The 121,896-nt window shown below is 43.8% G+C and overlaps 1 protein-coding gene across 1 annotated transcript; it reads left to right on the forward strand.

Moving 5' to 3' along the window:
- Positions 1 to 62,566: 62,566 nt before the first annotated feature.
- Positions 62,567 to 121,295, forward strand: CSNK1E (casein kinase 1 epsilon). Its single transcript, XM_077276987.1, has 11 exons — positions 62,567 to 62,736; positions 85,103 to 85,186; positions 100,551 to 100,661; positions 100,945 to 101,093; positions 104,805 to 105,033; positions 106,543 to 106,713; positions 109,017 to 109,165; positions 109,552 to 109,744; positions 110,923 to 111,062; positions 117,427 to 117,488; positions 119,970 to 121,295. Exons 1-10 carry the CDS (start codon positions 62,622 to 62,624, stop codon positions 117,457 to 117,459), a joined length of 1,374 nt encoding a protein of 457 aa, XP_077133102.1. The 5' UTR covers positions 62,567 to 62,621; the 3' UTR covers positions 117,460 to 117,488; positions 119,970 to 121,295.
- Positions 121,296 to 121,896: the final 601 nt, after the last annotated feature.

Genomic DNA, 121,896 nt, shown 5'->3' on the forward strand with positions numbered 1-121,896 from the left:
CTAAGGGCCTTAATTTATCATTGGAGAAGGTGATGTAATATACACGCTCTCATATTGTTTTTATTTATCCCTTATTCTGTTTTTTTTTGGGGATCTTTTTATTTTCATTTTTATTTTTATATTCATTATTGTTTTCTAGTGATGAGCGAGTATACTCTTTGCTCGTGTTTTCCCGAGCACGCTCGGGTGATCTCCGAGTATTTGTGACTGCTCTGAGATTTAGTTTTTGCTGACGCAGCTGCATGATTTACGGCTACTAGACAGCTTGAATACATGTGGGGATTCCCTAGCAACCAGGCAACCCCCACATGTACTCAGGCAATGGCTACAATGCAATGCCCCCAGTCCACAAGAACCCAACCCATGGCCAGTAATTCCACTCCCCATACCAGGCGATAATCACTGTCTCTCAACTTTTGGTTGGCCCACAGCTTTTGTATCTCCGGCCGGTATAATCTGCAGTCACAGCCCATGCTGCTCCAAACGACTGATACCACGACCATAGCACATATGTCCAGCTCCAGCTGGCAACAACATATAGTACAGTCCCAACCAGGGTTCCCCAAACGTCTTTGTGAGTTCAGTGATGGGCAGCGAAGCAGATATGCATTTCACCAGCTGGAGCTATGGTCCCTTGAGCTGATTCTGGAGAGTCTCTCTGGAGAGTGAGACAGATCCCTTTTTACCCACAGCTCCCATTCAGGGCATGATCACACAGGATTAGGGGAAGGTGGGAGGCGGAAATCCCTCATTGTTCGATTGTTCAGTTAACCTGCGGATTTTTCCTCCAAGGTTTGAACACTAGTAAACCGCAGTGGGCTCATACAATGCATAATTAACAGGCATTCCATAGATTAACATACAACAAAAGTCAACTTAGGGTACCTTCACACTGGTCGATTCTGCTACAATTACGACGCATTTGCGTCATATTCGACATCGCAGTACGAGCTCGTAGCCAGCGGTCACACTCTACGATGTTAACGCTTTTTCTGACGTAGTTGCGATGTGAACGTCACGCGTCGCAATCGTACGCTACCCTTCACACCGCCATAGTCCTACGACTCCGAGCGTGACGTATTACCAGCATGGGCGTGCTAAAATGTCACGCCCAATCAGGAGACAGGTATGCGGAAGCCCAACCCACGTAGTCGCATTACGAGCTCGTATGACCGCCGTCACATACTACGATTTCGACCGCCACAGCAGGACATTTACGACGAAAGAAAGTTCTGCTCTTTCTTTCACATCGTACGATGCTGGGCTGCGTCGCAAATCGTAACGCCATGTCACACTTTGCAACCTCGGAACGAGGACGGATAAACGTCACAAATCGAACGCTCGTTCAGACTTTGATTGCACAGTGTGAAGGGGCCCTTAGAGGTTCATATGAACAATGGCTCATGTCCCTTGAACTACTGAACAATAAGTCAGGCATAATTAAAAATAAATGCCTTCTGCTGACCGAACCGAGAAGGGTGGAATTAGAAGATGGATGAAGCATTTCTGGAGGAATGAACTTGAAGGAAACACAGGTTCAGGTGGTAACTGTAGCACAGTTATCAAATATAAAAGTCCGGAGTGATAAGGCAGGAGTTTAGTTAGTGCCAACAAGTGAAAAAGGAAGCATCTGTGAGCAGTGAAACACAGAGACAGAGAGACCGAAGAGTGACTGGAGACTAAGGGTACCGTCACACAGTACCATTTACATCGCTACGACGGCACGATTCGTGACGTCGTAGCATCGTATAATTATCGCTCCAGCGTCGTAGACTGCGGTCACACGGTGCAATCACGGCGCTGGAGCGATGCCGAAGTCCCCGGGTAACCAGGGTAAACATCGGGTTACTAAGCGCAGGGCCGCGCTTAGTAACCCGATGTTTACCCTGGTTACCAGCATAAACGTAAAAAAAAACCAAACAGTACATACTTACATTCCGGTGTCTGTCCTCCGGCGTCTCAGCTTCTCTGCACTGTGTAAGCACAGCGGCCGGAAAGCAGAGTGCTCGCTTTCTGGCTGGCCCGGCGCTCACAGTGCAGAGAAGCTGAGACGCCGGAGGACAGACACCGGAATGTGAGTATGTACTGTTTGTTTTTTTTACGTTTACGCTGGTAACCACGGTAAACATCGGGTTACTAAGCGCGGCCCTGCGCTTAGTTACCCGATGTTTACCCTGGTTACAAGCGAACACATCGCTGGATCGCTGTCACACACAACGATCCAGCGATGTCAGCGGGTGATCAAGCGACGAAAGAAAGTTCCATACGATCTGCTACGACGTACGATTCTCAGCAGGATCCCTGATCGCTGCTGCGTGTCAGACACTGCGATATCGTATGGATATCGCTAGAACGTCACGAATCGTACCGTCGTAGCGATCAAAATGGCACTGTGTGACAGTACCCTAAGACAAGCAGGACATTGAGAGTTAAGCACTGAAGCCCAGACTATGTCGTTCAAGACCTGAAGTCCAGTCTTCACCAGATAAGACCTGCAGGTGAAACACCGAAGGTCGAACGCTGATCCTTGTGCTGGGCAGGTCGTCTGTCGTGGTGACCAGGAGACACGAGTGAACAGAGTGGTCACATTCAGGGTAGACATGTGGTACAGGATGTGGACTGGGGCGATGTTGCAGAAGGGAACGGGGACAGCCAGTGTGATGAAAACACATAGGGTTGTCTTGCTGCCGACATCGGAGAATCTTCCTAGGATGTGAGGATTCACAGGTCTGCAGTCACATAGAGTAACTCCAAACTTTTGTGATAATCCTGGGCAACACCTTTAATGTTTTTTTTGTTTAAAACAAATAATGCATTTGTTGGAAAATATAGAATTAAAAAAGACAATAAAACAACAAAAGAAGGAACACAGAAAAAAATACAATAAATTGAATAAAAACAAAATGACCAAGATACAGTATAGTAGAGTCACTGCCTTCAATTTCATAAAAATGTAAGGTAAAAAAGCCCTTAAAATATTGTGAGCATATTCATATTATTTACAGTGTCTTTTCTTGATTCAGAGCTTTGCTCCTCTCTCCTTATGTAAAGCTCTGCATGATAAGCCATAATACTATCTATTGTTACATATCTGATTATGTATTGTCATTTCTCTCCAATTTAATTGCAACAGTGCGATATCAATAGGCCATGTAACTTACAGCCTTGCGTAATAGTGCCACATGTTCCTTTTGCTTTTTCGTCTTAGCCATGACCTCAAACAAGTAGTGTATCATGTATTCTGGCCCTCTGTGTACTCACCTGTTTACGCAACATCTTAAATATACAAAGCTACTACTACATTTGTTTTTACACCTTTACACAAGTTTTATGGGCACTTGTGCTTTCGTGTTTATTTTTTCATTCAGTCTCTTTGCTAATTGCTACTTTTAAATGTATGATATTTCTGGAATTTGGTTCCCAGCTTAGAATGTATTGACATGAGTTCATTTTTTGTCCATTTTTTTGTGACATTTTTTGTAATTGCAGCAAAGTTACAACTTTTTTTTCCTTTTTTAGAAATTCCATCATTTTGCTTATGTAATGAAAACCACGGCAAAATAAACTGCAAAAACTCATATAAATATGCAATTAAAAGCCGTTATGATGGGATGTTCAAGTATACAAAAATTATCATCTTTTGACTGGAAAGGTGATAATTATTAGATCGGAGAGGGTTTGATTCCTTGGGCTCTCACTGATCATCACCAGAACAGAGAACTTATGTCCCTCGCTCTCTCCTGGCCACAAGACTGCAGCGTCTACGCCTGCGCCCTGCCTCTCCCTTCAATGTCTATGGGAGTGCCAATATTCACTTTTGTTATCAACTTTGAACATGTGCAACTTGCAGCAAGGAGACAACCAGAGGAAGGCGTGGGACATTGGTGGGGGATCCCAATGGGATTCATACAGATGTAACATCAGATAATCAATTAATAGGGGATAATTTTTGTAGCTAGGGGATAATTTTTGTAAAAAAAAAGGGATACCTCTTTAAAGTCTGAACCTGACAGTTGGACGACTCCTGTATTTTGAATATTCTACTTCATTAAGACCAGGTAAAGTGTACTCTGAAGTGAACCCTATCCCAAAATGTAGACAACCTTCTGCAGTACCCTGCCACCATTATCCACAGCTACTATGTAGAGACCCACAAAACTATTCTCTTCTAATTCCAGTTACACATTAAATGCACCCAGTAAGATACAAGATGGAGTAGGGGAGAAAAGTGAGAAAGCTCAAGGTTGCATAAAGTTTATTTCTGACTGTTTGATGGAGTGGATACACAATATGGATCAGGAGGGAATGATTAGCACTTTTGGGGCCAACTGGAGCATGCATTAATGCTGTACATAAACTCCATCCCTTTTATCACTCCCCATCCCTCAGATGAATATAATGAAGATTAGTAACATATACCATGTAATATATTCCAAATGGCCAATCTGTAAGTTAATATCAAAAAGTGCTCCCCAACCCCTTCAGGTATGATCAGAGCATTATACTGTATATGGAGTATTGTATCAGTGTAGTAATACTTTCTTTAGAATATCTCTTTTTACAGACTTTACATGGAAGAATAAAAAGTGTTCAGGCATTTTGTACAGTACCTTGTAGACATTGGGAGGGCTTAACTCTTGATTGTCAATTGATAGGATCTTGTGACATGGCTACATGGCGTCAAATCACTTTATAAGAATTTCCCCTTAAATAGGCTTAACAAAATATGATGTCCTATTTTCCACTCCATGAAACAGAGTTGGGCCACTAGATTTGATATGGTTTGGTGAAGCAGCCGCTGGATGCACGTCATCAGATGATTGAAAGCTCATCGCTTAGTCTCTTATTGCCCCTTTAGGCAAAGTAGCAAATACCTTGGTCTCCACAAGAAATCTCATACCTCCTAATGTCACATAGCATGACTCTTCCAGTCTACTGTTGCATTAACCTCAGTCATCATGAACTCTGCATTTCTTAAAGAGGTCAGGGTCATTAAAACACCAACCAGCCCCACTTAAAACCTCTGACCACGGCCAGTAGTGCACTCATACATTCCTCCGTATACACATAAAGGCAGCACCAAACATGTACTTATGTAGGTTTGCCAGCAATACGTCTGCAAACTCTAAACATATGATGTCATTTAATGAGTACCTACCATTCATTTTTGTTTAACCCCTTAACAACTAGAGGTATCTTTCATTTTGCATTTTCATTTTTTGTTCCCCTTTTTCCCAGAGGCATAACTTTTTAATTTTTTCGAAAAATGTCCATGTGAGGGCTTGTCTTTTGCGGGACAAGTTGTACTTCTGAAGCACACCATTGGTTTTACCATATCGTGTATTGGAAAACGGGGAAAAAATTACAAGTGCGGTGAAATAGCAAAAAAAAGTGCAATTCCACAATTGTTTTTTGTTTTTGTTTACTATGTTCACTAAATGCTAAAACTGGCCTGCCGTTATGATTCTCCAGGCCATTACGAGTTCATAGACACCAAACATGTCTAGGTTCTTTTTTTTATCTAAGTGGTGAAAAAAATCCAAAATTTTGTTAAAAAAAATTGCACCATTTTCTGATACCTGTAACGTCTCCATTTTTTGTGATCTCGGGTTGGGTGAAGGCTTATTTTTGGCGAGCCGATCTGACGGTTTTAATGATACCATTTTGGGGCAGATACAATCTTTTGATCACCCATTATTGCATTTTAATGTAATGTTACGGCAACCAAAAAAACATAATTCTGGCATTTTTACTTTTTTTCTCATTACACCATTTAGCGGACAGGTTAATTCTTTTTTTTATATTAATAGATACTTTTGGCATGCTTCAATAGTCTCCATGGGAGACTAGAAGCTGCCTAAACCAGATCGCCTGTATGTAGTAGAATTGCTCATTTGCTTTGAGCGCCAACTTCAACCCGTGGTCATGTGACATGGGCATCAAAGGGTGGGATTTCCGGCGCGCTTGCCAGAAGCCTAGTTTAAATGCCGCTGTCAGAGTTTGACAGCGGCATTTAACTAATTAACAGCGGGTGGATAGCGATTCCACCCGCAGCTGTGGAAAGGGGTTAAAGCAGCTCTCCGAGACTTTGCTTTGAGTGTCACTGATGTAGTCATGCTGATTGACTGCTGGCTCCCTGCTGCCTAACTGTGGGAAGCCAGCAGTCAATAAGCATAATGTTGGTAGAGACGCCCTGTCAACAGAGCAGACCGGAAAAGGAAGAGCTGCTTTGTGGACGTGAGGTCAAATAAAAGAGCAGAATCAGCAGGAGTGGTCCATGACTGTCCTGAGCCAGCAGAGGTCGGCACTGAGCAGAACAGGCAGGTAGTTAGCAACTATGTGCCTGTAAGTTCTTAGTCTTATAGGAAAAAATAAGAAAAGTACCAGATAGCCCCTCTAACTGATGGGTACTAGCAAAAATATGCTGCAGATCAGTGAAGGTCCGGGTACTGAGACTCCCCCCAGAAATCTCAAAAAGCAGCTCTGAAGTGTAAGTTTGGTATTGCTGACATCATATTGACTTGGAAAATTGTGTTACCAGGTCCCTTTTATTATACAATGAACACTGTCAAAACAGTCCCCCCCCAAAAAAAAAAATAACAATACGATGAATTGTGTTTATTCACTGCTTTTCACTGCTTGTTATATTGCACTGTGGGGAGGAGCGGCATTTCAATTCAATCAGCAGGAAAACTAGAATCAGCACTGTCAGCGGTCATCAGTGACACTGTCCACATATCAGTATACCATTACAGTCACCAATAAAATGTCTCTGCACTGTGATCCTAAACTTTATCCTCTCCCCTCCTTTTGCAAACAACCAAAAGGGTGCGGAGGAGTGACATCAGACACATGCGAGCAGATCCTGCCACCTTTACAGCAGTCATAATGCGAGCCAGCAGTACACAAGATTTTCACTGCAAATTTTAGCAGCTGCTCCCCCTAGTGTTTAAAAGTTGAAAATATCAACACTTTAAGCATTTTTCATATTTTATACCAGGAAAATGTTAAAATATTTTTTACAAAACCTGCCTGGTGGTCCAACCTCACAGCTCTCCTGTACCACAAGATCAGAACAGATAAAGGACAGACTCCCTGGAGCTTGCCTGATATTTGCTACATTACACTGCCTTTGAATATTACTTGAATAAAACTCACTATGAAAAAGTAACTCAGGTTATTATTTCTTCAGTGATAATATACTTCTTTATACATAAGTGTTTCTGTTTGACTATGTAAACTGACAGAGGCATGCACAGCATAGACCAGATTTGGGCAAACTGTTGCCCGTAAGCCACATCTGGAGCTTTGGCACTTCCTATCTGCTGCCGGTAGACCAGGACAACCAAAGGGCTGGAAGTTATATATAATGTGGCAGTGCAGTGATGACAGCGATGGAGTGTGCACCTGACCTGCGTAGATGCATAAATCAGACCCTTAGGGCTTATGCAGACATCCGTGCCACATGGTCTGTGCATGGACCACAATGCACGGACTGGCCAAAAGACCCCCAGACCTGAGCATGATAGCGTCATATAATTCTATAAGGTTGTCATTCGTAAGTCAGGAGACTCGCGACCAGTCCAAGCACTGCGGATCATACTCAGACCTTGTTGCACGGACGGCTGCATGAGCTCTTAGACATAGGTCAGGTACGCACAAGACACTGGAGAACCAAGCCAAAGGCTAAAGGAGAAGAGTGTAAGAATGGGAACAAGGCAAGCAGCAGAAGAAAGTGGAAGAAAGAACAGGATTGTGACTAAAACAAAGAGATAGAGACAGAGAGCAGGACAATGATAGAGACAGAGACAAGGATAGAGACCATGACAGAGATTATAGTAAGGATCACCGCCATTCAAGGTACATCTATACTTATTACATTTAGTACTGTGCATGAGTTTTAGGCAGGTGTGGGAAAAATGCTGCAGAGAAAAACCAAAAACAGGCAGAGATGCTTACCTGTCTAACTTGGCCTCAATACAAATGCACTAATAGGGTGCAGCGGACCTAAGAAAAATGGCAACTGCACAGGTGCAATAATACCAAAGGAAACAGCCAGCCTTCAATCAGGGATTGGCCGTGTGGCACACCAGTGCAAAAAAATATAATCTGCATGTGGCAATGTTCACGCAAGGAATGCAGGGCATCTGGTTCTCAGCCTATTAATGACGCCCTATGGCGGACTGCCCAGTGCTAACTATAATGCATCCTGTGTGAACAGAGGCCACAGTTTACATAACCATTTGGGCTCAACTGCACCCCAAAATAAATATATAAAGTGAACAAAAACATATCAATATATGTAAGGTATTGGTTGATATTCTGGCAATAATACGTAAGGTGGAAACCCGCGTCAAGGGTCTTTACACTTGCCAGTCCTACTCTAACATAAAAACCACAAAAAGAGGAAAAAATCCTACAATATTCAAGAAAACCCAAAAACAGGCAGAGATGCTTACCTGTCTAACTAGGCCTCAATACAAATGGACTAATATGGTGCAGCGGACCCAAGTAAAATGGCAACTGCAGGTTAGACAGGTAAGCATCTCTGCCTGTTTTGGGGTTTTCTTGAATATTGGAAAAATGCTGCAGAGTAAGAATGCTTTTAAAATAATAGATGCTTTAATAGTTTATCTTTAGCAGTTAAAAAAATCCAAAGTGAATGAACAAAGGAAAAATCTAAATCAAATCAATATTTGATGTGACCAGTGACCACCATTTTGCCTTCCAAACAGTATTTGCACACAATTTTCGAAGGAACTTGGCAGCAAGGTTGTTCCAAACATCTTGGAGAAATAACACAGATCTTCTGTGGATGTAGGCTTGCTAAATCTTCCTCTCTCTTCATGTAATTCCAGACGGACTTGATGATGTTGAGATGAGGGATCTGTGAAGACCATATCATCACTTTCAGGATTCCTTGTGCTTCTTCATGTTAAAGACAGTTCTTAATCACATTGGCTGTGTCTTTGGAGTCGTTGTCTGGCTACAGAATTCTTTTGGAGCCAATAACACGCCAACCTGATGGTCTTGCATGATGGATGAGTGTGATGACACAGCATTATATCTTCATTATCCAGACATCTATTTTCAGTAAGCCAGGAGGCATAGACTTTTACCTTTATGTTGACTCTTCTTGTAGGTTGAATTGATATTTGTAAATTGATGAATGGTTGTTTTTTACCTCTTATATCAGCTCTTACAGTTTATTGTACTGTTATCTTTGAAAAACAGGGATGCAGGGTCACTGAAGAATGATATTTGCTGATATGTTGATTACACATAAAACCAGTCCTTGCAGTTTGTTGACTTTCACACATTGAAGGTTTACATTAAATAATCAACAATGTGAATTACTCTCATCACCCCTTCCACTTGGCCTGTGATATATGGTTTAAAGGACAGTTGCGAACTATAAAAATTTGCTTGAGTAGTATTACGCCCATAGTAAAAGGAGAGTGGGTGTTTGATGGGATGATCCCTGGTCCAAGCAATTTCAGGCTAGCAGACTAGAGCACCCGCTGACCCCCATGTCTCCACAATAAGTATTTTCATGTATTTCTCAGTATTAAGCACACCAAAAATGGCAGTGTTGAGGACTAGTGATGAATGAGTATACTTGTTGCTCGGGTTTTCCCGAGCACGCTCGGGTGATCTCCGAGTATTTGTTAGTGCTCGGAGATTTCGTTTTCCTCAGCCTCAGCTGCATCATTTACGGCTGCTGGACATCCTGAATACATGTGTGAATTCTCTAACAAACTGGCAACCCCCACATGTATTCAGCCTGTCTAGCAGCTGTAAATCTTGCAGCTGCGGCGACGAAAACTAAATCTCCGAGTACTAACAAATACTCGGAGACCACCAGAGCGTGCTTGGGAAAAGTATATTCGCTCATCACTATTGAGGACCATAGATGTAGAGATTAAACTAGTTAATCAGTGCCAACAGCTTAAAACTTGCAGCAATAGTGGGACCAGCTACAGCCATCCACTGTTCTGAGAAGCCTGGCCAGAAGTAGTCTTCATGAAAGAATTATGGCCCAAAGGTCATATCTTAAAAGTGACTCACTTTTGCAGAAACAGAAACTGGAATGCAGGAAAATTGCAGCAGGTTGTAAGAGGGTGACTGGGACAGTGATGTGCTTCTCACTTGATTATAAAAACAGTTATAACCCATGTAAAAGAAAGTGTTTTATATTGCATAGAAGCTCGTAAGTACCAAGGTGCGTGGTTAATGTACTGCTATAATATGTGGATGACTCATTGTGTTCTGATAAATGTATTAGATATAGGGAAAGGATAAAATTAAGACATAGGTTAAGATTTATCTATAAGATAGGATTGGGTATAGTCCAGTGCTGGGCACAATAAGTTCAGGAAGTAGACAGGTTTAGGATAGAAACAGTTAATGTGTTCAGGTACAGCTCCAGTGTGGGAGGGGCAGGGCCAGATAACAAGAAGAACACTTCAAGGTTAGTGTAGTGAGAGTAAGAGATTAGATGGAGACAGAGCAGTATTTGGAGGTCTAAGGGCATGAGGAGCACAGGCTGTTCAGCAGCAAGAGAATGTCAGCCATAAACTGAGCGGACATTCCTGAAGCCTCCAGGGCCTATGGTCCAACTGAAGCACTGTGTTGTGAACTCTGTTTTTGGGCTCCCTCTTGTGGTCACGAGTGGTACTGTGTGAGTGCTGTCTTTGGGCTCCCTCTGGTGGCTCTTTGTGTCATTCTGCAGGTCTGAGGCTGGTTCAGCTGTCTCGTTATCTGTTAGCTGTTTCCTATTTAGCTCACCTGGACTTTCAGTGGTTGCCTGCTGTCGATGTATTCAGTGCTATTTTGATCTCTCCTGAATCCCTTCGTTATCTGTTGTGATTTTGCTTTTTGCTCCCTCTAGTGGTCATTAGTGATTTGACTCTGGAGCGTCTGTCTTTTCCTATATCCTCACCTGGGCCGTTAGTTCAGGGGCGTTGCTATATAACCTCCCTGGACCTTCAGTTCAATGCCTGGCATCGTTGAAATCAGAGCTAATCTTTTGTGCTCTTGTCCTCTGATCCTGGTTCCTGTTTTTCAAGCTAAGTCTGCTTCTTTGCTTTTTGCTTTTGTTTTGTTTGGTATTTTTGTCCAGCTTGTTCCTATCTGTATCCTGACCTTTGCTGGAAGCTCTAGGGGGCTGGTGTTCTCCCCCCGGACCGTTAGACGGTTCGGGGGTTCTTGAATCTCCAGCGTGGATTTTTATAGGGTTTTTGTTGACCAGATAAGTTATCTTGCTTTATTCTGCTATTAGTAAGCTGGCCTCTCTTTGCTGAACCTGGTTCATTTCTGTGTTTGTCATTTCCTCTTACCTCACCGTTATTATTTGTGGGGGGCTTGTATCTTGCTTTGGGGTCCCTTTCTCTGGAGGCAAGAGAGGTCTTTGTTTTCTTCTCCTAGGGGTAGTTAGATTCTCCGGCTGGCGCGAGTCATCTAGCGATCACCGTAGGCATGATCCCCGGCTACTTCTAGTGTTGGCGTTAGGAGTAGCTATTTGGTCAACCCAGTTACCACAGCCCTATGAGCTGGATTTTTGTATCTTGCAGACTTACACGTTCCTCTGAGACCCTGTCCACTGGGGACACGTTCCTCTGAGACCCTGTCCACTGGGGTCATAACAGTATGCCAGGCCAGTATTAAATGTTTAATGCATTGCAGAAGTGGGATTATAAGAAAGAAAATTTTGAGTTTTTTTTTTCCCTCTCTCATTTTTTTTTTTTTTTTTCTTTTCCCCTTTACCTCAGAGTGGCTTAAGCTTGCTGCAGACATGAATTTCCAGACCTTGATTACAAGTGTGGACCAGCTTGCCGCTCGTGTGCAGGGTATACAAGATTATGTTACCAGAAATCCTAGGTCTGAACCCAAGATTCCGATTCCTGAACTGTTTTCAGGAGACCGATTTAAGTTTAGGAATTTCAGGAATAATTGTAAATTATTTTTGTCCCTGAAACCTTGTTCGTCTGGAGACTTTGCTCAACAAGTAAAAATTGTTATTTCATTCTTACGGGGTGACCCTCAGGATTGGGCTTTTTCGTTGGCGCCAGGAGATCCGGCATTGGCTGATATTGATGCGTTTTTTCTGGCGCTCGGTTTACTTTATGAGGAACCCAATCTTGAGATTCAGGCAGAGAAAGCCTTGCTGGCTATGTCTCAGGGCCAGGACGAGGCAGAGGTGTATTGCCAAAAATTTCGGAAATGGTCCGTGCTGACACATTGGAACGAGTGTGCACTGGCCGCTAATTTTAGAAATGGCCTTTCTGAGGCCATTAAGAATGTTATGGTGGGTTTTCCCATTCCCACAGGTCTGAATGATACCATGTCCCTGGCTATTCAAATTGACCGGCGGTTGCGGGAGCGCAAAACCGCAAATTCCCTCATGTTGTTGTCTGAACAGACACCTGATGTGATGCAATGTGATAGAAAAACCGCAAATTCCCTCATGGTGTTGTCTGAACGGACACCTGATTTGATGCAATGTGATAGAATTCTGACTAGAAATGAGAGGAAAATTCATAGACGCCGGAATGGCTTGTGCTACTACTGTGGTGATTCTACACATGTTATCTCAGCATGCTCTAAACGTATATCTAAGGTTGTTAGTCCTGTCACCGTTGGTAATTTGCATCCTAAGTTTATTCTGTCTGTAACTCTGATTTGCTCACTGTCATCTTATCCTGTCATGGCGTTTGTAGATTCAGGTGCTGCCCTGAGTCTTATGGATCTCTCATTTGCTAAGCGCTGTGGTTTTATTCTTGAACCATTAGAAAATCCTATCCCTCTTAGGGGTATTGATGCTACGCCATTGGCAGAAAATAAGCCGCAGTATTGGACACAGGTTACCATGTGCATGACTCCTGAACACCGCGAGGTGATACGTTTTCTCGTTCTACATAAAATGCATGATTTGGTTGTTTTGGGGCTGCCATGGTTACAGACCCATAATCCAGTCCTTGACTGGAAGGCTATGTCAGTGTCTAGTTGGGGCTGTCGTGGTATTCATGAGGATTCCCTGCCTGTGTCTATTGCTTCTTCTACGCCTTCGGAAGTTCCGGAGTACTTGTCTGATTATCAGGATGTCTTTAGCGAGTCCAGGTCCAGTGCATTGCCTCCTCATAGGGAATGTGACTGTGCAATAGATTTGATTCCAGGCAGTAAGTTTCCTAAGGGAAGACTGTTTAATCTGTCGATACCTGAACATACCGCTATGCGTTCATATATCAAGGAGTCTCTGGAGAAAGGACACATCCGTCCGTCTTCTTCCCCTCTTGGTGCGGGATTCTTTTTTGTGGCTAAAAAGGACGGATCTTTGAGGCCTTGTATTGACTATCGGCTTTTAAATAAGACCACTGTCAAATTTCAGTATCCTTTGCCGCTGTTGTCTGACTTGTTTGCCCGGTTTAAAGGTGCCAAGTGGTTTACCAAGATAGACCTTCGTGGTGCATACAACCTTGTGCGCATTAAGCAAGGGGATGAATGGAAAACCGCATTCAATACGCCCGAAGGTCATTTTGAGTACTTGGTGATGCCTTTTGGGCTCTCTAATGCCCCTTCAGTTTTTCAGTCCTTTATGCATTACATTTTCCGGAACTATCTGGATAAATTTCTGATCGTTTATCTGGATGATATTCTGTTTTTTTCTGATAATTGGGACTCGCATGTGGAGCGAAATTATGATGTGGGCAATCGGGAGTTGTTGGCCATGAAATGGGCATTTGAGGAGTGGCGTCATTGGCTCGAGGGTGCTAAGCATCGTGTGGTGGTCTTGACTGATCACAAAAATCTGATGTATCTCGAGTCTGCTAAACGCCTGAATCCTAGACAGGCCCGCTGGTCATTGTTTTTCTCCCGTTTTGACTTTGTTGTCTCGTATTTACCAGGTTCAAAGAATGTGAAGGCCGATGCTCTTTCCAGGAGCTTTGTGCCTGATGCTCCTGGAGTCGCTGAACCTGTTGGTATTCTTAAGGATGGTATTATCTTGTCAGCTATTTCTCCAGATCTGCGACGTGTGTTGCAGAGATTTCAGGCTGATAGGCCTGATTCTTGTCCATCTGACAGACTGTTTGTGCCTGATAAGTGGACCAGCAGAGTCATTTCCGAGATTCATTCCTCGGTGTTGGCAGGTCACCCAGGAATTTTTGGCACCAGAGATCTGGTGGCCAGATCCTTTTGGTGGCCTTCCTTGTCTAGGGATGTGCGGTCATTTGTACAGTCCTGTGGGACTTGTGCTCGAGCTAAGCCTTGCTGTTCTCGTGCCAGCGGGTTGCTCTTGCCCTTGCCTGTCCCTAAGAGACCTTGGACACATATCTCCATGGATTTCATTTCTGATCTTCCGGTGTCTCAGGGCATGTCTGTTATCTGGGTGATATGTGATCGCTTCTCCAAGATGGTCCATTTGGTTCCTTTGCCTAAACTGCCTTCCTCTTCCGATCTGGTTCCTGTGTTTTTCCAGAACGTGGTTCGTTTGCACGGCATCCCTGAGAATATTGTGTCAGACAGAGGATCCCAGTTTGTTTCCAGATTCTGGCGATCCTTTTGTAGTAGGATGGGCATTGACTTGTCGTTTTCGTCTGCTTTCCATCCTCAGACTAATGGACAGACGGAGCGAACTAATCAGACTTTGGAGGCTTATTTGAGGTGTTTTGTCTCTGCTGATCAGGACGATTGGGTGACCTTCTTGCCGTTAGCTGAGTTTGCCCTTAATAATCGGGCTAGTTCCGCCACCTTGGTTTCGCCGTTTTTCTGCAACTCTGGTTTCCACCCTCGTTTTTCTTCGGGTCATGTGGAACCTTCTGACTGCCCTGGGGTGGATTCTGTGGTGGATAGGTTGCAGCGGATCTGGAATCTTGTGGTGGACAACTTGAAGTTGTCACAGGAGAGGGCTCAGCGCTTTGCCAACCGCCGCCGCGGTGTGGGTCCCCGACTACGTGTTGGGGATTTGGTGTGGCTTTCTTCCCGCTTTGTTCCTATGAAGGTTTCCTCTCCCAAATTTAAACCTCGTTTTATTGGTCCTTACAAGATATTGGAAATTCTTAATCCTGTGTCCTTTCGCCTGGATCTTCCTGTGTCGTTTGCTATCCACAACGTGTTTCATAGGTCCTTGTTGCGGCGGTACGTTGTTCCTGTGGTTCCTTCTGCTGAGCCTCCTGTTCCGGTGTTGGTTGAGGGCGAGTTGGAGTACGTGGTGGAGAAGATCTTGGATTCTCGTCTCTCCAGGCGGAGGCTTCAGTACCTGGTCAAGTGGAAGGGCTATGGTCAGGAAGATAATTCCTGGGTGGTCGCCTCTGATGTTCATGCGGCCGATTTAGTTCGTGCCTTTCACGCCGCTCGTCCTGATCGCCCTGGTGGTCGCGGTGAGGGTTCGGTGACCCCTCACTAAGGGGGGGGTACTGTTGTGATTTTGCTTTTTGCTCCCTCTAGTGGTCATTAGTGATTTGACTCTGGAGCGTCTGTCTTTTCCTATATCCTCACCTGGGCCGTTAGTTCAGGGGCGTTGCTATATAAGCTCCCTGGAACTTCAGTTCAATGCCTGGCATCGTTGAAATCAGAGCTAATCTTTTGTGCTCTTGTCCTCTGATCCTGGTTCCTGTTTTTCAAGCTAAGTCTGCTTCTTTGCTTTTTGCTTTTGTTTTGTTTGGTATTTTTGTCCAGCTTGTTCCTATCTGTATCCTGACCTTTGCTGGAAGCTCTAGGGGGCTGGTGTTCTCCCCCCGGACCGTTAGACGGTTCGGGGGTTCTTGAATCTCCAGCATGGATTTTTATAGGGTTTTTGTTGACCAGATAAGTTATCTTGCTTTATTCTGCTATTAGTAAGCTGGCCTCTCTTTGCTGAACCTGGTTCATTTCTGTGTTTGTCATTTCCTCTTACCTCACCGTTATTATTTGTGGGGGGCTTGTATCTTGCTTTGGGGTCCCTTTCTCTGGAGGCAAGAGAGGTCTTTGTTTTCTTCTCCTAGGGGTAGTTAGATTCTCCGGCTGGCGCGAGTCATCTAGCGATCACCGTAGGCATGATCCCCGGCTACTTCTAGTGTTGGCGTTAGGAGTAGCTATTTGGTCAACCCAGTTACCACAGCCCTATGAGCTGGATTTTTGTATCTTGCAGACTTACACGTTCCTCTGAGACCCTGTCCACTGGGGACACGTTCCTCTGAGACCCTGTCCACTGGGGTCATAACAGTTATCAGTCTCGCCAAGTGAAGCTAAGTTTCTGTTTGGTTATTTTTTGCTCATCAGTGTTCAATATGTTTCTTGGTTATTTATTTGTTCTTGTCCAGCTTGCTAATATGTGATTTCCTTGCTTGCTGGTAGCTCTAGGGGGCTGAGTTTCTCCCCTCACACCGTTAGTTGGTGTGGGGGTTCTTGTATTCTCAGCATGGATATTTTGTATAGGGTTTTTTACTGACCGCACAGTTCCCTGCCTGTCTTCTGCTATCTGGTATTAGTGGGCCTCATTTGCTGAATCTGTTTTCATTTCTACGTTTTGTATTTTCCCCTTACCTCACCGTTATTATTTGTTGGGGGCTTCCTATATCTTTGGGGTAATTTCTCTGAGGTAAGTGAGGTCTTACTTTCTCTATAGGGGTAGCAAGTTTCTCAGGCTGCGTCGAGACGTCCAGGAATTTAGGCACGTTCACCGGCTACCTTTAGTGTGTTTGTTAGGATCAGGTTTTGCGGTCAGTCCAGTTACCACCTCCCTAGAGCTCGTTCTATGTTCTGTAACTTAGCTAGTTCATTCTGTGATCCTCAGCCACTAAGGATCATAACAGTACAGCAGGCCAACAAAGTGTTTAATGCATCGCAGAAGTGGGATAAGAGAAGTCCTGAGTACAATTTTATTTTTTTTCCTCTCCCTTTGCTGCAGTCTGTCCAGCTTCTCTCATCCCCTTAATCTCTGGGTGGCTTTGAGTTCAGCTGCAGACATGGATATTCAGAGTCTGACTTCTAGTGTGGATCATCTTGCTGCAAGGGTGCAAAGCATTCAGGATTTTGTTGTTCACAGTCCTATGTCTGAGCCAAAAGTACCTATTCCTGAGTTGTTTTCTGGAGATAGATCTAGGTTTCGGAATTTTAAGAATAATTGTAAATTATTTCTTTCTTTGAGACCTCATTCCTCTGGTGATTCCGCTCAGCAAGTTAGAATTGTTATCTCCCTATTACGTGGCGACCCTCAAGATTGGGCTTTCTCCCTGGCGCCAGGAGATCCTGCATTGCTGAATGTGGATGCATTTTTTCTGGCGCTTGGATTGCTTTATGAGGAACCTAATCTTGAGAACCAGGCAGAAAAGGCCTTGCTGGCTCTCTCTCAGGGCCAGGATGAAGCTGAGGTGTATTGTCAAAAATTTCGGAAATGGTCGGTGCTTACTCAATGGAATGAGTGTGCCCTGGCTGCAAATTTCAGAGAAGGTCTTTCTGAAGCCATTAAGAATGTTATGGTGGGTTTTCCCATTCCCACAGGTCTGAATGATACCATGTCCCTGGCTATTCAAATTGACCGGCGTTTGCGGGAGCGCAAATCTGCGCACCATCTGGCGGTGTTTTCTGAACAGAGACCTGAGTCTATGCATTGTGACCGAATTCTGACCAGAATTGAGTGGCAAGATCATAGACGTCAAAATGGGTTGTGCTTTTACTGTGGTGATTCAACTCATGTTATCTCAGCATGCTCTAAGCGCGTAAAAAAAATTGCTAAATCTGTCACCGTTGGTACTATACAGCCTAAATTCATTTTGTCTGTTACTTTAATTTGTTCTTTGTCTTCCTATTCGGTTATGGCTTTTGTGGATTCAGGTGCTGCCCTGAACCTGATGGATTTGTCGTTTGCCAGGCGCTGTGGTTTGGTCCTGGAGCCTTTGGAATTCCCTATTCCACTGAGGGGAATTGATGCTACACCATTGGCTGAGAATAAGCCTCAGTATTGGACTCAAGTGACCATGTGCATGACTCCTGTACATCAGGAGGTGATTTGCTTTCTTGTGCTGCATGATTTGCATGATGTTGTCGTTTTGGGTCTGCCATGGCTGCAGGCTCATAATCCAGTTTTGGATTGGAAAGCTATGTCTGTTTCAAGTTGGGGTTGCCAGGGGACTCATGGCGATGCTCCTTTGGTGTCAATTGCTTCTTCCACTACTTCTGAGGTCCCTGAGTTTTTGTCGGACTACCAGGATGTATTTGATGAGCCCAGATCCGGTGCCCTGCCTCCTCACAGGGATTGTGATTGTGCTATAAATTTGATTCCTGGTAGTAAGTTCCCTAAGGGACGACTTTTTAATTTGTCTGTACCAGAACATGCCGCGATGCGGAGTTATATAAAGGAGTCTTTAGAGAAGGGACATATTCGCCCGTCCTCCTCCCCTCTTGGTGCAGGATTCTTTTTTGTGGCCAAGAAGGATGGTTCTCTGAGACCTTGTATAGATTATCGTCTTCTAAATAAAATCACGGTCAAATTTCAGTATCCTTTGCCATTATTATCTGATCTGTTTGCTCGGATTAAGGGGTCCAGTTGGTTCACCAAGATAGATCTTCGTGGTGCGTATAACCTTGTGCGTATTAAGCAGGGGGATGAATGGAAAACAGCATTTAATACGCCCGAAGGCCATTTTGAGTACTTGGTGATGCCTTTTGGACTCTCTAATGCTCCTTCTGTTCCAGTCCTTCATGCATGACATCTTCCGAGAATATCTGGATAAATTTATGATTGTGTATCTGGATGACATTTTGGTCTTTTCTGAGGACTGGGAGTCCCATGTGAAGCAGGTCAGGATGGTATTTCAGGTCCTGCGTGCTAATGCCTTATTTGTGAAGGGCTCAAAATGTCTCTTCGGAGTACAGAAGGTTTCCTTTTTGGGTTTTATTTTTTCTCCTTCTACTATTGAGATGGACCCAGTCAAGGTCCAGGCTATTCATGACTGGACTCAGCCTACATCTGTTAAGAGTCTTCAGAAGTTCTTGGGTTTTGCTAATTTTTACCGTCGCTTCATTGCTAATTTTTCTGGCGTGGTTAAACCCTTGACGGATTTGACCAAGAAGGGTTCTGATGTGACTAATTGGTCTCCTGCGGCCGTGGAAGCCTTTCGGGAGCTGAAGCGCCGGTTTTCTTCGGCTCCAGTTTTGTGTCAGCCTGATGTCTCTCTTCCTTTTCAGGTCGAGGTTGATGCTTCTGAGATTGGAGCAGGGGCTGTTTTGTCGCAGAGAAGCTCTGATTGCTCTGTGATGAAACCTTGTGCTTTCTTTTCAAGAAAGTTTTCGCCTGCCGAGCGGAATTATGATGTTGGTAATCGGGAGTTGTTGGCTATGAAGTGGGCATTTGAGGAGTGGCGACATTGGCTCGAGGGAGCTAAGCATCGTGTGGTGGTCTTGACTGATCACAAAAATCTGATTTATCTCGAGTCTGCCAAGCGGCTGAATCCTAGACAGGCTCGTTGGTCGTTGTTTTTCTCCCGTTTCGATTTCGTGGTCTCGTACCTGCCTGGTTCGAAGAACGTGAAGGCTGATGCTCTTTCTAGGAGTTTTGTGCCTGACTCTTCGGGAGTTTCAGAGCCGGCTGGTATCCTCAGAGAGGGAGTGATTTTGTCTGCCATTTCCCCAGATTTGCGACGAGTGCTGCAGAAATTTCAGGCGGATAGACCTGACCGTTGCCCACCAGAGAGACTGTTTGTCCCAGATAGATGGATCAGCAGAGTTATTTCCGAGGTTCATGCTTCGGTGTTGTCAGGCCATCCTGGGATTTTTGGTACCAGAGATTTGGTGGCTAGGTCCTTCTGGTGGCCTTCCTTGTCGCGGGATGTGCGTTCCTTTGTGAAGCCCTGTGGGATTTGTGCTCGGGCTAAGCCTTGCTGTTCTCGTGCCAGCGGTTTGCTTTTGCCTTTGCCTGTCCCGAAGAGGCCTTGGACGCACATTTCCATGGATTTTATTTCGGATCTTCCAGTCTCTCAGAGAATGTCTGTCATCTGGGTGGTGTGTGATCGTTTTTCCAAAATGGTCCATTTGGTGCCCTTGCCTAAGTTGCCTTCCTCCTCCGATTTGGTTCCTCTATTTTTTCAGAATGTGGTACGCTTGCATGGCAGCCCTGAAAATATTGTGTCTGACAGAGGATCCCAGTTTGTGTCCAGATTTTGGCGGATTTTTTGTGCTAAGATGGGCATTGATTTGTCTTTTTCGTCGGCCTTCCATCCTCAGACGAATGGCCAAACCGAGCGAACTAATCAGACCTTGGAAACTTATTTAAGATGTTTTGTTTCCGCTGATCAGGATGATTGGGTGACTTTTTTGCCATTGGCCGAGTTTGCCCTTAATAATCGGGCTAGTTCTGCTACTTTGGTTTCGCTTTTTTTCTGCAATTCTGGTTTTCATCCTCGTTTCTCCTCGGGTCAGGTCGAGCTTTCTGACTGTCCTGGGGTGGATTCTGTGGTGGATAGGTTGCAGCAGATTTGGAACCATGTGGTGGACAATTTGAAGTTGTCACAGGAGAAGGCTCAGCGCTTTGCCAACCGCCGTCGCGGTGTGGGTCCCCGACTTCGTGTTGGGGATTTGGTATGGCTGTCTTCTCGGTATGTTCCTATAAAGGTCTCCTCTCCTAAATTCAAGCCTCGCTTCATCGGTCCTTATAAGATTTTGGAAATCCTTAACCCTGTGTCATTTCGTTTGGACCTCCCAGCGTCGTTTGCCATTCATAACGTGTTCCATAGGTCTTTGTTGCGGAGGTATGTGGTGCCTGTGGTTCCTTCTGTTGAGCCCCCTGCCCCGGTGCTGGTTGAGGGCGAATTGGAGTACGTGGTGGAGAAGATCTTGGATTCTCGTGTTTCTAGATGGAGGCTTCAGTATTTGGTTAAGTGGAAGGGCTATGGTCAGGAGGATAATTCCTGGGTTGTCGCCTCTGATGTTCATGCAGCCGATTTGGTTCGTGCCTTCCATGTGGCTCATTTGGTGACCCCTCCTCAAGGGGGGGGTACTGTTGTGAACTCTGTTTTTGGGCTCCCTCTTGTGGTCACAAGTGGTACTGTGTGAGTGCTGTCTTTGGGCTCCCTCTGGTGGCTCTTTGTGTCATTCTGCAGGTCTGAGGCTGGTTCAGCTGTCTCGTTATCTGTTAGCTGTTTCCTATTTAGCTCACCTGGACTTTCAGTGGTTGCCTGCTGTCGATGTATTCAGTGCTATTTTGATCTCTCCTGAATCCCTTCGTTATCAGTCTCGCCAAGTGAAGCTAAGTTTCTGTTTGGTTATTTTTTGCTCATCAGTGTTCAATATGTTTCTTGGTTATTTATTTGTTCTTGTCCAGCTTGCTAATATGTGATTTCCTTGCTTGCTGGTAGCTCTAGGGGGCTGAGTTTCTCCCCTCACACCGTTAGTTGGTGTGGGGGTTCTTGTATTCTCAGCGTGGATATTTTGTATAGGGTTTTTTACTGACCGCACAGTTCCCTGCCTGTCTTCTGCTATCTAGTATTAGTGGGCCTCATTTGCTGAATCTGTTTTCATTTCTACGTTTTGTATTTTCCCCTTACCTCACCGTTATTATTTGTTGGGGGCTTCCTATATCTTTGGGGTCATTTCTCTGAGGCAAGTGAGGTCTTACTTTCTCTATAGGGGTAGCAAGTTTCTCAGGCTGCGTCGAGACGTCCAGGAATTTAGGCACGTTCACCGGCTACCTTTAGTGTGTTTGTTAGGATTAGGTTTTGCGGTCAGTCCAGTTACCACCTCCCTAGAGCTCGTTCTATGTTCTGTAACTTAGCTAGTTCATTCTGTGATCCTCAGCCACTAAGGATCATAACACACTGAGAAGCGTGCCTCAATATATTTCTAGGAGAGGAAGTCGGATGGGGAAATCACATATGGGAGTTGGGGCGGGACTCTTTGAGCTGCAGAGCTGGACGGAGTATCCCAGAGGTCAGAGATTCCAGAGAGGAAAGGGATAGTTCAGGGTGAGCGAACAACAGACATCAGAATGTGCTGCGCTGTGGACTTTGAAAATGGAAAAGATTGTGTCCAATACTACATGTTTCGATATGATGAACATGGAGAGTTAAGTAAAGTTCTTTATTACAAAACAAACTTGATGTCCCCTACTGTGTGTGCGAAGGTTCCTAAAGTTGAGGAATCAGAGATAGCACAGGCCTCCGACCAAAATGTGAGTGTTATGCACCACATGCATAGCACAGGAGAATCGGAACACCATTTACTTGTAGAGTGTCAGCGTGTGGGAACACAGCATTCCCTCGTCCATGACTACCGCCTTGTGCATCTTACAAGGTGCTCAAGGTTTATGAGTCAAAATGTTAAATATTTGGCTGGAACAAAAAACAGCTTGTCACCAAAGGGCTGCAGAGCAGTATAATAATGAATGTCTGCAGGTAACAGTGAAGCATAGTGGAGGATCCTTGAAGGTTTGTATTTCAGCAAACAGATCAAGAATTTTGGCATCCTCCATGCTGAGAATTACAGGCAGATACCAATCCATCAAGTAATAATATCAGTAAACCATCTGACTGGCTCCAGTTTATTTTGTAGTATGAAAGCGACCCCAAACATGAGCAGTATAGTGAGATAAGTCTGCTAGTGACTTGTAGAATTCTTTACACTGCTAATGTGTCAGCTCATGCAATCTACTGTAAATTGCACTAAGGCTAGTTTCACACTAACGTTCGGCAGGGCTGCGGATTAAATCCTTCTTCCTCTGTTAAGCCCCGCCCACTGTCGCACCTCTTCCTTTAGCTCCGCCTACATCTGCATGCGTCCTGCGTACCCTATCTTTAATATTGGGTACACAGGCCATGTGGATGTATGTGAGTCGCCCGTCAGGGCCTTGGGGTACTCGGTACCAGGTCTGGTACTCAAAGGGGGATGTCACGGTGGTGGCGACCCGGTCAATGGCCCTGGGCGCCCATGTTAAAGGGAATGTCTTTAAAGGGGTTTGAAATAAAGTTTGTGTTCGTGACGCCACCTGTGGTATTCGGTCAGAGGGGGCCGACGCTGTTTAAAGGGGTCCACTGGGGTGATGTTATGGCAGCTAGGATGGTATAACTTCCCACAGGTGAAGTAGGTCCCCAGGTCTCCCGGTGTATAGATGAGGATGGTGAGTGGTGCAGTAAAGGACGAGGACACGGGTTTGCAGTCTCTTTACCTGGTTTACTGAAGACTTCAGGCAGCCGCAGTCCAGGGCACCAGATCACAGGTACAGGCAGGGTCCGGCCAGCTTGGAAGCAAGTTCAGAATCCCCTTTACCAGGTGGAGTTGGAAGCCTTCCTATTAGCGTGGTGATGTTGTAGTCCCTTACTTACCTCCGGCTGCATGGCCCCTCACACGTCTCTCTTCTTTCCTCTTTCCATCAGTAGCTGCAGACCCCCACATCTGCTCAGCTATTCTCCTATCGTATCGGCTCTCCCTCAGCTGAATTTCCGTGACAAGCTCCTCTCTGGCTTTCTCCAACTCTCCTTCCGGCCTCAGACTGCTCCAGCCTTTCCCCTTCTCACTTGCTCTGCTCTATCCCTCTGTCAGACTTCCTTCTATCTTGGTCTCCCTGGCCTGGACCGACTGACTGCTTTCCCTCCAAGCCAGAATGTATAAATAGGGAAGTTCCCCTGAAAACCAGGTTCAGAGCTCCCCCTTCTGGCCTGGAGTGTGAACATGTTGTGTGCATTGTGATTACCTGATAGAAGAGATCTTCTCTTGCTTCCAAGTGTGATATCACTCTCCTCGTGAGGAAAGCAATGCCACTGTGGCAACCAGGACCCTGGGGCATCACATATGCAGTTGCCTCCGCATACGTCGTTTTGACCCTGCGCCGACCGCAACAAAATGCAACATGTTGCGTTCGACGCAGGTCAGCTCAGCATCAAGATGCCGCATGTGGAGGCATCCGCATACATCCGCATGGCCTGCATACCCAATGTTAAAGATAGGGTATGCAGGACGCATGCAGACGTAGGCAGAGCTGAAGGAAGAGGTGTGGCAGTGGAAGAGGAGGAAGTAGGATTTAATCCGCAACCCTGACGAACGCTAGTGTGAAACGAGCCTAACTCAGCAGACCTGTACTGAGTTGGGCAGCAGGAAGCCAGCTGTCAATCAACATGATTTCAGCAGTGATGCACCATCAGCAGAGCAGAGCGGAAGATAAGGAACTGGTCCTTTGACATGATATGGGAGTGAGAGGATCCCTGCCAGGAGCAGTTTTGCGATCGGTTCGAGCTGGGAGAGATTAGTACATGGCAGAACAAGGAGGTAGATAACAAATACCCACCAATAAGTGCTTAGCACCATAGAAGAAAACAAATGTCAAAATGTTCTGGATAACCCCATCAAAGAAGACCTTTACCAAGGGAGTCCTAATGACCAGCACGACTTCGCCAGTTATCCATAATGCTGATGTTTACTATTATTTATCATTACTATTTTTGCGTATCTAAATCCAACTGCTTATGAATTGTTTAGTCCCTTACTCATAGGAGGCAATCAGTTAGAAGTGTATTGTTTAATCTTGATGTATATTGTTTTCTTTACATACATATTTTTCACTGTTTCTGTTCACTGTTAACAGCCGTGTTTTATTATTTTTCAGAGTATTGGTTTTATCATCCATTTTCTCATTTTACGATTGCATCGTTTCAACAGTATGATGAGGAACTGATGGGTGCTTATATGCTGTGCTATAATTATAACATCTGCACTACACTCGTCATAGTACCTTTTTTCCTTAATCTTAGTTTTTTATTATTTCAATAATATGCTTTCCATTTTTATCAAAAAGAATGGGATTGATTTCTTTTCACATAAGAGTAACAACAGTTTAAAATGAGTTGATGTTTTTATATTTTTCAGTTTTACCACACTCATCAATTTATTTATGCACTATTGTTTTTTCTTTTACTTTTTTGTATTATCATTCAAAATTCATCCTCACACCAATCATTTCTGCTTTTGCATTATCGCACTTATTTAACTGGTCTTCTCATTCTCCCTGCACATTTACCAACCATCCTTATATATTATTTCTAAACACTCTTTTTCGGTGATTACTTTGTATCTCTGTTCATACTGCACCCACACACACAAATAATACACCATTTGAAAGGTAAACTTGCCCCCTTCAGCAAGAAAATAGCCAAACAAACCACACATCCACGATGTGATCACAAAATACAGTTTAAACATTAATTTTCATAAACCTGCAGTATGGAAAAATTACCTGCAGGTGGCACCACACTTACCCCAAAGCACACTACCACAAAGCTGCTTACAGACATCACAAACAAATCCTAACATTTGCCTTGAGGGCTTTAAAGCTTGCCAAACTCCTTGCCCAGCCGATTTCAGGCACATTGGAGGACTGCACATTTCACTGCAGGTGAGTCACATATGCAAACACATTTGTAAGCATGCACTGCCTATTCAATTGCACACTTGCTCCGTTTATACTCCACCGACACACACAAATGATACACCATTTCAAAGGTCAAATTACCTGCAGGTGGCATTTGCCTTGGGGTTTTTCCAGCCTGCTGAAGTGCTTGCCCAGCCTATGTCAGGCAAATTTGAGGATTGCACACTTAACTGCAGGTGAGTCACATTTGCAAACACATTTGTAAACATGCACTGCTTTTTCGGTGATTACTTCGCCTCACACACACAAATAATACACCATTTGAAAGGTAAACTTGCCCCCTTCAGCAAGAAAAGACACAAACAACACATTCATGATTTGATCAATAAATACAGTTTAAACTTTGATTTTCAGAAACCTCCAGAAAAAAACAATAACATGCAGGTGGCACCACAACCTCAAGACATTTTTTAGCCTCAACTTATCAAACCAATTTATTGTATTACCAATCTACATATATAACTACCTCTCTGGGTTCATCATCTCATTAAATACATTAACATTTGACCAGCTTGATGTTCCTGAAATTGAATGTGCCCCCGACAACCAATGTGCGAAAATTTCACACGGGCCAACTAGTCATACACTTATTTCTCTTTAACCCCTTAATCCCATATGACATACTATCCCGTCAAGGTGACCTGGGACTTAATTCCCAGTGACGGGATAGTACGTCATAGCCGATCGGCCGCGCTCACGGGCTGACTATCGCAGCTGACATCCGCCACTATGTGCCAGGAGCGGTCACGGACCGCCCCCGGCACATTAACCCCTGGCACACCGCGATCAAACATGATCGCGGTGTACCGGCGGTACAGGGAAGCATCGCACAGGGAGGGGGCTCCCTGCGTGCTTCCCTGAGACGATCGGTACAAGGTGATGTACTCACCTTGTACCGAGCGTCTCCTCCCTGCAGTCCCCGGATCCAAAATGGCCGCGGGGCTGCATCCGGGTCCTGCAGGGAGTACTTCCGGGTCCGGAGCAGGCTGCAGAGCAGCCAGCTCTGATGAAAGTAAGATCGCCGATCTGACAGAGTGCTGTGCAAACTGGGACAAAGTAAAAAAGTTTAAAAAAAAATTTCCACATGTGTAAAAAAAAAAAAAAAAAAAAATTCCTAAATAAAGAAAAAAAATATATTATTCCCATAAATACATTTATCTAAAAAAAAAAAAAAAAAAACAATAAAAGTACACATATTTAGTATCGCCGCGTCCGTAATGACCCAACCTATAAAACTGTCCCACTAGTTAACCCCTTCAGTGAACACCGTAAAAAAAAAAAAAAAACGAGCCAAAAAACGCTTTATTATCATACCGCCGAACAAAAAGTGGAATAACACGCGATCAAAAAGCCGGATATAAATAACCATGGTACCACTGAAAACGTCATACACCATCATAAGCAAAAAAATAAAAAAGTTATAGTCCTCAGAATAAAGCGATGCCAAAATAATTATTTTTTCTATAAAATAGCTTTTATCGTATAAAAGCGCCAAAACATAAAAAAATGATATAAATGAGGTATCGCTGTAATCGTACTGACCCGAAGAATAAAACTGCATTATCAATTTTACCAAACGTGGAACGGTATAAATGCCTCCCCCAAAAGAAATTCATGAATAGCTGGTTTTTGGTCATTCTGCCTCACAAAAATCGGAATAAAAAGTGATAAAAACTGTCACGTGTCCAAAAATGTTAGCAATAAAAACGTCAACTCGTCCCGCAAAAAACAAGACCTCACATGACTCTGTGGACCAAAATATGGAAAAATGATAGCTCTCAAAATGTGGTAACGCAAAAAATATTTTTTGCAATAAAAAGCATCTTTCAGTGTGTGACGGCTGCCAATCATAAAAATCTGCTAAAAAACCCACTATAAAAGTAAATCAAACCCCCCTTCATCACCCCCTTAGTTAGCGAAAAATAAAAATATTAAAAAAATGTATTTATTTTCATTTTCCCATTAGGGCTAGGGTTAGGGTTAGGGATAGGGCTAGGGTTAGGGTTAGGGCTAGGGTTAGGGTTAGGGCTAGGGTTAGAGCTAGGGTTAGGGCTAGGGTTAGGGTTAGGGCTAGGGTTAGGGCTAGGGTTAGGGCTAGGGTTGGAGCTAAAGTTAGGGTTGGGGCTAAAGTTAGGGTTAGGGTTGGAGCTAAAGTTAGGGTTAGGGGTGGGGCTAAAGTTAGGGTTAGGCTTGGGGCTAAAGTTAGGGTTAGGGTTGGGGCTAAAGTTAGGGTTAGGGTTTGGATTACATTTACGGTTGGGATTAGGGTTGGGATTAGAGTTAGGGGTGTGTCAGGGTAAGGGGTGTGGTTAGGGTTACCGTTGGGATTAGGGTTAGGGGTGTGTTTGGATTAGGGTTTCAGTTAGAATTGGGGGGTTTCCACTGTTTAGGCACATCAGGGGCTCTACAAACGGGACATGGCGTCCGATCTCAATTCCAGCCAATTCTGCGTTGAAAAAGTAAAACAGTGCTCCTTCCCTTCCGCGCTCTCCCGTGCGCGCAAACAGGGGTTTACCCCAACATATGGGGTATCAGCGTACTCGGGACAAATTGTACAACAACTTTTGGGGTCGAAGTTCTCTTGTTATCCTTGGGAAAATAAAAATTTGGGGGGGCTAAAAATCATTTTTGTGGAAAAAAAAGGATTTTTTATTTTCACGGCTTTGCGTTGTAAACTGTAGTGAAACACTTGGGGGTTCAAAGTTCTCACAACACATCTATATAAGTTCCTTGGGAGGTCTAGTTTCCAATATGGGGTCACTTGTGGGGGGTGTCTACTGTTTGGGTACATCAGGGGCTCTGCAAATGCAACATGACGCCTGCAGACCAATCCATCTAAGTCTGCATTCCAAATGGCGCTCCTTCCCTTCCGAGCTCTTCCATGCACCCAAACAGTGGTTCCCCCCCCACATATGGGGTATCAGCGTATTCAGGACAAATTGGACAACAACTTTTGGGGTCCAATTTCTCCTGTTACCCTTGGGAAAATACAAAACTGGGGGCTAGAAAATAATTTTTCTGAAAAAAAAAAAGAATTTTTATTTTCACGGCTCTGCGTTATAAACTGTAGTGAAACACTTGGGGGTTCAACGTTCTCACAACACATCTAGATAAGTTTCTTGGGAGGTCTAGTTTCCAATATGGGGTCACTTGTGGGGGGTTTGTACTGTTTGGGTACATCAGGGGCTCTGCAAATGCAATGTGATGCCTGCAGACCAATCCATCTAAGTCTGCATTCCAAATAGCGCTCCTTCTCTTCCGAGCTCTGCCATGCACCCAAACAGTGGTTCCCCCCACATATGGGGTATCAGCGTACTCAGGACAAATTGGACAACACATTTAGGGTCCAATTTATCCTGTTACCCTTGTGGAAATACAAAACTGGGGGCTAAAAAATCATTTTTGTGAAAAAAAAAAGAATTTTTATTTTCACGGCTCTGCGTTGTAAACTATAGTGAAACACTTGGGGTTCAAATCTCTCAAAACAAATCTAGATAAGTTCCTTAGGGGGTCTACTTTCCAAAATGGTGTCACTTGTGGGGGGTTTTAATGTTTAGGCACATCAGGGGCTCTCCAAATGCGACATGGTGTCCCATCTCAATTCCAGTCAATTTTGCATTGAAAAGTCAAACGGCGCTCCTTCCCTTCCGAGCTCTGTCATGCGCCCAAACAATGGTTTACACCCACATATGGGGTATCAGCGTATTCAGGACAAATTGCACAACAACTTTTGTGGTCTAATTTCTTCTCTTACCCTTGGGAAAATAAAAAATTGGGGGTGAAAAGATCATTTTTGTGAAAAAATATGATTTTTTATTTTTATGGCTCTGCATTATAAACTTCTGTGAAGCATTTGTTGGGTCAAAGTGCTTACCACACATCTAGATAAGTTCCTTAGGGGGTCTACTTTCCAAAATGGTGTCACTTATGGGGGGTTTCAATGTTTAGGCACATCAGGGGCTCTCCAAACGCAACATGGCATCCCATCTCAATTCCAGTCAATTTTGCATTGAAAAGTAAAATGGCGCTCCTTTCCTTCCGAGCTCTGCCATGCGCCCAAACAGTGGTTTACCTCCACATATGGGGTATCAGCGTACTCAGGACAAATTGTACAACAACTTTTGGGGTCCATTTTCTCCTGTTACCCTTGGTAAAATAAAACAAATTGGAGCTGAAATAAATTTTGTGTGAAAAAAAGTTAAATGTTCATTTTTATTTAAACATTCCAAAAATTCCTGTGAAACACCTGAAGGGTTAATAAACTTCTTGAATGTGGTTTTGAGCACCTTGAGGGGTGCAGTTTTTAGAATGGTGTCACACTTGGTTATTTTCATATAGACCCCTCAAAATGACTTCAAATGAGATGTGGTCCCTAAAAAAAATGGTGTTGTAAAAATAAGAAATTTCTGGTCAACTTTTAACCCTTATAACTCCCTAACAAAAAAAAATGTTGGTTCCAAAATTGTGCTGATGTAAAGTAGACATGTGGGAAATGTTACTTATTAAGTATTTTGCGTGACATATCTCTGTGATTTAAGGGCATAAAAATTCAATGTTGGAAAATTGCTAAATTATCAAAATTTTCACCAAATGTCCATTTTTTTCACAAATAAACGCAAGTTATATCGAATAAATTTTACCACTATCATGAAGTACAATATGTAACGAGAAAACAATGTCAGAATCACCAAGATCCGTTGAAGCGTTTTAGAGTTATAACCTCATAAAGAGACAGTGGTCAGAATTGTAAAAATTGGCCCAGTCATTAACGTGCAAACCACCCTCGGGGCTTAAGGGGTTAATACCAATGTTAGTATTACCACATCTTTTACCAATCATCAGTCACTTGTTTCCCACGTACCAACTTTCACATTATAACATCTAAAATTTTCCGCAGTATCATCTTTCCACACATTCATCACTTTACACCCCACACTTACAAGATATCTATCACTTATTCAGCCATTCATCCCCCACACTCACTATTTGACCAAACATAACACACATCATTACACACTGCACAACTACAAACGATTACCACCTGACCGCGCACACTATACACGTCCCTCTCACACTCACCTTTGGTTCATTAAATTTAAGCTTTTTAAAATATATATATATATATTTAGATTGTGTGCCCCATCGGGGACAGCGATGATATTGTGTGCAAACTGTAAAGCGCAGCGTAATATGTTAGCGCTATATAAAAATAAAGATTATTATCATTATATATATATATGTGTATATATATATATATATATATATATATATATATATATATATATATATATATACACGGCTGTGTGAAAAAGTGTTTGCCCCCGTCCTGATTTCCTATTCTTTTGCCTGTTTGTCACACTTAAATGTTTCAGATCACCAAACAGATTTAAATGAGACAAAGATAAGACAAGTAAACACAAAATGCAGTTTGTAAATGTAGGTCTTTATTATTAAGGGAGAAAGAAATCCAGACCTACAGGGCCCTGTGTGAAAAAGTGATTGCACCCTAAACCTAATAATGGGTCGGGCCGCCCTTAGCAGCAACAGCTGCAATTAAGCATTTTTGCAACAATTGTCAATGAGTCTTTTACAACATTCTGGAGGAATTTTGGGCCAGTCATCTGAAGCGATGGCCGGAGGACCACCACGGTGCAGGAAGATGCAAACAGGGGTATGCAATGGTAAAAGATAATTTACAAGAGTTATATTCTTTAGCTTGTCCGTAAAATAGCACGATGCTCCAACTGTTACAGACGCAACATATGTTACACAAGTAAATGCAAACAATAAACAAAGAATTATGCTACTCTATGTATAACCTCCCTGGCCTTTACTAAGCAGGCCACAAGGCTGCCGTGTTCTGACTATTGAAGCCTACACTAGGCCCTGACGTGCACAAAACAGGAACAAACTCACGGTGATGTTGGGGACTCAGATTCAGTCCCGGGGGGCCCACAGCAGTCTAGTACGGTGGTGCACACGGCTCTCTGCCAGCTCCGTGAAACGTGGTATTCTCCTTGCTTCTGGGTCCTGGATGTGCTCCTGGAAACTGTAAATCCCTTTCTCGGTATCTTCGTGGCTCCTCGAACTAACAAAGGACAGCCACCCTCGCTGCACCCGGAAAAGTCTGTCCAATCTCACAAATCCACTCCGTTACAGGCTGTGGGTCCTCTCTTGCAGCTATATCAGGACAAAGTTCTCCTCTCTTGCAGATATTAGCACAAAGTTCTCTCTGCAGCAGCTTCAGCTCACACACACAGTTCAGGCTCCACCCCTGCCATCTGCACAGTCCAGTCCATTACACAGTCTATTACAGGGGAGGAAAAGAACATTCCATCATGCCAGACAAGGGGGTGCAGTCTCTTAAAGTAACAGCATGTTCCTTATTGTTCATAACAGCACCACCCTCCTACACATCTTTGCAGAATTGTTGTAACTTAGCCACATTGGAGGGTTTCTAAGCATGAACCGCTATTTTAAGGTCATGTCACAGCATCTCAATCAGATTAAGGTCAGGAATTTGACTAGGCCACTCCAAAGTCTGAATTTTATTTTTCTTAAGTAGGGTTGAGCGACTTTTACTTTTTCAGGATCGTGTCGGGTTTTGTGAAACCCGACTTTGTCAAAAGTCGGGTCGGGTGAAATCGGCCGATTATTGCGAAAAGTCGGGGATCCGACCGAAACACGAAACCCAATGCAAGTCAATGGAGAATCAGTCGGCAGTGAGTGGAGTACAGGAAAACACCAACAGAGCCCATTTTAATGCCAAAAACATCAATTCTTGTTACTTAAGCTTGTCAATCTTAATTTACCTTATAATAATAGTTAGCCATTGAAAATTTGGGGGTCATTTGGCAACAGTTGTGGGGGGAGTAGGGCTGGCTCAAATTTTTAGTGGGCCCAGGAAACATGGACTACGTCACGGCGGTGGAGCAGTGAGAGGTCAGTATTTCAACTTCGCAAGTGCTGTGATCCTGAGCAAGCAGGGGGGGCCCACTCGTTCGCATTGGCACTGGCACAGGGCCCCTCAAAGTACGGCAGTGTGTTTGCACGGCGGGGGCACCTCCCACCGGCAGCGACACTTTTGCGTACTCTGAGGGGCCCTGTGCCTGTGACTCGCCAACGAGTATGCCCCCCCACCTGTTGAAGGAACCTGCACTTTCATCTGCACCTTCCTCTTTGTCCCCGTGTAAGGTGGTATAGTATGCGGGAAGGGGAACCAGACTTTCTGCAGGGTCAGATACTGGCTATGTAGAGTGCAAGGGGAATATAGTGGTCTGGGTCAATGTACCGGCAGACTCATCTAGCACTGGCTGGGCAATGGGCAGGATGAGGAGGAAACACAGATATAGGCCCAAAGAATAAAGTAGGTTAAATGCAGTTCAAAATTGGTAACAGGAGTAAACAGGCAGCACTGCTTTGTTCAATGGAGGAGAACAGCAAGGAGCGGCAGACACCGTTAGTAGGCCCAACCAAACCAGTAGGCCAAATGCAGTTTTAAAATTCCTATAGGCAGAAAGCCTGAAGATTGAAGCTCAGGAGAAAAACACAGGAGGATACCAAGGAGCGGCAGACACCGTTAGTAGGCCCAACCAAACTAATAGGCCAAATGCACTTTAATATGTGATATCGGCTGCAAATTGAGGCTCTGCTTTGTGCAGTGAAGGACAGCTGTATTGAGTGGCACAGAGAGACACAGGTAGTAGGCCTAAATTACAAAAGTTGGCTCAATGCAGTTTAAAATTGGTTACAGGGGTACACAGGCGGCAGAGCGTTGTTAAGCAGAGGACGATTGTCAGGACTGGAGTGGCCCAGACAGACTTAGTAGGCCTAAAATAAAAAAAGTAGGCGCAATGCAGTTAAAAATGGGTAACAGGGGTACACAGGCAGCATTGTTTTGTTAGGCGGAGGACGATTGCTAGGAGTGGCGCAGACAGACTTACTAGGCCTAAAATAAAAAAGTTGGCTCAATGCAGTTCAAAATGGGTAACGGGTACACAGGCAGCATTGTTTTGGTCAGCGGAGGACGATTAGTAGGAGTGGCGCAGACAGACTTACTAGACCTAAAATAAAAAAGTAGGCTCAATGCTGTTCAAAATGGGTAATGGGTACACAGGCAGCATTGTTTTGGTCAGTGGAGGACGAATAGTAGGAGTGGCGCAGACAGACTTACTAGGCCTAAAATAAAAAAGCTGGCTCAATGCAGTTTAAAATGGGTAACGGGTACACAGGCAGCACTGGTTTGGTCAGCGGAGGACGATTGCTAGGAGTGGCGCAGACAGACTTACTAGGCCTAAAATAAAAAAGTAGGCTCAATGCAGTTCAAAATGGGTAATGGGTACACAGGCAGCATTGTTTTGGTCAGTGGAGGACGAATAGTAGGAGTGGCGCAGACAGACTTACTAAGCCTAAAATAAAAAAGTTGGCTCAATGCAGTTTAAAATGGGTAACAGGGGTACACAGGCAGCACTGCTTTGGTCAGCGGAGGACGATTGCTAGGAGTGGCGCAGACAGACTTACTAGGCCTAAAATAAAAAAGTTGGCTCAATGCAGTTCTAAACTGGTAACAGGAGTAAACTGGTGGCACTGCTTTGTTCGGTGGAGGACAACTGGAATAAGTGGCTGACACAGTACGTTGGCCGAAATAGTAAAGCGGGCTAAATGTCTGCAAAAAAAATGTTCGTAAATAAACAGGTGGCAAAGCAACATTCAGGGTTGGGTTCCTCTGCTGAGTACCAGATAGTGGTAGTTCGCGCACAGTATTCACAGGTCAAAATGGAGGGCATGGTCCCTGTATATATTTACTATCATCTCTCAATTTGTATTGGCAGTGCCATTGAAGGATTTAACAGCACCGACTAAACAGCGGTGGAGCACTGTTTGAGCTTGAGAGGGGGGAACACTCTCTCGTGGGCGGCGGTACTGGCCCAGGGCCCCTCATATTACGACGGTGTGTCTGACGTTGGGTGTGCACCCCCACCGCCAGAGACACTTAATTGTACTATGAGGGACCCTGTGCCAGTGCCGTCGGCCAAAAGTGGGCACACCCACCTGTCCAGGCAAACGGCACTCGCACGGGTGCTTGCGCCAAGTGGTGACCACGGGCCCGTGGGGGGAGTCAGCCCACTTAGGGAGGTGTTAAAAATGGCCTATGGTGGACATTCATCAGCAGCAAATGGAGGAATTGGAGCAGTCAGTAAGAGGAGTCCAAAAGCAAGACCTTTTTAAAGGAAAGCTACGTGTCAGCAGGGGAAGGTGGGGCAAAAGAATTTGAAATCCATGATTGGTTCATTTTAATGAAGGTTAGATCATCAACATTTTGGGTAGCCAGACGTGTCCTTTTTTCGATCAGTATTGAACCAGCAGCACTGAAGACTCTTTCTGATAGCACACTGGCAGCAGGGCAAGCGAGCTCCTGTAATGCATATTTTGCCAATTCAGGCCAGGTGTCTAGTTTAGATGCCCAGTAATCAAAGGGGAATGACCTGTGAGGGAGAACATCGATAAGGGAGGAAAAGTAGTTTGTAACCATACTGGACAAATGCTGTCTCCTGTCACTTTGAATCGATGCAGCTGTCCCTGTCGTGTCAGCGGTCATTGAAAAATCACTCCACAACCTTGTCATAAAACCCCTCTGTCCAACGTCACTTCTGATTTGTGCACCTCTAACACCTCTGCCATGTTGCCCCCTACGGCTCGTGTGAGAACCATCACCGCCGCTGTGTGCTGGGAATGCCAGAACCAAACGGTCTACAAGAGTTGCTTGTTTGGTAGCCAATATTTGCTCTAGGTTCTCTTGTGGCATGATATTTTGCAATTTCCCTTTGTAGCGTGGATCCAGTAGGCAGGCCAACCAGTAAACGTCATCGGTCATCATTTTGACAATGCGGGGGTCCCTTTTTAGGATACGCAAGGCATACTCAGCCATGTGGACCAATGTTCCAGGTGTCAATTCACTGCTTCTGCTGGGTTGAGGAGCACTTTCTTGCAAATCTACATCACAAGTGTCCCGCAAGAAACCTGTACCAGACCTTGGAATGGCACCAGTTTCTATTGCCCCCTGAGAAGCTCCCTCCTCCCATACATATTCATCCCCATCATCCTCCTCCTCATCCTCTTCATCCGCCACCTCGTCCTCGACAGTTCCTTGACCAGACAATGGCTGACTGTCATCAAGGCTTCCCTCCTCCTCGGCTGCAGACACGTGCTCCTTAATGTGCGTCAAACTTTGCATCAGCAGACGCATAAGTGGGATGCTCATGCTTATGATGGCGTCGTCTGCACTTACCAGCCGTGTGCATTCCTCAAAACACTGAAGGACTTGACAGAGGTCTTGTAGCTTCGACCACTGCACACCAGACAACTCCATGTCTGCCATCCAACTGCCTGCCCGTGTATGCGTATCCTCCCACAAATAAATGACAGCACGCCTCTGTTCACACAGCCTCTGAACCATGTGCAGTGTGCAGTTCCACCTTGTTGCAACATCTACAATTAGGCATTGCTGTGGAAGATTTAGTGATCGCTGATGGTTCAGCATACGGCTGGAGTGTACGAGCGACCGGCTGATGTGCGAACAAAGTTTCCGCACCTTCAGGAGCAGGGCTGGTAACTCCGGATAATTTTTCAGGAAGCACTGCACCACCAGGTTCAAAGTGTGAGCCAAGCAAGGTATGTGTTTAAGTTGTGAAAGGGCTATGGCAGCCATAAAATTCCTTCCGTTATCACTGACTACCTTGCCTGCCTCAAGATGTACACTGCCCAGCCATGACTCACTTTCTTGCTGCAAGAACTCGGCCAGTACTTCCGCGGTGTGTCTGTTGTCGCCCAAACACTTCATTTCCAACACAGCCTGCTAACGCTTACCACTAGCTGTTCCATAATGAGACACCTCGTGTGCAACACTGGCAGCTGCGGATGGAGTTGCCAGGTGACTGCGCTCTGTGGACGAGCTGTCGCTTCTGGAGGAGTAGGAGGAGGAGGAGGGGTGTCGAACGCCTACTGCCAACTGTTTCCTAGACCGTGGGCTAGGCAGAACTGTCCCACTATGGCTGTCCCCTGTGGACCCTGCATCCACCACATTAACCCAGTGCGCTGTGATGGACACGTAACGTCCCTGGCCATGCCTACTGGTCCATGCATCTGTGGTGAGGTGCACCTTTCCACTGACAGACTGCCTCAGTGCATGGACAATGCGGTCTTTGACATGCTGGTGGAGGGCTGGGATGGCTTTTCTCGCAAAGAAGTGGCGACTGGGTAGGTCATAGCGTGGTACTGCGTAGGCCATCAGGTCTTTGAAAGCTTTGCTTTCGACCAACCGGTAGGGCATCATCTCTAACGAGATTAATCTGGCAATGTGGGCGTTCAAACCCTGTGTACGCGGATGAGAGGATGAGTACTTTCTTTTCCTCACGAGAGTCTCTTCTAGGGTGAGCTGGACAGGAGACCTGCAGATGGTGGAACTAGCGGTGGTGGCGGGGGTGGACATGGCAGATTGAGAGACAGTTGGTGATGTTGGCCTACATACAGTGCTTCCTACAAATAACCTTCTGATTCCCTGCCTGCTTTGGCCTTGCGACGATCCCTCCACATTTGCTGCTAGTGGTGTCCGATCCGGTGGGCTTACAGTGAGGGAAGCAATGTAGTGTTGCTGACTATCTTCATTCTGACCAGGTGCACCAACGGTACAGGACGTTTGGTAATTAGTCCAGGCTTGCAAGTGCATGCTGTTTAAATGTCTACGCATGCACATTGTATTTAAATTTTGAAGAATCTTCCCTCTGCTAAAGGTCTTTGAGCATTTCTTACAGATCACTTTAGACTGATCATTGGGATCTTGGTCAAAAAAATGCCACACTGCACTCTTCCTACTATGGAATTCCTTTTCAGGCATTGCACGCTGTGCAACTTTCAGCGGTTGGCCACGCTGTCCTAAAACTGTTTTTGTCACACGCTTTGGGCCTGATATGGGCCTGGCTGATGACAGCTGTTGCGATGTAGATTGGTGTTGCTGCGGATAACCCTCCTCCGCTTGTGAGCTAGTGCCAGCGGCACCCTCTTCCCCCAATGGCTGCCAATCTGGGTCAAAAACTGGGTCATCTATCACCTCCTCCTCCACAATGTCATGTGCACCTTCCTCAGTGTCACCGTGTAAGCCGGTGCTATAGCGTTCGGGACAGGGCACCATAGTCTCATCAGGGTCAGATTCTGGCTCAGGAAACTGCGAGGTCAATGTAGTGATCTGAGTCAATGGAACAGCATCATAATCTAGCTGTGGCTGTGCATCAGTGCACTCCATGTCCGATTCATCTTGTACTGGGCAGTGTACAATTTCCCTTTCTAACCCTGGCACGGTATGGGTAAAGAGCTCCATGGAGTAACCTGTAGTGTCGCCTGACGCATCCTTCACTTTTGGTTTGGGAGAAGGACACAAGGAAATGTCTTTTTCCGGACCGGAAGCATCCACTGACGACTGGCTGCTCTTAGATTTTGAACTTTGGAAAGAGGAGGCGAAAGAGCTAGAGGCTGAGTCAGCAAGGAAAGACAAAACTTTTTCCTGGTGCTCCAGCTTTAAAAGCTGTTTTCCTACTCCCAGGTAAGGGAGCCTTCAAGGCCCTGTGTAACCAGACGATGACGCAGGCTCAACACCTCCAGCCTTAGGTGCTACTGTGCTTTTGCCACTACCACCAGATGCAGCACCACCACCACCATCAGTACTAGCTGGCAACCCCCGCCCACGGCCTCTTCCACCAGACTTCCTCATTTTTTGGGGGGAGACACTGAACCACAACTCTGGCCCAGTGGTATAACACAACACTATGAACGTGGCAGAAAGTGGCTTCCTGATATACGACACACTAGCAGTACAGCAGAATATAAACTGTGTGAGAATTACTTTCTCACTTTTGGGGGGAGACACTGAACCACAACTCTGGCCCAGTGGTATAACACAACACTATGAACGTGGCAGAAAGTGGCTTCCTGATATACGACACACTAGCAGTACAGCAGAATATAAACTGTGTGAGAATTACTATCTCACTTTTGGGGGGAGACACTGAACCACAACTCTGGCCCAGTGGTATAACACAACACTATGAACGTGGCAGAAAGTGGCTGCCTGATATACGACACACTAGCAGTACATCAGAATATAAACTGTGTGAGAATTACTATCTCACTTTTGGGGGGAGACACTGAACCACAACTCTGGCCCAGTGGTATAACACAACACTATGAACGTGGCAGAAAGTGGCTGCCTGATATATGACGCACTAGCAGTACTGCAGAATATAAACTGTGTGAGAAATACTATCTCACTTTTGGGGGGAGACACTGAACCACAACTCTGGCCCAGTGGTATAACACAACACTATGAAGGTGGCAGAAAGTGGCTGTAATTATTATTAAAAAAAAAATGCAATAACAAGCTTCCTACAATGATCTCAGGGCAAGTACGGCAGCAATAAAAAGGACTGCTGAACAAAAAAATTGGTAGACAAATAAACAAGACAGGTAACTGTGCAGAAAGGAGCAACATGATTTTTGCTTTGAAAAAAGCAGTTGGTTTGCACAGCACCGTGCAGACAGCTATGCAGCTGCTGCACTAAAATACGACCTCCACGGTCCCTGCACAAAAAGGTGGTGTGGGACAGTGAAAATCGCTCCAGAACAAGCGGTTTGGGGGTTTATATTTCCTCCCTAACTCTGTTCCTGCTTCTGACTAACTGCAGCAAACTCTCCCTATGCTCAGATCGGCAGAAGTAAGATGGCGGTCGGCGTGCGCGCCCCTTTATAGCCCCTGTGACGCCGCAGACAGCAAGCCAATCACTGCCATGCCCTTGTCTAAGATGGTGGGGGACAGAGACCTATGTCATCACGCTGCCCACACTCTGCGTCCTCCTTCATTGGATGAAAAACGGCGGTAACAGCGTCATACGAAACGCGACTTTGGCGCTCTGATCGTGTACCGCATGGCCGATCCCACACTAGGATCGGTTCGGGTTTCATGAAACCCAACTTTGCCTAAAAGTCACCGATTTATGAAAATGACCGATCCGTTTCGCTCAACGCTATTCTTAAGCCATTCAGAGGTGGACTTGCTGGTGTGTTTTGGATCATTGTCCTGCTATATAACTCAAGTGCACCTCCGCTTACTTCTACGCCAGTTGTAATGCGACATACAACTTCCAAAAAGTTTAACTTTTGTCTCGTTATTTGTAGAAAATAGAAAAATATGTGTTAATATGTGAAAAATAGCGTGTTGAATAAAATTCAGAAGTCTTTATTGAAGAATTGAAAAGTCGCACCAGTGTACATGGGCAGAAAATAGGGCTCAATAAATGTGGTCATAACTAGAGATGGGCGGACTCCTGGATGTTCAGGTCAGGCCGAACAGTTACAAAATGTTCGGGTTCGGGTACCAGAACAGTACCCGATCCTGGACCCCATTCACTTGAATGGGGGGGCCCGAACATCCAGTGTTTGCCACTCTGTCATTTGCATGATAGCACGGCAAACACCGCTTCTGATCGGTGGTGAAATCATCCCCGTCGGTCAGAGAGTCGCAGTTCCTACATTTACCTCCAATCACTGATGTCAGCTGATGGGACTACTGATCTCATCATCCGACACCTGCAGCAGTGAGAGCAGGAGCGGCGGATGAGAGTATTTATCAGCAGCTCCTGCACTGTAATTAAATAATTTAAAAAAACGGCGTGGGTCCCCCTGTATTTTTGATAATCAGCCAGGCAAAACTCACAGCTGGGGGCTACGACCCTCAGCTCTCAGCTTCAACAAGGCTGGTTATCAAGAATAGAGGGGTCACCACGCTGTTTTTTTAAATTATTTAAATAATTTAAAAAAAACGGTGTGAGGTCTTCCCTATTTTAGATAACCAGCCTTGCTAAAGCAGACAGCTGGGGGCTGGTATTCTCAAGCTGGTAAGGGGTCATGAATATTTCCCCCCCCAGCCTAAAAATAGCATAGCAAAAAATAGCATAGCAAAAAAGATTATTATTATTATTATTATTAATAGCAGCCTGCAACTGCCCAGAAAAGGCACGCCTATTAGATGCGCCAATTCTGACATTTTGCCCAGCTCTTCCCACTTGCCCTGTAGCGGTGGCAAGTGGGGTTAATATTTGTGGGGTTGTGGAGTTGATGTCACCTTTGTATTGTATTTGTCAGGTGACATCAAGCCCACGGATTAGTAATGGAGAGGCGTCTGTAAGACACCTTTCCATTACTAATCCTATAGTTGTATTGTAAATAAACACACGGACAAAATTAGGCTACTTTCACACTAGCGTCGTGCACTGCACTTCGCTATGCGACGTTGCGGCGCACCGACGCTAGCTGTGAAAGCGCCGCACAACGGGGGCAGCAGATGCAGTTTTCCAACGCATCCGCTGCCCATTGTGAGGTGCGGGGCGGGGGCGGAGTTCCCGCCACGCATGTGCGGTCGAAAATGCTGCAGACGACGCACCAAAAAACGTTACAAGCAACGTTTTTTGGTGGCGACGGTCCGACGCAACCGTCGCACGACGGTTGCGACGTGTGGCAATGCGTCGCACGGCGTCGCTAATAAAAGTCTATGGAGAAAAAACGCATCCTGCAAGCACTTTTGCAGGATGCGTTTTTTCTGCAAAACGACGCATAGCGACGTGCAGTGCACGACGCTAGTGTGAAAGAGGCCTAAGGTCCTTTATTAGAAATAAAACAAAACACAGTTTTCCATTTTTATTTAAAAATAGAAAACACAGTTATACTCACTTAAACACCTAATTCTACCAAAGCCCTCGATCTCCTGTAATAAACCAAAAATAAAAAAAACAACAATATACCATACCTGTCATTCTGTGCCGTAATTCATGTCTGGGGGATAAACAGTTTTCAACCTAGACGGTGCCTTTATGCGACCGTCCAGGCTGAGAACCACTGGTGACGGAACTGCTATCAGTGCAGCCTGAGTGACCGTTGGTGACGTCATCGAGGTTACCTCTGGCCACTGACGCTATAGCCGGGCAGAACTGACGTGACCTCGGTGAGATCTCCGCTAGCACCGTGAGGTAAAATTACTTTTTTCATTTAAACAGTATTTTCTTCTAGCTCCTTATTGGGAGCAGTTGGGTCCCCTTCTATTATGGCATAGATGGAGCAAGGGCGTCTAATATACACTCACCGGCCACTTTATTAGGTACACCATGCTAGTAACGGGTTGGACCCCCTTTTGCCTTCAGAACTGCCTCAATTCTTCGTGGCATAGATTCAACAAGGTGCTGGAAGCATTCCTCAGAGATTTTGGTCCATATTGACATGATGGCATCACACAGTTGCCGCAGATTTGTCGGCTGCACATCCCAAAGATGCTCCATACAAGGCAGGATGGATCCATGCTTTCATGTTGTTTACGCCAAATTCTGACCCTACCATCCGAATGTCGCAGCAGAAATCGAGACTCATCAGACCAAGCAACGTTTTTCCAATCTTCTACTGTCCAATTTCGATGAGCTTGTACAAATTGAAGCCTCAGTTTCCTGTTCTTAGCTGAAATGAGTGGTACCCGGTGTGGTCTTCTACTGCTGTAGCCCATCTGCCTCAAAGTTCGACGCACTGTGCGTTCAGAGATGCTCTTAGGCCTACCTTGGTTGTAACGGGTGGCGATTTGAGTCACTGTTGCCTTTCTATCAGCTCGAACCAGTCTGCCCATTCTCCTCTGACCTCTGGCATCAACAAGGCATTTCCGCCCACAGAACTGCCGCTCACTGAATTTTTTTTCTTTTTTGGACCATTCTCTGTAAACCCTAGAGATGGTTGTGCGTGAAAATCCCAGTAGATCAGCAGTTTCTGAAATACTCAGACCAGCCCTTCTGGCACCAACAACCATGCCACGTTCAAAGGCACTCAAATCACCTTTCTTCCCCATACTGATGCTCGGTTTGAACTGCAGGAGATTGTCTTGACCATGTCTACATGCCTAAATGCACTGAGTTGCCGCCATGTCATTGGCTGATTAGAAATTAAGTGTTAACAAGAAGTTGGACAGGTGTACCTAATAAAGTGGCCAGTGAGTGTATGTGGCTTCTATTTTACACTCAAACTCCTTATAGTAAGGAACAGATTCTATTGTATCCCCCATTTGATTTAAGCAGTTCCCTTTCTTTTTTCCAATTCCGTATTAGAAGGAGTTGGTTCTATCAACATTCCTTACTAAAGGGTGGTAATTATATAATTACTTACTATTAGGTATACATGGTTATTCCCTTAACAATTTACTGGAAAAAATAGGTTGGAGACGAAAACTCATATCAATCATAAATTAATTGTATTTTTTATTTTAACAACTTGTTCATTATCTCTGTGCTCCACTGCTTCCATCTTTTTATGCATTTACTCTGACTCCATAACTAGGCTGCGAGTGTAGGGCGCTTGAGACTCTGTGTCTATGGATATCTCTATGTACCAGTACTCACAAGAATAGATTTCATCAGATAGCTTAACTTGACTGCAGGAGCACGTATAAAGATTCCAGAAGCAGAAGGTTTATTTTCAAGCTGAATAGTTATACACAAATACAGTAGGTAAAAAAGACTATTCTGAACCAGAGATGCAAAGACATGATCTACTTAACATGGCTGACATACAGCATGAGGAAGAAGGGAGGGTTTGCTAACATCAGAGCTAGAGAGGCAAACAGTGAGAGAGGGATGACAAACTTTTAAAAGGCAAAACCTTGTTACATAACAATGCAACAGCAACAATACAACACAGTGCTGTATGATTCCCAATTTGTGGGACATGACAGTATTTTTAAAGTGTTTGTGCAGTTTTTGTTTTTAACATGTTTGTGTTGCCATTTGTGCATTTATAAATAAATATTTTTTATCTTAGATATGTGGTATACTTATTTGAATACAGTTTTAACCTTTGTTCACACATTGCGTTTTTACCAGCGCTTTTTTTCCTGTAGGCAAACCCTACTCTCTTGGCAGTAAAAAAGCTGGTGTCATGGTTCCACCCCTCAGTGTGTATGGGATGCAGTTACTGACAGCTCTGCCGTCCAATCTGGTATAGGGGTGTGCTGAAGCTGTCACTACTTTGATTGACAGCTTGGCCATCCAAACTGGAACAGGGGCTTGCTGAGCTGTCAGTGTGTTGATTGACAGCTCAACTATCCAATCTGAGATTGTGAGGCGTCGGCTGTCTCCATGTGTTCATTATTCCAGTTAATGTTGTAGTGCAGAGGGGTTGGTGCAGTGTGACAGACAAGCAATGACCACCGGAAAGTTCAAAGCAAATGTTTTTTAATGTCCCAAGAAACTTACAAGTGGAACACAAATGGTATCCTCCAGATCGCAGAGGGGAATCAAGACAGTCCGTATCCGAGACCTGTTGCCGTGGATGCACCTCTGTGCTATGCTGAGGGGTGCCAAGCCTTTTGGCTTTGCTTGGCTCCATGTTACCTCACACAGGCTGAGCTCTGCAGAGCCTCCTGCTCTGTAAGTTTGCAAACCAAGACTGACACACCCAACCCTTCGCTGCAGGGTTTTAACAAGGAATCTGTGGCCACTTATAAGACCTGGCCGGGAGGAAGCAGACCGCCCCACTACCTCCTGTAGTCCATTCCAAAAATATAAGCCCTTTGTGGGTTTTCTTCAATCTGCTATGGGCAAATAGCCTGTCCAAGACCAAAACTTACTTTTATTTTGCACTGCAATCACAGCTATGCCTGTGATTTCAGTGCACTCCCGCGGCCTCAATATGCTTCTGTGCATATCCTGGGGGACACATAGCACTCCTCCTCACATATAACACCTGTCATTGCCTCACATAACCTTACTCTGTTGAACAATTGTTACCATACAGGGGACCCGTGACAGGAGATCCGCATTTCCCTGTGACCTCCGCGCCCGATGTTCCACTGCAAAACTGAAGTTTTATAGGGACAAGAACCATCTGGTGAACCGAGCATTCCTTTCTTTTGCGTTTCTCATCCAGACAAGGGGTGAATGGTCCGTTACTAAACAAAACTGACGCCCGAGCAAATAGTAGCTTAAGGACTCCAAGGCCCACTTAATCACCAAGCACTCCTTTCCCATTACACTATAATTTTTTTTCTGCCGGAGTCAGTTCAGTTTCCTGCTCAAAGAGGTGACTGGATGTTCATCTCCGTTCACCTCATGTGACAGCACCACTCCTAGGCCTACCACTGAGGCATCTGTTTGTACGATGAAGGTTTTTTTGAAGTTGGGGCTGATGACGACCGGCTGTCTACACAACGCTGACTTCAGGGACTGGAATGCCTCCTTCGCTTGAGGATTCCACCGGTCCATAACCGAATTCTTACCTTTTCACAGGTAAGTTAAGGGTGCCGATCTTCCAGCAAAATTGGGTATAAACCGCGGTAGTACCCAATGATGCCGAGGAACGCCCTCACCTGTTTGGTAATTAACGGCTTGGGCCAGTTTTGAATGGCCTCAATTTTGTTTATTTGGGGTTTGATAACTCCGTGGCCGATCATGTATCTTACCTGGCTTCCGCTAGTCCTATCAAGCATTTCTTTGGGTTAGCTGTTAACCCCGTGATTCTGAGAGACTCCAGCACTGTTTGTACCTAGGACAGGTGGGTATTCCAGTCAGCACTAAACATGTGTCAGGACTCTGAACATTTTTTATTACCTTTTTGTGCATTACTGCCCTTTTCCAAGATGGCGTCTTTGGTCTCATGTGCACTGTGTCTTCCTGCTATAAAACTCCACCCCAGCCTTCAGTCTGTGCTAGAGTATTCTGCCTTGCATCCAGCTCCTCACCTCTGGTGACTCCCTGGCTATATACCTGCTCCTGTGAACCTGTGTGGTGATCCTGCGACTCTGCTCTGAGTTCCTGCTGCATACACCAGTTCCAGTAATCCTCCTTCATCTGCTGCTCGTGTTTACTTCCATCTGCATTTGCTGGACATGTAAGCTGTTTCTGCTTTGCAAGAACCTGAGACTATTACCCAGACCTCCCTGGTTGAGCTAAGATATTATTTGAACTGCCTTATAAGCATATCTATCTGTTTTGGTTTTTTTTGGACTAAGCAAGGACTTATTCGTGTCAAGTATCCTCAAGAATAATTGTGCTTCATAGACTTTCTGCATGATTGCATTTTCCTCTGAAGTTTCCTATAGACTGCTGAGCTGCATTTGATATTTGCACCAAGTGTTGTGGACTTGAGTTTCTCTCTGCACCTGTTTGAATGACCGTGTGATAATATAGACTTTACCACTTATAAAACTGTGTCCTGTAGTTGTCTTGTTCCACACAAAGAGTCTCCTGAGTTATCCCCTATAATTATTACAGGATACTGTAGCCTAAAAAAAAAAGGAGACTGCTGGAACAATGACTGCAGAAAGCAGACTAGAGCAGGTGTTTTCCATAATTAGATCACTGCAGAAAGATGTGGAAGGTCTGCAAAAGAAGTTTGGAAGCTTTGAACACAATCAACAAGTGTTTGGACGGACTTTGCAGGACTTAAGCAATCGCATGGCAGCCCAGGAAAACAAACTTGCTGGCATAGAGTCCCAGTATGGACAGGCTTTTCAGGACATAAGCACGCAAATAGATGCACAAGCGACTTTTCCCTCTGGGCAACCGCCACCAGCTAACCCACCTAAGTTGCCCCCATTCAGATTTAATGGTGATCGCGACAAATTTCGTGGCTTTGTGAATCAATGTATGCTATATTTTGATGTGCATGCTGACCGTTTTCCTAATGATAGATCCAAAGTATTGTGTGTAATAATGCTACTGACCGCACGAGCGCTCGCCTGGGCGAATCCGATGATTGAGTCTCGTGACCCACGGTTAAATAACTTGGATGATTTCTTGGCCGCTATGGCATTAATGTTTGATGATCCTAATCGCCGTGCAACCGCTGAATCTGCTTTATTGTCTTTACGCCAGGAAAAACGTTCTGTTATTGAGTATGCTACTGAATTCATGAGATTAGTGGTAGATACCAATTGGGACAGTTATGCACAACTGCCTATTTTTAAAAGGGGTCTGTCTAGTATTGTAAAAGATGAACTAGCTCGCTCTGAGTCACCACAAGAGCTAGAGACATTTATACAGCATTGTGTGCGCATTGACATTCGCCTTACTGAGCGTAGGCAGGAGAAGTTTGCTGCATATAACCGTATTTCTAACTTTTCCCTTTCTTCCAAAGAGCCTGCAGGTAAAACATCTCGGGAGGTGGAGGAGGTGCCCATGCAAATTGATTCCATTCAGAGGCGCGAGATTAATGAGCGCCGGGAGCATTGCCTTCGTGAAAGTCTATGTTTCTACTGCGGCCAGTCTGACCACTTCTTGATCAATTGTCCTAAGTGTCCTAGACGGCCTAACAAGGTGCTAGCAGCAGCGGGGGAGTATGACAACTGTGATGATGAATCACATTCCATTCCATTCCATTCACTTTCTATGACTTCACCCCCCAAGGAGCTTAAGGAAAAGAACTCTCACTGTTCTCTCCCTATTAAGATCCTATGTTCAGGACAGTGGATTTCCAGTGCAGCTATGATTGACTCTGGTGCAGGTGGCAATTTCATGGATATCGCATTTGCCAAGGAACATGGTATTGAAATTCAGCAAAGAGCCTCTCCAATTACCATGGAAACAGTGGATGGGTCACCTTTAATCTCTGGGCCTGTGGATCAGGAGACCGTACCCCTTGAAATTTTGTTGGAGCCTAATCATCAGGAGAAACTTTCTTTCTTGCTAATTTCTTCTCCTCATTTTCCTGTGATTTTAGGCATTCCTTGTTTGCGTTCTCAGAACCCAATTATCAACTGGGAGACCAAGGAGATTATCTTTCCAACAAGGAGCAACTACGTTAACAGAAGCTGTCCCTGAGTCCACGGCTACGGAACCACATGTACAGGTATTTTCTTTACCTCCAGCATATAAAGAGTTCTCTGACATCTGTGACAAGAAGAATGCAGATCAGCTTCCTCCACACAGGCATTATGACTGTCCCATTGAGTTGCTTCCTGGGGCAGCTATTCCTTTTGGTAACGTATACCCTTTGGCGGCACCTGAGCTTCAAGCCTTAAAGGAGTATATTGATGAAAATCTGGCCAAAGACTTCATATGTCCTTCTTCCTCACCAGCAGGGGCACCTATCTTTTTTGTAAAGAAGAAGGATGGGACCCTGAGACCCTGTGTTGACTATCGGGAACTCAATAAGGTAACCGTACAAAATCGTTACCTTTTGCCTCTGATTCCTGAATTACTGGAAAGAGTCCACCATGCTAAGGTGTTCTCTAAACTGGATCTTCGTGGGGCTTATAATTTGGTGCGTATTCGTCCAGGGGATGAGTGGAAGACAGCATTCCGATGCCGGTATGGACACTTTGAATCTCTTGTGATGCCCTTCGGGCTTTGTTACGCCTCTGCAACGTTTCAACACCTTGCTAATGACATTTTCAGAGATTTGTTGGACCAGTTTGTAGTGATCTATTTGGACGATATACTAATCTTTTCTGACTCTCTACAGGAACATAAAGAACATGTCAAAACTGTTTTAAGATGTCTGAAAGAGAACCATCTGTATATTAAGCCGGAGAAATGCGAGTTCCATCGTTCTGAGATACAGTTCTTAGGTTATATCATCTCTCCCCAGGGGCTGAACATGGAATCTGGTAAGATTCAGGCTATCCTTGACTGGCCAGTACCCAAGAACGTTAAGGAGGGCCAACGTTTTATTGGTTTTGCAAATTTCTACAGACGCTTCATTCGAAATGTTTCTGATATTGTCCGTCCCATTACTTCCTTGACAAAGAAGGAAAAGCCCTTTAAGTGGTCATCACTGGCTCAAGAAGCTTTTGATCAGCTTAAGATCTGTTTCACATCAGCACCGCTGTTGATACACCCAGATCCAACACTTTCTTTCATTGTGGAGGTGGACGTTTCTGATAATGCTTTGGGGGCTATTCTCTCCCAAAGAACTGGAGAGAAGGGTCTGCTACATCCTTGTGCTTTCTTTTCCCATAGACTAACCTCAGCAGAGAAGAATTACGATGTGGGAGACAAGCGATTGCTGGCTATTATTGCGGCTTTCAAAGAATGGAGGCATCATCTGCAAGGAGCTGCACAACAGATCATAGTGCTAACTGATCATCGCAATTTAGAGTTCCTTAGATCTGCTAGATGTCTTTCTCCTCGTCAGGCTCGTTGGAACTTATTTTTAAATCAATTTAACTTTGTTATCTGGTACCGTCCAGGTTCTCGTAATGGGAAGGCTGATGCTTTATCCCGAATCCATGCTGCGGATTCCGCACCTGGAGCCCCGTCCAAGACCATTCTATCTGATGCCAATTTCATCGGAGTTATCCACGATCAGGACTTGTGGAAGGAGTGCAAGGAGGCCTATGAAGGTGATGTATTTCTGGCCAACCCACCTTTAGATTTTAATCTTGTCTTTAAGGGTGGCATGTAGTTCAGAGATCGATGTATCTACGTCCCTGAAGTCGTCAGTCTGCAGATCCTCAAGTTGGTACATGACTCCAAGTTGGCTGGTCACAGGGGGGTACAGAAGACACAAGAGTTCCTGAGCTGATTCTTCTGGTGGCCAACTTGCCTGAAGGACACCAAGGACTATGTTCTCTCTTGCGAGGTATGTGCTCATTACAAGACTCCTCATGTGGCACCTACGGGTCTTCTACAACCATTACCTGTTCCGTCCCGCCCTTGGGGGTCTATATCAATGGACTTTATTGTGGAGCTGCCTACATCGGGGGGCATGAATACAATCATGGTGGTAGTTGATCGCCTGACTAAAGCTGCTCATTTTGTTCCGTGCACCGGTCTCCCCTCAGCTAAAGATACAGTGAACTTGGTTATACAGAATGTCTTTCGGTTGCATGGGGTTCCGGATGAGATCATCTCTGACCGTGGAGTGCAGTTCACTTCAAGATTCTGGAAGGGGTTTTGCTCTGCACTCAATATTAATGTCTGTCTCTCTTCCGCTTACCATCCCCAGACAAATGGTCAGACTGAGCGTACCAACCAGACGCTGGAACAATATCTAAGATGCTATGTCAGCCATCTCCAGGATGATTGGTTGGAGTTGCTGCCGTTAGCCAAATTTTCATATAACAATTCTCAGAGCGCCTCCCCTAAATTTACACCTTTCTTTGCCAATCTGGGTTATCATCCGTGTATCTTACCTAGGTCTCCAATTAATTCTCCGGTTCCAGCAGTGGAGGAAAGGCTGACTGCAATGAGGCAAAATCTGGAGGTTCTGAAGGAATCCCTGACCACAGCTCAAGAACGTTATAAGAGATTGGCTGATAGATTCCGTAAACCTGCACCCATGTTCAAGGTACGAGATTCCATGTGGTTATCAACTAAGAATCTGAAGTTAAACGTTCTTTCACAAAAACTTGGACAAAAATTCATTGGCCCTTTCAAGATCAACGGTATTGTGAGCTCTGTGGCCTGTCGTCTGAAGCTGCCTAGGACTATGAAGGTACACCCAGTTTTTCATGTATCTTTACTAAAGCCTGTATCTCCTAATACCTTCCATGGACATGTTGTGCCACCTCCGCAGCCTGTGGTGGTTGAATGGCAAGAACAATTTGTGGTGGAGGAAATTGTTGATTCCAGGATTCCCAGGAATCGGCTCCAATATCTGATAAGATGGCAGGGATATCCCCCTGAGGAAGACTCTTGGGAACCTGTGGAAAACATCAATGCCCAACAGAAGATTTCTCGTTTTCATCAGCGATTCCCTGAGAAACCAGGTCCAGGATCGTCCTGAGGCCACTTCTCAGGAGGGAGTAATGTCAGGACTCTGAACATTTTTTATTACCTTTTTGTGCATTACTGCCCTTTTCCAAGATGGTGTCTTTGGTCTCATGTGCACTGTGTCTTCCTGCTATAAAACTCCACCCCAGCCTTCAGTCTGTGCTAGAGTATTCTGCCTTGCATCCAGCTCCTGACCTCTGGTGACTCCCTGGCTATATACCTGCTCCTGTGAACCTGTGTGGTGATCCTGCTACTCTGCTCTGAGTTCCTGCTGCATACACCAGTTCCAGTAATCCTCCTTCATCTGCTGCTCGTGTTTACTTCCATCTGCATTTGCTGGACATGTAAGCTGTTTCTGCTTTGCAAGAACCTGAGACTATTACCCAGACCTCCCTGGTTGAGCTAAGATAATATTTGAACTGCCTTATAAGCATATCTATCTGTGTTTTGGACTAAGCAAGGACTTATTCGTGTCAAGTATCCTCAAGAATAATTGTGCGTCTCTCAATTAGCTCGTCCACCCAAGGCATTGGATAGAGGTCAAATTTTGACTCCTCATTCAATTTCCTGAAGTCATTACAGAATCATAATGACCTGTATGGCGTTGGTATTAGCACAATGGGGCTAGCCCACGCACTCCGGGACTCCTCGATGACTCCCAACTGAAGCATTTGCTGCACTTCAGCCGCGATGGCTTGCCTCCGGGCTTCTGGCACCTGGTACGGTTTCATCCGTACCCTTACCAGGGGCTCTGTGACAATGTCATGCTGGATCACCGAGGTCCACCCCGACAGCTGAGAATACATCCGTATTCTGTTGCACCAGAACCCAAGCCTCCCGTCGCTGCTGTTTGGTGAGAGCATCATTTATTTTAACCTGACCCCCGGCTGTGTCTTTGACTGCTGCCACAGGGTTCCCCGTTGATACGACTGGAATCGCCTCTGTGACCAAGCATTCCCGTTCCTTCCAGGCTTTTATCAGGTTTACATGATACAGTTGTTCAGGTTTCCTCTTTCCAATCTGGTACACTATAATTTATTTCTCCCACCTTCCCCCCCTATCTTATACACTCCCTGACAGAAGTTATGTCGCTTATCCATGTTATGTCAATAAAAGCATATAACCTGACATTAAATTCATCCATTGGTTGTATAAATTATTCTTTTGAAAGCTGATACCCTCCGAAATGTGGTTTAGGTTAAAAAAATAAATTGGCATCAAAGCAGAAGTATTGATCAGTTAATGGACACAGAATGGTCAGATTTTGGCAAGACAAAAGTTTTGTCACCCACTGAAAGTAATGTGATATTCAAACAAATAATTAACTTAAAATACAAATATATGTTGCATAACATTGGTGAATGAAGCTGTGATGCTATTAGAGTAATATTTAATATTTTGTGTGACTTCCATGAGCTTGAAGGACTGCATCCATGTGGTTCAACAATGATTCATACAATTTATTAATGAAGTCATCAAGAATAGCAAAGAATGCAGTCTTACATGCCTCCCAGTGTTCATCTAGATTCTTTGGTTTTGTCTTCCAAGCTTCCTCTTTCATCCTACTCCAAACATGCTCAATGATGTTCATGTCTGGTGACTGGGCTGGCCAGTCCTTGAGCACCTTGATCTTTTTTGCCTGGAGGAACTTTGTTGTAGAGATGGATGTATTAGATGGAGCACTATCCTGCTGCAGAATTTGACCCCTTTTATGATTTGGAATATAAGAGATAGCTAATACTTCTTGATATTTTAGGCTATTGATATTGCCTTCCATCTTGCAAATGTTTTGCACACCCCCATGCTGAATGTAACCCCAGACCATGATCTTTCCACCACCAAATATAACTGTTTTCTGGGTGTATTTTGGATCCATACGGGCTACAGTAGGTCTCCTGCAGTATTTGCAGCAGCTGTGGTGTAATTCTACTGAAGATTAATCACAGAAATCCACCTTCTGCCATTTTTCCAGCGTCCATCTGTTTAGCAGGCTGTGGGACTTTACAGATGCCACACGGTTTTTTATTCGCCTTTTGCTTAGTGCTGGCTTCTGGGCACTGATTCGACCATGGAGGCCATTTCGAGACAGAATCCTAAAACTGTTCCAGTTGACACAGGGACTTGAGGTGACTAGGCCTGTTGGAGCTCTGCTGCAATGGAAAAAGGGCTTGCTTTGGATTTTCTAACCAACAAACGTTCCTCCTGAGCAGTTGTCTTGTGGGGTCTGCTGGACCTGGGCTTGTCAAACACATCTCCAGTCTCTTCAAATCTTTTTTTAATTCTTTGTACTTGACGCTGAGACACATTAAAGGTGCCAGCCACCTCTGCATTGGATCTGGTCCCCAGCCTCTTGATAATCCAGGCTTTGGTCACAGGGTAGATTTTTGGCATGTTGTCAGAGCTCAAGATGTAGTTCAAGTGAAGGTCTGGGGTGCTGGGTTTCTTTTTATACACACACTAACACAGGTGACACACAGGTGAGTATGTAAACTAGGATTGGGTGCATTATATGACCAGGAGACAAAACTTTTGTCTTGCCATTCTGTGTCCATTAACTGATCAATATTTCTGCATTGATGCCAATTTATTTTCTTAACCTAAACCACATTTCGGAGAGTTTCAGCTTTCAAAAGAATAATTTATACAACCAATGAATGAATTTAACGTCAGGTTCTAAGCTTTTATTTACATAACATTGTTAAGTGACATAACTTCTGTCAGGGAGTGCATGGCCCTTGCCACTTGGCCATGAGTTTACTCTCCGTGGTGGGCACTAGTACCAACACCCTATCCCCTTCTTTAAAGGACCTGACCACGGCTCTTTTATCCTACATGCAGCTCTGTGCGGCCTGGGCATCCATTAGATGCTCTTTTACTATGGGCCTGATTGCCGCAATCCAGTCCTGCATGCTTGCCACGTGCTCAAACACACTCCGATGCGGAGTGGGCTCCAGTTCCCACTTCTCCTTAGCTTCATTGAGCAGTCCCCTTGGATGTCTGCCATGCAATAGCTCAAACAGTGAGAAACCTGTGGACGCCTGTGGTACCTCGCAGATAGCAAACATTAGATAGGGCAAAGCATAGCCCAGTCCTTCCCGTCCTTGGAGTTCTCCTTTTTAAGCATAGATTTAAGGGTCTTATTAAATCTCTGTACTAACCGGTCAGTCTGTGGGTGGTACACCGACGTGCATAGCTATTTGATCCGGAGCAGCTTACATAGCTCCTTGGTCACCTTGGACATAAAAGGAGTCCCCTGATCAATGATAATCTCCTTCGGTTGCCAAGGCGACAAAACACGGCAAACAGCTCTCGGGCTGTTAGTTTTGCCGAGGTGTGTCGGAGAGGTATCGCCTATGGGTACCGCGTGGCGTAGTCCACTATGATCAAAATAATCTGGTGGATTTCACAATATGCCCTACCAGATCCATTGCTATCAGCTCAAAATGTTCGCAGTGGGTGAGGTTAGTTGGCACTCCGGACACGTGTCACAGTACTTCTGGACCTCCGCGTAGACCCCAGGCCAAAAAAAGCGCTGCAGTATGCGCTCCTTCATTTTTTTGGCCCCAAAGTGCCCTCTCAGCATGTGGGTGTGAGCCACTGCCCAGCGGTAGGACTGGAGCACTACCAGTTGTTCCACCACCTCATCCCGAATTTTATCCACCTTGTTTAATAAATCCTGGTGGATAGCCATATGGGGAAAAACTGCCTCAGCACCCGATTGCTGAGCCACTCCATTAATCTTTATCACCCTTTCTCGTGCTCGGGCTAGAGTGAGAACCTGGAGCTGAGCTGTCCAGAACTTACCAGGTGACACTTCCAGTTCAGGGATCGGTGGGGTCTCCTCAACCTCTCCTGCCAATACCTCTAGGGGAAACTTATCGGGGGTTACACTCTGTCCTTAGGTTGGCGACCTCTACGGCAGGTATCCCTGACTCGGGATCTTCAGGTTTCGTTCCCGGAATAACATTTACCTTGGGAGGGTTAACACTGGTTTCCCACAGGGACCAGAATAGGGGCAAGTCTCTTCCCAACACAGTCCCATATGGAAGGGTCTTTACCACTCCCACCATATTTATTTCTCCACACGGTGTGGAAAAAGAAACCTCCGCAGTTGGGTACTCTCGGAAATTCTCCATGTATACACACCACCCCCTCTTCCCGTCCATTGGGGTTGTCACCTGCAATAAGGGACCCATGGACCAGAGTCACTAAGCTCCCTGAGTCCAAGAGAGCCTCCGTTTGGTACCAGTTGACAAGTACCTGGTACATTTGGAGTTTTCTGCCGGCAGTGCCTCTAGTGGTGTCTCAGGTGTCAGTTCCAAAGAGGCCTTTCCGAGACACTCAAGGATGCTCTTGTCCTCCATGACAACCCTTGTTCTCTGATGGAGGCCAAGACTGAGGCCATACGAATGGACCGCAGAATCCGTGAGAGACATGGTGAACAGCAGGTCGCATGTTATACGGAGCAGGTCCATTTACCCGAGGTTAGAGTTGCCAGTCTTCGTGTTGCGGAGTGCCATCCATGTGACAAGTACCAGAATAGAATACAGAATACAAATAACAGATGTTTAAGAGTTAGATGTGCAAATATAGAGATACAGATGCTTCTCACAAAATTAGAATATCAAACAGTTAATTTATTTCAGTTCTTCAATACAAAAAGTGAAACTCCTATATTATATAGAGTCATTACACACAGAGTGATCTATTTCTAGTGTTTATTTATGTTAATGATTATGGCTTACAACCAATGAAAACCCAAAACTAATTATCTCAGTAAATTAAAACACTTTATAACACCAGTTTGAAAAATTATTTTAAAATCCGAAATGTTGCCCTACTGAAATGTATGTTCAGTAAATGCACTCAATACTTGGTCGGGGCTCTTTTTGCATCAATTACTGCCTCAATGCGGCGTGGCATGGAGGCGATCAGCCTGTGGCACTGCTGAGGTGCTATGGAAGCCCAGGTTGCTTTGATAGCAGCCTTCCGCTCGTCTGCATTGTTGGGTCTGGGTCTGGCGTCTCTCATCTTCCTCTTGACAATACCACATAGATTCTCTAAGGGGTTAAGGTTAGGTGAGTTTGCTGGCCAATCAAGCACAGTGATACTGTTGCTTTTAAACCAGGTATTGGTACTTTTGGCAGTGTGGACAGGTGCCAGATCCTGCTGGAGAATGAAATTTCCATCTCCAAAATGCTCTACATGAAAACTGATCTCTTGAAGCTCTAAGAACTACCTAGCCACCCGGGCATTCTTACCCTTCTATTTCTCTTAACCATCTCAGAGGGGCATGGTCTGACACTAGTTTGAACTTTTGACCTGGCAGGTAATATTTCAGTGTATCCACTGCCCACTTTATGGCTAAGCCCTTATTCTCAACAATCACATAGTTTTTCTCGCAGGAAGAGAGTTTCCGGCTCAGATACAGGATGGAATGCTCTTTTTCATTTATTTACTGAGACAGTACAACTTGCAACCCGACTTCTGAAGCATCTGTCTGGACCACAAATTCTTTGCTAAAGTCTGGTGCGACCAGAACCGGATGGTTGCACAGAGTCCGCTTAAGCTCCTGAAATGCCACCTCTGTGTCAGCAGTCCATTTCACCATCGTTGATTTGATGCCTTGAGATGCGTTAATGGTGCATTAATTATGGCAAAATTTGAGATAAACTGCCAATAATATCCAACAATTCCAAGAAACACCCTCACTTGCTTCTTGGAGAGCGGTTGCGGCCACTTCTGTATTCCCTCAATCTTGCTTAACTGTGGATTGATTTTACCTCTCCCGACGATGTAGCCTAAGTACTTGGCCTCCTCCTTCCTTATGGCACACTTTTTTGGATTTATAGTAAACCCAGCTTTTCTTAACTGATCCAGGATCGCCTGTACCTTTGAGCTGAAGACGACAATGTCATCAAGGTACGCTGCGGCATACTTCTTATGTGGAGCCAAGATCTATCGCCCTCTGGAAGGTACCTGGGGCACCCTGCAGTCCAAAGGGAATTCTGGTGTACTGGAATCACCCTTCAGTCGTCGAGAAGGCCCTCTACTCCTTGGCAATCCAGGACATGGGGATCTACCAGTACCCCTTTATCAGGTCGAGGGTTGTAATGAACCTAACAGACCCCAGTCGCTCAATCTGTGCAGGGCATCAGATACGCATCAAAACTGGACACCTTATTCAGCCTGCGGTAGTTATTACAAAACCACCACTTGCCATCGGGCTTCGGCATGAGGACGATGGGACTCAACCATCCACTTTTTGACTCATCTATCACACCAAGGTCTAGCATTCTCTTAACCTCCTTTGATATTATCTCCTGGTGTGCTTTGGGAATCCTATAGGGCTTGAGGGTCATCCTTACATGAGACTCTGGTATCACATCATGCTACATCACCTGTGTAATGCCTGGCAACTATGAGAAGATGTCACTATTCTGCTGCAATTGTTCCCAACATTGTTGCTTCTGGGCCCGTGTTAGTGTCTCTGCAATGGTGATCTCCTCCACTTTGGCTTCAAGATCGGCCCCCCAGGCAAGGAGCTTCCAGTGATTCCCGATCTCTCCATGGTTTAAGCAAGTTCAAGCCGAAAAGCATTAGTGCGCATGTGCCAGCGCACTATGTCCCGGAGGTTTTTCGCTGTGTTTCGGGACATAGTGCACTGGCGCATGCGCACTAATGGCTTTTCGGCTTTGCCCGCAGTTGGGCAAAGCATACTGCGCGTGCGCAAGGCAAGATTGCCTTGCGCAGGCGTGTTCTATGGAGGACAGCGAATTAACTTCAAGCCAATATTGCGGCCAGCGTGCAGCCAGCGGGAAAGGAAGGGGTGAATAAAACACCCGAAAACACCACCCATCGGACCAAAAAAAGGTCCCACCAAATTCAGGGGACAGGTTCCCTTTAATACCGTGTATTGCCCCCTCTAACATCAATGACAGCTTGAAGTCTTTTGTGGTAGTTGTGGATTAGGTTCTTTATTTTCTCAGATGGTAAAGCTGCCCACTCTTCTTGGCAAATCCTCCAGTTCCTGTAAATTCTTGGGCTGTCTAGCATGAACTACACACTTGAGAGTGGAACACTGATATTGAGGTCAGGAGACTGAAACGGCCACTCCAGAACCTTCACTTTGTTCTGCTGTAGCTAATGACAGGTGGACTTGGCCTTGTGTTTTGGATCGTTGTCGTGTTGGAACGTCCAAGTACATCTTATGAGTAGCAGTATTTGCTGATAACGTGCTGCATTCATCTTTCCGTCAAGTTTGACCAAGTTTCCTGTACCTTTATAGCTCACACATCCCCAAAACATCAGCAATCCACCTCCGTGCTTTACAGTAGGAACGGTGTTCATTTCATTATAGGCCTTGTTGACCTTTCTCCAAATGTAACGTTTATGGTTGTGGCCAATAAGTTTAATTCTGTCTCATCACTTCAAATTACCTTATTCCAGAAGTTTTGAGGCTTGTCTCTGTGCTGTTTTGCGTATTGTAGGCAAGATACTTTGTGGCATTTGTGCAGTAATGGCTTTCTTCTGACGACTTGACCATGCAGCCCATTTTTCTTCAAGTGCCTCCTTATTGTGCATCTTAAAGGGAACCTGTCACCCCCAAAATCGATGGTGAGGTAAGCTCACCGTCATCAGGGGCTTATCTACAGCATTCTGTAATGCTGTAGATAAGCCCCCGATGTTACCGAAAAGGAGAAAAAGAGGTTAGATTATACTCACCCAGGGGTGGTCCCGCTGCGGTCTGGGTCCGATGGGTGTCTCAGGTCCGGTCCGGTGCCTCCCATCTTCATTCCATGATGTCCTCTTCTGGTCTTCATGCCGCAGCTGCGGTGCAGGCGTACTTTGTCTGCCCTGTTGAGGGCAGAGCAAAGTACTGCAGTGCGCAGGGACAGGTCAGAGAGGCCCGGCGCCTGCGCACTGCAGTACTTTGCTCTGCCCTCAACAAGGCAGACAAAGTACACCTGCGCCACAGCCGTGGCGTGAAGACCAGAAGAGGACGTCATGGAATGAAGATGGGAGGCCCCGACCGGACCTGAGACACCCATCGGACCCGGACCTCAGTGGGACCGCCCCTGGGTGAGTATAATCTAACGTCTTTTTCTCCTCTTTCAGGTAACATCGGGGGCTTATCTACAGCATTACAGAATGCCGTAGATAAGCCCCCAGATGATGGTGAGCTTACCTCACCATCAATTTTGGGGGTGACAGGTTCCCTTTAAAACAGCCACACCGCTAGTTTTCAGAGAGTCCAGTATTTCAGCTGATGTTATTTGTCGGTTTTTCTTTGCATCCCGAACAATTTTCCTGGCAGTTGTGGATGAAATTTCTGTTGGTCTACCTGACCATGGTTTTGTTTTTACAGAACCTCTAATTTTCCATTTGTTAATCACAGTTTGAATGCTGCTGACTGGAGTTATCAATTCCTTGTATATCTTTTTATATCCCTTTCCTGTTTTATACAGTTCAGCTACCTTTTCCCATAGACCTGTTGACAATTCTTTTGCTTTCCCCATTACTCACAATCCAGAAATGTCAGTGGCTGGATGAAAGATGCAAGAGTCTGTCTGGATCCCAGAAGCTCACTCAGCTTTTATGCACACACACTTATTACAAACAAACAGGTCACAGGTGAGGATGTTACCTTTAGTAGCCATTCAAATCCATTTGTGTCAACTTCTGTGCATGTTATCAGGCCAAAATTACCAGGGTATGTGAACTTTTGATCAGAATCATTTGTATATTTTGGGTTGTCATTATGATTTAAAAAGAGAAAACACAGTAGTTTGATAATAAATGGCTTCATCCAACCACTAACTATGAGTGGAGAAAACGTTGTGGTGTTACCATTCATATTCTCTGAAAAATGTCAAGAAAGCAACAATTCTGCTGGGGTGTGTAAACTTTTGAGCACAACTGTATATATATATATATATATATATATATATATATATATATATATACACACACACACACACGCGCATGTACACATATAATACTATACATACACATATATAGACACATGCATGTCGAGCCATACATAATACTATACATGCATATAGAGCTCTGGCAAAAATTAAACCCTGTCATGGGCAGCCCAATCTCCAGACCTGAACCCCATTGAAAACCTCTGGAATGTAATCAAGAGGAGGATGGATAGTCACAAGCCATCAAACAAAGAAGAACTGCTTAAATTTTTGCCCCAGGAGCAGTGTGAAAGACTGGTGGAAAGCATGCCAAGACACATGAAAGCTGTGATTAAAAATCATGTTTATTCCACAAAACATTGATTTCTAAACTCTTCCTGAGTTAAAACATTAGTATTGTTGTTTTCTTGTTTTCTTTGCATTATTTGAGGTCTGACAGCATCGTTTTTTTGGTAATTTTGACCATTTCTCCTTTTCAGAAAAAAATATAAAATGTATTGCTTTGAAATTCGGAGACATGTTGTCAATAGTTTATAGAATTTAAAAATATTACATTTTACTCAAAAATATACCTATAAAGAGAAAAATCAGACAAACTGAACATTATGCAGCGGTCTCTTAATTTTTGCCCCAGAGCTGTATATATATATATATATATATATATATATATATATATATATATATATATACACTCACTGGCCACTTTATTAGGTACACCATGCTAGTAACGGGTTGGACCCCCTTTTGCCTTCAGAACTGCCTCAATTCTTCGTGGCATAGATTCAACAAGGTGCTGGAAGCATTCCTCAGAGATTTTGGTCCATATTGACATGATGGCATCACACAGTTGCCGCAGATTTGTCGGCTGCACATCCCTGATGCGAATCTCCCGTTCCACCACATCCCAAAGATTTCATGTTGTTTACGCCAAATTCTGACCCTACCATCCGAATGTCGCAGCAGAAATCGAGACTCATCAGACCAAGCAACGTTTTTCCAATCTTCTACTGTCCAATTTCGATGAGCTTGTGCAAATTGTAGCCTCAGTTTCCTGTTCTTAGCTGAAAGGAGTGGTACCCGGTGTGGTCTTCTGCTGCTGTAGCCCATCTGCCTGAAAGTTCGACGCACTGTGCGTTCAGAGATGCTCTTAGGCCTACCTTGGTTGTAACGGGTGGCGATTTGAGTCACTGTTGCCTTTCTATCAGCTCGAACCAGTCTGCCCATTCTCCTCTGACCTCTGGCATCAACAAGGCATTTCCGCCCACAGAACTGCCGCTCACTGGATTTTTTTTCTTTTTCGGACCATTCTCTGTAAACCCTAGAGATGGTTGTGCGTGAAAATCCCAGTAGATCAGCAGTTTCTGAAATACTCAGACCAGCCCTTCTGGCACCAACAACCATGCCACGTTCAAAGGCACTCAAATCACCTTTCTTCCCCATACTGATGCTCGGTTTGAACTGCAGGAGATTGTCTTGACCATGTCTACATCATACCTCCCAACTTTAGGGGAAGGGAAAGAGGGACAAAGTCAGCGGCGCGCGTAGCGCGCCGCGGCAAATTTTAGGCCACACCCATTTCACAACTAGCCACGCCCCAACCACACCCATTTAGCACTTCTGATCACAATGTTTCGTTAACAATAATTATGAACAAAAAAATATGGCCACACACGACGCTCCATACTGTACAATGGCCATTGGCCACATTATGCTCCATACTGTATAATGGCCCCACATGATGCTGCGTACAGTATACTTGCCCCACGTGATGGTCCATACAGTATAATGGCGCCACATGATGCTTTGTACAGTATAATGGCCCCACACGATGCTGGGTATAGTATAATGGCCACACAATGCTGGGTACAGTATAATGGCCCCACACAATGCTGGGTGCAGTATAATGGCCACACATGGTTACCCCACCCCCATCATTGCCTTCTCCATCAGTACACACAAACACCTTTCACCGCGCTCCCTCGCAGCAGCCGGCAGCTTCCACTCCCACGGCGCTGAATGGTGTCATCCAGCTGCGCCGCTGACTGCTGTATCCAGCATTACAGCTCAGTCCCCATAGAATGTAATACAGCACAGCCCCATAGAATATAATGCTGCACAGCCCCCATAGAATGTAACGCAGGCAGGTGGCAGCCCCCATAGAATGTAACGCAGGCAGGTGGCAGCCCCCATAGAATGTAACGCAGGCAGGTGGCAGCCCCCATAGAATGTAACGCAGGCAGGTGGCAGCCCCCATAGAATGTAAGGGGTGCTGCACCAGGTTGGTGGAGAATCCGATGGATGGGTACCAGGGGGAGAGTGGGAGCGGGGTGCGCGCACCATGGGGAGACAAAGTTTAGTTTGTCAGTCCTCCTATGCTGTCAGAGTCTCTGCTGTAACCGCAGCAGGGCAGCGCTGCATGGAGAGGGGGAGAGACACATACATTCACTTACAGTCTGGAGATCCGCTCGCTGCTCCCGCGGTCACACAGACACGGAGTGTCTCACAACTCTGCCCCCGTGCCAGAAACCAGTCCGGGTGCTGCCGCTCTGTCCTCAGAGTCCGCCCACGTCTATAGTTGAGGAGGAAGCCGGAGGCGGGTGGTGAGGCAACTCAAGGGGGCGTGGCTACAACGCAGTCCCAGGGAATGGAACGAACAGCGGGTACTAATCGGGCTCTCTCTACGTCCCGGAAGTGGGCGGGGCTTCACCGGCGGCCGCAAATTCGGGATTTTAAATGCCCGAAGCGGGACAGCGGGACCCCGGTGCCAAAGCGGGACTGTCACGCTGAAATCGGGACGGTTGGGAGGTATGGTCTACATGCCTAAATGCACTGAGTTGCCGCCATGTGATTGGCTGATTAGAAATTAAGTGTTAACAAGAAGTTGGACAGGTGTACCTAATAAAGTGGCCAGTGAGTGTATGTATATATATATATATGTGTATATATATATATATACATATATACATACACACGCATGCATGTACACACATAAGTAATAATATACATACTCATATATACATACACACATACATAATACTATACATACACATATATACACACATGCATGCATGTACAGACATACATAATAGGATCACTACTTCCAACAGGTGGCGCTATAGAGATCAAGTACTCTTTTTCTCTGAAGTCCCAATTTGCATAATACTATACATGCATATATACACATACATAATACAATACATACACATAAATAACAGTATACATACACACACACATATATATATTCATACACATGCATGTACACACATATGTAATACTATACATACACATAGTCATACACACGCATGTGCACACATACATAATACTATACATACACACATATATACATAGTCATACACATGCACACACATACTGTACATACATAACACTATCCATTTCTGGCCCGGCCCGGCTGCTAGTTGCCCTGCATATACTGAGGCTGCTGCTCCAGGATGAGTCAGTAGGAGATGGACTGACATCTATTAAACAAAGGGGTGTTGTCCCTTTAAGTTTCTCCGGATGACATCAGCGCTGGGTTTGGCAATCGGATTCAATGAGAGTGGCCGAGAGTGGAGACAGCAGCTCACAGACGGAAGGGGAAGGAGAGAGGCAGCAGCGAGACGCAGCACCGCAGGTGAGCGCAGCGCCCCACAATCCCTCGTCATCCTCCCCCCTGCAGCCCCTGCCTGACATGACACCCCGAGGAGCAGACACAGGGGACCCCCAGCACTCCACACATAGCAATATTTTGGGGGTTGGTTGTGTTTTTAGGGCTGAAATGAAGGGGGAAACGCAGTACCCCTAGAGCTTGTTTTCTGTGCACTGCTGGGGGATGGGTGTAATACAGCACAGACACCACTGAATATTAGGGGCATTGGGGGGGTTTTACTTGTATAAAGTCCTCGCTCTTATGCTGTGATGTTAATGATTAGTTTATACCTCTATTAATTCCTGTTTGGCTGATTGGTAGGGGGGCATCGATTATTTTAGCAGAGGTCCTGCTATATGACATTGGGGTACCGCTGGGGGGGCTGCCGCTGGGCCATGTATCTGTTCTCTGTACATTTAATGGATACATTTTATTTTTGAAGGCTAATTGAATTTCCATTTGTGATGAATTACTGCTATTTCCAGTAGGTCCATAACCTATTACATAACATGGAGGCTATGGGGCTGGAGGGCATGTCATAGTAAAGGGGTGCTAGGATGACCCCCCCCCCAATATCTCCACTGCAATATATCATTGACTATGTTCTGTATTCAAAGGGTGGGGTGAAGGCCTGGAAAAAAAAATGCAGAGCCCACCCCCTTTGTTCTCTGCTGGCCAGAAAATACAGATAATACATTGCTGATCTGAATTGTGGGCTGTTTATTCTGAGCAAGATCTGACAATTCCATGCAGGGACTTATTAGGAAGGCAGAACATTACATAATCCCCAGTGTTATTCACTCTCCTGCCTCCTGGTCCTGGGGCTGGCTCAGGCTGGAATCATTTCTGCTGTTAGGAATAGTCTCCACTTGTCATGCTCCAGTTATAGGGATATATATGTGCAGGCTGTGTATACATGGGCGCCCGGGTTACAATGTATCGTGCTTGGTATGGCTGAGAAAAACCTCTAGGTTTCGCTCTTCTTGGATTTATTGAATTTTTGTATACAAGATGTTTCCAAAATCTCTATAGTGTCTGCGAATGAGGAAGTATTGTAGCTCGCTATGAGAAACCGCTTGTAAACAGATACTGAGTCCTCCATACAATGCACAGAGCTCCGGATACTGATACCCGGGGTATTCAATCAGCGTCGCCCACCCTACAATTATATTAGTGTGTTCTGTGACTCGGGTGATGCAGTGCTCTCTGTGTTTTATTGTCTGTGTGAGATATATATAATATATATAAATTTATATTTTTATTATTATATCTTTATATACACACACGCATTAGTTTTTTAATTCCATGGAAGCCGCGATACGTTATATCATTTTTACCACTTCTGGTTGTATCCCATAAATCGTGCCTCGTATAGGATCTACATTCTTCTTTGCGGTGATTTACCATCCAATAATTTTAAGATTACTTTAATTTCAGTTCTGTGTCCAATTCACATAGCAAAACGACACGTGCCGTTATATTAAAATTATGAGAAGTCACCGTCAGCATTTTGTTTGTGTAAAGGATCAGCGTCAGTATTTTGTTTATTGGCCAGTGAACACACAGTTGACAGGTGTGTGTAAATATTTATAGATTTATCTTTGTTAAATTTTTATTCATATTATTACAATCTTGGTTTTAGCATACAAGTTATGACCGCACCTATCAAGAAGGTATGTGCTCCTTTTGGGACATTTTAGTACATGGCTTGGACAACCACCTCTGCCCCTCCATCCTACTATCGTAGTGTAAAAATCAATGTTCTGAGACCCCACTCATCACTGGAATACAGTCCATTTATCTTGTCACTTGTCAGATATTTTTAGTAGGGTTTTGGGTCAAGGACCCAATAAATTAGGGTTAAGCAAATGTGCTGGGATAAGGTGTTATCTGAGCATGCTTGTGTGCTAATGGAGTGTCTTTGGCGTGCTCGAGAAATATGTTCGAGTCCTTGCGGCTTAATCTCTCGCGGCCGTTAGACGCAACACATGTTGGGATTGTCTGTCTGTTAGGCAATTCTTGCATGTGTTGAGGATGATTTTTCGAGCACGCCGTTAGGACATGAGCATGCTCAGATAACACCTTATCCAAGCACGTTCGCTCATCACTACACAAGATGTATAAAGGTGAATTAATTTAGACTGTCCGCTGTTGGACCTGCCTAGCTATATTGGATCAAAACCAATGGATACAATTATTCGTGCTCCAGTGCTGAGTGTCGGCAGTGACATGCACTATACTGCACCATAGTAGTAATTGCTATGTGATTTAGCCCTTTAAGTGGAAAGCATTGCCATTTGGAAGTGTGCACATGTCATGGCCTGGGTTGCGAAGTATCAGTCCTGAGTCTTTCATGCACAAATACAATGAAGCCATTCACTGGAGATTCCTTTTCAATCAATAAGAAAATCTAAGCATAGACAAGTTTGTGAAGGTTTTGTTGTATAATCATATTTCTGATCGCAAGGACCCTGGGTCATGTGACGTAAGATTCTTCCGTTTTCCGGCCTGGTTGTCTCTGCTGTTTATTACACTCTTACCAGCATGTCCCTAATTTACCTCTGTGTCTGAAATCACTGCCCCTAATGAGCCGGATCGATCACATAATAAAGCAAGGAAGCTGCAGGGAAGTCAAGTTCCCAGAACGTCATTTTATGGCAGCCTGAGCTGCGCTGCTACTCCAGCAGTACAACATGGAAGCAGGCTGCCTCTATGAGGCTCAGTTCACACAAGCATTGTGCACAATGGACAGCGCCAGGAGAAACGTTAGCCTTGTGGGAAAAATGCACCATGCACTAGTCTGTTCTGATGTGCAGCTTCCGCACCTGTCCGCTATATGGATGAGCACACGGAGCTGGGCAACGAAGCCTTACAGATACTAAGGTACAAAACTCACTCAGAAAACGGGGTAGATAGAGGGAAAACAAGTAGGTGGGAAGGTGTACTTATGTTTGGCTACACCAAGGGTGCACCGAGCGCCTGTGCTTGGTTTGAAGTCACTCTGTGCTGACAGTCCTTTTAAAGGAAACCCATCATTAGGTTTTTATACTGCAAACTCTCATCTATGTAAAGTCGCTATAATGTTAGAAATCTGTGTTTCCATTGTAGAGAAATCCATGTATATTCCTTATTTCCCGACCGTTGCCTGCCTCCTGTTAGTACTGGACTGACAAGTCACTTTTGTTCCATAGACCTATCTTCTCTTACCGAGATCTAGCACAAGCACAGTCATTTATCAGAGTGGTGCATGCGCAATAAGGTCCTGATGAACTGTGCATAAACCGCCCCAGGGAATGACACCACTGAAAGAGTGACCTGTCAGTTACTGAAAGGAGGCAGCCAGTGGTGAGGGAACAGGCAGGAGAGCTGTGAGTGCAGCGCCGGCCTCCACTGCACTTGTGGCTCATTTGCATAAATGCATAAAAAATTGGATGATGGATTTCTCTAAAATGGAAACATGGATTTCTAAAAGAGAGAAAATAGAGAGGGATATGGATTTAATTAATATTATAGCGTTTTTACATAGATGACATTAGCTTGTGGTATTTAAAAAAACAAAAACAAAAAAAACCAACTGATGACAGGTTCTCTTTATTAGTAGTATGGTAGCTTAATTTCCCATTGCAGTTTCTAACAGTGTCATGTGTATTGTTTATCTGTTGTGGTTACATGATCTTTTTACAAAGTCAATAGCTTTTCAAGAACATAAAACCTACAGATAGTTAATTCTTAACCACTTGATGCATTGCCGCATATAAACCACCCCCATCTTATACTCTAAAATAAAACCTGAGCCGACTTGTCAGGTTGATGGAGAAGTGTCGGGTAGAAGACAGTAGTAATTATTTTTTTCCCTCTATTGGTATTGTCTGCAATGGGTTGCAACTTCTGAAAAATTGTCATTTGTGTGAAAGCGATAATCCAGGCTTCGAATGTCATTGTGACATGTTTACTTCAAATATTCAGGATATATATAGTTTTCTGCTGAGTCTTTCAATAAGTCGCTAATTTTGGGAGTACGGTTCTCTCATGGCCCCATATAAGTTAAATTCATCCAAAACCGCCAATTTTGGTGAGACTGGCTGCCCATGTGTGTTTAGGAGCCTCCTGACGGCAGGAGCGGGCATGCCGAGTTGGAATGTCCTATCAGTTGCACGGCACGGACTTGTACATTTAGAAGAGTAGAGAATCGGTGAACGAACATTTCGCTCATTTAATGTTATACACTAGTGTGTTAAAAAAAAAAAAAAAAAAAAAAGCCGGTGATCAAAATGACTGAGTGACCTTTTATATTAATGAGTGGACCTTCATAAGATACAATGATGGGCTCAAATTGGTACATTTAAAGACACCATAGCATTGCTGCATGTGTATGTCCAAACATTTGGCAAGGCTGCCTCAAATGGTAAGTTTAAGAAATGACCAAACGGGTCTGAATAGTTCATGTTTTGAAACTTCCTTTGAATGTGAACGTTCTGCCAAGCATTCATGTGTTTCCACTGGGGAGAGAGGAGTAAGGATCTAGATTGAAATTCCTATTAAACGGGTTATCCGGGAATAATTTATTTATTTTATTTTTTTTTACTATGAGCCTAAGAACTTACAGGCAGTTACTTGCCAACTACCGGTCTGTTCTGCCCTGCGCTGGTTCAGAGCCGTCCCAGGCCGCCGCCGCTTCACGCCCTCAGAGCAGCTGTTCCTCTTCTGCTTTGCTCTATTGATGGGACGTCCCTGCCGATGTCATGCTGATTGACAACCGGCTTCCCTCAGTAAGACACCAGGGAGCTGGCTGTCTATCGGCATGACATCTGCAGTCTCGCGCCATCGGTAGAGAGGAAGAGAAGCAGCTGCTCTGTTGACGTGACGTCAGTAGAACCCACGGAGTCTCCGACAGGGGCGTCTGCGGGGCTGTGACAGCTCTTGGCTGACAGTGGTCAGTGGTGGGAAGAACACACACCTGCCTGCTAGTTACTAGACCCAGAAGAAGAAGAAAAATAGTCCTGGATAACCCCTTTAAATGTCATTAATGTATGGTGGGAATATGGGCTACTGCCTGTGACCATTTTTGTGTCTACATCAGTAGGTGTGCGTTGTTTCAATTATAATACTACAATCTTTGGAGCTGCTGTTCACTCTTGTTCTTCTGGTTGATAGAACTTTTTATATAAGAGTCAGAAAATTGTTGTGCATTTCTTCTACAGCCTGTGGCACCGACAGTCCTATGCACTAAAAGGCAAGCTTCGGTCTCTAAGCTCTTCTTCTTTTTTTTTTTTTTTAAAAGCCATGTTCCCATGTAGCATAAATGTTGATTTTTTTTTTCTTTTCGCTGTATTTTTTTGCACTTAAAAAGCATTTAATTAAATGCAGCATCAAATCACCAAAAATGCATCACAAAATAAAAAAAAAAAATAGAAAAATAATCCTAGTCGATTGTTATTGCATATTTTGGTGCTGACGTTAAACAAAAGTAACAGAACTCAGTTTCCGCACGTAGGAACGTATAAACTCTGCTCATATCTTCCTCCAGGGGTGGATCTGGCTCATGCTGGATGCGATCAGTAGCCGAATAGCTTTGTCAAATTTTGCGTACGCTGTTATAAATTGATAATCTGCAACACTAAGCCTCCAACTCAGATGTGAACAAAGTCTAAATAAAATACCATATGTGGAAATTATTAAGGCCTGGGCTACACTGCTCCCTTTTTTTTTTTTTTTTTGTAGTGCTAATAATTGACTTTGACTATTAAGTAGCAGTCCACCCCATTGCATACAACTCAGTGTATTACTTTGGACTGCAGCGCTCCCTAAATAGTTAAAATCAATCAATAGCGCTACAGAAAATCGTAGTGTAGCCGGGGCCAATATCTTTAACTCCGGTGAACTCGCTGGGTTTTTCAAGCAGACTACATCTAAGGAAGCTTGTTTGTTTTCTGTGTTGTGTGTTGTTTTGTTTTGTTTTTTTATATGGTCGTTTTTTGAGCAATTTTTTGTTCTCCAATGGTTTTTGGCCTCTGGCATCTTATATATTTTTATTTTTTTCCCACAACGCCATTGAATAATGGAGAAACCACTAGCATTTTTTTTCCAGGAAAAGCTATGGCAAAACACGCTAAAAAGACATCCGGGAGTCTTTCAACCTTTTTTTTTTTTTTTTTTTACCCCTATTGTAATGCACAGAGCGTCTTAGCAGCGAAAAACTCCTGAAGAATGGACAGTCACTTTTTTTTTTACCTTGGTGTTTTTAGAAAGCTGAATCCTTTTGAAAGACTAAACCTATGCAGAGCGGGCCGTATTAACCTAGCAATGCCCATGTTCATTGTTTTGAGTGTTTTATCCTATAGGTATTTTTGGTGGTTTCCTCTTCGGAATCTGCTTGAAAAAGTTATGGCGGACATGTACTTCGTGCGGTTTCAGTCTTTTGTTAAAAAACATAACTGCATTTTTTATGCAGGTATTTAAAACCAACGTATATGGGTATGTGCACACTTTGCAGATTTGCCTTTGGAATTTTCTGTGCGGATTCTGCATCTCTTGGCTGAAAACGCAGGTGCAGATTTGATGCGTTTTTTTGCGGATTTTGTGCGGTTTTCCTGCGGAGGGTATGTGCACACGTTGCGGATTTTTGCTGCGGATCCGCAGCGGTTTTGACGCTGCAGATTCGCAGCTGTTTTCCATGAGTTTACAGTACCATGTAAACCTATGGAAAAAAAAACAAAAAAAAACGGGCGGAAACATTGCGTTGTTTGTTCCGCAGCATGTTCATTCTTTGTGCGGATTCTGCAGCGGTTTACACCTGCTCCATTATAGGAATCCGCATAAAAACCGCATAAAATCTGCTGTAAAACTGCGGATTCCTCAAAACAGGTGCGGAAAAGTCTGCAGGGGTTCCATCTACGTGTGCACATACCCTAACTGCGGATTCTGTGCGAATTTCATGCGTTTTTTTTACTCCTGCGGATTTCTGTAATGGAATGGGTGCAGAAACGCTGCAGATCTGCACAAAATAATTGACATGCTCCTTTTTTTAATCTGCTGTGTTTTCCGTGCAGATTTTTCCGCACCGCATTTTTTTTTTTGCCATTGATTTACATTGTACTGTAAATTACTTGCAGATCTGCAGCGTTTCTGCGCGGAAAAAAACGCTGCAGTTCTGCAGGAAATCTGCAACGTGTGCACACAGCCTATTAGTCGTTCCTTGTTATTACCCATTTCTTTTAAATCTGCTTCTGCTCTAAAACACACATGAAAAGCTATATTTTTAAGAAGCAAAAGTGTATAAAATCAACCTTTAACTTGTGCTAGTGTCAAATGCTGGGCACAACCTGGATGCAAAAGGTATAAGTTGTCTTCAATTTAAATCTTATTTCTAAGGGTAAGTTCACACCAGGCATTTTTTTTCAGTAGCAAAACGTGATCTGTTGGCAGGAAAGAATATGCAGAAAAAAGCAGGTTTTGCATGTTTTTATGCATTTTTTTTTTTTTTTTTTGCTGTTTTTGCCATGCTAGATTTCTCTTGTGGATGCTGATAAAGTTTAGTGTTGGGGAAAAAAAAATCCTACTCTATAGAATCTCAGGTTTTGGCACAAAAAAACGAAGCAAAACCTATACCTGCGTGTTTTTTTTCACCACCCATTCATACCAATGGGTGAAAAACAAAGCAAAAAAAACATGAACGTGACATGCTCCATTGTGCAAAAAACCATACAAAGCACAAAATATTGATGACACAAAAAACAAGGTGTGTGCGTGAGATTTCTGAAATCTCATAGACATAACTGGTACTGTAAAACACAGCTGAAACTTTGCATTAATAAAACACAATACGCCTAGTGTGAACTTAGCCTTAGGGTTTTCATGGATATCCTTGTTCAGGAAATGTCAGTATAACCACAAAAGAGGCAGTCAGATTTTAATTTTCAAGGTCACCAGCGCTGTGGTTCGGTTTTGGTGCATTGTACCAACAATCTTGGCATACGTTGCTCGCTGTAGTTCTGATTCGCAGCTCCTGGTGTTCTCACAGATGATTGCGCCTACTTGGACAAATGGAAATGTGCTTTTTACTGCCATTTTATTTTGTTTTTCCTGAAAAGGGGCTAAAATCTATCCATATATTATGTTTAAAAAATGTTTCGACTCCCCTTGGGAAATGTGGAGCGCATGTATCAGCATATGCTGCTTTTATTGCAGCAATTCTGTTTAGCTTACCATAGCTTCTTTTTCTTTTTGCTCTTTTCTCCACTCCCAAGATAATACTATTAGGTTCCAGTAAATGACAGAGGGTGCTGTGCTTTTTCCTGTCGGTGTAAATGGATAGATATTAGCTAATTGCTGTCTGTTTTGTCTTTTCTTACCCTGTTTATCATTTAGTTGTCTCTATTTACTGTGATGGTTACTTTAGATTCATTTGTATTGTATGTGATGACAATTGCATAACTTGCAGCTACCGCTAACCTGCCTGACCAGTCAAGAACTGGACTTTGTTGTGAACTGTGTTCCGGTTGCCAGGCAAATGGTGGTTTTCACCAAGTTGCCGTAGGTGAAATATTTTTTGTTCCTCTCTTAGTAATGTCTGTAGACCTATGTCAGTTTTCAGGACCCCCCTCCCCTTTGCAATCGTATCTTTGGCTTTTACACTGTTAACTTTCCATTTTGAACTTTTGCTGGTCTATGGATCTCTGGTAAATTACTTATTTATTCAAAGGCCGTCAGCTCCAGCATTATCTTGATTTTATCAAGCTTGGTGATCCTTGCTCCAAGTGATATGTCTGGATTGTTTTATTCCAAGATTGATTTGTTCTTCTTGCCATCCATGACATTGACAACATTCTTCTCCAGCACCACATTGCCAAGGTGTCAGTTCTTCTTTTGTCTTGCTTCTTTATCGTCCAGCTTTCACATCCATATGTTACTGCAGAAAAGACTAGACAATGTACAAGCTGTGAGTGCAGTTCCTTGATTTGAAGACCTCGTCCAGTGACTTAAGTGTTGATTGCTCATAGCTATTCCCCTATTAACTTCCAGTCTTGTCACTGCATCTTGAGTTATCGATTTGAGTAGGATGAAATCCTTTACTACTTCCAGTCCGTCACCATCCATCTCAGATGAGTTCTGGTCGTACCTGGCAGTAGGCAATATTTTTATCTTCTTTGTATTGAGTTGCAGTCCCGTATTTGAGCTTTCCATCTTGACACTCCTTCTGGTCTCGTTGTTATCAATGTTGTATCGTCTGCATATTTAAGATTGTTGATTCGCCCAGCAATATTGATTCCTTCTTCTTTTTCGGCAAGTCCAGGCTTCCTGAAAATAGCCTCTGCATATAAATTGAAGAGAAATGGTGAACAGGATGCAGCCTTGTCTGATGCCTCGCTCTACTTTGAACCATGCCTTGTCGCCATGTTCCGTTTGGACAGTCACTTCTTGGTCGATGTAAAGGTTCCTAATGAGGCTGATCAGATGGTTCAGAGCAGCATCCATATCCTTCATGGTTTTTTAAAGTTTTTGGTGATCAACACAGTCGAAGGTTTTGTTGTACTCAATGAAACCAAAATAGATCTCCTTGTTGTATTTTGGCCTTTTCCATTACCCATCTAATGTTAGCAATCACATCTTTTGTTCATCTGTCTTTTCTGAATCCTGCTTGTTCCTTTGGCAGCTCTTTGTCAAAGTAAGGCTGTAACCATCTTGGTTGGATCTTCTTCAGTAGTATTTTGCTTGCATAAGGTGTGAGCACCATAGTCTGATAGTTGCCACAGTCAGTATCATCTCCCTCCTTCTGGAATAGGAATAAACACCGATTTTTGTCCAGTCATTGGGCCATTTACCTGTTGTCCATATCTGTTGGCACGGGTGTGTGACAACATCAACCGCTGCTTCAGAAGACTTCACTAGCTTTATTGGAATATTGTCACATCCAGGCGCTTTGATTTTTGACAGAAGCTTTATCGTAGCAACAACTTTGTCATTCAGGATGTTAAGCTCTGTATCGTTTCCAGTATCAACGAGTCGTCCTTGTAGAAGTGCTCGGTGTATTCTTTCTATGATCTGTTTTGGCTCCGTTAGTTTCTTCCAGTTGACTTCTTTCAACACGTCCACTCTTGGTTGAAACGTTTACCATATGCGTGCCTGATGTTGCCCCTCAGATGTTCACTTTCTATCTCTGTACATATCTTTTGGTAATAAAGTTCTTTGCTTGAATGGCTGTCTTTAGTCGTAGGCCACATGCACACTTTGAGTATTTACGTTTTTTACCTCAGTATTTGTTCCACTCCTGGTTTTGGCTTACAATCAGTGGAAAATGGAAGAGAAACACATCGCCACATCTGCATTTTTCACCCAGTCCTAGATTTGGCTTACACATACGGAGGTAAAAAAAAATCACCAATTACGAACGTGGGCACGTGGCCTTACTGAGGTCTGCGTCCTGCTTGCCTTTTGCCATTTGTCTTTCTATGATGATCTTTAGTATCTCTTTTCTGTTAATTATGGCTGCGGGGGTCTCTTGTGCCTTTTGTTGTCTTAGTGGCTCCAATAATAGTCTTTGTGTGTCCATAATTACTCTTCTCAAAATTGAAATTACACCACCAAAAAGGAAAACTCATGGATATATGGAAATCACAGGATGGATAGACATGATAATATGCAAATGATGAAAAAGGGAAACAAAGTTTTCAAAACTCCATAATATATTCAGAATTGCATGAACTCCACGTGTAGAAATTCCAGCACGTCTGCTATAAGTGAGGTTATTAATGGTTGTCTGAGGAGTATTTTGCCGTGCTGAATGCACTTGGGTGCGAAAATCATCAAAATCTCATTGCAAATGTCGACCAATGACATCCCTGGTATGGTCAATGGGAGACAAATCCAGAGATGCTGTGGTCATGGTAGTACCTAGCACAAGCACCATGTGGCCTTGCTTTGTCGTGTTGAAAAATGGCTCCTGCAACACTTTGATTTTGTCATGGAACCAGTAGTGTGGCCAATGCTCCAATGTAATGCTGAGCTGTTTATCGGGAATGAAGACTAGAGGGGTCCGATTACTGTACATGGACACCCTACACCATAATTCCAGGAGAAGGACTGGTGTATTTTATCCTTCGTGAAGGCTTCATGGCCTTGCCCACGTGGTCTCCTAACTAATCTCCAGCTATCATTGCAGCTAACACAAAAATGGGATTAATTTCTGAAGTGGACATTGCCATCTTGCTCTTCATCATGATGGTCTATGAGGTCAGTGGGATACCTGTAGCTGGATGTGCGGTTTGTAGCCCAGTGTCATGCAAATGCCTTCTGATGGGTTTTATCAACACCATTTTGATGCCCTGGGTTTGGTATTTGATGTCCAATTTCACTTGCAGTACAGAATGGCTGTCATGTAACCTGGGGTACGGCCATTTCTCCAAAGTGTCTTGGGAGCCATTTTTAACACGACAACATGTAGCTTATGCTACTGTGAGCAGACTGGGTGGCCTAAACGTGTTACCATGGCTTGCAGCGTCTCCGGACATCATTGGTCAACACTTCCAGAGGCAGTTTGATTAGTGCCTTCAGTGCGTCTGAACATTCCTCAGCCAACCATTAGTAACCTCATTGATCGCTGCCAAGGTGTGTAAGTGCGAGGATTTCTTCCTGTGGCGCTACATGGACATCTCCTGCTGTATAAAAATTATGCAGTAACAATTTCTTCCAAACATTTGAATTTTTAACTTTCGCAGTAGTGAAAATCCGCAGAATGTATTGACAGGCTGAGGATTTCATATCCACGGTGCCAATCAATTTTGACTGTATATTCACTCTACAGTGTGTGGATGAGAGATTTAGTAAAATGCTGGTACTGTCCATTTTCTATATTCACCCTTATAAAATGCCTTCCAACTATGGATGTGAGATTTACAATATTAAATTACAATAATTTACAATATTTAAACATCTGTCACCAGATGTTTTGCTACACCACCTGAGAGCAGCATGATGTATGGGCAGAGACCCTGATTCCAGTGATGTCACCCTGGGCTGCTTGTTGTAGTTTCGATACAAATCACTGTTTAACATGTTGCAGATCTAGCAGTTCTCTAAATACTGAGCTCTGTATAACTCACCCACACCACTGATTGGCAGCATTCTGTGTACACTGTGCATAATCAGAAAGCGGCCAGTTGGGGGTGCGGTTATATAGAGCTCATGAATATGGAGTAGCAGGTTTACTAGTCCTCTAGTGATCACTCTTATCAAGAGATTATCAAAACTACAGCAAGCACCATAGTAAGTGGCATATTGCTGGAATCAGGGTCTCTGTCTCTACATAATTTTGCTCTCAGATTTGGTATCAAAAACCTGGTGACGGATTAACTTTAAATAATATGATATACCACTAACTCCAAAATAATCAGAGAAAAAAATCTGGATACCCTATATGTATTAAAGCTGCTCAGTTGTTGAGATTGTCAGAAAGCACAAGAAATGACAGGAAAAGGCCACAAACCCCTTGATGACTAAGCAGTGTTGCCCTTAAGCTTACAATTTTTTTTATTTCGAAAGTCAAGGCAGTGATTATAGTTTTGTGGTTCTTAAAGAAACGTATTGTGGGAACTGTGCTCCATCTAAACACATATATCCTGTCGGAGACCAATACAGAGAGCCTCGAGGGCAGATCCTCTGAGGCCTTGGCTTTTGTCTCCTGGCCTAAATATGCTTTTAGTAACTCGAGCACTTGTTATACTGTGAGAAAAAAAATATACGTAACATCTAGTCACTCATGGGGAAGCCCAGCCAGAGCGGAAGAGCTTCCTGTTGCTCAACTATGCGCTTTATTTCTTCACTCCTTTTTATGAAGTGTCTCTTTCAGGCAGGGACGTACGTGGTATAAGAAATGCTAAGTGGTGCCAGAAATAATGAAAAATGACAGCAGTAAAAGCTGGTATTGGCCCTGCTGTGTTCACCAGGGCTGAAGGCCTAAGCCGTGTGTGGAACAAAGCCCTCCTAAGCCACCGCACCACGTTTTCTACTGTTTCGCCCTCACAAATGATGACTTGAAAAAGCAAGAGTGCTTGATGTGCCGCAATGGAGACTGCCGGGGCCTAATCTCCGTATGCAAATCTAACCTGACATCATGGAGACAATAAATATGTATGTTCCACAGATCTGCTGAATTCACGGTGTCGGCGTCCTTATATGAATCTGTCATGGCAGGTCAACATCTTCAGTCATGACTGATCAGAGCAGACAAGAAGCCAGAAGTGTGTAGGTTTGGTCTGCTACGATGGCTTTGTGCTGCTGGCTCTTCTGTGTGCACCAGGTCAAGGGGTCCCATGGTGGTCCTCAGACAAGCTCCTGTATCACGTCCATCATCGATGGCACCTGTGCTTAAAATCCCATTGCTTATAGTGACACAAACATGACCAATGCATGCAATTTAATTACTGATTATCAAAATCCGTTTGTGCATGTGACGATAATGGCCGCTTTATATGGCTGTTCGAAGAAAGGCCATTTGCCAGTCAGCCATTTCCTGGTCTAGCACCCAGACTGACGATTGCTCAATACGCCGTTGTTCTTTTCCCGTAGAGTATCATCTTATCGGTAGCACATCTGCTTTTTCCTCAGCACGCTGAGCTGCCGACTAGACAATGTTCACACAACAATGTTTTTTCCGTGGCAGAATTCAGAACAAAACTACAGTCCGACCTATATTCTTAAACTAGGCTGTTCAGATTAGCGGTTTTAAGTTTTTCCTTTTTTTTTTTTTTTGACCGAATCTGTGCATGGAAAAAAAAACCTGCAACATGGGCTAGTTTCTTCCATATTTCGGATGAGATTTGCCTATTCGAGTCTATGGGTGCACAAAAAAACATCTGATCACGTACAGATCAGCCTGCTAAGATCTGATTTTTATGGATACATTGCAATTCTTTAATATAGCAAAGTGTGTGGTCTTGTAAATTTTATTAACTTCTGATGTGTAGAAATGGATTGTATGTGGATGATCATACTGGTGGTGGTGGGGGAATAGAATATATATATTTTCATTTATAATAAAAATATAGATACATATAATGTTATTTATATAGGAAAATTATTTATAGGCTAAGTTCATATGAGCATATCGGTGATTTTTAAGCCAGCCTAAAAAATCACCGCACCTGACATGAGTCTCAATTGATTATTGGCTGTTTGCCTGTTTATTTAGATTGAATCATGTTTGGAAACTACCTTTTCTTACAAACAGATTCCCTTTTTATTGACTCATCTAGGGCTATTATACTGTAAAGGTACCGTCACACTCAGCAACTTTGCAAAGAGAACGACAACAATCCGTGACGTTGCAACGATCTCGTTGTGTTTGACACGCAGCAGCGATCTGGATCCCACTGTGCCATCGCTGGTCGGAGCTAGAAGTCCAGAACTTTATTTCGTCGCCAGGTCGGCGTGTATCGTCATGTTTGACATCAAAAGCAACGATGCCAGCAACGAGCATAGGGGGCATCGCAGCGTCTCCTTCTAGCCAGTCGGTACACTCCAGCTGTTTGACATGGAGCTAACAACCAGCGAGAACGAGAAGTGAGTCGCTGTTACGTCACTGGATCGCTCCTGCATCATTCTGGAGTTGCTGTGTTTGACTCTACAGCGACCTAAACAGCGACGCTCCAGCGATCTAGTTTAGGTCGGCTCGTTGTCTATATCGCCGCAGCGTGTGTGACGGTACCTTTAGGGGGAAAAAATATGCATACTATATAGTCGCTTAAAGGGAACCGGTCACCAGTTTTGTCACATATATAAACTTTGCCCATCACCTTTAAGATCATAAGAATGAGGATCCTGCGACCCCCTTTATATCCTCACATGTGCCCCTGCATACCTGTGTTTTATACTTGTCCTGCGCTGTATGTAAATTGCGCACTGCATCCTACTCGTATGTTATTTAGCGGATATCAAAGGAAAAACCGTTTGGCTACTGAATTGGATACTTCAAAATTTTCTGTCTGCAGAAATCACTCAAACATTTTTGGGCATTTAACAAAAATACAATATTGCCACATAATATACCTGCAAAGTGTAAGAGCAAGTTCACACTGACAAAAACCCAAGGAAAAATCAAAATAAAATGAGCAAGTAAATATCACTATTTTGATTTAAAAATATCCTAAACGCCGTCCCACCATGACAAGGTGCACCCATTGGGATGCTTCTAACATGTCTCTAGTGTTAAAACCTTACCATGTGTCTCAGTTGGGGCCCTCTGTTGTTCTGCCCTTATTCACATTGATGTGGTATGACATATGGTAAAGGTTTAATACTAGACAGGTTAAAACCATCCCGATGGGTACACCTCGTCAATGTGGGATGGCTTTTATGCCCTCTTGATCAAAATAGCGATAACTGTTATTTAGGCCACGCTCACACGTTGAGTATTTGATCGGTATTTTACCTCAGTATTTGTAAGCCTAAATCAGGAACTGAACAATCAGAGGAAAAGTATAACAGGAACACATCATCACTTCTGTATTTTTCACCCACTCCTGATTATGGCTTACAAATACTGAGGTAAAATACTGACCAAATACTGCTAGTGTGAACATGACCTTACATGTACTATTACGATTTACTTGCTGTAGGGTATATGCTCATTTTGTTTTGTTTTTTATCTCTTGGGTTTAGATGTATAACCATGCCAGGTTTTGAGTTGAGTCTGTCAACAAAATCGGGCATATAGACCGCCTTAATTTTCAGTGTTCTGGGGCTGTTGGTGTGAACAGAATCGTGATTGTTCCGTGGTGGTTTACAACTCCTACAGATGAGATCCTATCAGAAGTCTTGGGGTTGAGCTCGGCTCTTGTTTGTGCAGTTCTGTTTATGAATCTGCTGTGAAGAGTCCTTGATGTAAACCTCGGAGAAGGCACGGGCCTAGCTGGGGGATGTGGCTGTTTACAGATTTGACAGTGCTAACTTTCCTTTTCAAGGTAGAAATTAACATGAAATCTGCAGACGAAGCCTTTAAATTACTCTAGAGCCAGATCTTGTTCTTATACTCGCCAATATCTATTTGTCCACGTGGGAAATGAAGTATTTAGTTTTTTTTGTTTTGTCTGTTTTAATCTTTTATACAGCTGGCTGCAGCATTTGGGATCAATATGATCTGAATTTCAGTCTCCATGTAATAAGTCGCAGTACAAACATGTTTTATTTAATGATACAGTTGTAGACCCCACAAAGGCGATTAATTTGGCTGAGTCGGTGCCAGATTGGCTTGTAAATTGTTAGGTTGCATTATGGGCAACCTGTCAGCAGTCTTTCACCTCCCCTCACACCTTAACCCCCTCACACCTTAACCCCCCCCCCCACCCGAAAAAAAAGCAAAAAAAAAAAAAAACTGGGCACACATTGGAGAAATCTGTCAATCAACTAAACTTGAGATAAGCCACCTTTAGGCTGAGCCAATCTAATTAGGTCTCACCCTATAGTCCCCTCCCGGCTTTTCAAACTGTTCAGTAGTGCAGCCGGGCTCTGATTCATTCTGCCTGTGGTTTGGGCAGCAAGAATCTAGTGACAAGTTCCCTTTCAATCTTTTAGACATTGCAAGATAAACCCATCAGTGCAGTTGATGGGTTTATCTTGTTTTTTTTCACATTTATCACTTGTTTTTGTGGTGTTTTTTGTTTTTTTTTTACTTTTTTTTTTCTATAGTGCAGTATTAGTTGCTGTTTTCTTCATAAACTTTACGCAAAGCCCCGCACCCACACCCCAATTCTTATTTTTGCTTTTAATTTTTTTTTTTTTGCCACTTGTCCAAAAATTCACATGCAGAGAAAAATGTGCATGCTTTTTTGGCGTACATAAAATCACTCCAGAAAACAGAACTACAGTACATTGGCACAAAAATCTTGCGACTTTTTGAAAAGTCACAAAAAATCTGGAAAGTTTTTAAACCTTGTCCACAATTGTGAAATAAATCAAACCAACAGATGATGACTTTAAAATTAAAAAAAATAAAATAAACATGCAAGTGAATAGCCAAAAAATGTCAAGAGAGTAATGCTGAATCAGCCTCAAAGCATTTACTCCTGGTGTTGGTGTCATCTTCCTGTGTTTCTTGGACTGGTGAACAGGAGAATCCTCCGGCGGACCACCACCCTCTGAGTGAGCAGTACTTGGCACAATACACTTGAATCACTATGTACAATGGCGGGTTCTTGGGGTATGTGTCCACGGTCAGACGCTGCGTGTTTGACGCTGCAGCGTCAAACACGCAGCGTCCAGATGTTCCAGCATAGTGGAGGGGATTTTTTGAAATCCCGTGTCCACTATGCGTGGAAACCCGCACGCGGCGGGCCTGCGACTCCGGACATGCTGCGTGTCTTTTCAAATCGCAGCATGTCCGTGCTACCTGCGGCGACGCTGCGTCGCCGCAAGTAATATCACAGGACCCTATGGCGAGGGGTGCGATGATCCCGGATGTGTACAGTACACATCCGGCATCATCGCGTCCCAGAAAGGGGGCGGGGCTTAGCGCCGAGCGGCTTCGCCGCTCCGGCGATACCGCCGGCCATCCTGATCGTGGACACGCAGCCTTATTCATTTACCAATCTACCCAGTTCATTGTTCTATAAATTTGTGAATGAGGATAATGTCACATTTTAATGTCGCTGAAAAGTGGGACCCTGGAGTTGGTTACTGGTGGGCTCTTGGCACCCCTGCCTGATTCCTCCTACTCTACAAAAACATATTGTTTTCCAATGATAATGGCCTGAGTGGGGCAGATAAAAGTAATACAAGAGAGAAAAATTAGATTGAGGCCAAATGGAGGAAACAGCCGAATGTGAGTGATGACTATCTGTATAGTGCTGACAAAATTAGAAATCCGAAGTTGATGCCAGCTTTGAATTTACTGTATTCTTCCCCTTTTAGTCACTGCTACCCACATCATTGATCAGTTTTTATATTTATAATTTATGAAGTGTCCATTTATTTTTTTCTCTTTTGGAGAGGGGCTGTTTTTCTGTTTGACAGATGGCGGTGTCACTTTGGTAAATTAACAACTGATCTTTTCTTTGTCTCCGATTACACCAATTTTGTTTGGCATTGATGTAATGCAAAATTTTTTATTTTTTTTTTTTACATTGCCCGTGAGCACAACAGACTGGCCGGACTGGTGCTGACATCATACCTTGGGTTTCACTTCCTGTACGGGAAACCATTTGCTTGTACGGTTATTATTAAATATATGGTACAGTCTCAAGACCTTGTGACATGTCTACACAGCAATTTCCTTAAAAACGTACATATAGATGATGGTGATGGGACCTTTTTACGGATACTCTTCATATTACTTCTGTAGTGTTGGATGAGCAGATTACCTTAGGAGCCATTTAGACTCAGGAATCAGTCTATTTCTTAAGCAGCTAGTAAATAAAAATATCAAGAGAAAATGGTCCAAACAGTTCCAATGGGGCCATCAGCAAATGTCTTGAGGCATATGGCTGTTGGGGTGGCCCAATATTTAGTTGTAATCTGAAAATGTCAAATACAATTTTATGCATCAACAAACATTGAGGCCAAATGTTCCCTGTGAGTATATAGGAATATATTAATGCTAAGCTGTCCCCAGATTTCACAATAAAAACTGAACATTACTGATCAAATCTTGGGCCTGACAAGGCAGGTGTACTTATATGGAAAATGATCAAGAATAATTGATCAATTCCTTTGGAAATTTTCAACTGATATTTCACTGTTCATTTTAAAGCGGTTAATTGTCTTTTATTCCATAATCTTGAAAACAAAATGAACATTTTAGCTGGGCCCAAAATATAATTTTAGGGTGAAGGTTTTTTTTTTAATTTCTCACGATGACATAACCTTATGAGGAGATGGGGGTGCTGGTTGTCACATACCTTTTACCTGACTAGTTTAGGAATAAGTCATAAATAGCCATGTCCCAAGCATGCTCAGATAACACCTTATCCGAGCACTATTGATCATATGTGTTTTGTAGGTTCACTTACAACTTTATTGCTTCTTATGTGTTGTCTTTTCTATAGTTTATCAATGCTCTAGAGTTGTCACCCTTTTCTAAGCTTCCTTCTGTGTCCTAGCTGTATGTGTCCCTGTTTCTAAGAGACGTTCAATGTTGTGGTTTCTGTGTAGAGAAGGCATTTGTGTGACTGGAGCTCTAGTGACAGCTTTTACATCCCCTGGACCTCCTCCTTTTTTTTTTTTTTTTTTTTTTTTTTTTTCTATTTTTTCTTTTTCGGTTCTCTCACATATTTTGTCTGGTTTAATAAATGGGTCATAATTTATACTTGTGAGGGTCATTCTACCTTTCTTTTCTTCCAAAAAACATGCAAGCAATGCAAATTAGAAAAAAAAAAATGCAGTCTTTTGTATTTTTTTATTGTAGTTTTTATTGAAAAATTTTGTTTTACAGAATAGACTTGTAAAAAAAAAAGTAGAAGACTTGTACGCTATCCGATTACAATGAAAACAGATTAAACTGGATACATAATAGATGTGCAGTAATTTATGATAAAGTTCAAATTACTTCTATATCTAACAATCTAAAAAGGAGTGAAGACTTACAATAGACATTAAAGGGGAAAGTATAAGTATAGCTATTGGGGAATGAAGAGGAAGGGAAAATAAATGACCCAGTTAACAAGGCTCTTAGATATTCAGGAGTGTCCAAAAAGTGTCCCGAGGAGACCAAATGAGACTGAATCTCTCAACCATTTCATCATTCAAAGCGGTACGATATTCAAAATGTCTTTGAACCTGGTGTAAGGGTCAAATAAAGGCGTTTTTTAAAACTGCAGCATGTCGCTTTTTTCCTGCATATTTGCAGCGGTTTTTTTTTTCACCCATGAGGGAAGTTCAAATACAGCAACAGAAGAGGCAAGAATCGGGTTTTGGTGCAAAAACTTTTAAGGAAGCTGCATCATGATTTTTTTGGGGGGCACTAAACTTTATCAGCATGCACATGAGAAAACAAAAACACCTTACATACACATTAAAAAGCGGGTTTTCCTGCATTTTTTTTTTTTTTTTTGTAGCAGCTTCGAGCAATCAATAAATTGTCTAAATTAATTTGCCAAAGCAAAATGCAACTACGCCGAACTTCTGCCGCATCAACGGTTGTATGTGCGCGATGGAGGAGGTGATATTGTCTAGCGCCACGTTGTGCATGTGACTCTGCTGCGCTTACTTGCATGGAGAGTGCCCTTGGTTTGCTGTGTGACGTGGGCAGAGGAATTTGGTAGGGTGGCGAGGGAAACATTGTAAAGTTTTGCCATTATGTCACTCCATCCAGAGGCCACATTATGTCGTAGCCAGCAGATTTAATTACAAGTAGATTTAATAAAATGACATAAAGGTGATGAAAATTATTTTAACCCTGTAGTGCCCAAGGGAGCTCACAATGGAGGGAACATGATCCTGTGTAAGTAATTTATTAAAATGGGTTTTTGTTTTTGCAAGTCACAGCCTGCGATGTGAATCCTGGTATATGAAGTCCGACCTGTGGCTTATGGGTTTGAAAGAAGACCTCTGTCACTGGCTCTCCTGTTACGTATGTTTTGTGACCACACTATATAAACTGGGACATCCAGATGATGCTGGGGATATCCATTCATTACTTGCGGAAAGAATAGACTCAGTAGACTAGTACCTAAAGGACCCAGCTATGTAAATTGGGTACAGTCTGGATCACATTGGTGCCAACACCCATGACACTTTTAAAGGGGCGGTCATGAAGGTGCCCTCGGCGGGGATCGTGTGCCCTCGGCGGGGATCGTGTGCCCTCGGCGGGGATCGTGTGCCCTCGGCGGGGATCGTGTGCCCTCGGCGGGGATCGTGTGCCCTCAGACCTTACCTACATGCGCTGTAAGTGACCCGCTTTGTACAAGTGGCTCTGCTTCTGACCTTGTATTGCATAGATAGCCGTTCCTCTGAATGGCCAGCCATGGAATACTACATTTTTTTTCTGGCTGGTTACAGATTTCCCTGCCTAAATAGTCTGAGTGTCTGGTGAAACGCAATTTTTAAAGTGCTGCCATTAACGGCTGTTCAGTGAAAATTAGGGAAATGAAGCTTTGTTGCTATAGCCTCAAATTACTATTAAAAAAAAAAATGTAAGCCATGTAATCCATCATATTCCTGAGATCTGCATAACTTCGCCTCTACCAGTGATTGGCAGCTTTCTGCCTATGCACAGTGTACACAGAAAGCTACTCATCAGTGATGTTGGCGGGGTTATATGCAGCTCAGTATTTAGAGAATTTATAGATGAAACTGGTACAGCGAGCAGCCCAGTAATGAAAATTTGTGTCTTTGCCCCGTACATCATGTTGCCCTCTGTTACGATGGCAAAAACCTGGTGATGAATTCCCTTTAATCCTGTGTGCTCAATACTTAACCAGTAACTGAGGAAATCCTCAAAACGTAAGAAATTTATCAAGACCCATCATCAAGATATCCCAATATTTTATCATCAATAATATTTTAAGGGTTGTACAGAATTAGAATAGCATGGCTGTTTTCTTCCATAAATAGCACCACAGCTGTCCTCAGGTTCTGTGTGGCATTGCATTCAGTCTCATTCACTTCTGTAGAACTGAGCTGCAATACCATACTAAACCCTTAGAACGGGGGTGGCGCTATTTCTAGATAATAGCAATGATGTGCTTCGAATCCTATAAGGGTCCTTTAGCCATGAAGTCATTCTGAAGCTATGCAGGTTTGTAATCTCAGATGTGCCGAACTCATGTGATCACGAGGTTGGTGTCGTCTTCTCATTGTGTATTACCATCTGGTAATGAAGTACAGGTCAGTAGATAAAGGGCCAGCTTGATTTGAAGGAGCAGACTTTTGGGAATAAGTTGTCTGACAACCCAACCAGTAGCTGTCAGGCAATTTACCACTAAGCCATCAGTCCGTCCTTGGTCCCCTGCGTGTGCAGTCCTCAGAGAAGAGGATTTGGGGTAATAGTCCTTCTCCCGCTATCCTGCTTCAGGAGTGATATTTTTATAACTTGGGTAGGAAATCCCTAAATAAAAATATAATATTTGTATTTTCTTTTCTGTAGTCTGTAATTAGTATATTATTTCTGTAGTGAAACCTTGTCTAGTGTGTGTGTGTGGGGGGCGCATGCTGCTTCCCTGGGTACATTACCGGGAGCAGGCATCAAGATGTGTTCATTTGTTCATTTCCATTCTGTGTATTTAATATTCTTTTTCTTTTAAATGTAATAACAATGACAATTTAAAAAATCTATTTTAGGGAAGTGTTTCCATTGTTTCTAATCTGCTGCAAGATGGTGGTTAAAAAAAACAAAGTAAAGTAATGTCTGCCTGCTTTATTATAGGTTACAAGATGGAGCTCAGAGTAGGAAACAAGTACAGACTGGGCAGGAAGATTGGAAGCGGCTCCTTTGGAGATATCTATTTAGGTAAGCAAAAAAAAAAAAAGTATATTGTCAGCGACTTTTGGATAAATTGTCAGGGGAAAAAATTAGAAATTGTTTTGGCAACCTTCCTATTAAAGTAAAGGTGCACACTTGCTTGACTTTAGCTTGCATGTCTATCGGACAAAGTAGTGAGAGCGTGGCTTTGTATAAACTACAGTGTTCTAGCTTTCGATAGCCAAGCGTTAGTCTTCAGATTAGTAAGTAGAGGGGTGTACGCTGCTGCTAGACCCCTCTGTCATCACTCCACTCCCAATGTTACAAAGTATAGCATTTGTTGATATTGTGAGGCTATGTGCACACGTTGCGGATTGGCCGCTGCGGATTCACAGCTGTTTCCCATGCGTTGTGCAGTACTATGTAAACTTATGGAAACCCAAATCCGCAGTGCACATGCTGCGGAAAATGCCGGGCGGAAACGCTGCGTTGTATTTTCCGCAGCATGTCAATTCTTTGAGCGGTTTCCACCTGCTCCATAATAGGAATCCGCAGGTGTAAAACTGCAGGTGGAATCCGCACAAAAACCGTGGTAAAAAACAGTAAAAAGATTTTGCAAAAACGGTGCGGAAAAATCCGCACACTAATCCGCAACGTGGGCACATGGCCTTAGTCTTCACTTTACTTGTACACATTTTTCCAAAACTGCTGTGTTCAGCCAACAGTCCTAATATACAGTTATATGAAAAAGTTTGGGCACCCCTATTAATGTTTTATAAAAATTGGTTTTTTTTTGCAACAGCTATTTCAGTTTCATATATCTAATAACTGTTGGACACAGTAATGTTTCTGCCTTGAAATGAGGTTTATTGTACTAACAGAAAATGTGCAATCTGCATTCAAACAAAATTTGACAGGTGCATAAGTATGGGCACCCTTATCATTTTCTTGTTTTAAATACTCCTACCTACTTTTTACTGACTTACTAAAGCACTTTTTTTGGTTTTGTAACCTCATTGAGCTTTGAACTTCATAGCCAGGTGTATGCAATCATGAGAAAAGCTACTTAAAGTGGCCACTTGCAAGTTGTTCTCCTGTTTGAATCTCCTCTGAAGAGTGGCATCATGGGCTCCTCAAAACAACTGTCAAATGATCTGAAAACAAAGATTATTCAACATAGTTGTTCAGGGGAAGGATACGAAAAGCTGTCTCAGAGATTTAATCTGTCAATTTTCACTGTGAGGAACATAGTAAGGAAATGGAAGAACACAGGTACAGTTCTTGTTAAGGCCAGAAGTGGCAGGCCAAGAAAAACATCAGAAAGGCAGAGAAGAAGAATGGTGAGATCAGCCAAGGACAATCCTCAGACCACCTCCAGAGAGCTGCAGCATCAACTTGCCGCAGATGGTGTCACTGTGCATCAGTCAACTATACAACGTACTTTGCACAAGGAGAAGCTGTATGGGAGAGTGATGCGAAAGAAGACGTTTCTGCAAGCACACCACAAACAGAGTCGGCTGAGGTATGCAAAAGCACATTTGAAGAAGCCAATTTCTTTTTGGAAGAAGGTCCTGTGGACTGATGAAACCAAGATTGAGTTGTTTGGTCATACAAAAAGGCATTATGCATGGCGGCCAAAAAAACACAGCATTCCAAGAAAAACACTTGCTACCCACAGTAAAATTTGGTGGAGGTTCCATCATGCTTTGGGGCTGTGTGGCCAGTGCCGGCACCGGGAATCTTGTTAAAGGGCCACTGTCACCCCCCTCCAGCCGTTATAAACTAAAAGAGCCACCTTGTGCAGCAGTAATGCTGCATTCTAACAAGGTGGCTCTTTTAGTTTTAGGTTCAAGTATACCCCAAATAAAGCGTTTTTATACTTAGCCACAATTCCTGTCTCTAGCCAGGTAGGCGGGTCCTCACTCCCCAGCTTGACCAGCTCCTCTGCCGTCACTCCAATCCAATCTATGCATTATGCAGAGTGCGGGGCGGGGATTCCAAAGGTGGCTGGCCGCAATGCCCGCGCAGGCGCAGTGTGCAAGCCTGGCTGGGATGTCAGACGGCCAGAGCTTACTGCATCTGCGCAGGACACCAGTACACAGCGCAGGCGCCGGTTTTGAAACGATAACAGCGCTGAGGGGGCGGCGCCGAAAGCGCAGGAAGATTGGAGTGACGGCAGAGGAGCTGGTCAAGCTGGGGAGTGAGGACCCGCCTACCTGGCTAGAGACAGGAATTGTGGCTAAGTATAAAAATGCTTTATTTGGGGTATACTTGAACCTAAAACTAAAAGAGCCACCTTGTTAGAATGCAGCATTACTGCTGCACAAGGTGGCTCTTTTAGTTTATAACGGCTGGAGGGGGGTGACAGTGGCCCTTTAAAGGGGTATTCCCATCTCCAAGATCTTATCCCAATATGTAGTGGGTATAATAATAATAGCAAATCCCTCCAATTAGAAATGTAGTATAGTTTTTCCAATTAGTTATGTATCCTATGTTTCCTCATGTGCAGGCATTGCAAGACCTTGGGTATCCATGTTATAGTGACAGCTAGCTAGTTGCGAATGGTCATAACCACGGATACCTAAGATCCTGCAGTGCCTGCACATGAGGAAAGAAACAGTGAATCACAAATACTATACTACATATCTAATTGTAGGGATTTGCTAATATTATTATTACACCTACTACATATTGGGATGGGATTACTCTTTTAAATTGTCCCTACGCCTTTTAATTGTTGGCTGAACACTCAATCAACCAACAACTATTCCTCCGCGTTCTTGTATGCAAACGTAAAATAGCAAAAGCGTATTTAAAAAAACCTAAGGTGTACACGCTGTGTTTGATCAAAAAGCATAAAAGCCATCCCACCATCTGTAAGGTGACCCTTTGCAGGATGGTCCTGCACTAATATTAAAAACCTTACCCACCCTGAAAAGGGTCATCTTCTGGGATTTCTTTTATGCTTTTTTTTTTTTTTTTTTAATGAAAAACAGTGTTTATTAAGAACCCTATATTATTTAAATGCGCCTTTGCCATTGTACTTATTTAGCTACAGCAGGGTATATGATCATTTTGTTTAGGCACCGTCTCACATAGCGATTTACCAACGATCACGACCAGCGATACGACCTGGCCGTGATCGTTGGTAAGTCGCTGTGTGGTCGCTGGGGAGCTGTCACACAGACCGCTCTCCAGCGACCAACGATCAGGGGAACGACTTCGGCATCGTTGAAACTGTCTTCAACGATGCCGAAGTCCCCCTGCCGCACCCGGGTAACCAGGGTAAACATCGGGTTACTAAGCGCAGGCCCGCGCTTAGTAACCCGATGTTTACCCTGGTTACCAAAAAAAACAAACAGTACATACTCGCCTTTCGGTGTCCCTTGCCGTCTGCTTCCTGCTCTGACTGAGCCGCCGTACAGTGAGAGCAGAGCGCAGCGGTGACGTCACCGCTGTGATCTGCTCTCACTTTCCGGCCGGCAGTCAGTCAGAGCAGGAAGCAGACAGCGATGGACCTGACGGACATCAGATGGTGAGTATGTACTGTTTTTTTTTTTTTTTACATTTACGCTGGTAACCAGGGTAAACATCGGGTTACTAAGCGCGGCCCTGCGCTTAGTAACCCGATGTTTACCCTGGTTACCAGTGAAGACATCGCTGGATCGGTGTCACACACACCGATTCAGCGATGTCAGCGGGACCTCAACGACCAAAAAAAGGTCCAGGCCATTCCGACACGACCAGCGATCTCGCAGCAGGGGCCTGATCGCTGGTACGTGTCACACATAGCGAGATCGCTACTGAGGTCGCTGTTGCGTCACAAAACTAGTGACTCAGCAGCGATCTCGCTAGCGATCTCGCTATGTGAGACGGGGCCTTTTCTTGTAGGTTTTGTCTGTTTAATGGACAATGTGAACACTCGTTTATGTGCTGCATGTATACCAACTTAAACCCAAGCTCAATTTTTGGTGTTTTTTTTTTCTTTGTATTGTTGCATTTTGTGCATGCCAGGGCATGGCGTCTCTTCCTTGAGCTGGATAGTACATTTAAATAGCTTCCCATGACTGGTGTCCACAGTTTGAGACTCGCTTCATTGTCTGCCCTTATACACATTGAGGTCAACTCTGACACATGGTCCTACACCAGTATTAAAAACCTTACCATGTGTCAGAGTTGATCTCAATATGTATAAGGGCAGACAATGAAGTGGGTCCAAAACCAGGGGTGTCAAATTGCATTCCTCAAGGGCTACAAACGGGTCATGTTTTCAGGATTTCCTTGTATTGCACAGGTGATCATTTAATCACCTGCACAGAATGATTCCAGCACCTTGTGCAATGAGAAAGAAATCTTGAAAACACGCATGGTTTGAGGCCAAAAACTATGGACGCCAACCATGGGAAGCTTGTTAAATGTCATATCCAGCTCGAGGAATGACTGCTATGCCCCAGCTTGTACAAAATGCAAAAATACAAAGAAAAAACACAAAAAATATTGAGCTTAGGTTTAAGTTGGTATACATGTAGAACATAAACGCGTGTTCACATTGGCCATTAAACAGACAAAACCTACAAGAAACAAAATGATCATCTACCCTGCTGTAACTAAATAAGTAAAAAGGCAAAAGTGCAATTAAATAATATAGGGTTCTATATGTACGAGTGTACATTGGTCTTCCATGGGGAGAGGGTAGTCAGCTTCTGCCAGGCAATTCTAATGGTGGCTCATCTCCCCTAAAAGCAAATGGATAAGATGTTGAAATCCAACTGCCCTATTCTTGTCTCCTCTGATATCCCTTGGTCAGGAGGACCGTATACATATGAGATACTTAACAGATTCTGTTGAAATCTACAGGATGGGCTTGACCAGCTTTTTTTCTGTGCATGGGGGCACTGTAAAGGGCATGGCCACATTTTAACAAATGTATGATTTTGTGGCACTTAGTAATTTATAAGTATTACAGGTCCTCCCTCTGTACTTGTTAGTACAGCCCTCCTCACAGACGGCTCTAATGTCCACATAACGCCCGCTGATGGAGGACTGGTCTGGTCAGCAAGTGCAGGAGGAGAATGATACCTGTATTACGAAGTGCCCCAAAATCATGTCCTCCACACAATTGTTAGAATGAAGATAAAATGATGAACCCTTTTAAGAAATTGTGTGAACTAAATACCCATTCTTAACTTCATCCTAGTAGGTATCCTTCTACCTGTTACTGAACACAAAATTACTGGTACTTTTAATACTAAAAACGGGCAACTTTACATTCTTCCATGTGTAATGTTTGGCGTGGGGCGGTGCGTGTAACGTTTGGCAGCGCATGTAACGTTTGGCGTTGGGTAGCGCGTGTAAGGTTTGGCAGTGCGTGTAACGTTTGGTGTTGGGCGGCGCATGTAACGTTTGTTGTGGGGCGGTGCGTGTAACGTTTGGCAGTGCATGTAACGGGCGGCGCGTGTAACGTTTGGCGGCGCTTGTAACGTTGGGCGGTGCGTGTAACGTTTGGCATTGGGTGGCGCTTGTAACGTTTGGCGTTGGGTGACGCGTGTAACGTTTGGCTTGGGGCGGCACGTGTAATGTTTGATGTAGGGTGGTGTGTGTAACGTTTGGCGGTGCGTGTAACGTTTGGCCCTGGGTGGCGCTTGTAACGTTGGGCGGTGCGTGCAACGTTTGGCGCTGGGTGGCGCTTGTAACGTTTGCCGTTGGGTTGCGCGTGTAACGTTTGGCGGTGCGTGTAACGTGTGGCGCTTGTAACGTTGGGCGGAGCGTGTAACGTTAGGCGGTGCGTGTAACATTTGGCGCTGGGTGGCGCTTGTAACGTTTGGCGTTGGGTGTAACGTTTGGCTTGGGGCAGCACGTGTAACGTTTGGTGTAGGGTGGCGTGTGTAACGCACTGACCACTGTTACAAGCACGGATGTTATTCCGGCTCAGACACTAGGGTCAGTGTTTCTATTTCTGGGTGTTCTTGGGGAACATCTGCTGACTGCCTTCCACTCCTGGGTGCTGGAGGTTTCCTGTGTCTGAATTCGCTGTCGTGCCCCCACCTACTCTGTCATGAGGGTTATGGGAGTCCCTTGGGATTACTTCATGTGCAGACATTGTACTTAAAGTATTGGCTGCAGAACGAGGACAAGCAATGTAAAGACGGCTCAGACCCGACATAAGCAGGTACTTGGCTCATCCTTTCCTGCGTAACAGCGTACTCTGCCTGGCTTAGTACAAACAGTTCCTCCCGTTCTAACAAATCCTGCTGATGGAAGGTAAGGACTCCCTGCACCTCCCAGACTCTTTTCCTAGGTTTTGATAAACCTGAGGGTCTAGCCGGTGCTGATCTGTTCGCATAGTTTTACTTCAGATTTGCAGGTAATTGACCTTTTTTCACACGGCTAAACCTGGACTTCTACGTCCCTCTGCTAAGATCCATTGCAGTTTTTGATTTCAAATTTATGGAGTTAACATTACGTATAGAATTACATTCTGGGAAAGCCATAGGGAGAGCGTGCCCCCCTGGTATCAATTCACACGTGGCTGGTAGTCTCCTACATTTTTGCACCTCCAATTTTACATTTACCGCACAGTAGCCATTAATATTTGTAAAATAAGTGACAAAATTAGATAAGTTGATGTATATAGTTGAGCTGTGAGCTTTGTGGCAGCTACATGCAAGCCTTACATCACCAAGCACAATTCTAAGTGATGGATAGAGTGGTGTAAAGCAGCTGCCACTGGACTCTGGAGATGTGGAATTATGTTCTGCAGAGGGATGTATCACTCTTGCCGGATGTATCATTACCTGCCTGACTGCATTGTGCCAACTGTATATTTTGGCAGAGGAGGAGGGATAATGCTGTGGGGTTGTTTTTCAGGATGTTTCCAGTTTTGGGGGGAACTGTTTGGGGAAGGCCCTTTTCTATTCCAGCCTTTCTGTGCCCCAGTGATAAAGCAAGGTCCATAAAGGCATGGATGGGCACGTAAGGTGTGGAAGAACTTGACTGGTCTGCAAGGAGCACTGACCTCAACACTTTCAGGATGACAATACTAATTTTAATTCATTTATATAGTGCCAACATATTCCATAGAAATGTACAAGAAGGGTCTAACATTACAGACCGGGGTTGCCAACTTGACTTTTATATTTTCCTGGACAGTTTATCATAAAATCACGGACAGACAATATTTTTTAAGGACGCATTGGAAAACCATTAAAGATATCTGATTATAAGTGATCGGAGTTTACAGCCCATATTTCTGACACGAAGCTATCAACTGCATTTACTGCAAAATTGATCAATCAAAATAATCTGTATAAGTTTCTTCAGTCTCAAAAAGAAAAAATCAGGGATACCTTAGGCTAGTTTCACACTAGCGTTTTGAGGAGCTGCGGACTTCCTCCGTGAAGCCCCGCCCTCGGCCGCACCTCCGCCGCTAGCTCCGCCTACTTCGGCATGCGGCCGGCATGTGGCCTGCGTACCTATCTTTAACATTAGGTACGCAGGTCGTGCTGCTGTATGCGGATGCTTCCGCATGCGTCGTTTTGACGATGCGGAAAAAAAAAAGAAATTGCTACAAGCTGCGTCCCACGCTGGTCGCCGCATCGTCAAAACGACGCATGCGGAAGCATCCGCATACAGCCACACGACCTGCGTACCTAATGTTAAAGATAGGTACGCAGGCCGCGTGCAGAAGTAGGCGGAGCTAGAGATGGAGGTGCGGCCGAGGGTGGGGCTTCACGGAGGAAGTCCGCAGCCCTCCACAGCTCCTCCAAACGCTAATGTGAAACCAGCCTTAAATGATTCTTTTAGAGACGGTGCAAAAAAAAAGAAGTGTCCAATTTTTATGGCCGTCTTGGAATTTCTGGACTTTTGGCAATCCTGATTAGAGTAAAGAATAATTCAACAATTCATATTAGAGGCGTGAGGACCCTGTTTTCTGATAAAAATATGAGGAACTAGAGGTGACACTAAAAGTAAAAGTCCCTTTGTTGAATGGACAGTCGGCTATGTTTTATAGTAATGGCGAGGATGAACTAGAAGGGAGCTTGTGAGCTCGGCCTCTCCTCCAACAACCGGGTGTGACCTCACAAATGCTCTTCTGGATGAAGGGGCAAAAGTTCCCCTAGACTCCGAAATCTTGTAAAAGAACCTTTTCAGAAGATTGTAAGGTGTTGTGTGTGCAAAGGGGGGACGAACGTCATATTAATGCCGATGGATCTAGAATGAGGGGTCCTAGAAGCCCCTGTAGGTGTAATGTGTACGTGTCCCAATACTTAATTGTCCACAAAGCTTCGCTGTTGGCTGAACACCCTTTTAGATGATTTTTGCACAAAGAAACGCACTTGGCCCAAGTGTTCATGTTTATTCAACATGGGAGAGGTGGGCGAGCTGCTGCCAGTATTTCCCAGTACAGAATATATAGTATGTAGCAACATGAATAATCTTAGAGAGAACTTTTTGACAGTGAGGGTGATCAATGAGTGGAACAGGCTGTCGCGAGAGGTGGTGAGTTCTCCTTCAATGGAAGTCTTCCAACAGAGGCTGGACAGACATCTGTCTGGGATGATTTAGTGAATCCTGCTTTGAGCAGGGGGTTGGACCAGATGACCCAGGAGGACCCTTCCAACTCTAACATTCTATGATCTTCATGGGGGGGAGCCACGTAATTCCCATGCTGCATATATGGCATTGGCGGATCCTGCTGATGCTAAAGCGGGCTCTCCCCTTTTTAGAAAAGTAGACCCCAAACGATACCAGTAATGTAAAATAACCAAAGCAGCTCCCATAACTGCTGCAGCTAGTCACTGAGATTAGTGATTGGCTGCAGCGGCGATGTGAGATGTCATCAAGGTTGGAGTAGTTTGCAGGTGCTGGCCCTGGAGAGAATTAGAATATGATCTTTTTATTTGACTTTTTTTTTTTTTTCTAATTAGAGGTCAGTGCTTGTTTGTGCTTTTTTCCTTGACGCGTTATACTCTATAGCAGGGCTCCCCAACCTGTAGCTCGGGAGCCACATGAATTGTGGCTTGCGACTGTCTGCCAGCTTGATGCATTAGGTCCAGGTCTATCAAACAGGTATGAAGAGCACATCTCCAAATGGTGGATTTTGTGAGTTGCCCTGCACAGCATAGCAGATCTGGATGCACATATACTTAGGGGTTTAGAGATGTTTTAGGTATGGTATGCTGGAGGTTTGTACTACCTGTTAGAGGAGGTGCTCAAAGCTGGATGTGACAGTGTTGGGAGAATACTGAATGGGGGTATTGTGGGAACCCCTGGATCTCAGTGTACTGCCCAGGAGTGATTTCTGTGGAACAGCTTTGGTTATCATTATACTTGTAATCGGGGCTTTGGTTGACACTACTTTGAAGGGGGTGGGAGCTGAATGTGGCTCCCGACCCTCTCAGTGCTGAATGTGGCTCCCGACCCTCTCAGTGCTGAATGTGGCTCCCGCCCTCTCAGTGCTGAATGTGGCTCCCGACCCTCTCAGTGCTGAATGTGGCTCCCGACCCTCTCAGTGCTGAATGTGGCTCCCGACCCTCTCAGTGCTGAATGTGGCTCCCGACCCTCTCAGTAGTGAATGTGGCTCCCGCCCTCTCAGTGCTGAATGTGGCTCCCGACCCTCTCAGTGCTGAATGTGGCTCCCGACCCTCTCAGTGCTGAATGTGGCTCCCGACCCTCTCAGTGCTGAATGTGGCTCCCGCCCTCTCAGTGCTGAATGTGGCTCCCAACCCTCTCAGTGCTGAATGTGGCTCCCGACCCTCTCGGTGCTGAATGTGGCTCCCGACCCTCTCGGTGCTGAATGTGGCTCCCGACCCTCTCTCTAAGCTGACCTTTCTCAAGGTCAGAAAGGTTGGGGACCACTGCTCTGAGACTTGTTCACTCTGCTCTGTTTGGCGGATAGGACTTGACTACTCAAGTCAGTGAAACATGGACGAAGCATGGATGTCATTTGTAAGGACCAATTTTATATGATAGCGGTGATACTCGTTTGCTCGGGTTGTACATGTAACTGCTGTGACTCCTGTGTTGCCTGGCTCTGTAATAGGAAGGATATCCCCAGTATTCCCCAGAGCTCGGGAGCTGTTTTCTGTGCTGTGGAGAAGGGAAAACAGGATGTTTCTTGCCATATAGAGAGCGTGGAAAGGGGGGACAGCTGCAGTGTAAGGGGTCCTTGCTGGGGGCTCTGCAGCTGCTCATACAGCCATGTTGGCTATCGTGCGGCCTGGGCTCAGCAATGGGGCTGTTTATGGATTGTGAGGGAGCAGAGAAGGATGGAGACATGAGGGATCTGTGTGCACATGATCAGAGGAGGAGAGCAGCTCCCTGCCCCCTCTCCGCTGTCCTCCCCGCTGTGACTGCCCCATCTGCTGGGCTGGGCCCACAGCTTCTGGTTTATCTCTGATTAGACATGCAAAGCAGTATCACCCAAGGGCCATAGGAAATCCAGCCAGGACCTCTGCTTGTGTACTTAGATTTGCCTAATTTGGGCCCATTTATTGTGGATTTCTGTCTGAATCGTTCCAGCTCCATTCTCACATTCCGTGATCTTCCATGTTGGCACACAAGCATTACATTGCTTTAGTTATACATCTGCCTTCTCCTCATTAATGCTTACTTTACTTTACCTCCGTTGTCTCCTCAGTTGGATTTAGGAATTTTATTTTTTTTTGTGATATTTTCTGACTTATCCTCAATTATTTTATACCCCTCTGACGCAGAGAGGCTAGTCTAGTCGTGTGACCGTGGTTAATGACGGACATATTAGTGTCAATGGGAATCTGTCACCAGGTTTTTGCCATCTAATCTATCAGCATAATGTAGAGGCAGAGACCTGGATTCCAGTGAGGTTTCACTTACTGGGCTATTTGCCTTAATTTTGATAAACCCCTGATTAAACAGCAATATTTTTTTTATCACTTGAGGACTAGTAAACCAGCTGCCATTTAGCGCTAGATTACTCATGAGCTCTGTATAAACCCACCCGATTGGCTATTTTCTGGCTATGCACAGTGTACCCAAATGCCAATCGGTGGTGTGGGCGGTTTATCAACTGATCGCACTGCAGAAACGCAGTGTGAGCCGAGCCTTAGTGGCCAACACCTAAATTGATCATAGGTGGATGGCTACATTTACACATTAGTGTCAGTTTTTACATCCAACAAGTACTGATTGATTTCTCCCCCCCCCCCCCCCCCCCCCAAGAAAAAAAAAAAGTCATCCATTTTATAGCCATTTTTTTCCTCATCATCACTTTTTGCTGTGTGTGAATAGTGCTATTATTCTCTATTGTTCAGGTTATTTTCATGTGTGTGCTGTTTGGAAGAATGTGTGATTGTAGCTTAATCTGAATATCCTTGGCGGCCAGAACTGTTCATTTGCAGAGCTGCACAGCTCCATGGGCAGAATAGTGGCTGCGGCTGGGTACTGCACACCTGCCACCTATTGATTGGAATTGGAGGCGATTGTCTAGTACCCGGCCAATATACTATTGACAAGGCTGTGCTGAGCAGTCCGGCTGCCGCCGACATCGGGAACAGCTGATCATCAGGGGTGCCGTGTGTTGCACTCCCACTGATCCGACATTGATGACCTATCCTAAGGAAAGGCCAACAGTGCTAAAGTCCTGAACAACCCCTTTAAGTATTGAACAGTTTTCTAATAATTTACCCGGTGTTAATTGAGAATACAGATAATAAAGCAGAGTATCGAATGATGAAAACCTGATACTAGGATTCATAGATCTTTATGGGAGTAATTGTACTTGTACACCATGATCGTCTACAGGTATATTGAATTCTGTATGAGACTGATGAATGGAAATGAGATGTTCAATAATAGTCATTAGAGGGGCGGCAGATCAGGGCAGAAGAACACAGGTGGTGGTAAGAGTCACAAGACACAGCCCATTGATCAGTGGATGCAGAGTTTGTTTTCCTTGTTGTGTCTGAATTGATCGTCTGGGTAACAATCTCCCCTTTTGATCTTGAGTTTGTATTGGAAGTGGTAATCATCATCCTTTTGTCTAAAAGGTACATTGGTGCTTTAGGGCAATCTCCTTGGAGGTCCCTTTTTGAAGGACCATATCTGCACTGTATGGAAGCCCCCATGTATACTTCACCTTACCACAGTCTTTCACCGCTAAATTAAATTCTGCTCGGTTGGAGATTCCTAAATCTTGTTGTTCTTGATTGCTTTGTTAGAATAAGGGCCCCTTCACACTGTGCAATCAAAGTCTGAACGAGCGTTCGATTTGTGACGTTTATCCGTCCTCGTTCCGAGGTTGCAAAGTGTGACATGGCGTTACGATTTGCGACGCAGCCCAGCATCGTACGATGTGAAAGAAAGAGCAGAACTTTCTTTCGTCGTAAATGTCTCGCTGTGGCGGTCGAAATCGTAGTATGTGACGGCGGTCATACGAGCTCGTAATGCGACTACGTGGGTTGGGCTTCCGCATACCTGTCTCCTGATTGGGCGTGACGTTTTAGCACGCCCATGCTGGTAATACGTCACGCTCGGAGTCGTAGGACTATGGCGGTGTGAAGGGTAGCGTACGATTGCGACGCGTGACGTTCACATCGCAACTACGTCAGAAAAAGCGTTAACATCATAGAGTGTGACCGCTGGCTACGAGCTCGTACTGCGATGTCGAATATGACGCAAATGCGTCGTAATCGTAGCAGAATCGACCAGTGTGAAGGGGCCCTAAGCATTGGTGTATAAATGAAGGAAGGCAAAGTAGTCAATCTGTAGGCCCACACAATCTAGGATCATTGTGCTCCATCCTGTCTTTTCAAGATGTTAAACAATGACATGTGGGCCATTCTTGTAGGATAGAGGGTGGTATTAGATGGGACTTGTTTGGTAACCACTATTAAAACAATGTCTGGGAATTGTGCACCATTTTCCTCTGTGGCCACAAGAATACAAGCCCTTCGACTGATGGGATGCTGCCAGGTCTTCTCAAGAGCATGGACTTCTCCACAAGTCATAGCCTGACTTGCAAAGCAAAATCACAAACTTACTAATCACTACAGTAAGTGATCTAATATGGAGTCTCAATGGCCTCCCTTAAAGGGCTTGTCTAATTTTAGAAAATGGGATAATCTGAGTTACTAGCAGACGATCCTCCGTTCAGAATCATCAACTCTTGTGCAGAGTGGTTGTCCCTCTGGAGGACCTGTCCTAATGGCTGGCAACGTCACGTCTTAAAGGTATTTTCCACCAATTTGATCTTGAACTGATTGGTCATCAATATCAAAGTCCAAATGAAAAAAGAAAAAGCACAACCGCACTGTAGATAATGTGAACACCACTGACCCCCAACTCAACACCTTTTTGTTGCACCAGCTGTATGTCTCCTCCACACTCTCGTAGGGGTGCTGCATCCAAAAACAGTGAGCAAAATCCAATGAAAAAATGAAGAAGTAGGAGCGCACTTACCCAAGTGGGATAACAATCACTTTATTAGGACATATGATAAAACCGGCAGGGAGAGATGAAGATAGCCACGGACAACGGCCGTTTCGTGCTGCACGGCACTTCAACGGGTCCCGGAGGACCCGTTGAAGTGCCGTGCAGCACGAAACGGCCGTTGTCCGTGGCTATCTTCATCTCTCCCTGCCAGTTTTATCATATGTCCTAATAAAGTGATTGTTATCCCACTTGGGTAAGTGCGCTCTTACTTCTTCATTTTTTCATTGGTCATCAATATCAGATTGGTCGGAGGCAAACCATAAGCACCCCACCAAATCTGTGTACATCAGCCCCTGCTAAAGCTGAGAACAACTGTTCATGGAGCGGGACATGATAGGCGCTGATCAGCAGTACCCTGGAGTGACCACTAAACACGTGATGGCGCTCTTGTGTTCCACTCCGTATACGGTTTACAGCCAACCTCTGCTGGGCCTGCAAACAGCTGATTGGTGATGGTGCCGGATGACGGACCCTTCCCATCTGATATTGATCACCAGTACCGAACATGGAGCGTTTTTCCTCTCCAGACCCTGCAACAGAAGTGTAATTCCTTCCTTACTTTCCTTAGGTGCTCATTCAGACATTAGTTTTTTAGGTATGAGAAAATCTATCTGATCATCAGTATGTTTGCCTTGGGGTATTTTTCTTTTCTTTTTTTTTTTTTTTTTTTTTTAATCCTGGTCATCAGATTGGTCAGTGTTGGCTTTTAAAGGGAACCTGTCATCAGAAAAAAATGCTATTGACCTGCCAACATGGAGCTGAATATGCAGGTTAATGGTGTTTATTAACCTGCCCGGTGCCCGCACTTAGCTGAACACCGCAGGGAGAAAATGAAATTTATTTCCTCCCCCCACCCCGGCAGCATTTGGGCTCCTGTCATGGAGGCAAACAGACAAAATTGCTTTCCACCCAATCAGCGTAGTCATGTAGTCCTGTCATGGAGGCGGCGCAAGTTCAGACACCGCTCCAAGAATACAGAGCAGCGTTTCATCAGTTTTTGGGAGTTTTTTTTCTGATGGGGAAGAAAAATTATGGAGGTTTCTCAACATTCTCAAGCAGATTGTGAAAAACGAACAGCGCAGAGATGGCATCTGAATGTCAGGTTCCCCCCACTGACCCATTGACTTGCATTGGCGAGATTGATCCAAGATTCGGACAAGTCTCCATTATTTTGTGCGGTCAACAAAGATACACGGACATATGAGTAGTGCCATAGACTATAACGGATACAAAGTTTATCCATAAAAAACATGGATAGAGATCAAGTGAGAAAAACCTGACGTCTGAATGAGTGCTAAGAAGAATTGATATGTCGACCTCCTGTGAGTAATGACTAATCTACTGCATCAGCCAAACCTATGGCAGCCAGGTGGATGTCAGTAATGGTGGAAATCCCTGATTCCAGCACCTCCCTGCTGGTCACATGATATATCATTCACGTGACTGCTGCAGACAATCACTGACCTCAGTAGTCACATGAATACAGAGGCCACTGCTTGGCTGCAACACTCACATGGAGCAGTCACATGAGTGATGGTACCTGACCAGCTACAGGACTGTCGGGGATTGCTGGAATGGAAAGGGATTTGAAAGGGAAGGTTATTTCTTTTTTTGTAATATTGGGATAATTTCTTAAAATCATAGAAAATCATAGGTGCAGTGGGAGGGCACTCTGCTCATTTCCTCCAAATAGAGTCCAGAAAATTTGGTCTATGATACCAACATTCTGTGACGTCCTACATGACCTCGAGGAGTGGATCCGGTGCTCTTATTTCGAACCATGAGGCCTCTTGTGTGAAGGGTTCTCCTTAAAAGTAAAAGCTCGATTTGCATGAAGGAAAGGTAGACGGGTAATTTGTATCATTGTCGGATCTGTGCGGACAAGTTTTATGATGTGATGTACACAGCAGGAGACATTTGTTTGCTTCTCGTGTTTCCACAGGTGCAAATATTGCCACCGGCGAGGAGGTCGCCATTAAGCTGGAATGTGTGAAGACAAAGCACCCTCAGCTGCATATTGAGAGCAAATTCTACAAGATGATGCAAGGGGGAGGTGAGAACTAAGGGTCCTGTGGCTTCAGCGTTACCGATGGAGGCCACCAGTTTTCTAAGCCCTATAGAGGTTGCGTTGGTAGCAGTAAAAAATGAAACGTAAGCTAGACTGCCATTACTGTATTTTGCTTGATTTGAGATCTCGTAATCTCGGAGTACAACAGTCTACTGCGGTGGCCACATAGCTAGTGCTCACATCTACGTCCCGTCTACGTCAGGCCTCGGAGCTCAGCTGCTGATGACAATCTGCTTTTGTCTCTTTCCATTACCGTCTTATCTGACAGTGGGAATTCCTTCTATCAAGTGGTGTGGAGCCGAGGGAGATTACAACGTGATGGTGATGGAATTGCTTGGCCCTAGCCTAGAAGACCTTTTCAATTTTTGTTCTCGCAAGTTCAGCCTGAAGACGGTGCTCCTTCTGGCCGATCAGATGGTAATTATGATGCCTCTACGATGGAGGAATTTATATGATCTTTTTATATGTAGGAATTGGATTCAGGATCATGATCATCCGAGGGGTGTTCGCTCTAAATACAGTCTAGGGATTCCGTAAAATTAACTTTCCATTTGCCATCTTCAAGGATCCAGCACTGGCAACTCCATGGTCCAGAAATGAGGACGTCCCCATTTCCCGGTCACAAAACTGCTGGTCTGGGATGGGCGGCAGCAGTCAGGTGACATCAGATGCTTCACTCGCTGACCGCTGCAGCCAATCCCAAACTCTAGTGGTTCTCTGATAGGGGAACAGTGATGCCTTCATTTCAGGTGCCGGAGTAGCCTTTGCTGAAACCTCAAATGATGGCAGATGATGATATAGATGACCTATTGTTTATAATAATAATAATTTTTTATTTATATAGCGCCAACATATTCCGCAGCACTTTACATTGTAGTATTGTTTAAATCAGATTGAATGTCACCGTAAATATATTTGAAAAGAAAATCTATTATTCTTCCATATCCTTGTCTAATATTTTATGAAAAATCAGAAATATTGCAATTTTCACTCGCATATAGACATTTTCCTGGACTTCTTTTTTGTACAGAGCTTTTCAGCAGTTTCATTATCGGAGGTGGCACCTGTGTACAGTACATAACACCAATATTCATCATTCACAATAATGTCACAGCTCATCTCCTCCCTTCACAATGACCTCTGCCCAGAAGGCCGTCTATTGCTGCAAATTATGTGTAGGACTCTTAAATTATTAGCCCAAGTGGCCACCGTGAAAGGAGCTAAATGTTGTGTATAAATTGTCACATAAGCGGATTCAAACAATTGTCCATTTTCTGATAACAACCCCTTTAAAAAGAGCGTATCTTTAAAAAAAAAAAAAACAGCAGTGGATGTGTTAAAATATGAGCTACACTGTACTCCCACGATCCAGCATTGTAGCTCCAGTAGGTCTCCTGGTCTGTTTAGTAATGGCCGGCATGTAACCTTTGCCGGTGACCAGTGATCATGTGCCATACTACTTCCATTGCCGAGCGGCGATTCTAGTAACATGGTATTGATTGGCTGCAGCGGTCAGGTGTCGGCAGCTTATAAATAAAAGCCATGAGCCCTGCTCTGTAGCCATGGAGGAAAGAAGCAAGCTTAGTTTTTTTTTCGTTTTTTTTTTTTTTTTTTTTTTATCGTTTCCTCACAACTGCTGTTGTTACATGTTTTGTTTTTTTAAGGTTGGACAACTCGTTTGAACCCATTGCTGACACGATGTTGTACATGTATGTTACACGTGGGGTGCTGATTTATAAAGCGAGGTCTGGAGTTGTACTACTTTTTATTCCCTGAACAGGAATTTGTCAGGAGGTTTTTGTTATGTAATCAGAGAGCAGCACGATGAAGGGGCATAGAGCCCGATTCCAGCGATTTATCACTTACTTTTGTTTGGTGCTGTTTTGATAGAATCCCTGCTTTATCTGCTGTAGATGTAGCAGTGCTCAAATGCTGAGCTCTGTATAACCCTGCCCTCGCCGCTGTTTGGCAGCTTGCTGACAGAGTAATCAGTGGTGGGGGTGAGGTTATACAGATTAGCTGGACTGGCACGCAACACCTAGTCCTGCTGTAATAATCTCCTGCTGATAAAATACTGATTGTTTTGTAACTAGGGCAAACTGCTGAGCAAGTGGCACGTCCTGGAATCGGAGTCTCTGCCTGTATATTATGCTGCCCTCAGATTAAATAGTAAAAATCTGCTGACAGATGGAATGAATGTAGAGGTGTTTTCTCAAGTTGGCATCTTCAGGAGTACGCTGCTCCCTACCCCAGTGGGAGGGATGATCATACACTCGTGAACACTCATTTTGGACCAGCAGGATGGCCGTGCTGCAGATCCAAGCTGTGCTTTCTACCATTATACCTCGCATTCACTGACCCAGCCCGCTTCAGAGTGGGCTCCTTTGGTGACCGCTCTCCCCGCCATCGAGAAGTAAACTATAGCATTAGAAAGGCCTCTGTACTTGAGAACGGAGAGGATTTTTTAATAGGGTGCAAATTGCAAAGCGGCTTGTTTTTACAAGGACTTTTTCAATTTTACCTATTAATAAACTCGAGACAAATCCTTTAAATGATGCTTTTAATCTGAGTCACAGGCAGAGTATAGGAGACCATAGTACGTCCTACAGTTTAGTATATACAACAAAGGATCGCAGGTCCAAGTTCCTTAAGGCTAAGTTCCCACCATTTTATTTAGTGACTTTTTGAAATTGCTGCACTTCTGCACCTATTATGTAAATTGGGTTACTTTGCCTTTTTTTTTTTTTTTTTTTTTTTCATTACGTTGTTTAGTGCAGTTTTTTATTACCAGCGTTTCTCACATTTTTGCCACTGCAGTTTTTGTCTCGTTGGTATGTCATGTTTTAAGTAAAGCTGCTTTGTTTGATACTTACTGGTATTTGGCTTTGACAAAATTTTATTGAGTCATGTGCCGATTACATATGTTTTTAGTGCGATTTTACCTGTGGATTTTCCACATTTATTGTAAGTCTATGGGGAATATCTGCACATAACACTCAGCTTACTTGTAGGAGAAATTGTCATATTGTGGATTTGAAAAATGTACCGCAGGTCAGTTTACACTGCATTAAAAAAAAAAAAAAACAGTGACCATAAGAGTTCTATAAATCCCATACACTTTGCTGGGACTGTAGGTTGCTATTTGTTTGGTTTTTGTTTTTTTTTTGTTTTTTGCTCCTTGAAAAACTCTTGGGAAAGTAGCATAAGGGGATTTAAGTATAGCAGTTTATATATTTATAAAAAAAAATTTGTAGAGTAAATTTAAATCACCCTTTTTTTTTTTCTCTCCCTTTTAAAAATAAAGAAAACAAGAAACTTTCAGGTCTGCGAGAAAAAAAATCAAGATATAAAATATGTATGCTGTAAAGCAAATAATCTAGAAATAATAATTATAATAATAATAATTATAATATAATAAAAATAAACAATAAATACAAATAAAAAAATATTGGAAATTTAAAAGAGAAAAATTGTAATAACCCCTTTTTTTTCTCCTTCCAAATAAAGAAATAAAATAAACTTTCAGGTCTGCGAGAAAACAAATCAAGATATAAAATTTATGCTGTAAAGCAAATAATATAGAAATAATAATTATAATAATAATTATAATATAATAAAATACAAATAAAAAAATATTGTAAATATAAGAGAACAATTTGAATAGCCCTTTTTTTCTCCTTCCAAATAAAGAAATAAAAAACTTTCAGGTCTGCGAGAAAAAAAATCTAAATATAAAATTATCTATTCTGTTGAATGCTGTAAAGAAATGTAGAATTAATAATAATATAATAGAACAGAAATACAGAATTGCCGTTTTCCAGTAGCTATGCCTCCCCTCCCAAACCAAAAACAAAATAAAGCAACAAAAAGTGATCAAAATATCATATGTACCCCAAAATGGCACCAATAAAAAATAAAGCTTACTGCACAAAAAACAAGTTCTCGTGCAGCTCCAATAGATGAACAGAAGAAAAAGTTGCAGGTTTTTTTTTCACGGCTAGGTCAATGGAAGAATGGTCATTCAATGACAAACAATAATTAATTTGTTCTCGGGAGGATTGTGTTAATTTTAAAGCTGTATTGTACGTGCCGTATAAATCTTCTGACTTTTTTCTTCATGTATTACAGATAAGTCGCATTGAGTACATTCATTCCAAGAACTTTATTCATCGGGATGTTAAACCAGACAACTTTCTGATGGGACTTGGAAAGAAAGGAAATTTGGTGTACATCATTGATTTCGGCCTTGCCAAAAAATATCGTGATGCTCGGACGCATCAACACATACCCTACCGAGAAAACAAGAACCTGACCGGGACTGCAAGATACGCCTCTATAAATACGCATCTGGGCATAGGTAGGTGATGCTAGGAATATATACCCGCCGCATGTCCTACCAAGACATTCCTCCTCTCCACTTTATATAGCACTCACCGCTTTATGAACGATACAAATGTAACCATGGTTACTTGAAGGGGTTGTCCACCACCCGTACAACCCATTTTTAAATAAAGTGGTCCATCTTGTAAAGTAAAAATAAGATCTTCCCCCTCCCACACCAGCGCTGTTCCAGCAATGTTGGCGCCTTTTCCCCAGAGCTCACTTGACACTGTCATGTGAGCCCTGCAGTCACTTGGCCGCCACTATTGTTCTCCTGCATACAGACTACTTCCAGGAGCGAGAGCAGCTCAATAATGCTTGCTGATTGGCTGCAGGGTTCACATGACAAAGAGCCCCAGAAGATTGGACGTCTCCACTACTGTAGGCGAGTGTTATTTTTACACAGGGACTACTTTATTTAAAGAGGTTGTCCAAGTAATTGTCCCTTTTTTTTTTTTTTTGGTTGTATTTTCATTTTTTGTTTTTTTCCTCTAAAAGATCTAAAACTTTTTTTTTTTTTCTCCATTGACATATCCCACAAAAAACAACAACCCTCTTAATTGTAGTTTATAATGGCACCACTCATTTTTCCATATGAGCTAAAAAAAAAAAAAAAAAAAAAAGGGGGGGGGGGAGAAAATATTTTGTTGTTTTTTGGGTCTTGTTTTTACAACTTCCAATTTGCAGTAAAAATGACCTGGTAACTTTGTTCTACCGGTCAGTACGGTTATGGTGGTGCCAAATCTATAGAAGGCTTTGTTTTTCTTATCCTACTTGCGAACAAAAAATATAAAATGACTTGCAAAAACTTTGGCTTTAGTTCCCATATTCTAAGAGCTATAACTTTTTTTTTTTTTTTGGTCGATATGAGTTGTGTGGGTTTTAGGTTATTTGATGAGCTGAAGATTTAAAGGGTACCATTTTTGGGTGCATATGACTTTCTGATCAGTTTTTGGGTGGTGATGTGACTAGGAAAATGGCAATTCTGCCATTTATGGTAATTTTTATTTATTTTTTAACTGCTATTTTTTTACATTTTGCTATTTGTGCTGGGGGGGAAAAAGTGTGATTTGACCTTGGCTAAATTGTTGCTTTCGGGGCTAGCACGGGAGCCCGTTCCATACGTTCCATATATGTTATATGCACATGAGCCATGCATGTGCGACACGGGTCTGTAAAATGCTCCGTTCCACTGTCCTGAAGACTTCGCTAAGCGGAATATTCACATTCTCTGTTAAAAGTAAAATTGGAACTATTGCATTATTATATGTGAAAGCGGATTTGTCTGCAGTTTTCACAATACAATCTGGAAACTTTATTATAATGCATGGTTTGCCTGATGAGGCCGGTGTACTTTTAACATCTGTCCAGAATCCCGCTCTGTTTTACTAACTTGTATTTGCCATTGCTAAGCAATATTCCATCGCTCTTGTAAGACTGATTTTCGGAAAGGTAACTTCTTGTTGGCCTCCTTTTTTCCTTGTAGAGCAAAGTCGTCGGGATGACTTGGAGAGTTTGGGATATGTTCTTATGTACTTTAACCTCGGCTCGCTGCCCTGGCAGGGATTGAAAGCTGCAACCAAACGGCAAAAGTATGAGCGCATCAGTGAGAAGAAAATGTCAACCCCTATTGAGGTCCTCTGCAAAGGCTACCCCTGTAAGTATTAGATCAGCGATTAATTTCTCATGCCGATTCAGCATGACAATACAATCTCCGCGTGCTGCGGGGGCATCCGAGAATCTGGTCACGCACACTCCTACTCACTGAGACAATCGAGAAGACGGAGAAATTAAGTTCTCCATCTTCTCTGCACCTGAGCTGCGATTCTCTCATGCGACAGAATCTCATCACATTAAGATGACACTCTGATCAAACTCTGACAGTGTGACCCCAGCCATAAATTGTATATACTGTATCTGCTAATGCAGGTGCATTAATAACTTGCTATAGTAATTTATCTGTATTTATGAAATTTAACATAACGTAGAAAATTGCATAAGAATACGTTAAGAAATTGCATAAGAATGACGTCTTGCACAGGATTAGATCATTGTGAGTTGTTGCAAGGGTTAACAGAGCAATCATGCCCCCTTCTGGCTCCATTACTTATTGCATCCCTGTGGCTACATTTCATGATCACATTATTGCAGATGACGTGTGCGCACAAGAACATTTAAATAATGTTCTTCCCTTACAATGGATGAAAAGCAACAAATTGTATTATTTGGCCTGCAGGGCTGTAAATCGTCATCTCCAGTCCTCCAGTGTTTTTAATAGAAAATAAATAAAAGGGAGAGACCCCTCTTTTTGCTTGTTGTGGCATATTTCATTGCACCAAATTCATTTGTACACGTTCTAAATAGTGTTTGATAAAGACATGCTTTTTAAAGAGGAGCTGCCACCAGGTCAAAAGTGGCTAGTGTGTTTTTTTTTTTGTTTGTTTTTTTTAATTCTTGATGCTCCCCAGCAGAATACACGGAGTATTCTGTTTTGGTGGTGGGTTTTTTTTTTTTTTTGTTTTTTTAAAATGCACTATAGAGTTCCAGTGACATAAGTGCAGATGATTATGGTCTTTGCTGAGGGCGGGGCTTACATGATCTTCTGGGGCGGGGCTCACATGATCCTCTGGGGCGTGACTAAGTGTCACTTTATTATTATCCTGTGAGCAACACCACCTTGAAGACCATAAAATTAACACTGAGAAAAAAAACATATCTCTGGAACTGTATGGCAGCTTTAAAAAAACAAAACAAAAAAAAACCACCAGAATACTTGGGGAGCAGAGGGAATAAAAGAGCAAACACTGACTATTGTTGATGATATGTCGTCCCTTTGTTTGGTTATATGTCCTTTTCCTTTTTCATAATGGAAGATAAAGTTTTGCAGTCCGCATCTTATTTTTTAGGTGTGCAGATTAAGGTCACTACGCACATAAACCAGCTGTCAGCTGAATGATCAGCCAGCAGCAATCTGTCCCACTCCTCCATACACAGGAAAGCTTGGCCGAGCCCTCCTGTGGTCTGTATGGTGGAGACGCTGCAAGGCTATCGGAGAACAGAAAGATCGGCTGTTGAAAATCTAACGTGGGATCCTTCTCTGGCATACATCTTCTTTTATAAGGGAAGAAGCCCGACAGAACACCACCCCCCCCCCCCATACACATCAGGCGATATTGGCCAGTTCAGCCAAAATTTAGTCTAGTGTTTGGTGGCCTTAAGGCGGAAGAAAGAGGAATTGGGCATGTTGAGTATTGTAGCCGAAGAATCTTTTTCAGGGAAGATGGGCCACAGGGACTGGGTTTGATCCCGTCTACTGAACGTCTGTGTGTATGGGGCGCAGAAGGGATAGATTTCGGTTAATGCAGCTTTACTGGACACCTTTTAAAGAAAATCTGTCATTTTAATCATTGAGATCCCTGGTGTTTGCAGGTTTGAGTCTAGTGGGCGGTCCTATCAGTAGTTGACAGTCTTCCCTGTACTGTGCAGGCAGATACAGCTTTCAGTCACTAGAAGAACCGCCCACTGGACTCAGGCATACAAGTGTCAATTATTTCAATGCAGAAAAAACAGATTATACTGAATCTTTTCCAACAAACCTATATATCATTCTCCACAGCTTCTCCTTTATACTGTCCACAGATCAAACTGCATGTTCAATGTGACAGATTCCCTTTAAGGCTCTGCATGCTTTTTCCCTGGTGTCTAGGTGGAGGCTGCCTCCATCACTTACTGGACACTATGTGCTCCCTGTCCCACTGCCAGATGACAAATGATCCGATTTTTGCTTCTGGGAAGAACCTCAATGTGTATAGTGCCGTATGAAGTCTTGTAGAGGAGGTGGTGCTGGAGGGACTCTGTGTGCCTCTGTATGCCCCATAACCAAATATTCAGGGGGTAAGATGGAGATGTGAATGATTACAAAAAATGGTTATTGAGCCAGTGTTTCTGCTTTCCTTGTAGCGGAGTTCTCCACGTATCTGAATTTCTGTCGTTCCCTGCGATTTGATGACAAACCCGACTATTCGTACCTGAGGCAGCTCTTCCGTAACCTCTTCCATCGACAAGGCTTTTCATACGATTACGTGTTTGACTGGAACATGCTCAAATTTGTGAGTAATTTTTTTTTTAATCCATTTTGTTAATTATATTAATACTGTTTTATGATCAGATATACATGTAAGCTCAGTTCTTACAATATATTGTAGAATAAAATGCATATTGAATTTTTAGATTTTATGATTTTTTTTCTTTATTGGTTATGTTGCGAATTAGTTATTTTTAGTACATTATTTAATTTCCATATGATGTATGCATTGTTACATAGTTTCATTAGTTGTTTGGCAAGTGTACGTTTTGTTACCAACCTTCTGCCGTTTGCTAATAAAGTGCAATATCCGGGATTACAATTTGTATAGTGATGCAGCCGAGAACCACAAAAAAAAGCAATATTTGCTTTTCTATTCATAAAACTAATTCGGTTGTGTTTGATTTGTAGGGTGCAGCTCGGAATCCAGAAGATATGGACAGGGAAAGAAGGGAACATGATCGAGAAGAGAGAATGGGGCAGCTTAGAGGTTCCGCCACTCGGGCGCTCCCTCCGGGCCCTCCCGCAGGCGCTGCCCCTAATCGGTTAAGGAATGGAGGAGACCCTGTAGCCTCCACACCAGCCTCAAGGATTCAGCAGAGCGGTCAGTACTTGTCTGCTCTGCATTATTAATGAACCTGTCTAAAATGTTTGTTTTTTTTCTCCCAGAGACTGACCAACCCCTACAATATTACCTAGGGTACTGTAGAGCTGATGTATCTAGCTATGACTGTACTTGCTGAAAGACTTCAATGTCCCCATCCGTGTCAAAGCACTTTGTCACCTTAATAAATGAGTACTCTTCTTAAAGGGGTTGTCCACTACTAGGACAACCCCTTCTCACACTGAATGTTTGCCTGCATTAACATAAAAACACCTATACTCGCCTCCCGTGCCAACGCCATTCCAGCAGTGTCGGCACTCTCGTTTTCGGGGCTCACGTGATGTTGAATCACGCAAGCCCTACGACCAGTCAGCGCTGGCGTCACTGTCCCCATCTTGACACACATAAGTAATCAAGGAGGAGTTGGGACTGTGACTGAACACTCACTTCCTCTCCATTTACTTATACATCTGAATTTCGGGTAGATTGACGCCAGCGCTGATTGGGTGCAGGGCTCGCGTGACAAGACATAACCTCATGTGAGCCACGGGTCTGCGAGTGCCGACACCGCTGGAACCGCCCGGGCACGCGAGGTGAGTATAGGTGATTTTTATTTGAACGCGGGCAAACGGTAAGATTGAGAAAGGTTAGTCCTAGTAGTGGACCAGCATTTAAGGTCGCCAAACACATTAAATCAAAGCTGGAGGAAGTAGCCGATTTCGACTGTCACTACCGATCGCCGCCTGGTTTGATAAAACGTCCGGTCATTTGTAATAGTTCAAAACATTGCTCAGATGTGGATTTTTTTCGAGTGATTATCTGCACTGGCTGCATCTAATTGCTGTTGTTTGCAGCCATTGCAGATCGGCGACCAATGTAAGAATGGAAAGTTTAGTACAAAGTGGTTTTGCCTCCAAAAAAAAAGAGATGGATCCTGTGCATCCAAGCATGATTTCTGATTTCGGCCTAAAATATTGCCCATAGAGCCCATCATTGGTGTTGAATCCGTGCCACAATGCGCCTGTGACTCCTCCAGGGCAGACCGGCTGGCCCTTCGTCAACATGGCAAGCTATCTATGCTGAGCTGGGCTGTCTTCTCCTCCTTACTATCACCATGTGCATGCTTGTGGTGGTGTAACAGGTGTAATGTACACTCCGTTTTCCCCCTGTTGCTCCAGGTAACACCTCCCCTCGGGCAATTTCACGGGTGGACAGAGAACGAAAGGTCAGCATGAGGTTACATCGGGGAGCCCCAGCAAATGTCTCTTCCTCTGATCTTACAGGGCGACAAGAAGTGTCCCGGATTTCCGCATCACAGGTAACTGTCCTCTTGACCCATAGTGAATCAAGAAAATATTAACATTGGCATTTAGATGTTTTTCTTTCTTTTGTTTGCACAAAGATGCATGTAAGTTTGTGCACCCCCTAGTCAAAATTACTGTTATTGTGAACAGATAAGCAAGTAGAAGATGAAATGATCACTAAAAGGCCAAAAGTTAAGATGGCATATTTCCCCTTGTACTTTAACCCCTTCATGACCTTGGGATTTTCCATTTTTCCGTGTTCGTTTTTGCTCCCCTCCTTCCCAGAGCCATAACTTTTTTATTTTTCCGTCAATATGGCCATGTGGGGCTTATTTTTTGCGGGACGAGTTGTACTTTTGAACGACATCATTGGTTTTACCATGTCGTGTACTAGAAAACGGGAAAAAAATTCCAAGTGTGGTGAAATTGCTAAAAAAGTGCAGTCCGACACTTGTTTTTTATTTGGCTTTTTTGCTAGGTTAACTAAATGCTAAAACTGACCTGTTATTATGATTCTCCAGGTCAGTATGAGTTCATAGACACCGAACATGACTAGGTTATTTTTTATCTAAGTGGTGAAAAAAAAATTCCAAACTTTGCTAAAAAAAAAAAATAAATTGCGCCATTTTCCGACACTCGTAGCGTCTCCATTTTTCATGATCTGTGGTCGGGTGAGGGCTTATTTTTTGCGTGCTAAGCTGGCGTTTTTAATGATATCATTTCGGTGCAGATATGTTCTTTTGATCGCCCGTTATTGCATTTTAATGCAATGTCGCGGCGACCAAAAAAACGTAATTCTGGCGTTTCGATTTTTTTTTTTCGCTACGCCGTTTAGCGATCAGGTTAATGCTTTTTTTATTGCTAGATCGGCGATTCTGAACGCGGCGATACCAAATATGTGTAGGTTTCATTTTTTTTTATTATTATTTATTTTGATTGGGGCGAAAGGGGGGGTGATTTAAACTTATATTTTTTTATTTTTTATTTTTCACTTTTTTGTTACTTTTTTCTTTTACTTTTGCCATGCTTCAATAGCCTCCATGGGAGGCTAGAAGCAGGCACAACTCGATTGCCTCTGCTACATAGCAGCGATCATCAGATCGCTGCTATGCAGCAGAAATGCAGGTGTGTTATGAGCGCCGACCACAGGGTGGCGCTCACAGCTACCTGCGATCTGTAACCATAGAGGTCTCAAGGACCTCTATGGTTACAATGCAGAAGCATCGCCGACCCCCGATCATGTGACGGGGGTCGGCGATGCTCTCATTTCCAGCCGGAAGCGCCGGTTAAGTGCCGCTGTCTGCGTTTGACAGCGGCATTTAACTAGTTAATAGCGGCGGGTGAATTGCGATTTCACCCGCCGCTATTGCGGGCACATGTCAGCTGTTCAAAACAGCTGAAATGTCCCGGCTTTGATGCGGGCTCACCGCCGGAGCCCTGCATCAAAGCGGGGGTATCTGACCTCGGACGTACTATACCGTCCCGAGGTCAGAAAGGGATTAAGCAAAAAATATATATTGTAACTTGTTACATTTTAAAAATTACAAAAAGGAAAATGGACTGATGCAAAGGGTTGGGCATTCTTTAAGATTTGTGTTCTCAGATAACTTTGACCAAGGTTTGAAACCTTAATTAGCCTGTTAGGGTTATGGCTTGTTCACGATCATTGTTAGGAAAGGCCAAGTGATGCACATTTCCCAGCTTTATAAAAACCCAGCCTCCTCTAACCTTGTGCTAAAAAACAGCAGCCATGGGTTCTTTTAAGCAGCTGCCTAGTACTCTGAAAATGAAAATGGTGGAGGCCCACTAAGCAGGAGAAGGCTATAAGAAGATGGCAAAGCATTTTCAAGTTGCCCTTTCCTCAGTTCAAAATGTAATTAAGAAATGGCAGGTAACAAGAACAGCGAATGTCAAGATAAGGTCTGGAAGACCATGCAAAATTTGAGTGAGAACTGCTTGTTGGATTGCTAGAGAGGCAAATCAGAACCCCTGCTTGACAGCAAAAGACCTTCAGAAACATTTAACAGACTCTGGAGTTGTGGTACATTGTTCTACTTTTCAGAGACACCTGCACAAATATAGCCTTCAAGAGTCCTCAGAAGAAAACCTCTTCTGCATCCTCTCCATAAACTTTAGAGTCAGAAGTATGCAAAAAGAACATCTAAACAAGCGTGATGTTTTTCGGAAAAAAAGTACTGTGGACCGAAGAGGTTAAAATAGAACTCTGTGGCCACAATGATAAAATGTATCTGTGGAGAAAAAAGACAACAATATTTCAGGAAAAGACCATCTTGCCAACCATTAAGAGTGGGAGTGAATCAATCATGCTTTGGGGTTGTGTTGCAGCCAATGGCACGGGGAACTTTTCGCGGGTAGAGGGAAGATTGAATTCAGTTAGGTTTACATCAAGAATATGTTTAAATTTAACACCATCTCTCAGTAGCGTAGCTACCGAGGGGGCGGTCACCCAGGGGCTACGCTACTGTTACTATGTCTCTGCTCTGCCGCAGAATGTATAATCTATCTCCCTGCTCTGCCGCCCGGCCGCTATGGGGCCCCTGAGCAGGTGCGGGGGGCCCCGATGACAGCAGGGGGCCCCCCGCCGTCATCGGAAGGTCAGCTGTATCTGCATTTAGCCGATACAGCTGATTGCATTGATAGAGGAGAAGGAGCGCTACGCTCCTTCTCCCATCATCCCCCTCTCAGCGTGTGACGTCACCGGGCGCTCAGAGCTGCGGAGGAAGAGAGGTATTTATTTTTTACGGGTGCTGCCTTATACTACAGGGCCTGCCTATAGAGGTGCTGCCTTATATTACAGGATCTGTCTATAGAGGTGCTGCCTTATACTACAGGGTCTGCCTATAGGGGTGCTGCCTTATATTACAGAGTCTGCCTATAGTGGTGCTGCCTTATATTACATGGTCTTCCTATAGGGGTGCTGCATTATATTACAGGGTCTGCCTATAGGGGTGCTGCCTTATATTACATGATCTGCCTATAGGGGTGCTGCCATATATTACAGGATCTGCCTAGTGGGGTGCTGCCTTGTGCTATAGAGTCTTACTATGGGGGGTGCATTATACAATATTATAGACTAGCCCTATGGGGAGTTCATAATACTATATGGAGGATGGGGAGTGCATTATACTACATTTAGGACTATCTGGTGCATTATACTATATTGAGGACTATCTTGTGAATGATACTATATGGAGGCTATCGTACAGTGTGGAGATTACAGTGAAGGGGCCATCATTCTGTGTTGGAGCCATGAAACAGATTGGAGGCTACTAACTGGTCAGTATACTCTGTGGGTGGTACTATACAGTGAGGGGCATTATACTGTGTATAAGAGAGCATCATACTGTGTATAGGGGAGCTGTACAGGGGGGAGACTCGGGACATTATTCAATGTGAAGTGGGCACTTATTGCTAAAGGGGAACTTGGGTTACTGTCACTATCAAAGGGGCACGCAGGGCATTATTACTTTCTAGGGGGCAAAATGTGGGCTCTGTTTTCTAGGGCACTTGCACCCAGCATTACTATATTATAGAGGGTTGCTTTAGTATTTAGAGGGCACAGAGATCCACACAGCAGGTGTAGTAATAAGGACACATACGGCAGCAGTGGCTCAGTATTTGGGGTATCAGCAGGATACACCTCTGCCATCTGTAAAAAAGCTGAAGTTGAAAAGAGGATGGCGTCTACAAATGGATACTGATCCTAAACACACGTCATAATCCACAAGGTGAAGGTTTTACAATGGCCCTCACAGTCCCCTGATCTGAACATCATTGAAAATCTGTAAATCTGTGGCTAGACCTCAAAATAGCAGTGCATGTAAAATGACCCAGGAATCTCTCAGAACTGGAAGAATTTTCCAAGGAAGAATGGATGTAAATACCGCAAACAAGAATTGTGACTCCTGTCTGGCTTCATAAAGCATTTATAAGCTGTGATACTTGCAAAAGGGGCTGCTACTAGATACTAAGCATGCAGGGTGCCAAGCTTTGCATTGGCCCATTTTCCTTTTGTAATTTTTAAAATGTGTGTGTATGTATGTATGTATGTATGTATGTATGTGTATATATATATATATATATATATATATATATATAATTTTTTTTTTTTTTTTGTGTATGTGTACACTAAAAAACTTTTTTTTCCTAAAATACAAAGGAAATGTCATCTTTAATTTTAGGCCTTTTAGAAATCATTTTATCTTCAGTTTGCTTAACTGTTCATAACAGTAATTTTGACCAGGGGTGCACAAACTTATTTGCCACTGTAGTATGCGTCTTTATGCACCATAAATGATGCATAAAGACAGAAGGTTTTGTTAAAAGGAGTCGGTCTGTACAAAATGAATGTTCAAACCAAGGTTTAAGTGCTTGGTGTGTATATGGTGTGGCCTCCCTTCCCACCTACTTATTTTCCGATCACTACTCTTCGATGGGTCTTGTAAAGTTAGAGCTGTCAGTCAAGATAGTGAAGGGCGGATATGGATGGATGGAAAATACCGTATATACTCGAGTATAAGCAGAGACCCCTAATTTTGCCACAAAAAACTGGGAAACTTAGTCGGTTAAGTGCGCTTGAATATCCATATTGAATCAAGAGCCCCATATAATTCTCCATACAGTGTATGATCGGCCCCATAAGATGCTCCATATTAAAATATGCCCCATATAATGCCGCACAAATGCTGATTATGGCCCCATAAGATGCTCCATAGTCACATTTGCCCCATATGCTGTTGCTGCGATTTAAAAAAAAAAAATAAAAAAAAATCACATACACTCCTCTCGTCGCTCAGACCCCCGGCACTTGCTGTAGTCACCTGTCCCCGTTCTACCGCCGGGCGCCGCTGCGTCTTCTGCACTGACATTCAGGCAGAGGGCGCACACTAACCACGTCATTGCGCCCTCTGCCTGAACGTCACAGCAGACGGAGCAGCGCCGGAACGCGGACAGGTGAATATCGTGCAATGCCCCCGTTATACTCACCTGCTCCTGGCGCGGTCCCTGGTTCTCCAGGAGCCGGCAGCTTCTTCCTGTGTTGACCGGTCACATGGTACCGCTCATTACAGTAATGAATATACGGCTCCACCCCTATGGGAGTGGAGTCGGGTCCATATTCATTACTGTAATGAGCGGTACCATGTGACCGCTCAATACAGGAAGAAGCTGTCAGCGCCTGGAGAACCAGGGACGTCCAGGGACCGCGCCAGGAGCAGGTGAGTATTATTACACAGCTCCGCTCCCCCTTCCCTGCCGACACCTGGGAATGACTCGAGTATAAGCCGAGAGGGGCAATTTCAGCCTAAAAAAATGGGCTGAAATTCTTAGCTTATACTCGAGTATATACGGTAAATAAATGACAAGGAGCTCTGAACAGCTCCAAGGATGCACCGCTCAAGCACCTCTGCTTGGTTTGAACAATCATTCTGTCCTGAGAATCCCCTTAAGGCTAAATTCGGTATTTTACCTCAGTATTTGTAAGCCAAAACCAGGAGTGGGTGATAAATGCAGAAGTGGTGACGTGTTTCTATTATACTTTTCCTCTGATTGTCCCACTCCTGGTTTTGGATACAAATACTGAGGTAAAAAAACTCACCAAATACTGAGCGTGTGAACGTGGCCTTAATGCCATCTGATTCCTATGTGACTCTTAGGCCACATTGAGTATTTGGTCAGTATTTTACCTCAGTATTTGTAAGTCAAAACTAGGAGTGTCTGAAAATTACAGAAGTGGTGACTTGTTTCTATTATACTTTTCCTCTGTCTGTTCCATTCCTGGTTTTGGCTGATAAATACTGAGGTAAAATACCTGGCAAATACTCAGTGTGAACGTGGCCTAACTTGTTTCAACATGTATTGTGGCTCCTATCTCCTATTCCTTGATCCCTTGAACTGCACTCACACTGTCATTGTCTTTTTCACATGTTGCAGCCGGGGTACTTTTTTCTGCTGCGATTGTGGAATGGCTCTGATCGTAGAAGAAAAAAAATGCAACTCATTTCAGGCCCATTTAGACTAGCCAATAATTTTGAACAAATATTCTTTAGATCATTCATTCACCTATTATTATAGGATTAATTAAAAATGCTGGCAATTGCCTAACAAACGAGCAGAACTTCTGTCAGGTGATTGGATTTCAAGTGTCTGCAATAAAATTCTCGTTCGTGGTAGCACTTCTGTGTAAACAGGAGATGTGCTGCTAACGATGATTGTTTGAGCACAGAAAGATCATATTAACAGTTGTTCTGTGAGAACACAATACAGGCCGGCCGGTGTAAACCAAGTCGATCAGCTAATCTAAATGGATCCTTCTGACGGATCGTATTGGTAATTACCGACACATTTTATTTTTTTTAGGCCAGCGTACCGTTTGACCATCTTGGAAAATGAAGGCCGTCACCGGACCAATGTTTGCTTAGGTGAGATCTCTTTAAATCTCACATAAAATTGCCATGAGAAATGATGAAAATAATGGGAATTGTGGTGCTGTAACCTTAAGGGAGGAAAAAAAAAACAACTATCCAATTGGTATAAGATTGTGTGGGGTTTGGTGCTCTAGAAGGGATATCCTCACTGTCGCGCAGTCACAAGGCCAAACGTTCAAGCTCCAAATACACAAATGGATCTGTGCGGTGGTAGATAAGATCTTTCATGTGGAAAAGATTGACGTACTTCTAATTAATTCCTGTTATTAGCAAGAAATATTGAGCTGTCACTCGGGCTGAGCGTACAATTGCCAAGTCGGAGGACTGAGCCGTTCTTTGCAGTCTTCCTATACCCTTGTGATGTGCGATGTTGTCTCTTTAGCCATTACCATGCAAATTGGATTCTCCAGCAAAGCATCCAGGAAGCTATTAATTTTGCGGCCATAGAGTGTCACTCCATTGAGCACCTGATGATCCAAATTAAATGGACTCCAAATATATGAAGAGAAAATGGAGGTTGACCTTTCTAGTAGGCTTAGTTTTTGCAGCCTGAGCTGTTCATCTTCTTAGATGGATTATCCCACTATAAATGTATGAACGCTCAGTGTCTGACCGCTCCAATTCCCCATTCGTCTCCATAACATTGGTTCCTAGATGCCTGGTGTAAATGGAGTGGTATAGTGTATGACCCCCACTCCATTCCTTTCTATGGGACTGACGACGACTGTCACACAAGCGCACTACCTCTCCGTTCACACAAAGGACTTTGGGGCGCCCATTCTTGGGATCGGTTAAAGTCCCAGCAATAGCACGCCTAGTGACACATTTACCACCTATCAGAGGAGGTTGGGGGCATACAAAAGATAACTGGTGTAGGTGCTGTTTGGTAATGCCATCCGGTGCTACTCACTTCCCGTCTACACAAAAGCATATGGATCATCCTTGGCTCTGGAAAAAAACTCCCCTAAATTCCAACTATTTAATTAGCAAACATCTTAATACATTCTGAATAAGCATATGAAACAGAAAATTGGTGAACGTGTGACAGATAAGCTGGAGTGATATACTATGTATTTTATTTATATTGGTCATTAATTCCACAGTGCTTTAGAGGCATCATCTCTGTCCCCATTGGGGCTCATAATTTAAGTTCCCTACCAGTATGTCTTTGTAGTGTAGGAGGAAACCCAGGAAAACATGGGGGAGCATACATGGGGAAAACTCCTTGCAATGTTGCAAAGTAACAGTACTTACCACTGAGCCACCGTGTAGGTGAATTATGCAGCCATGTATCGCCAACAGTTACCCAGCCTCTCATAGATTAGTAGGTGGATCAATCACAAATTAATAAGACTGTCCCTAATTATCCTTGTTCTCATATAACTCCCTGACGTGCCAAGGTGCCTGGATGGGTGGTGCCGTGGTGCCTGGATGGTCGTGCCGTGGTGCCTGGATGGACGGGCCGTGGTACCTGGATGGTCGTGCCATGGTGCCTGGATGGTCGTGCCGTGGTGCCTGGATGGTCGTGACATCCTGGGGCCATTGCACGTCATTGCTATGTATGGAATGATCGCCTCTTCACTTGACCATAGCTTACCAATTAACCTAAATGGTATAGGGGGAAAAGCTTTGGGGCCGAGGTACATGGATGGAAATTCAAGTTATTCTGCCTATATGTCCATGTAAGCCAACAAAGACAGGAAGTTAAGTAAGTGGCATCTTGTGTCCATTACCATATATCTTCATGGCAATTGATACACCCAATTACTGTTCCCATATACAATAGTATGGTATGATGTACTAATTACTGCATAGTAATAACATTTGGCTGCCTAAGCGAACTATTGATACGGTTTGTGGTTGGAGTTTTGGGTGTATTTAGATTTTGGGGTCCCTTTTAGGGAGAGATGACTGAAGTTGGGGGCACCTTCTTGCACTTTTTATTGGGTGCCAACCTCTGTGGTCAAGCATGCATATGAGAACAGGGATAATTAGGGACAATCTTATTAATTTGTGACTTGATCCACCTGCTATGTACATGTTGGGTTGGCGATGCATGGCCCCATAATTCACCTGTATATAGTAAAGCACTAGCTTTATCTGTCACATCTACTACTTCCATAGTATACCTGTTCCATAGGCTTATTAACCCTTTTATTCATTTTGTTGCCCAATTTTTAATGCTAATGTGCGATACTTAAGGAATTTAATATTTTTAATATGCAAAAAAAAAATTTGAATTTTTTTTAGGGAAGTCTTTTGATTATGTTAATATTTTCTGAATGCCACATGACTTTTAGATCTTAAAAAAAACAAACCTGGAATGCTTCCAGGGGAGAATTGCTGTATAATCTGGGGCTTGATATATACAATGAGTATAGGTACAACATCTACACATTCTCGCTCTTGTTGTGTGACTAGGGGGATGTTATAATATATTAACACTTGTTCTTTTCTCTCTTTTTTTCTTTCCAGTGTCTTCACTGTATTTCATTTTCTTTTAAAGATGACAAAATTTACATTTTTAACTTTTATTTTCTGCCAATGAGGAGAGCCACGCAGAAGACGCTGGTTCCAGCAGCGCAGACACAAGAACCTGTGCATCGTGGAGGGATTTACCGCTCCCCTTTCCTTACCGACATACTGGCAGACCGGGGACAGCAGATGTTCTTCCTGCTCCTTCTAAAACTGAACACTACATATAGATATATACTGTATATATTCTTTTTATTTTTTAGCTTACTCTCTCCCCAAACCACCATCCCCCCCCTCAAAAAAAACAAACTTTAAACGTTACATTTTTCTAAATGTAAGATTTTAGCTGTACCTTTTTTTTTTTTTTTTTGTTCCTTGTCACCTTTCAAAGATGAGAAGAATTAGCAAGTTGGAAAAAGAAAAGACTTGTGACCATTACAAGACTGAAGCCTTTCCTAGGTACGGGAGTCGCCACATTAATTAACCACGGAAGGGATAAATGGGGCTTTACTGTCATTAAAGGTCCCGGAGTATGCAGGGATGGCGAGGGGCCAAATTCCTGATCCACAGTGGAGGCTTAGCTTGCTTTTAGTATGCACCTGCTCCAAAGAACCATGCAGATTTTTTGGAGAAAAGGGTGGAGTGGCCTGACCGGTGAGCGATCCCAGCAGTTACTGGCCGTTTTATTTCTAGGTTAATAGTATTTTAGTAGTAGGTTTATTGTTCGGTATCTCCCACTGTGGCTGCTAGTGGCTTGTGGTCTAATTCTTTTGAGAAAAAAAAAGCAAAAAAAAAATTACCAAGGCACATCCTTCTGCACCTCCCCCCTGCCATTCTGCAGTGACGAGAGACTGAGACGGCTGCTTTTTGACTTTTTTTTTTTGGTTTTGTTTTTTTCTGATGAAGACTGTGAAGGTGCATACATAATTTTAGTGAGGGTTGTAAATGGTTGGGATAGTCCCTACTGGTGGGATACCGAATGTTGGATCTCCTATTTCTCACCGTGACCTGGACAATCTCCATCTGTACCACCAGATGGCGCCATGTAACGTCGAACTCTTACACGCCCTCCAACCGGTTTCAATATTTAACAATGTTTTGGTTTCCTAATTTATTTACTATATATTATCGTTTTCATTTTTATTTCTGGTAATTTTTATTACTTTATAATTTTAAAAAAAGGGGGAAAAAAAATCCTATTTTGGGGGGGAGGGGAGACACAACTTTTTGGGGGGTTTTTTGTACTTCCTGTGTAAATATAGACTTTTTCAGCTTTAATGTGTTTGTTAATTTGAGGTAATAAAGTAGAAAATGATAAAGTGATTGAAAAGGTGTGTTGGCTTATTTTCTAGATGTTAACGAACGCAGCTTGTGTGTAGTACATTGTGGCGTGAGCTTTAAATAGGACCCGTCACCAGGTCAAAAAAGTGCCCTGTTTTGGCTCTTATTTAATCTTATTTTATTCCCGTTGCTCCCAAGTATTATTTATTTATTTTTTTTTAAATGTGCCCATGTAGTTCCAGAGATATGGGCCTTATTTAGCACTACCAGGGGGCGTGGCTTACAGGGTAATTATGCAGATCGGCATAGACACACCCAAGAGGTTCCTGAGTACCGCCCACATTGTACACACTATAAAAATTTGCACTAAACAAAAAGGGCCATATCCCTGTAACTGTGTGCCTATTAAAATAAATAATGTAAGTATTGTATGTACCAGTAATTTTTTTGCCATCTATATAAATGAGTGTGCCCCTACCTTATTATTCACATTCTATACTTTTGGATTTGTAAGTGAGCTTTCAGACCCATAGGCATGTGTTACACTGTGCAATGTGTAGACATGTAAGTTGTGTGAACATGGCACAAGGCAATAGGGCTCACATCTTTCTGCCCACTTCTTTTAGTAGGAATTTATCATCTTACA

The sequence above is a fragment of the Ranitomeya variabilis genome, chromosome 8, assembly GCF_051348905.1.
Source record: "Ranitomeya variabilis isolate aRanVar5 chromosome 8, aRanVar5.hap1, whole genome shotgun sequence".
NCBI lineage: Eukaryota > Metazoa > Chordata > Amphibia > Anura > Dendrobatidae > Ranitomeya > Ranitomeya variabilis.

Coding starts and splice junctions, on each gene's coding strand:
- CSNK1E (XM_077276987.1), top strand. CDS start 62,622: ATGACATCAGCGCTGGGTTTGGCAATCGGATTCAATGAGAGTGGCCGA. Junction 62,737..85,102: donor AGCGAGACGCAGCACCGCAG/GTGAGCGCAGCG, acceptor GCTTTATTATAG/GTTACAAGATGGAGCTCAGA. Junction 85,187..100,550: donor CTTTGGAGATATCTATTTAG/GTAAGCAAAAAA, acceptor GTGTTTCCACAG/GTGCAAATATTGCCACCGGC.